The following is a 144,179-nucleotide window of genomic DNA, read 5'->3' as shown; positions in this document are numbered from 1 at the left end:
CACCCACCCTATTTAACATATACGTCTCCCCTCTGGCTAAACTTATTCGCTCCTTCGGTTTCAAGGCCATTTGTTACGCAGATGATACACAAATTATCATCTCTTTAGCCACAAATCCAGAGACTGTGGCGGAGCGTTTTAAGCTCTGCATGAGTCAGATTATTTGCTGGATGCAGAATAACTGTTTAAAATTGAATACCGGAAAGACGGAAGTAGTTATGTTTGGAGGGGACACGTCTTTTTGGAATTTAAATTGGTGGCCCGCGACAGCAGGACCATGCCCCCAGCCGGTAAAGAAGGTAAAACACCTTGGAGTCCTGATTGACGACCATCTTTCCTTAACTGACCAGGTAAATAGTATCACCTCTTCCTGTTTCTATACTCTTAAAATTCTTAGGAAAATTCTTCCTTTTATTCCTATGCCCTTGCGGAAAATGGTTGTTACGGCATTGATGTTGTCAAAAACTGATTATTGCAATTCACTCTATATTGGAGCAAAAAAAAGTGTGATCCAAAAACTCCAGACCCTGCAGAATGTGGCAGCCCGGCTACTACTGGATCTACCTAAATTTAGTTCCATTAGCCAAATTACTCGAGAACAACTACATTGGTTAGCCATATCCGCTAGGGTTCAATTTAAATCAATGTGTGTGCTACATAAGAGTCTGCATGGGTTGGGACCTTCGCAGATAGGTCAATACTGCAAGCGGTACACCCCACTGAGAAGTCTGCGCTCTGCGTCAGCCCACCTGCTTGTGGTTCCAAAAGTAAGGACGCTGAAGTAGGGTGGCAGAAGTTTCCGACATCTGGCCCCTAAATTTTGGAATGCTATGCCTCTGCATCTTAGAATGCAAAGTGATTTACTACAGTTTAGAAAGGGACTAAAAACTTGGTTATTCACATGTATCCCCGCAATACCTTAAGTTTCTCTCTGTTTTAATTTAATGGCAGTAAGCGCTAAGACGCCACGGCAAATATGCGCTCTACAAAAACCAATTTTCATTTCATTTCATTTCATAATCCTTTCGAATCACAAAATCAGAAAACAAAAGGTCACTGATTACTACATTAACCCCTTGCCTGCTCATGACGGAACCACTCCGTCATGAGCCACGGGCGCCGTGTGCTCATGACGGAGTGGTTCCGTCATGCTGTGGCCGTTGCGGCCGCTCTGCCCACGCGGCACTGATTCCCCGCCTGTGCGGGCGAACAATGCAAGTGGGCGGAGTCGTGACGGACCCACTCCGTCATGAGCACAGCGCGCCCGTGGCTCATGACGGAGTGGTTCCGTCACAAGCATCGCGGCGCCGCGCTCACCCCGAACCCCCTCAGCGCCGCGGCAAAATTCGTGCCGCGTCGAAGGGGTTAACAGTCTTCAAATGAAACAGTTAATAAGTAGTTTGTGACAAATAATCAGTTAACGTCAAACTTATTACACAAAAATTAAATTTCACAATCCGCAGTATCCATCTATTGTTACAAGTCCCAATGCATTTCGGGAAACCCTTTGTTAGGGAAACACTGAAAATAATATAAACATTACACAAAATCTGAATCAATATGCTTGAATTTGAAATAAATTTGACGTTAACTGATTATTTGTCACAAACTATTTATTAACTGTTTCATTTCAAGACTGTCAATGTAGTAATCAGTGACCTTTTGTTTTCTGATTTTGTGATTCGAAAGGATTATGATTTTGTTTACTCAAACGGACAAAAAGTGAAAAAAATTGTAAATAATTTCATTTAAATACGTAGCACCAATGTGTTGGTCTTGTGAATAGTGTACTTTGTCGTGTGTAACAGTTTCTGTTCGCATACTATTGATTTATTCTACCTGACAGAAGCTGGTCAGGGTCACAAGGTGGCGCCAGTGATTACACTCTGCTGCAATATGCTAGCTATCATCCACGTAGCCAAAAGGATAGCATCCCCTTTAGTCAATTCCTGCGCTTACGCAGGAATTGTACTACCATGCAGAATTTCGAACTACACACGGAACAACTAAAGATCAAACTCCTTGATAGAGGTTATCCCCATAGATTGGTGAAGGATTCTTATAAAAGGGCTAAATATTATGACAGAATGGCCCTACTGCAAACCAAGGAGGCTAAATCAGATAACAAACTTGTTTGTGTCACTACCCACTCTAATATTAATCACAAAAGTACGACAGATAATCAACACTCAATGGCATATCCTCAATTCGGATTCTCACAAAAGCATCCTCCCTAAACCTATCTTTGCGTTTCATCTCAATAACAATTTAAGGAATGCTTTGGTCAAATCCAGAGAACCCCAAAGTAATAAGTTCATACAGAAATCGATTTTTGGTACCAACCCCGTTATGGGAACACAAAAATGTGGACATTGCCACGCTTGCGAGTTCGCTATTGTAGGACATGAACTTATTTGGGGTAAGGGGATCTTTACCTTTAAAAACATGACTAACTGTCGTACTAGCAATGTGGTTTATCTCATTCTGTGCCCCTGCCACAAATGCTATGTTGGTGAAACAGGCAGGGAGTTCAGAGTCAGATTCAGTGAACACAAATCAGCTATACCTAACCAGTGACTTGGAGCCCCGATGGTCACCCATTGGATGGAATGTGGGCATTCGGTCAAAGATCTTCGCTGGACTATACTTGAACATATATTCCCCCCTAAAGACAGCAACACTGACACTTTCAGACGCAAAAGAGAGGTGTTTTGGATTTACACTCTCCAGACATTTGATAAAGGACTCAATGAGTCCCTCCCGTGGGAGAATGCTATCATTTTAATTATGTATTCTTCTGGTCTTTTATTTTTAGTCATTGTCACCCTTGTTTTCCTATTCCCCTTTTTCCCTATCCAGTGGGGTATTTTCAGCTATCCTTTTAGTTTGGACTTATCATTTATTTTTTCCATTACTATTTGTTACTCATTTTTAGTTTAAGATTGTTCACCACTCTGCATTTTCAATTTTCTTAATTTTGTAACTGCTCTTGTAATTAGTGTCATTTTTGTCATTTTTGCTTGTGCTGCCTATTAGTGGGCAATGACTCCACTCGCCCTTGTTAGTTATCCTTTTCCTAATTTTTCTGCTTCTTCTACTTAAGATTTGTGCTCCATTAGTTTAAAGTCTTGCCTTATTTCTTATATATATATATATTTTTTTTTTTTTCTTTCTCTCATCCTGTCTGTTGGGTTTTACATATCTCTTCACCTTTCTATCAGGGCGGACATTTTTCTCGGACTAGTCCGCTTTTTATTTCAGTAAGCGCGCCCGCTGGCAGACATTCTTTATTGTCCGCCCTCCATTTCCATGAATTAGGCTCTATTCCATCTCACGTGTTACCACTCTACGCTCTACCGGAAGGGGCTATAAGTAGCCCAAGTCCAGCTCCGTAAGGGATTCGAGCGGTGTTTACTACGGGGGTCTTCTTACTCGAGTCACACTGTAGCGAGATATAAGTCCTTTTGCTTTTTTATTTTTGAGACCTGTAGGTAGCCACTAGATGGACTTCTTTTTTTGATTATGGCCTTATGTTCGCAGATTTATTCAAGTTCTGGGAGCTCTGCACTAAGGCGGTTGCAACTTTCCTTATTCGTATCAGCTGTCAGTACGTGCCTGGCTTGTAAGTTCATTACCACCTTTTTGTTAGTGGTTCTAGTCTATACGGTTAGGTATCTGGGTTCCTTGAGACTATTTCTTTATTACTTAGTATTTATTATTTTTTTGTTTTAAGGACCTATTCAGGACTTCGTTTTAGAAGATTCCCTAAATAGATTGGCTTCTCCATATTCCTTGTTCGTACCTAACAAGGCCTAACTAGTAGAATATGTTGTAATTAGTAAAACAGTACATTCTGTAAGTAACTGGTTTTGTAATTCTAAGATATTCATTCATTTTCTCATTTTTTTTCAGCTAATTTTATCTGTTTTTCTTTTAGTTTCTGTTTATTGTTGGTGCATTGGTGGTAATAAATCCTTGCTGACTATCTACCTCCGATTTTAGGTAATGCATGCCTGTTCTTACTCTAGTCTTCAGGTTATGTATATTAAGGGTCATATTGGTACTACCTATGGCTCTATGTAGCTTTACCTAGATACCGTTTGTCTTTTTAGGTATAATACATTGCCTTTGTGTATTTATCCATTTTCCTTTTTACTTTTCCCTTATTAGTGTCTCTATATGCTGACTAACTAAAATCTAATTAATGGCTGGTTTATACTGTGTCATTCAGTTTGTCCTTTTAATGATTAAGGTACCTTTCTGGGGTCATTACCCCTAAGGCAGCCTTTATTCTCTCTTAAGTTTTTTAAGTTTTCTTTTACCTTGTCTCCACAACTATTCACTTTTGCCTTTCAGTCATTGTTCTTTATGTTACTAGTAATACTAGATTTCATTTTATATTCATTGTATTTTCTGTTTCTGTTTTTTCTTTGTACTGTGTCCCTTAGACTTTGCCCCTTAGTTTGGGCCTTCAGCAGTATATTAAGTACCCTTTGGAGCGGGTTGAAGCTATGCTCACCTAATGGATCTAAAAGTTTCACTTAGACCTTCTTTCAAGTATGTGTTGTTGCTCTGTTAAACATTTAGGGGCCGATTCCGATCCTGGAAAATGTTCCCCCGTACGAATTGAATCCGGTTTTTTTCCGTACGAATCGTACAAGTAGCGTACAAACTGCCAAGTACGATTCGCATGGGAAAAACTCCATACGAATCACATCCGGAACATTTCCCCACACGTCCTCGGGTCGGAAAATGTGTCCGACACATCCCCGGACGATTTACCGTACGATTCGGAAAAATGAAGTCCGACCGCGCAAGTACGATCACTCCCGTCCTTTCGATTTCACAACTGTATGGAAAAAACACCGTACGGACCGAACTACCATAGCAACCATGGAAACATGTGCCCGCATACGCACCGAAACACCCCACCACAGACCCCGCATGTACGCGCAAAACGCCCCCCGGCCGAGGATGTACGCGCCGAACGCCCACCAGTGTATGTATGGAGCGGACCCCCACCCGTGTATGCATGGAGCGTACCAACTCCCCACCCGTGTATGGACGGACCATACCCACACCCCACCCGTGTATGTACGGACCGTACCCCCACCCGTGTATGAATGGAGCGTACCCCCACCCCACCAGTGTATGTACGGACCGTACCCCCACCTGTGTATGTACGGACCGTACCCCCCACCCCACCAGTGTGTGTACGGACCGTACCCCCACCCCACCAGTGTATGTACGGACCGTACCCCCACCCGTGTATGTACGGACTGTACCCCCACCCCGCCAGTGTATGTACAGACCGTACCTCCACCCATGTATGTACGGACCGTACCCCCACCCGTGTATGCATGGAGCGTACCAACTCCCCACCCGTGTATGAATGGAGCGTACCCCCACCCGTGTATGAATGGATTGTACCCCCACCCCACCAGTGTATGTACGGACTGTACCCCCACCTGTGTATGTACGGACCGTACCCCCACCCCACCAGTGTATGTATGGACCGTACCCCCACCCCACCAGTGTATGTATGGACCATACCCCCACCCCAACAGTGTATGTACAGACCGTACCCCCACCCGTGTATGTACGGACCGTACCCCCACCCCACCAGTGTATGTACGGACCGTACCCCCACCCGTGTATGTACGGACCGTACCCCCACCCAACCAGTGTATGTACGGACCGTACCCCCACCCCACCAGTGTATGTACGGACCGTACCCCCACCCGTGTATGTATGGACCGTACCCCCACCCCACCAGTGTATGTACGGACCATACCCACACCCCACCAGTGTATGTACAGACCCTACACCCAGCCCCTCCTGTATGTACGGTGTGAAACACGCCCACCGATGGACGGTGCGGACCAACACCCTGCCCGTGTTCGTACGCACCCTACCCCAGGTCCACACACCAGAACCCTCACCCAACATCGCGCATGTACGAGTCGTACTAAGCCATAGCAAAGGACAGCACTGTACAACAACATGGCCCATGTACGCACCGTACAGGCGCAAAAAACACTCGTACTGAACCAGGACAAACCAAAAAAACACAAGGAGAGTCAATTCGATGCACACAACACCACTAAACATATCCAACAAGGCCAAATACATCCTATACACTGACCTGCAACGGACAAACAGCTAAACAGAGGCCCAAACCACTACCACTCCTTATAACACACCCACCCACCCAAAGTTCAAACACAGCCACACCCACAAATGGACCAATAAAAAGGCCCAGCACACACAAACCATGATCCTTTGCAACAGATCCCCTACTGCCAGACCACAGAGACAACGCACTGCACCATACTACATACATCAATACACCTTACACTTGCACTCCTTCACACAACCACCATCACAAACACACCCTCATCACATTCACACACACACACCTGCACAACCACACTCACACACCCACAACCATCCACACCCACACCCCACACCATGCCCACTAACAAGAATCCAAAGTTCACAAAGGAGGAGCTGGAGGTCCTTGTCGACGAAATCGTCAGAGTCGAGCCACAGCTCTTTGGAACATTGGTCAGACGGACCAGCATAGCCAAAAATTCTGCCATGTGGGAGAGGATAGTCAATTCAGTGAATGCTGTTGGGTCCACCAGAAGGACCAGGCATGAGTGCCAAGCCAGGTGGTACGATCTGCGCAGGACGGTCCGCCGCAAAATGACGGACGACCACAACCAGGCCAACATCACTGGAGGAGGTCCGGCCCGCAGACCGGTACACTACCATCCCTGGGAGGAGAAGGTGATGGCCACGCTGCCGCCGGTGGGAGTAAACGGACTAGAAGGAGTCCGAGAGCCTGGTGAGTACACAATCAACTCACCTCACATGGGGGGAACGCCATATACAACCCAAATACCAATCATGCACGCAACCCCCACAAAGCCTGCACCGTACACAACCACACTCCAAAAACACACACATGCCACTAGCGCCTCCATGCCCCATGCCCCAAGCAAGGCCATGCCAAGTCACAGGCCACACAAAACACCAACACAAGACAGGATGTCCCCGATGCCGGGAGGGTGGGCCTCAAAACTAACATAGACCAACTCTGAAGCACACAACAATGCCCTCAGCCCATATGGCTTAGGGCACAGCCATACAAACAGTGTGTCCCCACACAGTACTCTTTTGCCTGCTAATGGTGGCCGCGTTGCAGGACGACATGGGTATGAAGGCACAATTTGCACATAACAGCAGCTAATGAAGACGCATCACACTGAAAGAGTGTCAGCACACACCGCCACAGCAGCAGCGCAGACTCAGACACTCCGCCCAATGGGTGCCCGCAGAGAAGAAACAAACCCACATGAACAAGCCAATGGCCTTTGAAAGACCTGCAAACTGTGTGTGCCCAGGAAGCTGGGCTGAGGTGACAGAGGGTGACACACAGAGGGAGGGAGAGGGGCAGAGAGAGAGACAGAGACAGAGGTGGACACAGGGAGACAGACAGAGGGAGGGAGGAGGCTGACAGAGGGAGGGAGAAAGGGAGACGGACAGAGGGAGGAGGCTGACAGAGGGAGGGAGAAAGGGAGACGGACAGAGGGAGGAGGCTGACAGGGGGAGGGAGAAAGGGAGACAGAGGGAAACGGACAGAGGGAGGAGGCTGACAGAGGGAGGGAGAAAGGGAGACAGAGGGAGACCAAATCACCCTTGGGTGGTGTGGCCATGTCCGCTCGTCAGCAGGTGGACTGTGTGCATGTAGACAAGGTTTGGCACTGCGTGAACCACCCCTTCAACCTTTGATAAACACTGGGCCATGTGTCAATCTGTGCACGAGTACATCCGTGCTGCAGGCACAAACAGAACCTTACACCCAGTATACCCACCCACTGTGTTTGTCAGAACCCTGTCACAAATTGTTAAGTTACCTACCTGCATTCTCAAATTGCATGGAAAAAACACCATTTGGCCACGTACAGTGCAACACGTAAGGCGGCTCTGCATGGCTTGCTACGCCTGCTCACTACACTGCAGACTGCGTTCACAAAAGATGCATCAACTAAGATTGTGTCACACATAGGTAAAGTGTCGAAAGCTGTGGCCAAGAGACATACCCATGCACAAGTGCACTGTGAGAGGAATGCTAGCCAAATCCAACCACCCAGAGGAACTGTGCCGAATCAAAAATGAATGAACATGGATGTCGCATGTAACACAATTAACACTGTCTCTCTCACACACAGGTCAACGTCGTCGATCTCCCCCCAACACTGGAGGGGAAGACTCACAGGACCAGGCTCTGCGTGAAGAGGACCCCACCGGCAGCGACGACTCTCACCACTCCGTGGATGACCCAGACCAACCTGGCCCCTCTGGTGTCCAACCACCTGCAGCACCTGTGTCAGGTACAACTGTGCCAACCACCACCCCCATTCCTGCCACATCCCAGGAGACACCCAGGAGCCCTGCCCGCACACAACAACACAGCCAGTCTGTCCAGGAGGGACAAGGTGCTCCGGGCACCCAGGAGGAGGCAGGCGACACCGCAAATGCCATCCCTCAGGGGTCCCGGAGACCCGATGTGCCCACAACGGCAGGCCAGGCGCAAGTGGGCAGGGGTGGTGGGAGTGGAGGACGGCGTAGGCGCGAACCTGACCAGTTGGCTCAGGAACCGGTAATGTCACACGTCCACAACATCCTGGACACATACCGGCGAGACTCCAGAGGCATCGACCAGGTAGTGGAGACCCTCAATGAGATGAAGACCCTGCAGGTCGAGCATCATGCCAGTCATCTACAACACCATGGACGGATGGAGGCAAGACTGGCTGAGCTCCTGGCGGTGCACAGGGACGTGAGGCAATCACTCCGTCAGATCGCCCAAAGCCTGGCAAACCCTCCCTGTGCCACCAGGCGTAGACCAGCACCAGAAACAGGGAGGGAGGAGGAGGAGGATTCATCTGACGGAGCGTCCCTAGCATCGTCAAGGCCTGCTTCTGAGGGTCCCCGCAGGAAGGTGGGTCGTCCACGCAAAAGACCGTGAGAGTCAGCGGAACATCACCATCTCCCAGGTCACCTGGCCTGGCACCTGGCCCTCTGGCCCAACAGCAGCACAGCAGCAAATGACATTCTCTGCCACATGGCCTTGCTGGTCACTGTCTGACCAATGTTGACAAAGACTGTGCCACAGACTCTGATGACTTTCAATGGCAGGATACCAACTCCCCCTGTGAACTTTGGATTCTACACTCCCGCCAAGCACCTCTTGTCACCCCCCCAAACACGTACCCCAGCACTAATAAAATTCATCACAATCACAAGATGATGCCGTCATTTTGCATTATTCCACTACATGTGTGTGTTGTAAAGTCAAACCATGCCTGATTTCAGAAGTAACTCCAAACATCCATACCCTGGGGTCTGAGTCTGGCACAGGACACACATGGGTCACAATGTACCATCCAAGACAGACATGGAGCACCATACTCACCCGTGATGGGCCCAACCAGCTGAGGGGGTGCCCGCACAACTGTGCCTACAGACCTATTTAGAAGAGCAACAGTCATGCGCAGAGGTCAGGGATCATGTGGAGTGTCCTGGGGTGGGAGTCCCAGGTATGTGTAGACACGTGGCAGAACCATGTCCTGCATGCTTGAGTCAGGTGGATGTGGAGAATGGTGGGCCAGCCAAGGTTGGATGCATGGAGATGGCACAATTGGGTGTTGGATCACAGTGCCACAAGGTTGTGTTGTGGTTGTGGACTGCATCCTGAGTGTGTGCGTGGATTGAGAAGGTCATCCTGCAGCTGGCAGTGATCCACTCCCCCATCTCTGTTGGACGTTGATGTGGCCTGGTCGCCGGATGTAGTAGCAGAGCTGTGCAGATGCACCCTGGATGTGGACAAGTATCATGGGATTTCTAACGCACATGTCCGTAGAGTGCAGGGTAGGATTAGACACGGATGTCGTAGTTGACCTGGGGGATGGTCTCCCTCTTGCCTTGAGGTTGATGGAACTGGGGATCTTGTGCATAATGCAGAGTGTGCTGCCGCATGACGCACAGATGCTGCTGATCAGCATAGCACATGTCAGCAAGCAATCCAAGATGAACACCAGATCGTTTGCGTGGACACTGGGTGCCCTTGCTGCAGGGCCTGCACAGCAGCATGCGCCATGTCAAGAAAACAATGCCATAAGTAGCACACAAACACAAGGATCTCAGGAAGGAACTATGCTAAAGGTGTATGTCAAGGAAGGAATGTCTGGTTCGACATGGCACACACACACACAATGGATTCACATGCAGCACAGTGGCCGTCGTTGAGACTGACATGCCACAATACCTACACAGCCATGGACATCATGCACAATACAGAATCTAATCCCTGACAAACAGCTTGCATCTTGCTACTCTACACATAGACTCATATGCACCATCTCTGGGAACAATGCCAGACATGCCGCATGCACAGTGGCAACAGACCACCATTGACAGAGATGAGGCACCTTGGAGGCAGAGGGACACCTTTATTACTCATGTGGGCCGGAATGCCAATGCAACTCTGTCAACACATACACAGGTCATGTGGATGAACACGTGGGACCAACACTGGCACCCCCCTTACCACCACAGATGCTGGAAATCCATGGCACTGGCACACAAGTGACGGGTTACAGCTAAACACCCCCTGCTGCTCACGGAGAGGCAGCTATACACCATTGAGCCCCTAATGGGGAATTCACACACCATGTCAACCCTGTGCAACCCGTATGTTTCCGAGGGCAGTGTTACACACATTGATGGCTCCATCACAATCCACAATCCCATTACAGATGACTGTCACCAAGTCTGACCATCAATTCAGGTGAATTCAGCTCCATGTCATGTGGCCCATGGTTATTCTACATGTATGTAAAGTATCCAAACATGAACAGGAGCAGTGCACACACATACAAAACAAATACCACTCCCAAAACGCCGTGCTGCATGCCTTACCCGAAGGAGATTTTCTAACTTATCCGTGCATGTAACGCTGATTCAGCACATGTTGCTGTGTTCATGAGGAATAGCAGGAGCACAACAATGCCACTAGCAGACAGCATGCGCAAGTACCTGTGGATGGGAGACACACCAGAAGTCAGCCAAAAGAAGCACATCCGCATGCATGTGCATGTACTCGACACGTATAAGGTTGTCAACATGCTAGGTGACAATGATGACTCTAGAAAAACATTCTTCTATTGCACCATCACTCGAGTGACACATCCATTCCAAACACACCTCTGACTCACTTGGCAGACATGCAGATGGACACACACATTGCAACACATGCCACACACGGCCCAATGCGTGCACACTCAGACACTGGAACTCACCACTAAGCAAAGAAGTTGCGTATGAGCCGACTCCGGATGTCCTCTACCGCCCCCTCCTCCTCCACATCACTTGCCTCGTGACCAAGCCCTTCATCCTCCACGGGTGGATGATCCTGCTCATCTGGATCCAGGATGAGTGGCACAGCTTTCTCCACTGCCATGTTGTGCAGCATGCAGCACACGAGGAATATCTTGCAGACCTTCACCGGTGCATATGGGAGTGCGCCACCGGTATTGTGGAGGCAACGGAATCGGCTCTTCAGGAGGCCAAACGTCCTCTCTATCACTCGCCTGGTCCGCCCACGGGCGTTGTTGTAGAGCTGATCGGCAGCCGTGCTGGGGTTGTAGAGAGGCGTCATCAGCCATGGCATGTTGGGATAGCCAGCGTCCCCTACATGGAAACATCATGGACAACAGTGGGTCAGGAGAAGCAGTAAGACAGGAAGATGACGTTAAATACAGGACTGCCAGAGTATACCCACCAACAATACATGCTCGTTCGTTGCGCAGCTGCAGCATCATTTCAGGCACCCTGCTACGCCTCATGATGTAGACATCGTGTGCTGATCCTGGAAAACGAGCACAGACATGTGAAATCACCATTTTGGCAAGACACACCACAAGGGCATTAATGGAGTGGTAATGCTTGCGGTTCCTATACGCTACCTCCTGTGCCTGTGGTGGTACCAAAGCCACATGTGTTCCATCTATGGACCCAATGACATGGGGCATCCCTCCCAGGGCATAGAACTCACGCTTGACACCTGTCAACTGCTCAGGAGTTGGGAATTTTATGAACTCATCCAGGTGATCCAACATGGCCTCTAAAAAATCATGCAGAACACGGCTGAACATGGTTTGGGACATGCCACTGACATGGGCAATGGTATGTTGAAAGGTACCCGTGGCAAAGAAATGTAGGGCTGCCATCACCTTCATCTTGGGTGCAGTAGGATACCTGTGTAGCGGTTGGAGGTGTGGTGCCAGCCGTGTCGACAAGTCCTCAATCAAACGTTGGGGGAAGCGGTAGCGGCGTATACAGTCATGTTCCCTCAGGTCAGCCAAGTCCGGAATTGCTCGAGGGAGAGGCGGAGCCCTGCAGTGAATTAGAAGGGACAACGAAGAGTGAGTACAGTACACCACCAATGTCAATGTACTGAGCACATGCTCAACAGGCAATACACATATGCTACATACAGAGTCAGGTCTGTGCAATATGCTCTGGACACGTATGCCAGGCATGTGACACTCCTACCAAGAGCCAGCTACAAACGTTGATTCTCAACCTCAATATGCCATGCCATGAAACTAGCTGTGGGCCAGTGTAAGTGAGCAGGCAGACGCATTACAGGAGTTACAGACATCCAAATATGTGCAGAAGAAGGATGTTTATTGTACAGACAGGTTGCGGAACACTAGAGGCACAGGTCACATGTCAGAGAAAAAGGACAGACCACACACCTTGCCATGAAGGATTACATGTCAAGACTGATCACACATACATTGAGAGTATGCAGATATGTCCTTGTTTTTAAACTCCGTGTCGATGCATACATACACACCTTACGTCGGATTACACATGTGTGCTGGTGTGCGTAACAGTGTGCCATGCCCATCTACACACAGACACATGTTGGTTGCAGCAACTGCAGATGCATTTGACCAAACACCTACAGCACACCTATGGGAACACATGACACACACATCACATCGTTAGAGCGTGCAACGTGGGCATTCACTTGTCAGGGGTAACATTCCGTGTACCTGGCATCAGGGGACATTTGCGGGTGTCGGTGACTGTGCCATGCCAGTGACGCATGGCTCACCAAGTCTGTACTACATGCCCACATGTCAAAGGAGTGAAGGGGATGTGTGGCACATAGGGCACCATCACACATGACATGTGTACACAGCTCATCATACTTGAATTAGCTTCACACCTCAGGAGTATGGTGCCACATCACAGCCTGACCCACCTGTGCCCGACACATGTAGTACAGCACAGACAATGCCTTGATGTCCAGCCTTGGCCAAGTATGACAGCTCAATTCCTTCCTGTGTGCCGCCTGTCACCACTGTCAGGTGTGAAACGTACCGTACATACGCTCTGAGGGCGTGTGTAGGGTCCCTATCACTATGGGAGTGCTGGCGAATGCGTACGCCACAGTGATACGGACCGTACACGCGTGTGTAGGGTCGGTCCGTATCTCTATGGCGTACGCATACGCCAGCACTCCCATAGTGATAGGGACCCTACACACGCGTGTACGGTCCGTATCACTGTGGCGTACGCATTCGCCAGCACTCCCATAGTGATAGGGACCCTACACACACGTGTACGGTCCGTATCACTGTGGCGTACGCATTCGCCAGCACTCCCATAGTGATAGGGACCCTACACACACGTGTACGGTCCCTATCACTATGGGAGTGCTCGCATACGTGTACGCCATAGTAGTTCGGACCATACACACGCGTGTGTACGGTCCCTATCACTATGGGAGTGCTCGCGTACGTGTACGCCATAGTAGTTCGGACCGTACAGACGCGTGTGTATGGTCCCTATCACTATGGGAGTGCTCGCGTACGTGTACGCCATAGTAGTCCGGACCATACACACGCGTGTGTACGGTCCCTATCACTATGGGAGTGCTCGCGTATGTGTACGCCATAGTAGTTCGGACCGTACACACGCGTTTGTACGGTCCCTATCACTATGGGAGTGCTCGCATACGTGTACGCCATAGTAGTTCGGACCGTACACACGCGTGTGTATGGTGCATTTCACTATGGCGTACGCAAACGCGAGCACTCCCATAGTGATGGGGACCGTACACACGCTTCTACGGTCCGTTGCAATGCATTTGGGGTGCCCTAGGGCTGTGGAACACACCGTACCTGTGTTTTAACATAGGATTGACATAGTGGACACATGAGGGACAAGTATAGGGGCCTAAATGCATGCTGGTTGTCATGGAGACCGAGTTTCATGTTTGAATTTTGCATCATGTGGCCAGCAGAAGTCGGTTGGAGACAATATACTTTGTTGCAATGTGGTTGTTGACTTTACATCCTGCTCAATTTTTAAACCATGCAAAGCCTGTCACTGGGGTAGTTTTAAAGTGATTGGAGGACACGTAGGATGCAAATGTGACTGACCAATCACTCTGTACTCCTGTAAATGAAACAGGCCAGCAAGGAAGATATAAGGCAGCCAGGTCGCTTGAGAGAGCACTTTCCTGCACATCCTTTCATTCCACAACACTGCTGCTGCTCGTGATTCCTCTGGCACCATGTCCAGGTCTGTGGAGAGGGCACAGCCATTCACAATGGAGGAGAATATGGCGTTGGTGGATGTCATCCTCCCACAGTACCCTTGCCTGTATGGGAGACCAGGGGAGCAGGTGAGTGCAGAGTCCACTAGCTTAGACTGTGCCCCTTTTTTGTGGCTGTGACTTCTGGCATTGTGTCCAGGTGTGACAGACATGCAGGGTTCTTCATAGTGGGTCCCAGGGGGGGGGAAGGGCTCATGTCTCCCATGCAGAGCATGCTGTAGTTCCTGTGTGCACTACGCACTTGCATAGTGCTTACTGTGACGATCACTGCATGGTGCATGCCGCTTTCGGACTGCCTAATCCTCCTGGAAATGTTGTTTCTACAGTCCTGATGTGAGTCTGTGCTCCCCCCAGGGTGACAGGTGCCAGTACCAACAGATGTGTGTCTGTTCAGTGTACCTGTGGTGAGAGTGTCCAAATGATGTGGTCGTCCCCTGGACATTGGTGTGTGTGTGTGAGTCCCCTGTCATGTGGGTGTGTGCATATGTGGAGTGTTGCACCCCAGCTGCATGTGGGATGGATATACCCTGCCCATCTGATGTGAGCAGGGAGCTGTGCTGGATGTCTGCCGTGCTGAGACAGCCCCACATCTGTGACACCCCCAGTCTAGTGGCACATGTGCAGAGTGAGGTTTGTAGCGGCAGTTGCCAATGCCAGGTGATTGTTCAGTGCCTGTGTGTGTCTGTGTACTCTGCTGAGGTAGCGTAAGTGGGCTGGGGCATCTGACTGCTTAGGGGTACTGTTCAGATTCCTGGTGTAGCTTGGGATGCACAGTGTGAGCCTGCATCATTGATTGTGTTGCACCCCTCATGCCACCTGTGTACTTTCAATGGCACCTACTGCATTTGCCCATTCCCAGGAGGATGATGTCACTATGACAAAGGTGCAATGAGTTGGCTGCATACTATGGCCTGTTCAAATATGCATAATTTGTAATATGTGTGTCTCTGTATCATTGATAAGGTGGATTGATGTATTGTCACTTTTGCATCTTCACAGGTAGGCGTCTGTGCCAAGGCGGAGATCTGGAAGCAAGCCGTCAGTGCCGTGAGGAGGACGGAGGGTCGGAAGCGGCGCCTAGCCCAGGTGAGGGACGCTGGCAGGATATCCGGTGCTGGACGCGGAGGATCGCACGGGTCCTGCTGGGGGACTCACCTGAGAGCCACAAAAACCGTGGGCGCCGGCGTCTGACCCACATCCATAAGCGTGTGCTGGCGGTGGTCTTCCCCGACTTGGACAGGCACTTAGCGGAGAAGCAGCAGCAGGAAGGGGGTAGGTACATGTGTGTTTGTTGTGTGTGACCAGCTTTTGGAAGTGTGCAGTTGCATGGATACACTGCCAGGGTTTAAATGTGCAGTGCATATCCTGTTCCCCAAAGTAAAGCGGTGCTGTTCTTCCCCCCTTCCCCTCCTTGCCATGTGTTCCCTGGTCTGTGTGTAGTCACTCTTGCACAAGGTTTTCTAGGCTGCCAGGTAATCCAAGTGCCCAATGCTTGCAGCATCATGTGTGGGGGTGGTGTGTAACAGGTTTTTGGATGTTGCCTGTGCCCTGTCCAGTTCTGTCATTGTGGGGTCCATGTTAGTTGGCACTGATGCTGAGTCCCGACATGGGAGTGTGTGTTTCATGTGTACTGCCTTACTGCCTGCATGTCGAATGTTGTGCCCTCTGACATGATGTGCTTGAGTGTGAGATATGCATAGTGCAGGGATGGTGGCTTGTGTTCCAGTCATATCCATCCAGGGCCATGGAGTAGTGTGGCCACTACAGTCCCCTGGGGCACCTTTTCCTAGGTATCATGTGTGTCATCAGACAATGTGGACATTCTCTGTGTCTTCAGCATAGTTTGGGCCCTGTGGCATTGTACCCTGGCCTCATTTGTATTCACGTATACTGTGCTACATGTGTCCACTGTACAGGGTGACCTAATTTAGCTGGTGCATACTCACAGGGGCCAGTGCCTGTGTGTCTTGGTACAACTATCTGATGATGGTTGTTTGTCAGTGATATATGTGGACAGGCGCACCAGGGGTAGTTTGTGTACAATCAGGATTTATTGCAGCCCATGTGTTTTTATCCCAGACTAAGAGGTGTAAGTACTTCCTCTGTCTCAATCACATTGTCTCAGGTAGGGGGGGGGGGTTGGTGCGGGCAAGGCCTACATGTCCAAACCTGAAGTCTCCTTGCTCGGTCTGGCCAGTGTGTGATGTTTGTGTGGACAAACACTCAAGGTGCAGTGACCCAGTCATGTTGGCCATGGTTTTCAGTATTACCTTTGCAGCATGTCCCAAGAGTTGATAGACATGGTTCCTGCTCATCCCTTTTTTGGCTACGCTGTGTGTCGCAGATGCTGTGCTAGATTGTCCCCAGAGCCTGGCTCCTCTGTACAATTTGATATCAAGTTATTTGCTATTGTGTCATGCTCTCCATATTTTAACAGTGGCATGGTGGGTCAACAAACTGTGTGTTGCATCGACTACATATGTACCTTCTATTGTAGATGTTACTCTTGTTGCTTTTCAGGCTATGCACTGTGACCTATGTAGAGTTGACTCATGTGACATATGTATACAGGTGTCTGATTTCTCCTGTCTCTTTACCTTGCACACAGCATCGTCGGGGGACTACGAGGGAGACACTGGCACGGACCGTGAGGAGGGAGCGAGCACCAGTACCAGCAGTGCTGAGTTGGCTGGCACATCGAGTGGCACGGAGGCCGACGGGAGTGCAGCGGAGGACCTGTTGTAATAAAGTAGTCTCCACGCACGCCACAGCTGTAAAGTATGCTTTATTAGCACAGAGCTTCATAAGAAACGTTCAAGCAAGTAAACCTGGGTCAAACCGTCTTCTCTAGAATCTGAAACACGGGCAGTGTTCCAGATTCTAGATTCCACAAGACACCACACATTTCCCTCCTTACAAAACAAAATACAATAAAAAAAAAACATTTTTAAAACAAAACATTTTGATATATATACATATTACACACCTAACAAATGAACAATGTTTATACTGTATCAGAATGACCAACCACAATTAGTGCCATAACATGAAACTGATCATTTCCTACTTACAAAATAATCCCTATATCTAACAGGCATTTGCCTTGTCCTGAGCGCACGATCTTTTATCAAACCCCTGACTTCCGGTGAAACACCACTTCTCCAATTGGAAATATTATCAGACAATTTGGGTAATACAATATCATCTGATCGAGATGCCTCTTTATCCGGCCACAAGAATTTTGGTACCTTAATCACTTTGGATAAACTCCACACATTTCCATCAGACAACTCAACCACCTGACGACCCACTCGAAGTACTCTTAATGGCTGAGAATAACGCGACTCACCAGCTCTAACCAACCTCCCTTTCTTCACACGAACCCAATCGTTAATTTTAACTGGCACACTAACACCTTCACTCAAACCACTTTTATCCATTCCAACCCTGTCATCCTTGTATGAACCTATATCTCTCATCCAACCTTGACTCAAATTAGATATGCACTTCCTCCCCCTCATCTTCTCAAACGGTGACACATCACCCGCACTCCTAGGAGTATGCCTATAACTCCACAAGACTTCACTGATAGCTTGACTACAATTTTTCCCATTAGAAATTGCCAATTGTAAACCTTCCTTAAAAACTTTGATCCACCTTTCAACAATCCCATTACTTTGGGGATAATAAACAGAAGCACGTTTGTGACTAATACCATGTCTCTCCAGAAAATTCTTCATTTCCAAAGAAATCAACTGAACCCCATTATCTGTCACCAAAATTTCCGGAAAACTCTCTCTCTCAAATACTTCATTCAAAAATTTAATCACCACACTAGAAGTTACCTGGGGCACAATTTTAATTTCTGGCCACTGTGATAACTGATCAATTAAAACAATAGCAAACACTGGATTGTGACCTAAACTAATTGGACCAGCAATATCCAAAGACACACACTGCCAAACCCTAGTTGGCCTAGACACTGGTTGATGAACATAAGACAAACTTTTTTGTGACTTATCACTTACACTGCATTCTACACAATCCCTAACCTTACGCTCAATGGCTTTGTCCATGGCTGGCCACCAAAATTCACATCTGATTCTTCGTTTCATGCTTGTCATTCCCGGATGACCCTCATGGGCCATGTCTAACACTGTTTGTTGTAACTCAACTGGAACCACAAACTGTAAACCCCTCATTAAAATATCCTCTTTAAGAGACAACTCATGTGAAACTTGCCAAAATGGACGTGCCCCTTCCGACACTTCGGCTTTCTTAGGCCACCTGGATTTGACGTATCTAAACACTTCCCCAAGAACAACATCTTTCTCACACGCAACTTTCCACTCCTTCTCTTGAATACAACCATTAGACACCTCACAAATGGAAACCACCTTCTCCAGATCATCATCCTCTCCTACAACATTGTCATCCCCAACTGGCAACCTTGACAAACAATCTGCCAAAATATTCCTCACGCCTGGAATATATTCAACATGAAAATGAAAATCTTGTAATTTATACTGCCATCTGGCAATCCTAGAAGTGGCTTTACCACAACCTTTCGTTGTGAAAAGATCTACCAACGGACGATGATCAGATCTGACTTTAAATGTGGTCCCATACACATACTTCCGGAAATACTCAATTCCCCACCAACAAGCAAGTGTTTCTTTCTCTAAAGTGGAATACTTGCATTCTGCACCCTTCAATGGTCTCGATGCAAACCCAATGTTGACTAAACGCCCGTTCTGATCTTGCATCAACACTGCGCCTAACCCAACATTGCTAGCATCAGAAACAATTATTGAGTCAAACTCAGTATTGAAAGTGGCCAACGCAGGTGCAGATGAAATATCCCTTTTTAACATATTAAATTCATTTTTACAATTGTCATCCCAAACAAAAAAAACATTTTTTTTTAATAAATTTCTCATGTGCTCCGTCTTATCAGCAAACAAAGGTATAAATTTAGCATAGTACTCAGCTAACCCTAAAAAAGACCTCAACTGATCTTTGTTCTGTGGATCAGGAGCTTGTTCAATGGCTCTAATTAAATTTTGTTTGGGCGACACCCCACGTTTGTCAATTGAATGCCCCAAATACTCAACAGACTCTACACCAAATTTGCACTTTTCTTTGGTTAAGGTTAACCCATTATCTTGGAGAATGCACAAAGCCTTATGTAATATCTCTGTGTGTTCAGTGGAATTGGCAGCAAAAATTAAAATGTCATCTTGGAAATACAACACATTATCCATGTCCTTAAACAATTTGTGCATCAATCTTTGAAATACAGAGGATGCCGAAATTAGCCCGAAAGGCATTCTCTTGTATCTAAACGCACCTTCAGATGTAATGAAAGACGTTAAATGTTTACTTTCCTCATGTAATGCAATCTGATGGTAAGCATTAGACAAATCCAAGGTAGAAAATATTGTTGCACCCTTCAATTTGGTAAACATCTCACCGATATTTGGTAACGGATGTCTATCCACCCAAACACTGTCATTTAGATCCCTCAAGTCCACACATAATCTAACTTTGCCATTAGGTTTGTGCACGACAACCACTGGACTTAACCACAAAGAAGATTCAATCTCTTCTATAATATCCAAATCACAGAGTCTTTTAAGCTCCAGCTTAACAGCCTCTCTTAAATGTAATGGCACATTCCTAACTTTATGTACCTTAGGTACAGCATCATGCTTTAACAATATTTTATGCACAAAATTTTTTAATAGCCCCAACTTTGTTGTAGAAAACACACTAGGAAATCTTTTCTCCCACTCAGACGCCAGATCCATGTCAATTTGCCCAATTAAATCCGAATAACCCTGAACCTGATCCGGATGATTAGGGTCTAACCTAATCATCAGATCTCTTTGTTGAGGCCACCCCAACAGACACGAGCCTTCCTTGGCCACATAGATTTTTGATGTAATGGTCTTACCTTTGAACGTAAGAGTGGACATAAAATAACCGATAACATCAATGGGTTTCTTACCATAGCCAACCAATTTGATATCTGGAGGTGATAGACACACATCAGGAAATTCTTTAATCCATTCATCTCCTATGAGTGTATGTCTAGCACCCGAATCAGCCATAACCCTCACATCTTTTCCTCCAATAGACACCGTACAAAATGGAGCATCTTTCAAATTGCTATTAATTTCATATACCACTAACACAAATTCATCATCATTATTGGCATCCTCAACTTCTTTTATATGCTCATCCTTCTGCGTCCTATGTTCAAAACTCTTACTTCGTAACCTATTTTTGTTTCTGCACATCCTAGTATAATGCCCTTTTAATTTACAGTATCTACACACTTGACCTATAGCAGGACACCTTTTGTCGTTAGCCAAATGACCTGGTATACCACATTTAAAACATATATATTCTTTCTTCTCTTGTGTAACTTGAGGTTTAACTTTATCTTTGCTAGCTGTCAAATCGGCAGTGTTCATGGCTTTGACCGCATTAACTTGTGATGCTTTTTGTTCAGCAAGTTCTTTCAAACCCAACTCCATATCTTCAAAACGATGAGCGATATCCAAAGCCTTATCCAAAGTCAACTCTTCTGCAGCCAGTAATTTTTCTTGAAGTTTCACATTGGCAACTTTATGCACCATTTGATCTCGCAGCATTTGATCATGAAATGACAAATAGTTACATTTGGATGCTAAAATTCTTAAGTCATTTACAAATGTGTCTATAGATTCATTTACCAGCTGACCTCTGCTAAGAAATTTATGGCGTGAAACTACTTCGTTAATTTTCTTTATGTAACGTTTATCCAACTTCGAAATGGCTTCTTCATAAACATCAGCATCTTCTTCTGATGATGAAATGCTATTTGAACAAGGTGGAAGATGACTCAACACATATCTTCCCTCAGCACCTAAACAATGCTTTAATATAGCCAGTTTCCTTTTATCAGTATAGGCTTCACCGCCTATGGCTTCAAGATACGCCTCAAAACCTTCTTTCCAACGTTTCCATTCTAGCGCTGGTTCACCAGGTGATGTCAAAAATGGAGTGGGAGTACTAAAACCCTCCATTTATGACTTATTAAGTGAATGTTTTAGTTCAAAACCTCCCTGGTGCTTTATCACTAACAACGTATAAATAGTGTAAATGTTTTGCACCTTAAATAAATTAAAAACCACTTGCTGTGTACATCAATTATGTACAAATTATGTTCCGTATAAATCTTCACACAATCTTGTTGCTTAAAACAGATGCTGTGCACATCAGCGATATGCACGAACAAATTCACTCGTAAAAAGCCTTTAAAATGGCCGACACGTAACGTGAAAGTGTCCCAAAGTATGGCCGCCAGTCTATGACGTCATCGCGCAAGAACGCGCGCTTGCGCAAAGCTTCACTCCAGCCTTGAACTCGACCAAAATAGTTGAAAATAACTATGTGCCTCACCGAAGCTCTTGTGGATACCGGATTTTCGACAACAGCCTTCCGCTATGCTCGATTCGCATCAGACGCGGTGCCGGCTCCCTCACTTCAAAGATTGACGGTCACTTGATCTGCCGCTCACAGGACTCCAGGTTTACTTTCCAATTTTTATACCAAATGTTCTCCGATCGTCGCCAATGTAATAAAGTAGTCTCCACGCACGCCACAGCTGTAAAGTATGCTTTATTAGCACAGAGCTTCATAAGAAACGTTCAAGCAAGTAAACCTGGGTCAAACCGTCTTCTCTAGAATCTGAAACACGGGCAGTGTTCCAGATTCTAGATTCCACAAGACACCACACCTGTCCAGTCAAACCACCACTGACTATGACGCTGACGGGTCTGAGGCTGAGCTCTCCGAGGGGGCGGAGGCTGCTCCCACAGCTGACAGCAGCACTCCATCACTACCCGCCCCCTCCATTCCGATCACCGGCCTCCCACTTGCTCGTGTCCCTTCCCGCCGTGCTAGGTCACCACGTGTCTCCTTCATGCCAGGCACCGCACCCCCTGCCCCTGTCTCCACTGCTGCCACCAATGCCGAATCTGTGGACATCCTGCGGCAGTTGCAGGTTGGTCAGACTGCGATGCTTAATGTCCTCCATGGCCACAGCCGAGTGTTCAACCAGATGGAGGCATACATGGAGGGCATTTCAGCTGCGCAGTCTGACCAACGCAACTTGCTGAGGTCCATAGACTCGACACTGACTGCAGCAGTGGGTCTCCTGCAGCGCTACGTCCCCCTCCTACCCCTGCACCATCCACACCTCCCACTCCCATGCCTGTCCCAAGCACACCCAGACGTCCCCATGCATGCACCCCACCAGACACAGGCACCACACCACCAGGGAAGGCAAAGCGCACACCTCCTGGCACGCACACACTGGGTGAAGTAGGCACACCCACTGGGTCGGGGGGAAACGGAAGACACGCAGCCAGAGTGGGAGTCCACATTCCTCACGACCACCACCCTCCAAATCCACTCCCCGCAGCTCTCCTGGCCAAGAGTCGGACACAGGGTCAGTCCTGCCCAGTGTGTCCATCAGCCCCAGTGTGGCACCACCGCGCAAGCGGTGGAGGCAGGACACCGGCAGGGGAGTTGAGTCCCACCCCCTGTCCACACCCTCCACCAGTAGCGCTGCGACACATCCCTCCGACCCCCCCCCCTCCTTGGGGCCTGTGGTTCCTTCGGGTGCAGGGGAGACGCTGGGCGACCTGGCAGTAGTGTGCAGCGCCGTGCTCGAATCCACCTTTTGCGCTACCCCACCCCCTGTGTTGGAGTCGTCCGTCCCTGCACCCACAACACCTACCCTTGCCCCTCCTGTCCCTGTGGTGCCTGGTCCTTCCCCCCCACATGATGCCCCCCCCCTGTGGATGACAAGGTAGTCTGAACTGTGCAGGCAAGCTAGGGGACACGCATCCCAATGTGTCCCCCACCTGGATTAGAACTGTGGACTGCCCTATGGGCCTTGTGCATATGGAACTTTTCATGCAATACATTTTTGTTCATTGCTGAATAAAGCTATTTTATTTTCCTTAGCACACTACTGCTTTTCTGGCATTGCTGTTGGTGGTGCTGCTGCATGATTTGGGGTGGGGATAATGTGTTAGGTGTCTGGTATATGTTGTAGTGTGCTGGTCGTGGGGTGGACCCTGTTATCTGTGTGCCATCATACGGTATTTGCTATCAAACTTTGCTCATGTAAGCTGTTACTGCATGGTGACATTGTCCCAAGGTGTGTACCTTCCTCTGTGGACCCTGACATCTTCCCTGCAGGGTGTTGTGAAGACATGTATGCAGTGCAGTGTCTACATTTGCTGGGTGTGTGACGGACCTCTTCAACTTTGGCCATGCATGCTGGGCAAGGTCTCCACCTGCATCATTAGTGGCATCCTTGGGGGTCACTGTACTTGTGACTGGAGTATATTGACATGACTTCATGTGTACATGTTACCTTTTCCGCACTATGCATGTGTGTACTCCCAGCCCCGCACACATGTGTTTCGTGTTCTGCAGGGTCTTTGAGCACCTGACTGACAATTGTGGGCATTGTATCTGTGGGTACTCCACCCCTTTCTTTCAATGGGCACAGCTGGGAGGACTCTGCACCCACCCCTCCTATGTCTGGGCACTGCTGGGGGGACTCTGCACCCACCCCTCCTGTGTCTGGGCACTGCTGGGGGGACTCTGCACCCACCCCTCCTGTGTCTGGGCACTGCTGGGGGGACTCTGCACCCACCCCTCCTGTGTCTGGGCACTACTGGGGGGACTCTGCACCCACCCCTCCTGTGTCTGGGCACTGCTGGGAGTGATAGTCACCCACCCCTCCTATGTCTGGGCACTGCTGGGAGGACTCTGCACCCACCCCTCCTATGTCTGGGCACTGCTGGGAGTGATAGGCACCCACCCCTCCTATGTCTGGGCACTGCTGGGAGGACTCTGCACCCACCCCTCCTGTGTCTGGGCACTGCTGGGGGGACTCTGCACCCACCCCTCCTATGTCTGGGCACTGCTGGGAGGATTCTGCACCCACCACTCCTGTGTCTGGGCACTGCTGGGGGGACTCTGCACCCACCCCTCCTTTGTCTGGGCACTGCTGGGGGGACTCTGCACCCACCCCTCCTATGTCTGGGCACTGCTGGGAGTGATAGGCACCCACCCCTCCTATGTCTGGGCACTGCTGGGAGGACTCTGCACCCACCCCTCCTGTGTCTGGGCACTGCTGGGGTGACTCTGCACCCACCCCTCCTATGTCTGGGCACTGCTGGGAGGACTCTTCACCCACCCCTCCTGTGTCTGGGCACTGCTGGGGGGACTCTGCACCCACCCCTCCTGTGTCTGGGCACTGCTGGGAGTGATAGGCACCCACCCCTCCTATGTCTGGGCACTGCTGGGAGGACTCTGCACCCACCCCTCCTATGTCTGGGCACTGCTGGGAGTGACAGGCACCCACCCCTCCTATGTCTGGGCACTGCTGGGAGGACTCTGCACCCACCCCTCCTGTGTCTGGGCACTGCTGGGGGGACTCTGCACCCACCCCTCCTATGTCTGGGCACTGCTGGGAGGACTCAGCACCCACCCCTCCTGTGTCTGGGCACTGCTGGGGGGACTCTGCACCCACCCCTCCTGTGTCTGGGCACTGCTGGGGGGACTCTGCACCCACCCCTCCTATGTCTGGGCACTGCTGGGGGGACTCTGCACCCACCCCTCCTGTGTCTGGGCACTGCTGGGGGGACTCTGCAACAACCCCTCATGTGTCTGGGCACTGCTGGGGGGACTCTGCACCCACCCCTCCTATGTCTGGGCATTGCTGGGTGTATTAGGCAACCACCCCTCCTATGTCTGGGCACTGCTGGGAGTGATAGGCACCCACCCCTCCTATGTCTGGGCACTGCTGGGAGGACTCTGCGCCCACCCCTCCTGTGTCTGGGCACTGCTGGGGGGACTCTGCACCCACCCCTCCTGTGTCTGGGCACTGCTGGGAGTGATAGGCACCCACCCCTCCTATGTCTGGGCACTGCTGGGAGTGATAGGCACCCACCCCTCCTATGTCTGGGCACTGCTGGGAGGACTCTGCACCCAACCCTCCTATGTCTGGGCACTGCTGGGAGTGATAGGCACCCACCCCTCCTATGTCTGGGCACTGCTGGGAGGACTCTGCACCCACCCCTCCTGTGTCTGGGCACTGCTGGGTGGACTCTGCACCCACCCCTCCTATGTCTGGGCACTGCTGGGAGGACTCTGCACCCACCCCTCCTGTGTCTGGGCACTGCTGGGGGGACTCTGCACCCACCCCTTCTGTGTCTGGACACTGCTGGGGGGACTCTGCACCCACCCCTCCTATGTCTGGGCACTGCTGGGGGGACTCTGCACCCACCCCTCCTGTGTCTGGGCACTGCTGGGGGGACTCTGCACCCACCCCTCCTGTGTCTGGGCACCGCTGGGGGGACTCTGCAGCCACCCCTCCTATGTCTTGGCATTGCTGGGTGTATTAAGCAACCACCCCTCCTATGTCTGGGCACTGCTGGGAGTGATAGGCACCCACCCCTCCTATGTCTGGGCACTGCTGGGAGGACTCTGCACCCACCCCTCCTGTGTCTGGGCACTGCTGGGGGGACTCTGCACCCACCCCTCCTGTGTCTGGGCACTGCTGGGAGTGATAGGCACCCACCCCTCCTATGTCTGGGCACTGCTGGGGGGACTCTGCACCCACCCCTCCTATGTCTGGGCACTGCTGGGGGACTCTGCACCCACCCCTCCTGTGTCTGGGCACTGCTGGGGGGACTCTGCACCCACCCCTCCTGTGTCTGGGCACTGCTGGGGGACTCTGCACCCACCCCTCCTGTGTCTGGGCACTGCTGGGAGTGATAGGCACCCACCCCTCCTATGTCTGGGCACTGCTGGGAGGACTCTGCACCCACCCCTCCTATGTCTGGGCACTGCTGGGAGTGATAGGCACCCACCCCTCCTATGTCTGGACACTGCTGGGAGGACTCTGCACCCACCCCTCCTGTGTCTGGGCACTGCTGGGGGGACTCTGCACCCACCCCTCCTATGTCTGGGCACTGCTGGGAGGACTCAGCACCCACCCCTCCTGTGTCTGGGCACTGCTGGGGGGACTCTGCACCCACCCCTCCTGTGTCTGGGCACTGCTGGGGGGACTCTGCACCCACCCCTCCTATGTCTGGGCACTGCTGGGGGGACTCTGCACCCACCCCTCCTGTGTCTGGGCACTGCTGGGGGGACTCTGCAACAACCCCTCATGTGTCTGGGCACTGCTGGGGGGACTCTGCACCCACCCCTCCTATGTCTGGGCATTGCTGGGTGTATTAGGCAACCACCCCTCCTATGTCTGGGCACTGCTGGGAGTGATAGGAACCCACCCCTCCTATGTCTGGGCACTGCTGGGAGGACTCTGCGCCCACCCCTCCTGTGTCTGGGCACTGCTGGGGGGACTCTGCACCCACCCCTCCTGTGTCTGGGCACTGCTGGGAGTGATAGGCACCCACCCCTCCTATGTCTGGGCACTGCTGGGGGGACTCTGCACCCACCCCTCCTGTGTCTGGGCACTGCTGGGAGTGATAGGCACCCACCCCTCCTATGTCTGGGCACTGCTGGGAGGACTCTGCACCCAACCCTCCTATGTCTGGGCACTGCTGGGAGTGATAGGCACCCACCCCTCCTATGTCTGGGCACTGCTGGGAGGACTCTGCACCCACCCCTCCTGTGTCTGGGCACTGCTGGGTGGACTCTGCACCCACCCCTCCTATGTCTGGGCACTGCTGGGAGGACTCTGCACCCACCCCTCCTGTGTCTGGGCACTGCTGGGGGGACTCTGCACCCACCCCTTCTGTGTCTGGGCACTGCTGGGGGGACTCTGCACCCACCCCTCCTATGTCTGGGCACTGCTGGGGGGACTCTGCACCCACCCCTCCTGTGTCTGGGCACTGCTGGGGGGACTCTGCACCCACCCCTCCTATGTCTAGGCATTGCTGGGTGTATTAGGCAACCACCCCTCCTATGTCTGGGCACTGCTGGGAGGACTCTGCACCCACCCCTCCTGTGTCTGGGCACTGCTGGGGGGACTCTGCACCCACCCCTCCTGTGGCTGGGCACTGCTGGGAGTGATAGGCACCCACCCCTCCTATGTCTGGGCACTGCTGGGGGGACTCTGCACCCACCCCTCCTATGTCTGGGCACTGCTGGGGGACTCTGCACCCACCCCTCCTGTGTCTGGGCACTGCTGGGGGGACTCTGCACCCACCCCTCCTGTGTCTGGGCACTGCTGGGGGACTCTGCACCCACCCCTCCTGTGTCTGGGCACTGCTGGGAGTGATAGGCACCCACCCCTCCTATGTCTGGGCACTGCTGGGAGGACTCTGCACCCACCCCTCCTATGTCTGGGCACTGCTGGGAGTGATAGGCACCCACCCCTCCTATGTCTGGGCACTGCTGGGAGGACTCTGCACCCACCCCTCCTGTGTCTGGGCACTGCTGGGGGGACTCTGCACCCACCCCTCCTATGTCTGGGCACTGCTGGGAGGACTCTGCACCCACCCCTCCTGTGTCTGGGCACTGCTGGGGGGACTCTGCACCCACCCCTCCTCTGTCTGGGCACTGCTGGGGGGACTCTGCACCCACCCCTCCTATGTCTGGGCACTGCTGGGGGGACTCTGCACCCACCCCTCCTGTGTCTGGGCACTGCTGGGGGGACTCTGCACCCACCCCTCCTGTGTCTGGGCACTGCTGGGGGGACTCTGCACCCACCCCTCCTATGTCTGGGCATTGCTGGGTGTATTAGGCAACCACCCCTCCTATGTCTGGGCACTGCTGGGAGTGATAGGCACCCACCCCTCCTATGTCTGGGCACTGCTGGGAGGACTCTGCACCCACCCCTCCTGTGTCTGGGCACTGCTGGGGGGACTCTGCACCCACCCCTCCTGTGTCTGGGCACTGCTGGGAGTGATAGGCACCCACCCCTCCTATGTCTGGGCACTGCTGGGGGGACTCTGCACCCACCCCTCCTGTGTCTGGGCACTGCTGGGAGTGATAGGCACCCACCCCTCCTATGTCTGGGCACTGCTGGGAGGACTCTGCACCCAACCCTCCTATGTCTGGGCACTGCTGGGAGTGATAGGCACCCACCCCTCCTATGTCTGGCCATGTACGCTCCATGCATACACGGGTGGGGGTACGCTCCATACATACACGGGTGGGGGTACGTTCCGGACATACACTGGTGGGGTGGCAGTATGCTCCATTCATACACGTGTGGGGGTACGCTTCGTACATACCCGTACCCACGCTCTGCGGGCCTGGGTACGGGCCGTACCCATGCCTTTGGAACATGGGTACGGTGCGGACCCCCAATGTTGGCATGCCGTAGGGGTCTGCGCCGTACCCAGCACTTCAGAGCGTGGGTACGGGCCGTACCACGCACACACCTACGTCACCCCAACAATGGCGGTACAACCTGTACCCACGTTCGAAAGGCCTGGGTACGGGCCGTACCAGCATTCTTGGGGTGATGTAGGGGTACGCGTGGTCCGACCCGTGCCCACGCTCTGAAGGCCTGGGTACGGCGTGGACCCCTACGGCACCCCAACATTGGGGGTCCGCACCGTACCCACGCTCTTAATGCATGGGTACGGTGTGGACCCCTACGACACCCCAACATTGGGGGTCCGCACCGTACCCACGCTCTTGAGGCCTGGGTACGGTGCAGACCCCCAATGGGGTGCCGTAGGGGTGCGCACCGTACCCATGCTTTAAGAGCGTGGGTACGGTGCGGACCCCCAATGTTGGGGTGTTGTTGGGTACAGTGCGGACCCCCAATGTTGGGGTGTCGTAGGGGTCCGCACCGTACCCATGCTTTAAGAGCGTGGGTACGGTGTGGACCCCCAATGTTGGGGTGCCGTAGGGGTCCGTGCCGTACCCAGGCCTTCAGAGCGTGGGCACGGGTCGGACCACGTGTACCCCTACATCACCCCAACAATGCTGGTACGGCCCGTACCCAGGCCTTTCGAACGTGGGTACGGGTCGTACCGCCATTGTTGGGGTGAAGTAGGTGTGTGCGTGGTACAGCCCGTACCCACGCTCTTAAGGCGTGTGTATGGTACGTACCGGATTTGTTGTGTTGGCGGTTCGCGTCATCACCCACTTCCGTTGTGGCGGACGCTGGCGCTGCTGGATACGCCCCCACCCCCTCGAGGTGACCAGGCCCTGGAGGTCAGGTATGTGCAGGGCATGTATGACTTGTGACATGGGTGAGGGTTTGGTTTCCTGTCCTTGCCCCCCCCTTTGCCCCTGGGTGTGGTTCTGACCTTCTGCGGCATCTGCGTCGGTACCTGTAGAGCAGATGGACTGCTATGAGGGCCGGGATGACACGTAGGTTCGGGTCCATGGCTGTCCGTCGTGTACAGGTGCTCCTTGTGCGCTTCGTCCTGATTTCCCGGCAGTTTTTGGCAGCCGAAAAATATAATCCGTGCGGGGTGACGTCGGTGCGGATAGTACTTCCTGGTTCGTGAACCGCAGGCTGAATGCGTCACGACGTCACGTCGGCGCTGTCTCGGATCACATTGGTATGTATTTTTTCGTCGGTCGGTGTTTTTTACGATTCGTACGGAAATGGTGTTTCCGTGGGAATCGTACTTGCATGTTTGTAATGTTTTTTAACCGGGTACGAGTCGGACGGAGAAAATGCTCCGTCCGACGGTTCGTACCCGGTTTCTCCAGGATCGGAATCGACCCCTCAGTGTACTAATTGGTGGGGCTTGGCCTATAGACTTTGTTGCCCCACTCTTTTCATCAGCTTGTGCCTCTCTAATCCGCTAAATTCTTGCAATTTGATTGTTTTTATATAGCTTGTATCATGTCAGGCTTCAGCAGTATATTAAGTACCCTTTGGAGCGGGTTGAAGCTATGCTCACCTAATGGATCTAAAAGTTTCACTTGGACCTTCTTTCAAGTATGTGTTGCTCTGTTCAACATTTAGTGTACTAATTGGTGGGGCTTGGCCTTTAGGCTTTGTTGCCCTACTCTTTTCATCAGCTTGTGCCTCTCTAATCCGCTAAATTCTTGCAATTTGATCGTTTTTATATAGATTGTATCATGTCACTTTATATATATTGTCTTTTGCACCACCATTGGTGATGGGTTACTTTTTTCTTATTCTTTGCTACGCTGTCTTTTCAATCTTTGGAATGGTTTTTGCTCCTCTGGTTTTTTGATTTTACATACTGCGCATGATTTACTCATTACGTGTTTTTGCCCCCCAGACCAACAGTTTTAGCTTGAGTGATGCCCGACATCAAAACTAAATTATGGTCATAAGTAAACCACTTGGTTGTTCATACAGACTGTAATATTAATTGCGCCCTGAAGATGGAGCTCACTGGACTTCATGGGACTCCGAAACGCGCCACGGCGCTTTTTTCTTTTGTTCATTGTTTTGGTTTCTTATGTATGTCTCATCGTATTGTATAATGCATTGTTCTGTCTAGTATTTTGTGTTAGGTATTCTTGTGCTCTGCGGAGTCAAGTACCCTTTGCCTAATGCCAAAAGCTATATTTTATTGCAGCAGGCATTGTTCATCTGTACTAAGGTTCTTCAAGACAAGGTTCTCGAAGTGTATCACAACACTGCAGTAGCAGGTCATCATGGGGTTAGGTCAACCATATAACTGGTCCTATGTTCCTTCTCGTGGCCTATAGTCCTAATGGTGTGCAATCCAAGGCAGTCCAAGATAAGCTTTTTTGCTTTCTCCAGTGTTTGCCTGTCCCACCTCATCAAAGGCACACAATTTCCATCAACTTTATTGTGGGCTTACCCCCTTCAGCAGGAAATTGAATGTTCATGGTCACAGTGGACCTCCTTTCTAAGCTCATTGTTGTTTGTTCCTGAGCTTTCCATCAGCTAGTATGATGGCAATGAAGTTTATGATTGTTTTTGATTGTTATAATCCGACTGCATGGGATCTCTGATACTATGATCTCAGACATGGGCTTTCAGTACATTTCTAAGTTCTGTTGCTCAATTTGTTCTACCTTGGAGATCCATCAAGCTCGGTCCTCAGGTTACCATCCACAATCTAATGGACAGACTAAGAGTGTCAACCAGGGTCTTGAATAGCATCTGAGCTGTTTCTGCAATGCCACTCTAAACAACTGGGCAGAATTCTTACCCTTGATAATTTTCTCTGCAGTTCACTCTGCTACCAAAGTTTCTCCATGCTATTGTATACAGAGTTTCCAGCATTGTTCCTTTCCATCTTCTCCATTCTCCACTCCTCTTGTGACTGTTACTGCAGATTTCCTAGAGAGCTGACTCTGAAAGAAAAATGATTTTCTGGAATTGTCTAAAACTGTAATGAAGGCTAGAACTGATGGATTAAGAAGACCAGTCTCAAACTTTAAGGTGGGAGAGAAGGATTTGCAGTCTTCCACGTTCGTACCCACGCAAAAATTGCTAGTGTGGTTTCATGCTCGATTTTTTGGTCCCTCTGTAATAACCAAACAAATTAATCTCATTGCCTGTAGGCTTTGTCTTCCTAACTCTTAGACGTTTCACCCCTCTTTTCATTCCTTCCAGATGAAGTCTTTTTATGCCTGATCCTTTTCGTCTGAGTTCTCCTCCTCATCCTGTTATGAACCAGAGTACAAATTTAGCGAGATCAGTGATTCCTGGATTTTCAGGGGCAGCTAACAGTTCTTCGTTCACTTGAAGGGCATCCTACTGGTGACTGTTCTTGGGTTCCTGCCTCTTCAGTCAATACCCCTAGCTTGGTTTGTCAGTTTTTTCTGTTCTTTCCTGAAGTGTCTTTGTCCTCAGGAGGGAAGTATACTGTTGTAACTGCAGTGCCTCGGCCACCGGTGTGTCTGACAACTGCAGTACCTTGCTTGGTTCCGTGATTCCCCACTTCTACTCTCCTGGGGATGCCTTCCCTCTTGCTCCTAGGCTTCTAGCTGCTACTCCTCCAGCTCCAAAATGGCAATCTCCTGCCTGTGGGTTTGCAACTACTCTGGTTCATGTTTTTGTCCTTTTTTCCCCTTTACCATCATGACTGTCTCTTACTTGAGTCCGTTCTGGTTTTCCCTGTCCTTTGTACTCCCTGTAGTTTGATGTTTTATGGAATTTCTTTTTCCTGTTATTTTGCTATATAAAGGCTTCAGTCTGTTTGGAGGGCGCATCACAGGTTTCCTTTGCTTGTTTACGTCACATGCTGATCCTGACTCTTTGCTCCTGAAGAATTCTACTATCAGATTCCGGTCTCCTGGTTTTCTTCAACCGTCTGAGGTCTTAGTAGAGCAAAGGTTTTTTTTACACCTTTCGCTTTTCCCTCCTTAGAAGGTGGTAGCTTCTCAGAGGCACTCCCTACCACCTATTCGAGTGTATGATGACATTGTGTTTTCCAGAAACAGTGCCCATATATTGGAAGACCAGAACTACATTACAGGTAAGCATCCAGACCTGAACAAGGCACTGCTATGATGCAGGCCAATGGCCCTGTACCATCATGACATCCAAATGGCCATGCCAAACCAGCGAAATTCATCCTTGTACACTTTAAGTTGAACCTGTGTTGAGCTGAAAGGATGACCCACCAGAGGTATGGAGGGGCCCATGCAACAGTGCACAGGAGACAAGTTTTCAAATGTCTCCACTAATCTCAATACTCAAATCCAATGTGAAAGAAGCATAGGATATGAACATTAGTAATGAACATTACAAACAAGTACTTCGGGTTGAGGGCATTTCCCAATACATAAGTAGTAGAGAGAAAACTTCTGGGATAAAGGATATAAGAATCAGATGTCAGGAGCCTGAGACACTCACCAAGAGCGAGAAACAGGCAAGTAGACAGACATTACAAAAGCAGGATATTGGAGGTGGTGGAAGGAGTGTGAGGGACAGTGAAATATTAAGGGGCAGGTTTCAGAAAGGAGAATAAAGTGATACTCAGTGGCTCTTGGGTGTGTGGTGCTGTGGTTAGTAATGCTACAGTCCTATGTCTGGACCATTGATTGAGGCAAGTATCGAGGATAAAGTGTTAAGGGCATTATTCTGCTGATTATAAGGGTTGGAAAAAAAGTGATTTTCACCAATGTATGAACTGAGCACTTCCTTGATGAACAGTAACATTACCTGTAAATATTCAATGCAATTCAATTCAATTCTTTCTTTATGCATCCTTCCGAAGGCAGGTCATAAAAGATACACAGAATTAAAAAACATCATATAAAATCAAGCACATCTCAGCAAATACAAGCTCATTTTCTATTTAAAAGAATACAACAGCAAGCAAATACAGTATTTTTTTCTTCGAACTAAAGTGAATGTGCAAAATGATTGGGTTCATAAGTAGCAGCAGATATTATCCAATAGTGAAAAAACCACTGCAGCTATCAGTAGCAGCAAATATTCTCCAATAATATATGAATACTAAAAACAATCCTATAGAGGAGTTAGCAGCAGGGGTGGACATGTTAGGAGCAATACAAATACAATCCTTACAGAAAAATGGTAAAGTGCATCAAAATTAAAACAGCATGCGCCTTCTCTTTGCTAAAATACACTTCAAAAAGCTCCCAACGGCAAAGCAGACCTCACGTCATTGAGTTGCTGCAAAAAGTACTGAACCGCTTTGCATTTGGAAAATTTATGTCTGCGCAAAAGAGGTATTAAAAATGTCCTCGTAAATGGAAGATAAAACTGACAAAAAATACAAAATGTGAAATGGTTTGACTCAAATGTTCATCACAAGGACAGATAGTAATAGATTCCAAAGCATACTGACCCAGGGGAAAGCATATCAACCCACCGAAAGGACCCCAGTCTGAATTTAGTCAACAAATTCCTTTCATGCACATTGTTTACATATAATAGATATGGGGCAATATAGAGAGTTACTGTATACGGCAATAATCCCTGACAGTAGGCTACTTCAGACAGTTCCCTAGACAATTCTTTCTATTCTTTGTGTTTTCGAAACCTTACCAAAACACTCTGTGGATCCCCTTTACCAATTAGATCTGGGTGTTCAAACGAAGCTCCGTAAAACAGGTTTTAATGTATTGGAGCAAGGTGATGCAAAGGCCACGAGTGCAGCTTAAACAGTCTCTAATAATTGCCCGTTAAAATCAGATTCTTCATTTGTCCAGATAGAAGACCAGGTAGCTAGAGGTGCAGCATTTATAGTATCTTGGACATACTCAAGGCCTAGCTCCAAATGGAGGGGTAAATGCGGCGAGGAAGGGGGCACTCCTAAAACTCCACGGCAAAATCTGTTCTCCTCCTACTGCATAGCAAGTACATCCCTGCATCCCCAGATCCCCGTACCATATGTTAAAATCGTAATACATTTATGCTTGTAAATCTCTAAAATTGGGGCTATGGGCTTTTTACCTATGGACATAGCAAGTAAATAAGTAGTACCAACTGCGCGTGTGAATCTTGTTATTTTATTATTTATGCAGGTATGCCACGTACAGCCTTCATCAAAATCCAGGCCTAAATACGGGAAGGAACTAACCCTTTCCAGTTTTTTACCCTCTATATTCATGCTACAGGACTTAGTATTTTTGGGGCCACAAATCATGACAAAAGTGTTCTTATAGTTTGGCTCCAGTCCCAAGTCCTTCATAAAGTTGAAATAACTGGAGATTCGTTTTTTTAGGCTAATTGCAGTCCTTGCCATAAGGACTGCGTCGTCTGCATAAAGAAGTGCTGGCACAGCCTTTTTCTCAACTTGCGGCACGTCAGCTCCAACCGTAACTAAAAAATTTCCAAATCGTAAGTATAAAGGAGGAATATGATTGGGGCGAGAACACATCCTTGGCGCACCCTGCACTTAATGCTAAACTGCTCTGAACATTCACCAGCATTACCATACCTCACTGAGGCAGAAAGATCATAAAGAAGAAGCCTCAGGAAGGAGACTAGACCCGCATCGACACCCATATTTACTAGGATGTCCCACAGCTTAGAGCGTTAGACATAGTCGAACATGCTGGTCAGATCCATAAATGCTAGATGAGTAGAGGTTCCCTTCGCATATTTATATTTAGCCAGGATGAGGTGCAAATTAAGGCACTGTTCGATCGTACCTAAACCCTTCCTAAACCTGTACTGGGTAGGAGCCAAGATATAGTTTGCATTTATCCAGTCCAGAAGGCGGTCTAGCACAACTCTCCCAATTACTTTGGCCGAGGAGTCCAAAAGAGATATTGGTCGATAACATTTGGGATCGTGCACATCACCTTTTTTAAAAACAGGCACTAACACAGATGAACGCCAGGATTTTGGAGCCCCCTCGCTGCAAACTGAATTAAAAACAGCGGTAAGTACTGGGCAGCAGAATACTGGGTCTTCCTTAAACAAATCCAGAGGAATTCCATCTGGGCCCGGTGCCTTCTTACCTTTACTGTTGACAATTGCTTTAAGGACTTCCCCTTCATTAAAAACAAGGCTTGGGCATATTAAATTCAACTGTGATGGGGCATCCTCTGCAACAAAGTCAGCGGAGTAAAGGCCAGCGTAGTGAGTCACCCAAGTCTCAGAAGGTAAATGGACAGTTACTTTGTCGGCTGGTAGTGTGGGAGATAGAACTGACCGTAAAGCCTTCCAAAAGGCCTGAAGATCTTTTGAGAGGCAGGAGCCAACCACTAAGCCCCACTTCTCCTCCTTAAATGCTAGCTTTCTTTATTTTGTGGTAAGCTTATACAGTTTCCTGCTTTCCCTGATCACAATCTGGTCTCTGGGATTATGTGCCTTGTCAAACTAGGAATGAGCCTGATTACAGGACTGGGAAATGGGTTTAGAAAATAGATGTTTAACTTTATCTAACAGGGTTGCCAAACCTTGTAAAATACGAGTTGGCTCACATGGTAAGCAATTGCAACTAAACACCAAGGCAGAACTAATCGGAATTACCTGTGTCATAATACTATTCATATTCGCTGTGTGCCAAACCACCCTATGCCCGGCATCTTTAGTGGATAGTGCCTGGGTGGATAGAGGCTTGGGCTTCTGTCCCCTATAAGGTAACACAATCTTGGCATAGATAGGATTGTGATCACTATATGGCTGGATAAGAACCTCACAATCCTTAATGAGGGAAAACATGCTCCAGTTGACAAATTCATAGTCGATTATGCTTCCTGTACCTCGTCCAGTAAAGGTGGGAATATAGTGGTCTGTCAATTTGGGTGCCTTATTGACCATACCTCTTTCTAACAAGTGGGTAAATAAAACCCGTCCTCTCGCGTCCATCTCATTTTGGTCCGGCTCAGAGGCTAGTGGATCAAAGGTGGTCGGGGAGAGAGGTAATGAGATCCCTAGTTTGGCATTAAAATCCCCCGCCTCTGACAACTTAAAAGGACGATCCGCACGAGCCTCTCTTTCCGCTATCATGTTAATCAGCACAAAAAGCCCTTGGAAATTACTTTTAGATGTAAAATTATTATTTAAAAATGTACCAGATACAACTTAAAAGTTTCTTTCCAGGAAAGACAAAAAGCCTGAGTCTCCCCCTGCGCCTGAAATAACTGAACAATCATGCCAGCAATTTCCACTTTGAACCAGGAAGACAAACCTCCCCTTAGCTCTGCCTGATATAGAAGGAATAGCGGGCAGGCTAAAACACATAAATCCATCAAAAACAATATCCTTACATTCCCACGTTTCTTGCATAAAGACTATATCATAGGTCATAATAAAAGACCGCCATCCCTCCAGTGCGATCTTTGAGGCTATACCCGCTATATTCCAATTTAGGATTTTTAAACAGACATTATCTATAAGACCTTTATCGTTGCCTAAACGTGCGCTTACCCCAGCCGCCTGGGGGGGGAAAGCAATAGGGAACCGGGGGGAAATGATAAACTGAAGTTAAATTAGCAGAATCCACCAGGCTGGTCCCGGTACGAGGTTCTACCCATGGATAGTCAAGCGGTGGAATATTATTTGATAATACAATAGGACTGGGATTACAAGAAACCCTGCCCACCTCCTCTATACCTGACACCAAGAGTGCAGGATTAGGTCAGGGTGGGGTTGGTGTTTGGGTAACAAGAACTTGGCTGGCAAATGATCTGTCCGCCTCCTGGAAGACCAGGTAGGTGGACACCTCCCCAAACCGTCAGTTGATTTCTTCCAAGCCAGCGAGTGGGGCAAATCTATTGGACAGGTGGAGTGATAGTGAAGGGGGGTTCGACAACGTATGGAGCTGATGCTAGAGGAAGGTCTATCACAGGAAGAATAGCCATGTCTGTGGAGCATGCTGCCGGACAATTAACAGGTAGAGATGTTGGCAACATTTCAAGTGGATGGGAAGCACCCTTGCTTTGGTCAATGGAAGAAGAGGTAAAATCACAGGCCGAATACTGGGTGCAAGTGGAAATTGAGGACCGGGAATCTGTTGACTTTGCCATGTGGGATTCCATTTTGTCCAGTCTTTCAAGAATGGGGTGTAACTTGGAGGCCAAAAGATCGCTTAGGCATTTGTTCAGAGCACCCCATGTATTCTCATTAGGCTCCACCAGCCCCCCAGATAAAACACCATCTGCAGCTTTGTTTTGTGAAGGAAGATTGCTAATTTTGACAGAACTTCTTCACTTATGGATTTAGCGATTTTCCTCCTCCGCTTAGATCTAGGACCACTTTCCCCTTCGGAGACACCGGGCTGATCAGTTCCATCAGTACTTGTTGAGCCAGGCACCGGCTCCCCTCCAAGCGCAGCCCCCACGCTTGCTGGACCTGTGCCCTCCCTATAAGGCTGCCTCACAGAAGAGGTCAAAGTCCTTAGTGCCTCAGGTGGACTTATTACCCCAACAGCACTCTGTGTTAGTAAAGGCTCATTGCAACTCTGATCAATGTGAGGATGGTTATCCTCTTCAGTTGTAACAGAAAGGCGGCGTTCAACCAGGCGGATCTCACTTAACACCATTTCCACGGCTCAAGTTAAGTAATTATCTATTGTCGAGCGCGTGCGGGGAGGTGGTAACATGCTAGACACGCTTGGGGTCCCCTTTCTCTTGCTCATTTTTGGGACTTCACTAAAAGGATAATGTAACTTAGGCGTAAATCAGACGCAAACGTGGAGTGGGTTGGATAGGCAGGCGTTCTTTACATCAGAAAGAAAACGCTGTTCTCAAAACATTAGATAAATGAAAGCACAGTACCTCAGGCAGGGAATTCAATATGGATATCCAGGTACTCCACTGCAGGCCTTAGGGGGTGGCCCAGCCCAGCCTTATCCTGGCTTTGACGGGCGCAGACGGGCCTGCCCTTGTCCTGGGCTTTTACTGGGCGTGGCGCGGGCACGCCCACGCGCGTCCCGCGCTGTGGGAGCCCCTGGGAGCCTTTGAGGGTGCCTCCTGGTGCAAGGGTAACGTTGGCGGCTGTGCTGAATACCGCAGGTGACGCTGGGGAGTGTAGTCCTGCACTACCTGGCTCCCGAACCCGGTCCCTGGCCTCCTCTCTGCTTGGGCCCCCAATGGAGGGCAAACGGCCGTCAGCAGGGCTTCCCAGCACTCACAGCTTAATTCTGTTGTTGAGTATAAAGTCCATTCCATCCAGATTGAAGGAGAAGACATGCTATTGATTTCTAAACTTGAGAAAATAAACTATGAAATAATAGTAAATATGTTTCATTTGGGATAACCTACTAAGAAAGAGTAATAAAAAACCTTAAACCCTCTCATACCAGATATCTTGACTTTGGACCCTGTTACAATCTACATCAGAGCTGTGAGGTTAATGCTGGAGCCACTGTGACCACAGGAACATCTGAAGATACCTCATCTGCCACCCGGCAGGTGGCACCAACAGGATGCATGAGGCCATGAGGCTAAGCAGATGCAAGATCTTCGGTACTAGTATCCAAGCCCAAGTTTAGGAATCACTACTCATCTCCGGAATGTCCATGATCCTCTGAGGAGGAGGAAATGTCTTCATGTGGGTTGTGTCCAGTAAAACCCCTAGGTAGGACATTCTCTGCATCGGAGAGATGTCTGGATGCTGATGGAAAAGCACAAGTCATGTAGAGAGTTATTAATCACTGAAAATCTTTCCAGACTAACACCGCAAAATCCACTTTCCTTAGCCAGTCGTCCTAGTGCAGAAATACTTGAACTCCAGACACTGCATTACAGCCACCACAAACGTAAACATAAAAACATGTGGAGTGGTACTTAGTCGTTTAGCAGAACCATAACTGACAGTGCTAGCATCCCACATAAACTTCAGGAAACGTCTGTGGGCAGGAAGAATGGAAATATAAAATAGGTTTCCTGGAGATCCAGGCACACCAATCAATTTCCCACATGAAGAGCCGGTAGGCTTGGCTTAGGGACAGCACCTTGAAAGTACACTGCAATCATTTGTCCAAGAGGAAGAACAGGCCTAGAGGTTATTGAAGTACAGTTAGTGAAGAGTGTGGTGATGATGACACAAAGATCCACCCCTTTCCCAAAAGGAGTGGTACATGTGTTGGAACATCTGAAATGACTGAGAATGTTGCCTTCATCTGGACTAATGAACTCTAGAATAGACTGAAATGTATTGTTTTGCTGATGAAACTGCCTCGCTGGTGAGACCAGCCCCAGTTGTAGCGCTGTTCTTTAACTGTGTTTTTTTGTAGCAGCCTATCTTATAATGTGTGTAATGTAAGTTTTTAATATAATGAGTTACATAGTCACCGTACTTTCTGACACAGGCTGGGTCCTTTTACCACTAAAAACTATTCTCGACAGCACCAACCAGGAATTAATTTTGTGGCTGTCTGGCTATGTACATCAATGTTTCATAATGCAAAATAAGACATGTCCCATTGAATAGTTGACATTGTATGTATCTATTTTTCTTTTCAGATGTGCCTTATTTTATATGCAGTTACCAGGATGGGGAATAGAATATTTCGTTCTTTTATAGCCACGCCTTTGTGCGTGTCCCCACTCCCGTAGACCCCACCCCGATTGCACAGGATACAAGTAACCAGCGGAGGCGCCCTCTGTGCAAAATGGAGTAAAAGTCGGAAACAGGGCTCGGTAGTTGATGCAGAATCGAAACCCGGTGCTTTCGCCTTAACTACATCAGGCGACGCCACGGATACATTAGCGTCAACTGTAACCTAAAAAGACAAAATCCCTGTGACAACCTGACGACAAGGGGAACCTGCAGCAGAGCTAAACTCCCTCTCACTTTTCACCAGAAGAAGCAGCAGGAAGCTGGGTTTTCGCCGTCCCTAGTTTGCGCCCTCGGTACCTACTTTAACTTGAACTTCGGAATTTACAGACTGGATGGCGTAAACATGTTTAACAGGTCTGTACTCAGCTCAGGTAGGAGGACATTTACGTGAGAGCGCGGCTCCTGTGTTTGATGACGCAGAGAGAAAGACTTCGAAATATGTATTTTGGAAGCTTATTCGATGACTCCATATCATGTAGGGCACTCTCTTTCTGTTCTTAACATTCCGTTAAAAATGAATACATTCTGGTTTACCTTAAATTCAATTAGTTGCAAACTTGTACATTGCAGTCGTTTGTAGGCGGAAAAACTAGATTGGGACATGGTGCCCTTGAGATGCGAGTCATATATTCAGGGGCGTAGCTTGGTCCATAAGATTGGGGGGGGGGAGGGGGTGAACCATAAGATTGGGGTGGGGGGAGGGGGTGAACTTCCGATTTTCCAACAGTCACGCTAGTTAAAATACATATGTGGGAAACAGAGCAACTTAAAGAGAAAGGAAGAGAAGTAGAAGGGTGGCGGTAATTACAATTCAATGTTTTGTAAAATGACAATTTTTTTAGACCTTTAAAACAGAGACGAAAGTGTGTGTGTGAGTTTTTGTCTGCATATGCATGTAAAAAAAATCCTAAAAGAAATCACCTCACCATACCCGACCTACAGCATATTCACTACAAAATACACTTTATGGAGGGGTATAACACCCCAAATACACCCCTCCCCCCAAGTTACGCCCCTGCATATAGTAACCTTAGATTATTGTCATGAAAGAAATAATCAGCAGTTGTAATTGTAATTGGAAAACTCTGGTGGCCCTGGTTTAATATGCAGAGAAAACCCCTGTGCTGGATGGGTTAACTACTCGTGCATGGAAGTATGCAGTCTGATGCCCCACTTGACTCTGTTTTGTGTGCACCAATAGAGGGACTGAAAAACACCTAGGAGTTGGCCCTGGTTGCAGAATAATCGTCAGAATAGCCCTGATGGAGGAGACACTTAAAGGGAACGCTCTCCCTGAGGATGGACAGGAAGAGGGCCTACCGTTCAACTCCCTTGACCAGGCTGCCCACAGGGTCAGACGGGGATGAAAAATAGGCCTGGGCACCTAACTAAAAGTGCCACCCATTAGCGAAGCAGATAGCTAAAAAAAACAAGCATTTGCAATGCAACTGTTCTCGCATTTGCGAGATTTTGAGCTATTGCTATTGTAAATGACATTGCCTTTTATTTATGTGTTTAAAAAACATGCAATAATAAAAGGCATTGTCATTTACAATACCAATAGGTTCGAGTTTTGAAAATGCGAGACCTATTGCATTGCAAATGCTTGTGTTTTTTAAGGGGCAGGTCTGATACACTGTCGTATAAGGGGTATGTTGTAACCAACAAAAACATTTAATTAGCATAATAACATATTGTCCGATAATTTCCTCCATGTTAGATGCTTGAACAGAATTTGAAAATACATCCCGCCCAAGAAAACAGCATTTTACAATTCTCATTTCTTTAGGGGTCACTGCAGCTACTTAGCCACACAAACTTTGACACACTCCTAAAGATCCTCACCCAGTCTCTCATTCACATCTCATTTCCAAGTAAAGGGTTAGGAGGTCAGGTTGCTGAGTTAGGGAAACAGGGGTGTGAGAGGATTTTGATATTATTTCTTTTTTTGTGGCGTAGCCAGTCGACTTGATAGTCCGCTTTAGCCCGATTTCAAACTTATGTCTTTAAGTATGAATTAATTTAGCTTTATTCGGTTTTCAATTTAGCGCACAAAAAACCATAAAAGCACACTTTTGCAATAACACATCACAATTATTATACAATATTCATATATAGAATTAATTTAAAAGTTAGGATGATTTTACCATTTCATATTATAATTTTTTACAGCAATTGTACAAGAAAAAAAGTTAGTATAAAAAGTTAGAACAACATATACACATTAAAAAGTAGTTAAAGATTAAAAGCTTAGCAGCCTATTATTTAAAAAGAAAAAAAAAGGGGCAAAGTTCAGAGATGTTTCCTATGCCTGATCGTGCACTTCACGAATAGAGCAATGTTTCTTGCAATGCATTCGTTATCTAAATATTGCAATGCAAGATAGGCCGGGCGACATTGCCTTATACCCCATATTTGCAGTATACGTTTAATCCACCTCTTCCTCAGTTCCAGATAAAATTTACAGAACAGGACAACATGGATTGTTGTTTGGGGTGAGACTCCGTCGCAAGGACTATTTGGTAGGATTTTAGACCAATCATTTATGGTCGGTAAGCATACCAAACGATGGAATACATTGAGTCTGAGGCGCGTAAGAACAGATCTGTCGTACCCTTGTGTTGTGTAAGATAAATATGGTTGAATAGCGGTGGTAGACCGCATCAGTTGATTAATTTGAACCGTGGGCTTTGATGCCTCGCTGGCAAATCTATTTGCCTCCATGTGGGTCATGCATTGTTTTTTAAAAACCTTTCTAGTGATGGAACCCATCATGGAAGTGTTGTGGTAGTATTCTGGCTGGCCCAGGTCAGTCATAAATTCTTTTATATATTTCAGCCACGTGATCTCTAAGGTGTGTACTGACTTAAGACTATCACTTAACACATGCCGGTTGAATGTAGTTTTTGTCGCGGTCCAGATCCGTTGCCGTAATAGGGCAGGTTGCACCTTTATTATGTCTGTGATGTATGGTAGCCCCAACTCATTGTGGCAAATATAGGTTGATGTACAACGTGGGACGGCCAGTAGGTACCTTATAAATGCATTCTCTGCCCTCTGGATTTAATTTACATCGTAATAGCCCCATATCCCGGCCCCATAGGTAGCTGTGCTAACACACTTGGCTTGATAGATTTTAATCAGCTCTTCTTGGGGCTTCTTTCCTAGCTTTTGTGAGAAATTTACTAGGGCTGTCGTTGTTCTCATGAAGATCAGTTTCCTAGCTTTAATGGTCTGACGTTACGAGGCCTTGTGGTCAATTAGGATTCCTAAATAGGGGTACGTTGTAGTAGCTTCCACCTTTTTACTCTCTACAAAAATGTCCCTCTGCTTCCTTCCGCCCCTCCCACAGCTCATTATAAACATTTTAGTAGTGTTTATTTTTAAATCTAAATTTTTCATGAACTCGTTATAGCTATCGAGGGCCCGTTGTAGACCTAGTGGTGTTCGGGCCATGATTACAGCATCGTACGCATAGAGTAGGGCGGGTATAGGGCGTTTTTGCAACTGAGGTAAGTCCCGGCACCCTTCCAGCATGCCTTTCTACAGGCCATTGGTGTATAGAGTGAACGGGAAAGGTGCCACAACACAGCCCTGTCTAAATCCCCTCTCCACTTGAAACAACGCTGTACATTCTCCATTGGGTCCGTACCGTACCCGAGCTCTAGCATTTCTGTAGAGTTCTCTTAGAAAATGAATTAAAGGAGCCTCCACCCCCAGTGCCGCTAAGGTGCTCCATAATTTTTCATGGCATACGCAATCGAATGCGGCTCTGATGTCAACAAAGGCCGGGTAGACTTTTCCCTTTCTTGCCTTTGTATATTTTCCCATAAAGATTGTTAAATTAAGGCCCTGTTCTATTGTGCCCAATCCCTCCCTAAAACCAAATTGAAGGTCTGATAGAACATTATTGTCCTCGGCCCATTGTTGGAGCCAATTAAGAACTATCCGACCTGCCACTTTGCCCACAGAATCCAGCAGAGAGATAGGGCGATAACATGCCGGATTCTCTCTGTCACCTTTTTTAAAGATCGGTACCATAATGGAGGCGACCATGTTTATAGGAGTACGATCGTGCAGCAGGCCGCTAACACTCGTGTTAATAATGGACACCATAGCTCTATGTTGTGATTGAAGATGTCTCAATTCTAGATACGTCCCGCACACCTGCTTCTTCAAAGTTCATCAAGTCTGGTTATTTCAGGGTGCTATCCTGGCAATTGCTATGTCCTACAGCACTGTGGAAATACGTCAGATTACTGATATTTGCATATCAGTCCCAGGATGCAAACCACCACTTGTTAGATGAAAAACATCGTAAGCCAAAAAATTTCATCCATGTTTGAAGATGTCAACAGGTACTCCGTCTGGGCCCGGAGCCTTTCCCCCCTTGCTGACTTTTAGTGCAGATTGTACTTCTTCTAGGGTGAAGGCTAAGTCTATTGGAAAGTCTATTGATGTGGAACTGGGGCTTACAGCACTTACAACTGTACCATCCTCCTCCCTTGCCTGTCCAAAGATATTGGAAAAGTGTTCCACCCATTATCCTTCATCAATAGCGATTTCTATGGTAGGGTTGTCTTCTGTTGTCAGAAATGGGGATTTTACCACGCGCCAGAAGGCAGCACTGTCCTTGCTTATGCTTTCCTTATGTAGGTCGGCCAAGGTTTTATTTTTTAGTTCTCCTTTACGTGTTTTCACGGCCTGGTTATAGGCCTTCCTACGCTGCTTTATTTCAGCTCTATCCCTTTCGTGTAATGCATGTTTTAATTCTGTGCAAGCTTTTGTACATTCACTGTTGAACCACCTCTTATTCTTCCCCTTCCCATTTTTTGTTTTGACTTTCAATGTATTCCTAATTATTTCTGTTATTTGTGCATAGGACCCCAGTACTTCCTCATGTGGTGTGGAGTTATTCAAACATTTCATCATTGATTCAAAGCTTTTCTCGACCACTATCTTAGTGATCTTATGCAGTTCTACCATATCCCATTTTAGGGAGTAACCATTTACCTTGTCAATTACCAGGTTTTGGGCCACGTATGTCCTATTATTATGGTGGCTACTGATATTTGAGGGAAGATATATAGTCACACTTAAAGGAAAATGGTCACTTATTGCATTCTTATGCATTCTATAGCTTAGTAGGCGGGGGCAAAACTATTCGGGATTATTATAAAGTCAATGATCGAGCTCAGTCCTCTTCCATTATAGCCCTGAAGAAGTTGCGTGATGGTTTAGCAACGAAACATGTTGGCATTACGGAATTGATTATGGTTTGATTGAAATCATTTTTAATTGTGGAAGCTCACAGCATTCAATAAAGTGATGTCAAGCCAGTAAGCTTCACCGGTTTTTAATGGTGAGAATTAGACTTCCATATTCTCACTAGGGTCCAAAGGGCACGTATAAAAGCATTAGGCACTGATAGTTTACTCTTAGGTTTTCACTATTTCACTTCACTGGGGTTGAGATTCTTTCAAAAAAAGAATACACACTTTTTTCCACACGGAGTAAGAGCAACCTATAATGATAAGTGGGTATGCTGGCGAGTACCAGCCAGCAAGCCCCTTGGTGTTACTACCGTGAGGTGCTCTCTCTCCTTCCTCACACTTTTTCCAGTTATTTCTTGGTGTGAATCACGCTATGATGGTTTTTATGACACTCTTAATTTGATACACCACGACTCTTTGAGTAGTGATAGGGAACACACTCCAGGGAATTAGAACATTTTGGAAACCCTTTAAGTGTCGTTATCTTAGGCTTAGGTGTACTGCGGGTCAGGCTTCTTGTTGTTTATAATGCATTGAGTGGGGGGCAGCCTGGCCCTTCTTCTCTCCCTGTGGCTCCTATTGTGTTGTAGCACCACACAATCACCTGGTATGGTTTTTCGATATTTACCAACCCACTTGACCCTATGGGCCAGCTTAAACTCCATAAAAGTTGTTCCATGGACACAACCTTTGTGCTTAACCAATGGAGTGCCTTATTCCTTAGGGATTCCCAGGATTCGCTATCTTGTGCCCTTAATCTAGGTACATTTGCAAGTACGACCGTATATGGTGTAACTTCTGTTGGTAAATCTAGATAGGATGGTTCGGTGAAAATTGTCCTGGCAGATAATGGCGCTTTAGGTTGGTTACAAGGAGTCAGATTGGAACTATGAACTTGTGTGGCTGCTCCCTTGTTTCCCCTATTTGGCTTGACATGTGGATGTTGGGCAATCTTATTAACTATGGAAGTGTATGGGGGAAGAGAGTGACCTAACTGGTGAGGTTTAATCGTGTTAGGCTTTATGGGTTCTCTGTTCTTGTTCATCTGATGTTGATCGCTCCGTGGATTGGAGCTCATACTTATTTTGGGCTTGCCATTACCCTCCTGTCTGTGGTCAGTGTAGTATTTGACAGGTTCCTCCCTGGCTAAAAATTTAGTCAAACGTACCTCTAACTGGTCTACTCGTTCCTCTATCTTAGCTAATGAGTCTCTCAGATAAAGGTCTAACTTTTCAACTAGCATAGTTAGGTTCCTTAGGTCTATGTCCTGAGGATTTGTTTTTACCTCTCTTCTATGGTTTTCGGAGTGCCTTTTTTTACTCCAGTTGCCTTTTTGCCAGGTTTGGCGCTATGATCTTCGCAGTTATTATGTTATCCCCCCCCCCCCTCTTTGATTGCCTCTGGTGGCTTGTCTGTGTATTTTGTGTTTTTTTTTGCCGCTTTTGTGGGGGTTGTGAAAATGAGTCATGATTGCTAAGTATTGCTTGGTCTAACACATTTTGAATGCAACCATTCTGGGGCACTATATCGTGTCCCGCCCTACGTTTACATTATTTGGCCCTTCGTTCGTGCCTAACGAGCCTAAGACTAATGACTCTTCTACAGAGGATATCTGCTTCTCCATTGCCCCCGTTGCCCCTGTGAGGTAGCTCAATAGCGTTTGCTTTTGCTTTGTATCACCCGGGGCTTTTTTTACATGCTGGGCCTGAACAATTGCCGCCTTTCTTTTCCCCATTCTGTCTATTTTGTCTTCTTCTCAGACCCCTTGACACCACACAGATATATATATTATGTATATTAGGGAGTCGGTATAGCGTGTACAGGATAGGCAGGTTGAGACCCCTTTTCATGTGTGGTATTTTAACCGTAACAATAACTGGTACAACTGTTAGTTGTACAGGTGTTGATCTTTACACAGTACTGTGTTCAGTTGCAAATAGATCTACCACGCGGCTCAACAAGTTAATGTTAAAGATGTTAGGGGGGTGACCCTCCCCTGCCTCTTTCTGGCGATGATGGGCAAGGACGGGCCTGCCCTTCACCCGGGCACAGCCCGCGCACATCCCGCGCCGCAGGGGGTGAGGCAGCGCTTTATAGCACGATGGAGGGGCCTCCCCTTCACCTGTGACAGCGGTGACGCGGTGGGAAAGGTCCGCATTGCACCCCGGGACTTCGGGTCCCACCAGGGTGAGTGGCAGCCCGTGAGCAGTGGAAATCAGGGGAGAGTCTTACACCCTGCGCTTAGGCTCCCGCCAGGGTGTTGTGAGCAGGGAGAATGGCCAGCCGAGTCCCGCAAGAAGTGTCTTTAAGTGATATATATGAGTGTGTGGAGTTTTTAAAGAGGTGAAGATGATTCAGGCTTGGTCATATTTCTCAGGGAGGGAGACATGCATCTCCACATCCCACAAGGGCAAGGCATAAAATAGGAGCTGCTCTTGCATTTTTCTGTTGAAACTGTATCCACAGCAAACACTCTGGAGTGCCTAGAAGCAGCTGGGAAAGTAAGAGAAACTGATTGCACAAATGCAGCATGTTTCGTGCCGCACAAGTGAACAGTGCTTCCTACCGCTGAGGAATGGACTCTTGATAAAGACACTATATAAGTGGTAGGACATAGCCTGGGCCACTGGAATTATGCAGCATGGGAGGGCCAAAATATGCGTCAGGGTTGAATAAATTATGCAGCAAGAAAAAGCAATTTATGCAGTGTAATGCGGTATATTTTTTTAAAGTATTACTTTTTCCATTTTAGCAAATTATGCGGCAAATGATGGCCTTTGTGGCAAATACAGCAAATCTTTTACTATACAAAAATCGCTGTGGCCGCACAATCGCATAATTCCAGTGGCCCTGGACATAGCAAACCTACAGTCACTTGCAGAGTTACTTCAGTTCTGATTCTGGTGCCCAAAATTCTGTAAAGTCATCAAAACGTTAATCTGGAGGGATCAAATCTGAACGAACCACACCAGAAAAATACAGCTCTTATGAATGGCAGAACTGAAGTATGTTTAATTGTCAAAAAAGAAATAGGATGAAACCTGGAGGTATTAGGTATAAAGTCCAGAATTAGATCTCTTTGTTTTAATACAGGGTGCTACAAAACAAAAAAATAGAAAAAGTGTATCGGCTTAAAGCAAGGAAAGCTAAACACAAGAAACCGTAAATTGTTCATGAACACAGCTAGAATAAGCCTCCCGCCTTTATATAGAAAGAGGTAACTCATCCAGACAGCAGAATCAGGAGGCAGAAGTGCAGTCAGAGAATGTAAGGAAGGTCATCTGAGAAAGTGGGAGAGAAAGGAGAAGCATTCAAATCTATATTGAGAACCCCCATGTTACAAAGAAGACACCTGAGGCTTGAGCCGGGTGTGAAAGAAGGCGCGCTGTCAGCAAGGTATTTGGAAACTTTTAAACGTTGTTTTTAACAATTTTAACACATAAGCTGTGACTGTGAATTTGCACTTTCAAAACCTTTGGTATTTGCTCATTTGCACATCGCTCTCCCTACCTGCACTTTATTCAGTGAAGCGAGAGCAAGCCGCCATCTTACTTGTACTGGGGTCGGCGCTCTAGGCTTCCACGGAAAAACATATTTAAAGCCGATGCCAGCGCGAGCGCGCAGCGGACACGCGCATCGTGCACGCCCCTGGCGCGCCCAAGGCAAGCCCGTCTGCGTCCGTCCGTGCTCGGCCCGCGCCCTGCGCCAGTACCCCTGGCCGGTTCCCCATGGATTCCATGGGGCGCCAGATATACTCTAGGGAGTCCCTGCATATGCTCAATGCTGCAAAGTTTAATTGTAAGCACAAATGCATCTTTCCGGATATTTCACCTGGCCCCAGTAGGGCCACATGTATTAATTGTGGAATAACGATTCAGCTACTCGGATACAAGATAGCCAATAACAGAAAACCCACAATGAGAGCAGGAATAAGTAATGATATTAAATGTCTGATACTCAACGCTAGATCACTAGTCAAACACAGCACGGAACTCGCTCACCTCATTGAAAATGAAGGAACTAAAATAGCCTTCATAACGGAGGCATGGACAGATGAAGCCTCTGGCCCGGATATCTTTAAAGCCACACCCCCTGGTTACATCTGCTATACTCAGAACAGAATTAATAAAAAAGGGGGTGGATTAGCCATAATCTATCACAAGTCCATCAAAGCCACCTTTAATAAATCTTCTAACTCCGACTGTGAGGCACTGGACTATTGCCTTCACCTTTCCTATCGATACACGTTTAGAGGTACCTTACTATATAGGCCGCCTGGTCCCAAAGCAGGGTTCCTAGCACAAGCAAGCACCTGGGTGGAAAACGAACTAGGATCAAGTTCTTACTCGATCCTAGGATACTTTAACTTCCATCTAGAAGCTGTAGAGGACCCAGACACCAACAAACTCATTGATTTATTCAAGATTATTGACTTAACACAACGAGTTACTGGACCCACTCATAAAGCTGGCCATACATTGGATGGCATTTTCACTAATAACACATATGTTACTTTTAGTGATATACTACCACTGACGTGGCCGGATCACAAAGCCATCACTTTCCTAATCTCACCCTCAATGCACAATACAACAAAAACCACGGCCAACCAAACGGAGTATCATTCCTGGAAAAAAATTAATGCTGACGACCTTAATAATCATCTGAAAAAATCTCTCCCCATTATTCCTGAAGATTTGGAGATCGCAGCCATCAACTATTCCAAGTGGCTGGATTCAGCATGCACGGAATTGGTTCCCAGGAAAACACGCCGCAATTTTAGAGTCAGACCATCTGCTCCATGGTACTCGCAAGACCTTAGAGTACTTAAACGTTACTGTAAACGTTTGGAAAGGTTATGGCGTATTAATTATGATTCTCAGGACAAAAAATGCTATAAGATCTGTTTATCCCAGTATAAACAACAGCTTCTTAAAACCAAACAAGACTTTTTCGCCGCTAAAATCATAGAAGCTGGAAATTCATCTAAGGAACTGTTCAAAACGGTCAAAACCCTCGCTGAGCCCACTATCCCCCCAATAGAATCCAGCCAAGAATTGTGCGACAAAATAGCAAACTTTTTCTTCGAAAAAGTCGATAATATCTTCTCGACTTTTACTCACTCAGGCAATGTCTCACTTATATTAGGGTCGGCAAAGTCACACGATTCTTCCAACAACTCTAGGACGCTAAAGATTTTTTCACCTACCTCCTCTGCTGAGGTTTGTAAACTCTTAGATTCGACTAGATCAGGCTCCCCTATGGATCCCTGCCCCCTTTCAGTACTTAAGCTAGCTCCTGAACCAGTCACGGAAACCCTCACATCTATCTTCAATTCTATGTTTGTCAAGGGTTTCTTTCCCAGGACTTGGAAAACAGCATCCATCCTTCCGCTATTAAAAAAACCTCAGCTAGATCCCCTGGACCCAAATAACTTCAGACCTATTTCTAGGCTTCCCCTCCCTGCCAAATTAATTGAAAAACTTATGAACATACAACTCAGCAGATTCTTGGAAGAGGCCCAGCTACTAGACCCCACACAGTATGGATTTAGATCAGGACATAGCACCGAATCGGCGCTAGTCAAATCCGCCGAAGAAATTAGAGCTACTTTGGATCAGGGTGGAAAGGCTGTAATGATCATGTTGGATCTGTCTGCAGCCTTCGACACGGTCCATCATGGTTTATTGATGGACCGGCTACAAGAAATTGGTGTCAAAGATAAAGCATGGAGTCTTATTAAGTCTTTCCTAGCAGACAGAATACAGGCGGTCTCGCTGGGAGACTTTACTGCTAAGGCCTTCTCCCTTCCATGCGGGGTGCCACAGGGATCCTCCATTAGTCCTACACTCTTTAATGTGTACGTTAAACATCTTGCATCATTGGTAGAATCCTTTGGATTCAACCTTACATCCTACGCAGACGATACCCAGATTGTGGTATCAATCCTACCTGCTGCCCTCACCAATGTAGCGGAAGACTTTAAAGAGTGTATGTCAGCAGTAGGCAGATGGATGTCCCAAAACTGCCTCAAGTTGAATTCCAACAAAACAGAGGTGGTTGTGTTTGGAAATGATCCTAGTTTCTGGACACCTACTTGGTGGCCAGACCCATTGGGTCCACTACCCACTCCCTGTAGGAAAGTTAAGAATTTGGGCATTATCATTGATGATAAACTGCTGTTTAAGGACCAAGTTAACTCAGTTATCTCCTCTACCTCTTTTATCCTTAGATCTTGCAGGAAGATACTGCCACTGCTCCCCAAAGAATCACATAGGACGGTCATTTCCACCCTTGCCCTATCCAGACTCGACTATTGTAATAGCCTTTATCTCACTATTCAGGAAGGACTACAGAAAAAATTGCAGCTATTGCAAAATGCAGCGGCTAGATTGATATCAGGCATTCCGAAATATGCCTCGATCTCGGCTGAAATAAAAAAACTACATTGGCTTCCAATAAACCAGCGAATTTTGTTCAAAGCGCTGTGCATGACACACAGAGCCCTACACAATAATGGACCCCTCCACCTAATTAGGCTCTTCCAATGGTACTCCCCTGGAAGAACTCTGCGGTCTTCTAAGGCCAAATTGGTTGCAGTTCCCAAAGTAAACAAAGCCAACTGGGGAGGACACAGCTTCCTGGCAAAAGCTACCAAGGCCTGGAACGCACTGCCGTCACACCTGAGACACATAACTAACCACTTAGAATTCAGAAAGGCGCTTAAGACCAACCTTTTTACATCTTAATACTCTAGCCGTTGCCACGAATCAGAATGGTCTTCTGTTCTACAGCGCCAGGACACCCTCGGGTATTAGCCGCGCTCTATAACACGGAATAATATAACATGACATAACATAACTCAGAGTGAGTGAGGACTGAACGGAGGGTGGGGAAAATGGAGCAGAGCAGTCAGCGCTAGCAGGGTGCTGTGGGAAAGGGGATAAAACAATGAAAGGGGGGCATAAAGAATAAGCCGAGCCACCCCTTTCTATTCCTTCAAGTTACCTAGATTATCTTCGAATGAAAGGAGAAGAGTCATCGAAAGTAAAGAAACCTTCTGCTGCTGTCCGACATGTCTATAGGGATCACGGAGGTTCATCCAGGCAACGCAACAGCTCCAACGCAGTCACATAGGGAAAGCGGACGGAAATGTTAGAAGCTGCTGACAGTGGACATGGGCGCCATTGCTAAAGGGCCACAATTTGCAGTTGCTGGGTAAAAAAACGATGTTTAAAAGTTGCTTTTGGCCAGCCCCAGCACAAATGAAAAGCGTGCGCTGCCATGTTAGATTTGCGGCGAGGGTGACTCATTGAAAAACAATAAGGGGCATATTATCAAGCCAGGTTATAAAATTATCGCCGCTTTAGCGGCAGAAAACTGCCGCTAAAACGTCGATAATGGGCTTGATAATATGCTCTATGGAATTCCAATTGAAGCCTATGTTAGATGTGAAGGACATCTAACATGGGCTTCAATTGGAATTCCATAGACATATTATCAAGCCCATTATCGCCGCTTTAGCGGCAGTTTTCTGCCGCTAAAGCGGCGATAATTTTATCGCCTGTCTTGATAATATGCCCCTAAGTATGTTAAAAGTTAAAGCACGACATCGCAGGGATTTAAAAATAAAAAAAGCATTACCATTTGTTAACCTGGAGATGGCGAGCGACCTATAAAACAACCACTTCAAATGCAATAGATCTCGCATTTTCGAGAGTATAGCTCAACGTAAATTTGAGACATATGGCATTACAAAGAAGCGGCCGCCATTGTCTCGGATGCATGGAAAGTGAAGCGGCATGGCGCGCTGGATGTAAGGAGAGCAAGTCATGCCTGCAGCAACGCAAATCCCATCAAAGAAAATAGTGCTTACAGACTAAATAAGACATTCCGTGTAACAACAGAAGTAAAAGGGACAGTCGCCATGGGAGGCTTCAAATGAAGACACGGACGGACTAACAAGGCGATTAAGGAATCAGAAGCCAGCATTTACAAAAGGCAACGACACAAGCAAATGAAAAATATGGGCGGAGCTTCAAGTCTATTCTCTAATATCGCATGCCTCGCAGAGCAGCGCATGAGCGCTGACTCTAGCTCAACCTAAACAAGCATTGGCATAGCCAATTGGTCTTGTCTTTGGGAACTTATAAGTGTTTAGCCATGCAACAGTTGATGTTGTTGCACCAAGGATATTGTGCTGCATAACTAAATACTTAAAAGGTCCCAAAAGCGAGACCTATTGGCTATGCCGCGAAGGCATGGCTAAGGCGGAGTTAGGCGCCATCCGTGTTGCTGTGATATAGTAACTGTATCTGTATGCTATCATGCCACAGATTGCTTTGTACATAAATCACGCCAGACTCGTGCGGAGCTTGGACGGGCGAGTATGTTTCCACGTACAGCGTACAACATGTGATTGGCGCACTATATTCCAACTTAGTGCAAATCTGGATTTTGCTGCTGTAAAAGGTGCCGGGTTTGTAGAACAAGAGGCCGAAGGAACTGCAGGATTCTGACGGATGGACTACCGAGCTGCCCAGCCTGGGAGCTCAGAGGCCATGCATGAGCATCCATTGCTTGGCCTCCCTGCTGAAGTGCAGAGCTTGTTGTGATGGTGGTTTGGGGGATAGAATGAGAGGCAGATGATGCTCTTGGTTCTGTAATGAATCTGATAACATTTACAGTCACACCCTAAAGGGAAAGGGGGATAAAAAAAAGTGCCCTGTTCACGCCAGTGAGTGAAAGACTGATAGAGCTGGACAAGAGGTAGTCAGTTAGATGTCAGGCAGGAGTTAGTCTGACTAGCAGGACTCTAGAGGGATAGTCATAGTTCAGTCAGTTTGGTGAATTCAGTTCTAAGTAAGGTCTCTGAAAAGCCTCTGGAGTGAGTTATCTATCAGACATGTGACGTCGAAAGATGGGTAGTGCAGGTTTCACATTGACCCTTGGTGGAAGGCAGGCTCTCTTAATTTGCTTGCTCCAACCAAACTTAGGGTAGTATCCATGCCATGAGTGATATAGCGCCAGTGCTGAAGTGGGTGGTGACCTCCTAAAAAACGTTTGGGTACCTGCACTTATTTATATTTTATTATTACGCACTGAGGTCCATGAATTTCATGGGGAATATGAAAGAGGACGAGGTGAGTGGACCGGTGGACTGGGCAGGAGAGGGTCAGGTGCAATGGGCTGGAGAGGGTCAGGTGGAATGGGCAGGAGAGGGTCAGGTGGAGTGGGCAGGAGAGGGTCAGGTGGAGTGGGCAGGAGAGGGCCAGGTGGAGTGGGCAGGAGATTGTGAGGTAGAGTGGGCAGGAGAGGGTCAGGTTGAGTGGGCAGGAGAGTGTGAGGTAGAGTGGCCAGGAAAGTGTCAGGTGGAGTGGCCAGGAGAGGGCCAGGTGGAGTGGCCAGGAGAGGGCCAGGTGCAGTGGGCAGAAGAGGGCCAGGTGCAGTGGGCAGGAGAGGGTGAGGTAGAGTGGGCAGGAGAGGGTGAGGTAGAATGGGCAGGAGAGGGTGAGGTAGTGTGTGTAAGAGAGGGTCAGGGGGAGTGGGCAGGAGAGGGTCAGGTGGAGTGGGCAGGAGAGGGCTAGGTGGAGTGGGCAGAGAGTGTGAGGTAGAGTGGCCAGGAGAGGGTCAGGAGGAGTAGGCAGGATAGGGTCAGGTGGAGTAGGCAGGATAGGGCCAGGTGCAGTGGGCAGAATAGGGCCAGGTGGAGTGGGCAGGAGAGGGTCAGGTAGAGTGAGCAGGAGAGGGTGAGGTAGAGTGGACAGGAGAGGGTCAGGTGGAGTGGGCAAGAGAGGGTGAGGTAGAGTGGACAGGAGAGGGTGAGTTAGAGTGGACAGGAAAGGGTGAGGTAGAGTGGGCAGGAGAGGGTGAGGTGGAGTGGGCGGGAGAGGGTCAGGGGGAGTGGGCGGGAGAGGGTCAGGGGGAGTGGGCAGGAGAGTGTGAGGTAGAATGGGCAGGAGAGGGTGAGGTAGCGTGGGCAGGAGAGCGCCAGGGGGAGTGGGCCGGAGAGTGTGAGGTAGAATGGGCAGGAGAGGGTGAGGTAGCATGGGTAGGAGAGGGTCAGGTGGAGTGGGCAGGAGAGGGTCAGGTGGAGTGGGCAGGTGAGGGCCAGGGCGAGTGGGCAGGAGAGGATCAGGTAGAGAGGGCAGGAGAGGATCAGGTAGAGTGGGCAGGAGAGGGTGAGGTAGAGTGGACAGGAGAGGGTCAGGTGGAGTGGGCAGGAGAGGATCAGGTAGAGTGGGCAGGAGAGGGTGAGGTAGAGTGGACAGGAGAGGGTCAGGTGGAGTGGACAGGAGAGGGTCAGCTGCAGTGGGCAGAAGAGGGTCAGGTGGAGTGGGCAGAAGAGGGTCAGGTGGAGTGGGCAGGAGAGGGTCAGGTGGAGTGAGCCAGAGAGGGTCAGGTGGAGTGGGCAGGAGAGGGCAAGGTGGAGTGGGCAGGAGTGGGTGAGGTAGAGTGGGCAAGATAGGGCCAGGTGTAGTGGTCAGGAGAGGGCAAGGTGGAGTGGGCAGGAGAGGGCCAGTTGGCGTGGGCTCTTCCATACTGCCTACATGTAGAAACCACTCACAGTTTCCCGCCACACGAAATACTCGCTTAAACTGAAGCTTTTTAGGTTAAAAAAAAGTTCACCAAGTTGCAATTTTATGCACTTGTCGATTTCACACGATCCCAGCAGTGGTCTGTCTTCTAATGGACTTATTCCCGTGGTGTATAAAACGCACACTGTCCATGCAGTTTATGCAATAGCAGTGAAGCCACATCTCTACGTTAGGCCAGATGTGGGAATCACACAGAGGGCTGCTAATGAAGTCGGTTCCAGCGGGCTCCACAGTTGGCATCACTTAGTTGAAAGTACAGTGCTTATTTCTGTATTAAAAATGAGTTAACACCCGCAGATTCTTGGGCCACCTATCTAAACTGAGCACAGAACTTTCAAGAAAAGCATCTTTAACCTCTGAAGTCATTTCAGAAGGAGTTTGAGGCCATCTCGAAAGTTTTACATGTATTGTAAGAGAGATTCGAAGGGGAATATATATGTGCCTTTTGTACATAAACATTCCCTTGCATTAGGGCTCCCAATATTTGATGTATTTGCTGCACTCCTTCATTGCTTGGAATTTGAGTTTTTGGTAGCTAGAACTCAGAATATTCTCCTGAATATTCTTGGAGGAGAGCCATTGCCAGCGAGGAGGAAGAGATAAGAAAGGCAGATGGTGCCTATGCCCGTGCACGTGCACATGCACGCAAGCTTCAGGCCAAGAAAAGCTTGTGGGTAGCACTTTGAAAAGCCCCTTATTAAAAGTCGAGCAACAGCGCATGCGCTGCTGTAGGCTCGACCTAAAAATGGTATTATCAGGGAAAGCTACACTGAAAACCGGCCCACCTGCTAATGAACCGGCCCACACACAGATCTGTCAGACCAGCCCATCGGGCACTGACTAATTGGCCTATAGGCCATTTTGTCTCTGTCTGCCCACGCGCTGTGGCAGTCAGGAACACACACCCGCCGGATGAGAATGCTATTTGGAAAACGCTGTCTCCTCAAAAATTTACCAAACCGCAAGATTTCGAGAGCAGAGATGACGTTGTACACCTTTAGAAAAATGAAAGATATTCCTAAATTACTATAAGAAGGGCCACAGAAGTGGCCACCGCCTGATAAAACAAAATCTCAAATGGAGAGCATGAGTGGAACACATGAGATCGGCTGATCTTATAAAAAGCTATTGTTCCTGATGAGAACCCCATGAGTTATTGGTTGGGTTCGAAACGCGTCGACCACACATTTTCTGCTACGAAAATGGGAGTTACCCCTGTTTATGTTCGAGCATAGAATTTTTTTGAGAATTTAAGAATGCTCATGGTTATGCTTGAAGCACAGTGGATTCACTAAGAATAGTGCACTGTTTGTTTTGAATGTAAGGCTTAGAAAGCCACTTTTCTAAAAGTACTAAAGTTTTTTGTCTTATTGTTTCATCCAAATGTGTTTATGTTTTTTGCCTCTGTTTAATAAGTGTGTCATTAATTGTTTTATGTTATATATTGTGTTTAGGTCATATATATTTTGATGCTTTGAAATTGAATTTTGTGTTTTGTAATGTAAAAAATGGTGGGTGTGGATTGTGAATAGTTTGTCATTTGTAAATTGTTGAAACTTTTTTTGAAAATATCAAATTGAAAAAACAATTGCCTTAAAAGAAAAAATAAAGAAGAAAATTAAATGAATCTTTCTGTCACATTGAGTAGTTCCATGTGTCACCTCCATAAATAATGGATTAGAGAAATATCAGTATTGGCTTTCTGGTGGTGTTTTTGAGTATTTGGCTCAGCCTTACTGACTAAGGGCCAAAACCTTCTGCTGTTAGTAGGCAACATGGGAGACTTGCTGGCTTGTTGAATTTCTTAACTTCCTTACTTTGGCCCCGATCAGTTACAGGGTGGTTTTCGTATCCTGGAGTTAGTATCCTGCACATCTGAGCTTCTGTTCTTCTGCAACCACAACCTCCTGCCGTTCCCTGCCAGAAACAGGATGTCATGAATGACTGAAAGGCTGACCTAGTCGTTGCCTTCGTGCCATGGTACTCCATCCGTGACATTAAACTCCCCCTTACTTCAGAAAATGCCATCTCCCTTAGAAGTTTGTTATATTTCTTCAGCCATTCTGGTCGGATTCTTGTGGTTTCATTTCGATTGGCATCTCGTGCGGTTTCCTTTTGTATGCTCTACTTCGTCTTCACTGTCTGAGCTTGTCGCTGCAGTGACGCATTCGTTTCCCTTGTAGTGCTGCTAATAATACGTTTTGAAGTGTGAGATGATCTGAGTTTTCTGCTTGTGTCCTGCTGCAATAGTTATGGTATCTTGCTTCACAGGTAGACTGAGCAGAGTGGCATCATATTCAGCATACCCTTTCCGGAGATGCTATTGCTTCATGAGGACCCACTCACCTTCTCAAACCTCTCGGCTTTGAGCATGTCTTCAGGAGTCCCTGGATAGTTTCAATATTTTTTCTTCCTTTCAAAACTTGAGCTGCACTTCAGAGGCTGTCCTCCTTGTCTTCTTGTGATAAGAACGCGAGGAATGTATTGTATCAGTGTGAAGAAACTTGATGAGTTAAGGTCACAGCCACACAAAAATCGGATATTGCTGGGATATATTACTGTTTCCGGAATGCCCTTTGATGTGCACATTATGGAGAAAATTACATTTATTTCAACCAGGTATATGATTTTTTGATCGTCACGGAGCATGTAAACGCCACTTGAGACAGGGTCAGTATACACCTAATGGGGAGAGATGAGATATACCAATTACAGCGTCGCTGTAATGTTTTACGTTCGAGACACAGTTAGCGTTTATCTGATAAATAGAAATGGGACATGGGAACTGCTACTAGAATTGCAGTGTTGATGTAAGGTTTACTATTATTGCTTCTACAGGTGCAACTGATAAGCAACGGTAGTGCTTCAAAATAAGGGGTAACAGTGGAGCATTTTCCCCCTTTTTTGGTCTGGTGCAGGCTGGTATGAAAGCCCCCTGCCGACACCGGGTAACTATACACAATTGGAACCCATGAAGTGATGCTTACAAATTACATTGTAGTGTGACTGTATCTGGTTATCCAGTTTTTATTGAGAGATTTGTATTGAGAGATTTTCATTGTGACTTTTGTCTCATCAGCCAACCCGCACTATACAAAGTACTGTCCAGAGAGGCAAGCGATTGAACCCTTAGCCCTGATGAGTTTGCCACAACGTTTGTGAATTGGCAATGAAACATGTTGGTCTTCTTGGAAAAGGTAGCAACATCAAGTGCTTTTGATTTGAGTAAGCTCAAGTTTTTCAAATAAAGAGGGCAACGTAATAGTGAGTCTTAACTCGATTTTAAGTTGCACTGAACATTCTGTTCTCTGCACATCATGGGTTCTATATTTGGGGACAAGTTGATTTCTTTTTTTCTGTCTTTCTTGTCTTTCTGTTGGACACTATTTTTTTTTTTTCAGTGAGTGGGCAACCAATAATGAGAGACGTGGGCATACTTGCGAGAACCTGCTGGTAGCCACCCTGGTGTTGTGTACGCGAGGTGCCCTCTCACTCTTTCACTTATTTCTAAGTAAGTTTTTTCACTCACATGTTGTGAGGGTGAAAAAGATGTGGTGAGGTGGCTTGAGTTACAGTGATTTTTCTCTCTTTTCTTTGTCTTTCTCCTTTTTAATTAAAAAATATTAATATTGAGAGTATCGGGACTGCTTAAATTGGACAGGGTGCCTAAAAATTGGGTGTGAAAGGGGAACCCCATATTGGAAGCAGTGCCCAGAAGTGTTATTTGAGTAACTCTCGTTAGCCAGGACTTTGTTGTATTGATGTACACAGTGCTGTTGTCTTCCAATGTTGAAGTCAAGGTTATTTACAAAGATTGTTATTAGTGCCTGTTGACAGTAATGATGTTGAAGTGTTTCCCGTGGATGAAAATGTGGTAGTGCTCACACAACCATACTAATGCCAAGCTCTCATTTTGTAGCCTGGGAGAATGAATCTCCACATCTGACATACTGCACCTGGCTTGGGTACGATTTGTAACCAGTCATACCCTTCAGCGGTGCTGTGCTAGGATGGCTTCTAGGCTCACCAGACTGGCATCTTTTGTGAGTTTGATGCACAGTTTAAGGTCAAAGTAAGCCATGTTGGTTGTATGGATCAGTCTCTCGTTGATCTCTTTGAATGCTTATTCACATGTTGTGTTTCACTCAAACAGACACCCTTGCTTGGCGAGCTCTTGCAGAGATTTGCTGATGGTGGCATAGTTTTGATGTACCTTGTGCCGTAGTTGGCTTTTCCGAGAAAGGATCTAATGTTGCTGGGAAGTTACTGAGAGCATAGATTTTATCTGAGTCTGGTTACATTCCTTTGGCTGAGAAGGTGTGTTCATAGAATTTCAATTGCGTTTTGTGGAATATGCACTTGGTTGCGTTCCAGGTTCAGGTTGGGTTTCCTTAGTGCCATGCACACTTGCTCTAGGCCGTGGTCATGTTTCTCCGGCATGGTCTCAAACAGTAGAATGTTGTTGCTGTAGTTCGGGACATTTATGACTGAGCTGATGACACAGAGTTTGGCTTCCTAGAATATTTCAGCTGACGAAGGTAGCCCAAATCTGAAGCGTTTGTAGTGAAATAGTCCAAGGTAAGCAGTGAACTTTGTGAGGTTCCTCAAGTCTTCATGAAGTTCCAGTTGATGATATCCCTTATTGAGGTCCACTTTAGAGAAGATTTGCACCTCGTTGAGGAGCATGAGCCATCGGTTAGGTGGGACCCACGGTGCAGTTCTCACTGGATGGATGGGTTGGGTATCCACACGTCGAGCAGAGGTATACCTTTCCCTCTGTGTTTCATAACAGGACTACTACTAGAGGGGATACCCTTGGGCTTGGTCCTTGCAGTTGCAAAGTGATATCTGCTGTAAGGAGCTCTTGTAGATGTTCAACAGCCTTCTGAAGATGAACCAGATTTTCCCTGTGGTGTTGGGCCATGGGCTTGGCACGTTCGATCATTTGTAGTTGTACAGTAAAGTCTCTCATCTTTCCTAGCCCGGTGAAGAGTTTTGAATGCTTGCGCTCAGTGGGTGGCAGGTCCTCCACCATATAGAAGATGGCTAAAAGTTTTAGTTGTTGTGCTCTGGGCATACTTGAGGAGGTAATGAGGGGAAATCGGTCAATCAGTTACATGGATCTCAGTTTCAGGGCTGCAGTCTTTTTAGGTGAGATTTTTCGTGAACTTGCAGAGACATGGAGTTGGTTTCTTAGCCATCCAGGTGTAGACCTGGCCATTGGTTCTCGATAGTCTGGGCTTGAGGTTCATTTTTGTTGCATTCTGCGATGCAGATTTAGTTTTGTCATGCACCACAATCTAGTGCAAAACAGGCAAGGTGTTCTCGCATCAGAAGATTTAATCGTGGGTATTCCTTTCTTGTAGTGTTGTTATGAACAATCATTTGCAGATATTTGCCACTTCCTTGAGTGTAGGATGGCCGGGAGCTGCTGGTGGAACATCTGCATAATGACCTTGAACATGTCCTGGTGTGTGAGGTATAATGGGGTGATGATCAACTGCTCCTTTTGGCCCTTATAGCTCTTGCGTGGTGTCTATTTGAGAGTTCCTTTAGTTTTGCCGGCACCCAGTCTCTTTGCACACTTTCCCATAGTTTTGCCGATTAGCGCTGTAGACTGCTAGTGGACAGCCAGTCCACTTGCAGTCTAAGGCACTGATTTGAGTGCCACAGTGGGGTGGATGGACCCCTTACTTTGAAATACAACTATAGAATATATGTTGGCTGTCTGGATATCCTACCAGATAACATTTATGAATGCCTATGGACTGTATCAAGTCTGCATCATCTGTCTGTTTTTTGGGGGTCAATGATTTGCTGATTCGCATCTACATTTACTTGGGATCAAGAATTATGTTCTGTTTCTGAATCTTAACCAATGACATTACTTTTGAATTGCTCGTCACACCAGCAAGTTGCCCCAAAGGACTGTGGGAAATGTAGTGGCGAGGGCGGGTACGCCTATGCCACGAAATGTAAATAGAACAGTATGTGTTGCGTTAGCCATCCCTGGACACGTGTTTCGAGGTAGTTACCTCTCGTCAGCAGGGAGCAGGTCAGTGTAAGGGGGTGCCGTGTGGACTGCCAAAATGTAATTAAAAGCAGGTCAAGTACCTCTCCTGGCGCGCCGGTGCAGATCCAAGGCTCGTCAGCCCGTTAGCTCAAGGAAGCCGTTTAAATTGTGGAAAAGTAGGTCGCACACTGCTCGTCACACCAGCAAGTTGCCCCAAAGGACTGTGGGAAATGTAGTGGCGACGGCGGGTACGCCTATGCCACGAAATGTAAATAGAACAGTATGTGTTGCGTTAGCCATCCCTGGACACGTGTTTCGAGGTAGTTGCCTCTCGTCAGCAGGGAGCAGGTCAGTGTAAGGGGGTGCCGTGTGGACTGCCAAAATGTAATTAAAAGCAGGTCAAGTACCTCTCCTGGCGCGCAGGTGCAGATCCAAGGCTCGTCAGCCCGTTAGCTCAAGGAAGCCGTTTAAATTGTGGAAAAGTAGGTCGCACACTGCTCGTCACACCAGCAAGTTGCCCCAAAGGACTGTGGGAAATGTAGTGGCGACAGCGGGTACGCCTATGCCACGAAATGTAAATAGAACAGTATGTGTTGCGTTAGCCATCCCTGGACACGTGTTTCGAGGTAGTTGCCTCTCGTCAGCAGGGAGCAGGTCAGTGTAAGGGGGTGCCGTGTGGACTGCCAAAATGTAATTAAAAGCAGGTCAAGTACCTCTCCTGGCGCGCAGGTGCAGATCCAAGGCTCGTCAGCCCGTTAGCTCAAGGAAGCCGTTTAAATTGTGGAAAAGTAGGTCGCACACTGCTCGTCACACCAGCAAGTTGCCCCAAAGGACTGTGGGAAATGTAGTGGCGACGGCGGGTACGCCTATGCCACGAAATGTAAATAGAACAGTATGTGTTGTGTTAGCCATCCCTGGACACGTGTTTCGAGGTAGTTGCCTCTCGTCAGCAGGGAGCAGGTCAGTGTAAGGGGGTGCCGTGTGGACTGCCAAAATGTAATTAAAAGCAGGTCAAGTACCTCTCCTGGCGCGCAGGTGCAGATCCAAGGCTCATCAGCCCGTTAGCTCAAGGAAGCCGTTTAAATTGTGGAAAAGTAGGTCACACACTGCTCGTCACACCAGCAAGTTGCCCCAAAGGACTGTGGGAAATGTAGTGGCGACGGCGGGTACGCCTATGCCACGAAATGTAAATAGAACAGTATGTGTTGCGTTAGCCATCCCTGGACACGTGTTTCGAGGTAGTTGCCTCTCGTCAGCAGGGAGCAGGTCAGTGTAAGGGGGTGCCGTGTGGACTGCCAAAATGTAATTAAAAGCAGGTCAAGTACCTCTCCTGGCGCGCAGGTGCGGATCCAAGGCTCGTCAGCCCGTTAGCTCAAGGAAGCCGTATAAATTGTGGAAAAGTAGGTCGCACACTGCTCGTCACACCAGCAAGTTGCCCCAAAGGACTGTGGGAAATGTAGTGGCGACGGCGGGTACGCCTATGCCACGAAATGTAAATAGAACAGTATGTGTTGTGTTAGCCATCCCTGGACACGTGTTTCGAGGTAGTTGCCTCTCGTCAGCAGGGAGCAGGTCAGTGTAAGGGGGTGCCGTGTGGACTGCCAAAATGTAATTAAAAGCAGGTCAAGTACCTCTCCTGGCGCGCAGGTGCAGATCCAAGGCTCATCAGCCCGTTAGCTCAAGGAAGCCGTTTAAATTGTGGAAAAGTAGGTCGCACACTGCTCGTCACACCAGCAAGTTGCCCCAAAGGACTGTGGGAAATGTAGTGGCGACGGCGGGTACGCCTATGCCACGAAATGTAAATAGAACAGTATGTGTTGCGTTAGCCATCCCTGGACACGTGTTTCGAGGTAGTTGCCTCTCGTCAGCAGGGAGCAGGTCAGTGTAAGGGGGTGCCGTGTGGACTGCCAAAATGTAATTAAAAGCAGGTCAAGTACCTCTCCTGGCGCGCAGGTGCGGATCCAAGGCTCGTCAGCCCGTTAGCTCAAGGAAGCCGTATAAATTGTGGAAAAGTAGGTCGCACACTGCTCGTCACACCAGCAAGTTGCCCCAAAGGACTGTGGGAAATGTAGTGGCGACGGCGGGTACGCCTATGCCACGAAATGTAAACAGAACAGTATGTGTTGCGTTAGCCATCCCTGGACACGTGTTTCGAGGTAGTTGCCTCTCGTCAGCAGGGAGCAGGTCAGTGTAAGGGGGTGCCGTGTGGACTGCCAAAATGTAATTAAAAGCAGGTCAAGTACCTCTCCTGGCGCGCAGGTGCAGATCCAAGGCTCGTCAGCCCGTTAGCTCAAGGAAGCCGTTTAAATTGTGGAAAAGTAGGTCGCACACTGCTCGTCACACCAGCAAGTTGCCCCAAAGGACTGTGGGAAATGTAGTGGCGACGGCGGGTACGCCTATGCCACGAAATGTAAATAGAACAGTATGTGTTGCGTTAGCCATCCCTGGACACGTGTTTCGAGGTAGTTGCCTCTCGTCAGCAGGGAGCAGGTCAGTGTAAGGGGGTGCCGTGTGGACTGCCAAAATGTAATTAAAAGCAGGTCAAGTACCTCTCTTGGCGCGCAGGTGCAGATCCAAGGCTCGTCAGCCCGTTAGCTCAAGGAAGCCGTTTAAATTGTGGAAAAGTAGGTCGCACACTGCTCGTCACACCAGCAAGTTGCCCCAAAGGACTGTGGGAAATGTAGTGGCGACGGCGGGTATGCCTATGCCACGAAATGTAAATAGAACAGTATGTGTTGCGTTAGCCATCCCTGGACACGTGTTTCGAGGTAGTTGCCTCTCGTCAGCAGGGAGCAGGTCAGTGTAAGGGGGTGCCGTGTGGACTGCCAAAATGTAATTAAAAGCAGGTCAAGTACCTCTCCTGGCGCGCAGGTGCAGATCCAAGGCTCGTCAGCCCGTTAGCTCAAGGAAGCCGTGTAAATTGTGGAAAAGTAGGTCGCACACTGCTCGTCACACCAGCAAGTTGCCCCAAAGGACTGTGGGAAATGTAGTGGCGACGGCGGGTACGCCTATGCCACGAAATGTAAATAGAACAGTATGTGTTGCGTTAGCCATCCCTGGACACGTGTTTCGAGGTAGTTGCCTCTCGTCAGCAGGGAGCAGGTCAGTGTAAGGGGGTGCCGTGTGGACTGCCAAAATGTAATTAAAAGCAGGTCAAGTACCTCTCCTGGCGCGCAGGTGCAGATCCAAGGCTCGTCAGCCCGTTAGCTCAAGGAAGCCGTTTAAATTGTGGAAAAGTAGGTCGCACACTGCTCGTCACACCAGCAAGTTGCCCCAAAGGACTGTGGGAAATGTAGTGGCGACTTTTGAACATAACTTGCCCTGAAGAAGTCCATTGTTATGGATGAAACGCATTGGCTGTTTCTGCTGTGAATTTGGCAACGGCTTTTAGAAGAATGTGAAAATAAAAAAGAGGAATTGAACATTCTTTGGATTTCCTTCTTGAAATTTCTTTACACTATTATTTGTGGTGCACCTTTATTTTGTTTAAATTTGAATGGTCCTGTTTTTAAGGCTGCATCTTGGCAGCAGGTGCTGACATTGTGTGCACACATTTGATTGAATCACTGTATTGCTAATTGCTTAGGGACACAGGATAGGTGTGGCAACTTGCGGTCTGTTGCCTCTTTTTTTACTTAAGTTATCTAAAGGCCCTCCCTTTTTCTGAAAAACCAGGTTGAATGTGTAGTGTTTGTGGTCTATGTAATTTTTTGGTAAACATTTTGTATCAAGGGATTCCCGTAATTTTTGATAAATTAATGATTGGACCGTGACCAGCTCTGATGATTTTGCATACTTTAGAATTTATCTTTCACCTGTTTCTCCCATTGCTTCAATGAAGTTGTGAAATTCATCAAACCATTCCAACAATCTGGGTCTCATGTTGTTGCCTGAGGTCAAGATAAAGTGGGGTGGAGAAATGACTCTGATCCTTTTCCTGGTTTTGTTTCAGGGACATAGTTTTCACCTCAGTCTTGTGTTTGGTTTCCTTCCCCCTTCGTGAGGTTGTTGTGTGTGCTCCATCCCCCTTCACTGCAGTATTTGTCCTTTCTTTACTGTACCCCGCTCCAAAATGTCTGCTTCTCTGTTTTAAATGAGGTCGCTTGACCTCAGTATGGCAGCCCTGTAGTTCAAAAAGGACTGTCTGACTCTGGTATGATGTTTTCTTTGTTTGGATGAGGTTGCCTGGCCTCAGCATGATGGCATCTCTCTTTTCAGTTTGCCACCTGACTGTTGTGTGGGTAAGGGATAAGGCACAGGCACCAAGTCGGGGTAAAGAAGGTATTATTGTTTTCAATAAAGTTTTCCGCCTTCTATTCAGACTTTCTGGGGAATGTCTTACAGAGTCCGCTTTAGAGTAGGGGCTCCTTTCTCTTCTGGTTTCTCTTCTCACTTGCTCCCTTCTGGACTGACGGTGGCTTCCTGTAGGCCCCGGGTCCATGCGGCAGGAAACATAAAAAAAGGGAGAAGCGCGTAAATTTCCTTGTCCCTTGTTTTGTAGTGCAAGGGGAGGTAGTGAGGGGGCACCCAAACACACGTGTACCACTTGTGAACGGTTTCAAGTAGGTGATGTGCTCAAAGTCGATGTGCCCATAAAAGAAAACAACTAACAAGCTGAAATGAAGGCAAAAAGGAAAAAAAAAAAGAAATACGGCGAGGACGCAGCTTCTAGAGCTACGGGGGCGCTCTGTCCCGCCTCCCCACCCAGCCTGTGAAGCGTTTGCGTACCCCCACAAGCCACGCTCCTCCAGGAGCGTGGCTAGGCGGCTCATGGGGTGTTGGCCTCCTGGCTCCTCCTGAGTTCGTCGGTTCCCGGTCTTCGCGCCTTCTTCCTTTTTCTCGGGTCTCGCGTCTCCAAACAGCACCACCGTCTCGCCTTTCTCCGCGTCTTCCTTTTTGATGTTCGGCCACACCTCCTCCCGGGATTCCCTCAGAGTTAAGGACGTGTAGGAGGTGACGACACGGGGCGGAGTCACGTCTTTCGGGTCTCCGCATTCGAAGATGCTTTTCTCTAGCAAGTCCTCGAGGCAGGATGGGCTTCTGGTCTCGGAAGTCCACGTGTCCTGTTGGGGAGAAATGAAAGCTACAGAGGGAGGGTTTGCGATCCACCAGTCCTCAGTGTCTGTGCGTTTCGTTTGAGGTAAGCCCGTCATGTCACACTGACATTGATATGGTGTTTCACTGTTTTGAATGAGAATCCCTGGGCTTAAAATGGCAGTGCCTGTTAGGTCATTCACTTTAGATGTAGCATGCTGGCTTCTGAGCATTTTTTTATGTGGTGCCAACCTTGTGCTGTTCTCATTTCGATCTCTCACGTGCGTTCTTCTCTTGTGAGTTCAGTTTGAGTGGTCAGTGCTGAGTGCCAATCTGTGTTATGCACCTTTAGGCTGTACCTTTGTGTCATCTACATTTGTGGTGTACAGGCTGCCCTTGAACTGAACCACCTGCTAGTTTGTTGAAATTCTAAATTTCTTTACTTCGACCCTAATCTGTTACAGGGTGGTCTACGTATGCCGGAGTTAGTCCTTCCTCCTGCATCTAGAACCTCTGGCTTTTTACTGCTGGAAACAGGATGTTGTGGATGGCTGAAGTTGACTCTGTTCCGCGATACTCCATCCGTTACATGGCACCTCTTTCATTTGAAGTGGCTTGCTACAGTCCTTCAAGTCATCTTAACCCTCCTAACTAGCAAAAAGCCTAACATAGACTTCAGTAGGATTACACTCCCTTGAAACTTCCTCACCTTTCAAAAGATGTGTTCATCTCTGTGGGTTTCTTGGATTTACCCTTAAAAAGCACCTGATTTCGCAGACTATCATAGGTTAAAGGTGTGAACAAAGTGCAAATGGATTGTTTTCTCATCCTGTTGCTGGTTGCCTGCAAGCTTTCCAAACAAACCTGCTAGGTACTGTGAAAACCCAGTGAATCCAAATATCTCAAATTTCACAATTCCAGGCATAAGTAGGAAACTCTATAGAGGATTTCTGTTTGCATTCTGGTACTTGAAGCCCTACGTTTATAAAGGGATAAAAAGCATTTACTGTACCAGAATGTGGGAATAACACTCTGGCCTGGATAAACTTCTCACACTTGAATTTGGGTATTTTGAGAGGTCTGCCAAGGAGCCTACAAAATGGTGGCTCCCCAGCTTAGGCATTGATTGAGTTCACAGGGGCACCCTCACATTGCGGCAGATGTCAGGCAGCACTCTCACATTGCAGCAGCGGTCCAGATACACTACCCAGAGAAGGACTAGAAAAAATGAATTCTAAACATGTGTGGTATATTCTATTTATGAGTTGTAAACTTTTGACATTTGTCAAACCCACCTGCTGTCTATTAGATACTTAGCTTGGTCTTTCGGGCCCACCTTTCATACACTGGCTCTTGTTGACAAAGATTTTTCAGCCATCTCTGTGGGTTTCATGGACTTGCCCTAAAAAAAAAACTAATTTCACAGACTATCTTAGGTTAAAGGTGTGAACAAAGTGCAAGTGGACTGTTTTCTCATCCTGTTGCTGGTTGGCTCCAAGCTTTCCAAACAAACCTGCTAGTTACTGTGACAACCCAGTGAATCCAGAGATTCTCAAGTTTCACAATTCCACGCATAAGTAGGAACTCTATTGAGGATTTCTGGTTGCATTCTGGTGCTGGGAGTCCTGGTTTTATAAAGCAATAAAAAGCATTGCATGCCCCAGGATGCAAGAAGAACACTCTGGCCTGGATAAACATCTCATGCATGGAATTGGGTATTTTGAGAGATCTGATAAGGGACCAACAACATGGTGGCTCCCTCCCTTAGGGTTGATTGCGTTCACAAGGGCCCTCTCACATTGCGGCAGCTGTGAGACAGCACTCTCACATTGCAGCAGCGGTCCAGATAAATGTTCCAGAGAAGGATCAAAACAAAATGATCTCTAAACGTATGGTGTATTGATTTTATGAGTTGTAGATTTTTGACAGCTGTCAAACACACCTATTGTCTATGAGATGCTTAGGGCCTAATTAAAAAATGTCGGTCGGAAAGCCTCCGACTGCTTGTCAGAGGCTTTCCGACTGACATTGTAGGTTTAAAGTCTGCCCGCCATTTTAAGATGATGTTGCTGAGAGTTTAAACCAGCTGGGGAATCCAACGCAGTTCCGACTGGCTCAAGGAGCATGTCGCCCAGTCATAAAAGCCTCTTAATTCCTTACGGATAGCGTTTTTGCCATCGGGATTATGATGTCGGTTTCTGACAGCCAATCCATGTTGGCCTTTCAGTCCCTCCGCATTTGGCCCTGTGGGGCGAACATCTCTGCCTTATGTGGCAGGCATCCTGAGGTGCCTGCCACACCGCGCAGGGTTGTTTGGAAACATCAATTTTTCTACGGGAACTTAGGCTGCGGGTGTTTTCCACCTGCCGCACAAGCTCCCATAGAAAAATTTATGTTTCGGCGGTTGCATCCAAATGATGTGGTCGGGACGGCCGACCTGAGGTCAGTCAGTTCCCATTCTGCAACGGTTTTGACGCTGTTTTTAGCCATTGGCTTGCGACTTTGTCACTCACACCTTGGCTCGGTGTAGAGAGATAATACTCTCAGCTGATGCTATGGTGACGCCTTTCACCTGCCATGGACCACTTGAACTGAAGTGCTAGAGGGACTGTTTTACAGCTTAAAGGCAATAGTGATCACACTTGAAATAGTTTCTGTCACACACATGTTCCCATCCTGTTGTTGGTTGCCTCGAAGTTTTCAAGAAAAACCCCACTAGTTACTGCGAAAACGCACTGAACCCAGAGATCTCAAGGTTCACAATTCCATGCATTAGTAAAAAACTCAGTTGAGGTTTTCTGTTTGCATTCTGGTCCTTGGAGTCCTACTTTTATAAAAGGGATAAAACGCATTTCATATACCAGAATGTGAGAAGAACACTCTGGCCTGGATAAACTTCTCACACTTGGATTTGGATATTTTGTGAGGTCTGCCAAGGAGCCAACATAATGGTGGCTCCCTAGCTTAGGGGTGATTGAGTTCCCAGGGGCACCCTCACATTGCGGCAGCTGTCAGGCAGCACCCTCACATTGCAGCAGCGGTCCAGATACACTACCCAGAGAAGGACTAGAAAAAAAGAATTTTAAACTTGTGTGGTGTATTCTATTTATGAGTTGTAAACTTTTGACATCTGTCTAAACATGCCTGTTGTCTATTAGATACTTCGTTTGGGCTTTGGGGCCCACTTTTCAGCCACTGGCTCTTGTTGACAAAGATGTTTCAGCCATTGGCTTGAGACTTTGTCACTCATACCTTGGCTTTGTGTAGAGATATCACTCTCACCTGATGCTAGGGTGTAGCTTTCCACCTCCTATTGAGAACTTATGTTGAAGTGCACAAGGGACTGTTTTACAGCTCGATAGTCGATAATCATGACACATGAAATTGTTTCTGTCATGCACATGTTCCTTAGAGAAACCCTTTAGTTAATTTATCAGAGTTTTTTTATTTAATGTTTTAGTCCGGAGTGTTGTGCGAGCCTTACTTTAAAGTGGCAGGCCATTGTGTTGCTCAGTTCAGCAAAACAAGGCCCCAAGATGGCAAACCCCTAAAGTGTGGTGAGACCAATAACACAAGCCATGATCTTGTGAGACTCAGGGCAGCTAGCAATCTTGAGGACAGAATGCTCACTCCATGTCATACAGATTAAATATAAGTGGCTCCCTTGTTTCTCGATCCTTGTTTTTCCTGTTCTCCCTTCCCTCCTGTGCACCTTTCCTCGTTTACACTTCCACCCCCCTTTTTTCTGCTCTGTGTTCCAGCTTTCCAATTTTACCTCCGAGTGGTTTCTCATTAGGTTGTTTTTTTAGCAGGGAATACACTAGGAAAAAAATGTGGTGGTACTATATAGGGCAGAGCGGCCACCTACACAGGTTTACTGATAATCATGAACTTGTGTCCTAAACACCACCACCAAGAGTGATGAAGATAATTTTGTCTACATTAACAGACATCCATGTGACCTTGGTATTTCATACTAGTCAGACTTTAAGTATATAGACGAATAGTTGAATTCCACTTGTGCATATGGACATGGGTTGTTATAGCCCCTTTAGTGAAACGCTTTGGCCATGATTATGACATAGAAACTATTCGTGAAAATGCACTGTTAGCGTGCGATGAATCCACATTAGAACTGACCACTTGCAGGCAAAACCCCCAGGGAATGTGGAAAAACTTGTGGGGCCGAATCCCCCCACTCCGCCCCCCCAAGACTGTAATTTTACGTGGGGACAATTGGGAGGGGTTGGGTTTGAGGAAGAGGGATGAGGGAGAAGAGGAGGTAAGAGAAGAAGGGAGTGTTTGGCAGGGTGTAGCACTGTATGCAACCCCTAGCAGAAACAAATGGGAAATTAGCCTTGACTGCTGCTCCTCCAGCCAAAGTCTTGTGCGATTTTTCTAACCAGAATTTCAGACTGGAAAAATCGAATCTGCTTCTTCCCCACACCTGAAATCAACAGGTGTGGAATAACCTACCAACCCAGAATTAGGCACTGCGAAATTCCATGCAGGTATTTCACTCTGACTGACTCTTAATCAGGGTCTTAGTAGGCTACAATATGAGAACAATTTCATTTGGTTTGATCTTAACCTTTGATCCTCCATCTTCCTTGTTGGACTACAATGCACGATCCCTGCACACACAGACAATAGACAATGGGTGTACTGTGCCTGATGATCCATGGACACAGGCGGAAGATGTAGGCAGAGATGGTAGTGAGCATGCCTGCATAGCCCCGGCCCAGCAGCCACATTGCATGCAGGAATAACAGCTACTGACAACTAGCTGATGTGGTAGGGTACGCGCCCTCCCCTCCCTCTCTCACCACAGCTATTGAAAATAGTTTGGGTATGCCAGACAACAGAAAGTTCATCCTCTCAGCCTTGGAATTCAATGCAGATTCAGGAGTATCAGAGCAATACTCATGGTAAATAAATAGGCTTTCAACTCACCTAACAAGACTGTTGGATCATGGGTAGTGATAGTTTGCCCTATCGGCCCCATGGACAGTCCTCCCTGCAGGCAAGGTTGGCATGCACCATGCATCGGACTGACAGTACCAATTCTGACTGCGTTCCTCTTTTGTCAGCGTGACATTGCATGTCTTGAAAATACTGATCTCCTATAGTAATGTAAAAGCGGAGTTTTTTGGAGAATTCTCATTGCAGGAAATTATGTCAGAATAGGTGTAAAACATTAGTTAGGCGAAGTATTGGTTTGTGTGGTGGAAACTGCAAATTGAATGTGCTGATTACAGGTGGTACTATCATTAACAGCCAAATCAATATTTGATGTTTCACCAGCATAAGACAAAAAGGCAAATTGACCCCATCAGGATTCGCCCCTTGCCAATGCTCTGTGCTTCCTCTTTTCTGTAACAGGTGCATTGATGATGTTCAGTCTTACCTGCTAGAAAGTCATTCTATAAAGAGGCTCACCACACACATCAAGCTGCTTCAACACTGGTCCCTGTCTGGTGACTGATCTCTAGAAACAACAAGAGTAAGTGGTGGTGATGAAGGCACCATTGGACGAAAGGAGGAATTTAGGAGATGAAAGGCAATAAGAGGGTAAGGAAGGACAGAAGGTGTGGTAGTTTAGAAGAGTGGCAATAAAGGAGGTGGGTATGAAAATAAAATGAAGATAAAGGTAGGAAAAGCATAAAAAGATATATCAAGAATTGCATCTCATACAGGTTTTCTTGAGTACTGCTGGGTACTCATTTTCCTCTTTGTGAAACCAAACTGAGGAGTACTCTTACACCAGTCAAACAAAATAGGTATGCAGTTCCTAACAGGGCAAAGGGAGCAAGGTCAGCTAAGTGAGGGAATGTCCTCACTTAATGGTGGGAGGAAAGGGGGATTCCTCCTTTTGGAATTAGGATTAAATGATCGAGTTTCACCTAATTAGACCGAATCGAAATGTTTTTTACCGACCTCGGCCCAAGCTCCAACTGGCTATTCTCTACATGCATGCATAGACCTTTACACAATCACCGTCGCTCCAATTAAATCACCGTCGTTCAATTGTGATCTCACCGCTGTGCCCCCTTGTCCGAACCTCCGTGCTACTCCTGTTCACTCCTTCACGGCAACTTCACAATTACGACCCATTTATTACCACAAATATTATACAACAATCGACTCACTATTTCGCCTTCTTATTAAATCACTCCTTCACTATCTTTTCGCCTTACGGCGATGTCGCTTTAATTACTAATTGGACTCTATCTTCCTCAACATTCAATGCGACCCACGGCCCCGCTGCCCTTGATGCTGATTACCTTGTAAATATTCCCTTTCTTACTTCTCATTGTCTTACCTGATTTTCTTTGTAAAATTTTCTTTCCAATACCAACATGCTTTGATATGGCCACTGTCTTGAACATTTACCTGATTTCTATGTAAATTACCGTCTTGCATGTGTACGTGGGTTTTTCCACTACCTACCTGCCAACATGATTAACGCATGCGCGCGCTTTTCATATGTACCTGCCAATGTCAATTCTCTCAATACTGTTGTTCCTTGTCTGTCCATCATATGAATGTTGTTTGATCTCCTTGAAATTTCCGGTTTTAATCAATGTAATGTCTGACAAACATATTTATAATGCCAACCCTTTTCTCCTTCTCGCCAAACATTCTTTTTTCCCATCTTCACTATCCAACTAATATCCGCTATTAAATCTACTCCTGATTACATGACTATGCACTCCCTTTGGGATTGACGTCTTGCTAAAATAACTCAAATTCAAATTGATTAACACTAATGGGCACATATATTATCTATGCCTTACATACGCTTTCAACCATACTATCCATCCTTACTCCTTCTTACTCACTTCAATCTCATGTTAATCTCACGTGGATATTCCCACCAAAACATAAACCTTTACCATATCCTCTTCGCATGACCTATACTAATCCTCATCCGACTAATATACTTACACTTACTATCACTGTGAATTGTTTCCCTTTCACTCCCCTACCTATACACTTCTGTTAATGTTAACCATTCACATCTTTATGTTTATGTGTCTCTCTCTCCTCGTGTTTCCTCCTCTCTTTGTCCCTCTGAATAACCACACATCATCTATCACTCACACCTGTTATCATTACCAACCGTATGACAAATAATGCTTTCTGTTACCTTGCAAATGTACAGCCCTGAGGAAGCCCCAGGCCTGATGGCCTGGTAGGGGGCGAAACACGTGTTGGCTGTGCCAGCTTTTCTTGTGTATTCACTCTTACGAATAAAATACAAACGAATTACTCACCTAATCGGATCAATTCAGTACGAATTTGGAAATTTGTTTCCTCACTTTACGAGACCAGAACTCTTGCCTAAGACACTCTTCAGAAGTATATGTTATAGATTGAACTGCATTTACTATTGCTGTCGTCTAATCATCTTGATTTTATCTAACTAGGTTAGCCATCATACTTACAGGTACCACATTTGAGTTGCTTCCTGTGGTCTATCACGGTTAATTGACTAGAGAACCACAATAGTGTAGATAGACTGTTTTTTAGGTCCTGATGAATTGCCACCAGATCTTATGACACTAAGGCAAGAAACATGTTGACCACATAGTAGAGCGTGGTATCCTGGCGCATCATATCAGGAGTGCGCCACTTCTATTTTTTACCAGGTTCGAAGCCATATTCATTAAAATTGTTCTGTCTGGACTTCTATCTCCTGTTTTAAATCTCACTCCACACATCTACACCTTTAGGCCCCTCACACCCATGGCACCAAATGGCATTTAATAAAAGATCTCCGCCAAAGGGTCCCTCATAGAGAGCCCGTCAAGTATTGCAGTGCCGACCTCATGAGGAGCAAGTCCTATGATGAAGCATGACACCCAGCTGCCTGGGTGTGTGAGGGCCCTTATTCCAAAAGGAGGAATCCCCCTTTCCTCCCACCATTAAGTGAGGTCATTCTCTCACTTAGCTGACCTTGCTCCCCTTGCCCTTTTATGAACTGCATACCTATTTTGTTTGAATTTATATGGGCATGTATGCTGGACCTCGATAAAGCCCACAGTCCCCCTTTCTTGGTTAAATACTCTTACACCAGCACATTTCAGATTTTTTCCCGTAACTTTGAAAATTGGGTCAGAAGTTGAAAGCGTTTTCTGTCTTTCAGTTCTTGTAGTAGTATACAGAGAAATTGCTAGGCATGTGTGTATTTATGGGGCTAATGTACAGAGTAGTTGCTAAAGTGATGGGATCCTAACCCCTCCAACAATTTCCACACATATATACATTTTCGTCCCAAAGACAACAAAAAGTAAGTTCATAGGATAGAAACCAAAACCCAAAGCAGTGGGATTTTGCAGATGAGCGGCTTTCTCAGGCGTAATGTGCCGGAAGACCTTGAAACTAAGATACTTGGTGGAAGCATCATCTGCTGAGCTAACAGGATCCTGAAACCTCTTATTGAATGTCAGGAGCGAAAATGAGGTTGTGCATGCCCAAAGCTAGAAGATCTAAGCAGTGGCATCAAAATTATTGTGAAATAACGAGCAATTTGACAGATGGTATGTGGTAAAATTCTCAGATTTGCTAATCCTGTTAGTGCCGTACATTTGAAGGCTAGTTCTTGGTTGGATCTCTATTTGTATCTGTTGAGACTACAGGCATTACGAGATTCCAGGTGCAATGAGCCCTCATCATCCATTTCTTCTATACGAGGTTGACTCGACAAGCACTTCCACACTTGTGCTCTAATGCTGATTCTTACTCACTTCCACAGTAGATCTCTGAATACCATAACGTTATGTGTAGGTTTATTCAGACCACTAGTCTTGCAGTATCTGCTACTGTAACGTAAATATCAAACTTTCACCTACTTTAGATCTAATTCATAATGCTTTTTTTCAGTAGTGTTTTTCCCTGATTCCTGGAAATTTGAGAATAACTCAAAACTATGTCAGGAATACTCACAGAAAACTCTGCAAATAGTGCTTTGTACTATTAATGCTAGCTATGCATGGCTATGAAATCTCCAATTACGTGGTACTGTAGTTCCAGTTTATTGAGTTTCCTGAGAAATTTGAGGGGTTGTCTTTTAGTATAGCTGCCTCATTTTCTAGAACTTTCTTCTCTTTCAGGAACCTTCCAGCAGTCACTTTCTCCGACTCACATTAACTGGCCACTTCTCTAGATCCCAAATCTTACTTATGGTAGAAGTAGCATATTAATACGGGAACAACTCTTACTTGTACTGGTTGCCACAATCTCTCTCCAAAGCTTTTTCATCAGAGAAATGCATCTTCACTGTGCTCAGTGTAAGGGTAACCTCTTTAACTGGAAAAGTCTGATCTGGCCTAATTGCAAGCTTTCCTTTCCCCCAACTCCCAGTACCCCAACTTGTTAAAAAATATATCCAATTATACCTCCCATTGCAAGATTTTTCTGGGTGACGGGATATATAGACTTTCCGCACTGCTTTCAAAGATGGCAGCTTTCATGTGCAAGTGGTGGAAACAGCAGAACCAGCTTGGTTTCCCCCTCTGTAAAAAGTGTTGCTGCAAAACTGCAAGGCTAAACGCTGTGTGTGCCTGCCTGTTTGCAAGCAGAATCTCAAAACGGCTTTCTTGTTGCCTCACCAGTTTGTTTCAAACAAATATTCTCAGAGCCTTGGTGTGGTCTTGTGCTTTTTTTCTTTCATTGTTAATATTTATCCTTTCTCTTGTGTTTGTGTTGCTTTTGATAACTGTATCAGTGCCTTATTTTGAAGGACTTTGATATCACTCAGAGAACTAATTTTAAGAAATCAACCAGGTTTCTGAATCATTCGTTGCATATGTTAACAATGGGTTTTTATTTTGCCGTAAAGGGGCGGCAGGACATAGGCAAGAATCTAGAGTGAAAGTCAAGCTTGTTTATAAATTCAGAAGGGTGGATCCTGATGGCTGTTTAAAAAAAGAGAGGATGAAGGGTAATCGGTCAGGATGGAGTTTAGAAGTTGCTTATTTTGTCATCTTGCTCAAAGGTTTCTTTTGTAATCACCTGTAGCGTATTAGATGCCTCATGTACTATTATTTCATTCACAAACAGTGGTTGCAAATTGTGCACCGACTTTATCCTAATGGAAATATATTTTGTGATTCAACCTACGTAGAAATAGATCCATTCTCAAAATACTGAATCGCAGAGGGTTGCAAAACGACCTGCCTAATTAAAATTCATTAGGTAGGTCATAATTTGTGATCCCCTCTCAGCTCTTCCTGAAACTTTTCTCAGCATTCACAAGGGAAAGGGATCCAGAGGACACCCCTTCCGAATCGGTTACAACCCCCACTTGAGAGTCGGTAACTTTTTAATGTTTTGCTACCGAATTAATTCTAGGACAATGATGCATCAGGTTCCAAATCGCCTTGCCAAATAGTGATTCTGCAAATATTTCTTAACCTATTCACCAATTCTGAACTTTTCAAAATCGCTTAATGTGTTTAGTACATTTCAAAAGGGATTTAATGTTTGTAATTTACTGAATCAAAGGGTTTGCAAATGTTAAAACCCTATGTACGTGAGACCCTAGGTTTCAAATAGGCCTTTGTTTCCTTGATTTCTCCAATTCCTGTAGAAGGATTGACCACCTTACATCTCAAACTTGTGTCTGTGCCCAGTTCTCATGCTTTGTTTGTACTGAAATGCATCTTTACATGTATTTTGCCTTGATCTCTTGCTTTTAAAATAAATTGGTATGCCCGAGGCTCAAATATTCTGGGGCCATCTGCACCTGACGTCATGGCACCAATTCATATTCTGCTCATACTGTACAACCAACCCACACATTTTGTGCCTCTGCTTTTCTATAACAATTACTCTTTGACCATTGATTCTTCTGATGTGCATAGTATAAACTACAAACTGGGTTCAAGTTTCCCTCTCCATTGAATTCACCAGGCTAGAGACCCATAACAAAGAGAACTGTGTATGTCCTGGAGCTCAAACCTTGCTGACTTATTTGGCGGCTATTTCTTCCCATCCTTAGAGTATTTTTAATTCTTGAATTTTATGTATGGCACATTATTTGTTGCACTCTTTTAACTTTGGTGATACTTTGTTGAAAATCATTTGGTCCTAAAGAAGACCTGATTTCTGGTGATGTTTGTTTTTATTATTGTATTGTTGAATTGTGTGAGAAATTGGGTTGTTGGATGACTGGGATGTGAACCCTGGTCAAGCAACAGTCACAATCTTTGGTAGAGTGAATCACAAAAAGTCACCTGTGCTTAACCTTGGGTAGCTTGGCACAAAAAGCAGACAGGCTTAACTTAGAGGCAATGTGTAAAATATTTATGCAGCACATAGATAGTAATAAAGTGTAAACACAACAGAAGAAAGCTCTCACACCAATAGAGTAAATTTGAATACATTTTTAACACCAAGACAACAAAAATCCAATCTGTAGAACCGGAGTTATGAATTTTTAAAGGTTTTTAGTAAAAACTAGCACCTTAAAGATCAAAACGCCAATCACAGACAGCTAGTTGCATGAGACCGGGTCAAAGTTGAAAAAATAGGTCGACCACGATGGAGCTCGTTCCGGATTCAAGAAGTGAATTGGGCCTGGTCAGCGCTTACATTCGGACTTAGAAAGAGTTTAAAGGAAAATGCTTTGAGAAGGTAAAGCTCAGTGGGGCAAGGCTACTGGTAGTGCCCGAGGAGGGAGCCTCGTTGTTGGGAAGCATCTGGATGAAGTTGCCGTGAAGATTTCTACGTTCGGACTTAGTCAATTATTTGGAAGTCGAACATTTCCAGCAGGATGAGGCAGGAGGCTGCAGGTGAAGACAGTTCCAGGAGGTCGGATACCTCCTTGGCGAAGGACCACTGAAAAGAATTTGCTGCTGCCTGCAGAAGATGTAGCGGCAGTAGCCGCAAAGGTAGGCTGACTGGCGATGCTCATGGGGCAAATCAATGACCAGGTTGATCCTGGTCTATCCTCAGTTCTCGGAGCAATTTTTAGCCAAACCTTTTTAATCCTCAAGTTTTGGATTTTGGCTATCTGGACACCTTTAGCATCATCACCAAGGGCCCAGGACTCAGGTCTCTCTCAAATGATGTCCTGGTTGGGCTCAAGATGTGGGAACTCTTTATGCCCCTGTGGCTCTGTGGCCAGTAAACTAGCCCTTGAAGTCACTTTGGATGTACTGGATTCAGGTGAAGGTACAGGGCTCATACAGCAGGACTGTCCTCTGAAGGCTCAATGCAGGCTCCAGGCAGCAAAAAAGTCCTTCTAGGTGCGACAGAGCAGTCCTGTGGAGATTACAGCAGACTACAGCAGCAGCCACTCCTCTGAGAGATCTTCCGCAGGTCCAGAAAGTGAACTGAAGAGTGGGTCTTAGGGCCCAATTGCCTCCTATGAAGTTATCTGAAGTTTCTAGAGGTTTCTTTTTGAATTATTTGAATTACCCGATTCCCCTGACTTGGCTCCAAGCTGGCTGGAGAGACAATGTGGAGGTGACAAACCCTTTGTGTGAAGGCAGGGCACAGCCTATTCAACTGCAAGCGGGGCTGTGACCAGCTCCGCTCCTCCCTATTCTGCCAGCTGATGGCACATTTAGGCATACTGAATCCCTCTATTGTGTGACTGTCTGGGAGGAATTCACAAAGTCTGTCAGTTACACCCAGTCATGTGACCCAGGGGAGACTGCAGGCACCAAATGGCTAAGGGTAGGAAAATGCCAACATTCAAATAGTGGAGAAAACAGTTAAAATGCACTCAATATGTAAACTAGTTTGAACAAAAATAATCAATTCATCTAAATTTCATCAGGTGAAGTGTGCACCTGGTAGGGGCTCTGTCCTCCTCCTTGTACAATTGTAAACAGTGAAACCTGGATAAGTATCCAAGGATTCCAAGTGCACTACTATCAATTCACTTAATCATAAGTGTACATAAAATTGCATGTATCAAAATTGATGCATAATAGCAAACGAAACAATAATAAACTTGATCAACCACAGTTGAAACATCTGAATCCAATAACTCAAAAAGATCAGATGTGTAGAATGCAAAATAGTTCGATCTGCTTTAATTCAATGAGTCGCAGATGCAATTCAGTTCATGAAAGGAACACGATGATGCTTTACATCAGCAATACAAGTCGGCGAGATCATCTCTCCCAATGCATTTCGGGCTATGCTACGCCCTTCGTCAGGGAAATCTAGAACATTAATAATCAAATCAATCATTGGCCAATAGTGCTGACTCATACAGTATAAAGAGAAAGAAGAAATAGTAGAGAGCTCAGACGAGGGCAAGGCCAGGAAAAACAACAAGAACAAACTAAACAAAATCACATAAAGGTGCGCACCTTCGAAATCCAAAAGAAAACTACAAAGAAAGAGGTGTGATGAAAATGTTATTCGTGTCAACAGATTATGGAAACCATAGGTCCAAAGCTCACCCGACGTGCAGAACAAAGGTACGAAGTAAAACCAATCCATATACCTACGACAAAATGCCAAAGTCAAGGCACAATGAAAATATTCAAAGCGCAGAAGAAATGTTCAAACAACTACGCGTGAACATATCTAGAAATTACCAAAAGCCGAAACCAGTACCCAACAGTGAAATGATAGTGCATACCGCTGGTGATAGCCGTAAAAGCTTAGCACAAGTTTGAGGATCCTGTATTTGGAGAATATGTAAGATAGTGAATGCGAAGCGTAAAACAAGTGCGTGAACTAAGGCCACTCAATACAAAACAAATCTTACCAATGCTAGAGTTCAAAACCCGTGTAGCCACAATCCCAATGCCTCGAACGCGGAAACAGCGTCTGCCGGAAGTGTGTTGATGTGTTACTCAGCAAATTTTAAATCAAAGAGCTTGTGACAACGTGCCCAATGTAAAGTTACCCAGTGTGAAGTCAAGAGAAAGTAGAGTTGATTCAGAAAAGAGAAAACTATGAAGGTGGAGAGATATACAATCATCAAATATCACCACTAAAAAAACTAGTGTTAAATAATATGAACAAAGAAACATGCCTATACAAAACTATGAACAATGGAACCTGCCTATACAAAACTAATACATGAATGAAAGCTGTGCAACAGCTCACAAACACAATCTCTAAACATAATGTGCAGTGACAATGCAAAACAATAAGTGGACAACCACAATTTCAAATCATTGCGTGCGTCTAAAAAATGCAGAGGACAACCAACAATTGCGAAACAAACTAATATGCAGGAAAATGCAGGAAAGATTACAAATACGAATGAATAATACACTAATTAAATAATTGAATCAATAAAATAGGCTACAGTGAAATCAATACAGTGGAATGTATAAATCCAGTACTATATTACAAGACACACGACAATTTGAACTTATCATTCAACCCTTTAAGATAGAGGGTATCCATAAACCAAATCCAATGGGTCTCATGTTGCAACAGGAGTCTGGAAAGTCTTTCTCTGTAGTAGATTTGATGATTTCTACAATGCTTAATCTAAGTTGTGCTATAGTATGATTGTTTTCAAACCAATACTGCGACAAAGGCAAACTCAATGTTTTGGTCCGTATTCTGCTCTTGTGTTCAGTAATCCAGGTCCGTGAGGACCTCTCCGTCTTATCAACATAATATAAACCACATGGGCACTTTATGACATAAATAACATGCAAGCTATTGCAATTAGCGGTGAAATTAAATGCAATGTTCTTGCCTGGCTAGGGTGAGAGATTTGTTTACCCACTATCACATTATTGCAATGCGAACAATTTAAACATGTTGTCATGCCGTTGTGCATACCTTTTGTGATAGCCATAGGTGATGCCAATATCTCCTTGAGATACCTTGAACGTGTGTACGCAAACAAAGGGGGTTTCGTAAACAATCCATGAAAATCAGATTCGAATTGCAGTAATTCCCATCGATTTTACACTATCCACTTGATCAAGTGTGAATGAGTTGAATAGGTGTAGACAAAAATTTCTCTAGGTGTAGTTTGCCTATTTGCGGACTTTTTTAACAGAGCACTCCTTGCTACCTGCTGTGTGCGTGCCTCGCCTTGATTCACTATATCAGGAGGATAACCCCTGGCCATAAATTGTTGTATATATTCCTGTATTATCTTAGCACTTAGAGCAGGATCTGAAGTGATACACCTAACCCTAGTAAACTGAGAGTACGGGAGGTGGCATTTGAGCAACCAAGGGTGAAAATCTGATACAACAAAGCGTTGTGATCGGTAGTTTTTCTAAATACACTTGTGGTAACATGGGGACCCTTATGTTCTATGCATACATCCAGATAAGAAATGGTCTGAGAATCAATAGAAGATGTGAACTGAATTCTTGGGTTCTTATTATTTAATTCAACAATCATGTTTTCCAGGTCTCTACGTGTACCGTGCCAAATTATTAAAATATCATCGATATAACGACGATATGCAATCAAGTGACTCATCCAGTTGGTGTTGGACAGTATATGTTCAGTCTCGAATCTCATCATATAGATATTAGCATAGCTGGGGGCCCCAGAAAAACCCATAGAGGTTCCATTAGATTGAAGATAAAAACAATCTTTCCATTTAAAATAACTGTGGAATAAACAAAAATGCAAAAGTTCTAGCAAAAAGATTTTGTTTACCCCAGGTACCTCATGTTGCAGTAAGGCCCACTCAATAGCCTCTATGCCTTCCATGTGGGGGATTGAGGTGTACAAAGCCACATCGTCCACCGTGCAGAACCATATGTCACCAACATCTGGAATCTGAACATAATTTAAAATCTGTAGCAAGTGAGTGGTATCTTGAAGATAAAAAGAGCCTGCTTGAACAATTGGCTGTAGGAATGTATCTAAATACTGACCCAGCGGTTCGTGGATAGAGCCGCAACCAGATACAATTGGTCTAAGAGATGGGTTCATCAGATCTTTATGTATTTTGGTAACATATATAACCCCTGTCAACGTGGGTATCTAGTCATCAAGAAGTAAATAGGTGGACTCATCTTTCAAAATGCCTTCAATTTTCTTTTCATATAATTTTCACTTGCTTTGTTTCCCTTAAACCCACCTTACCGCCCCCTCCCCCACCGGACCACCACCCTGCTGGCATCAATGTGACCCTAGGTCCTATCGCAGACCAAACTCTGTGGCCCATGGGAAAATGTTTGGGAGTACCCACAAACTAGATCCACTTATAAAAAATCTACACACAAAAGGTGAGCTACCAATACCCTGGAAGCTGTGGATGGAGGAGTTTCATAAATATCTAGTGGAAAATGATGGGAATTAAATGGCTGTAGATAGAAGAAAGTGAATTTTGCTACATTCCCTTGCTTCAGATGGACAAGAAATTTTCAGTTCACTCACTAAAATAGAAGTTTCAGAGGGGGAAGATTAGTATGATGAATTTGAGTGAGCAATGTTAAGGCGAGAGGAGAGGTTTAAACCACTATCTGGACAACATTAGAGAGATATCATTTCCACACCAAAAGGTAGAGGGAGGGTGAAACATTCCGTGAGTTTCTAATGACTTTTAGGAGCCTTTTCAAACACATGTCTTTTTGGGAATAACACTAATGAGATGGTCCGTGGCCAACTCATGGTAAATACAAGTAACAAAAGAATACAAGAAAGACTGAGAGTTATGGGAGATCCCACACTGGATGAGGTTAGGTTGTCACATCACCAAGGCAATAGAACAGTCCATGAGTTGGGTCAAAGAGGTAAATGAGACTCGTCCAAGTAAGAAAGAAAACGAATTGTGTTGTATGAGTAGTAGACAAAGTAAAACAGAAGTCATAAAGAGCCAGCGTTCTGAAATAAAATCTAATGTTACATATGCGGAGATGCTTCACACTTGGCTTACTCATAAAATTGCCCCACGGCATACAGGGAATTTATTGTATGCAAAAGAAAGGGCCATTTTGCAAGGGTGTGGCGGGACACTAAGAAGCACATCAATTCTAGAGTGTCCAACATAACAGCAGAACCTGCAGTTGATGCAGAAGGAGAAGTCATTGAGAGGATGATGAATAAGAACATGATCCTAATGGTACAAGTGGAAGAGGAAACCAATATGGAAGAAGTACTGCATCTTCCATTTTTCCTTTACAGGTGTGCAGTAAAAACTGGCCCATTCCAGGCCACTATTCACTATAATCTCTAAATCATATTTTGATACAAAACTGGGATCATGCACAAAAAAGGGTTTTATGAGCAGGAAGAAAATGGCGCACAAACTAGATATACGCAATAGTATTACAAGGCGAGATAGATCAATAGTATGGTGCTAACAGGGAGGGGAAGGCCCTAAAACCCCTCAATCAGTATGAGAAAACCCACACTTAAAAGCAAAAGAACAGTCCAGTGCACTCATACAATCATCAAATACACAAAGTATGTGTGTCTTCGGTATGACATGAGAAAACTGCAGCGTGGCAAACTTTATATTTCCTTTAATAGATCATCAGGTAAGATCACAAACAGCCAGCCGACACGTGTTTCGTCAGAGAAATTGTCAAACTCTGACTCTTCAGGGCTGGAAATAACACAAACACATAATTTGAGCACAAAACAATGTACATTATGCTCTCAAATTACTAAAACACACTTCTTATAAGAGATTAAATTGAAGCAAAGGAAAGAAAAGGAAAGAAAGAACACCAGATCCCAGATAGATGTCCAAATACCACAAGAATTATTAATAAATTAAAATAGTTCATATCAAATGGTCACGTGCAGAAATAGAAAAGCTCCCTACTACTACTCATAGTGTGTGTTAACGTGCAAACACACCTGGAAACTCCAAGGTTCTCGCGAAGAAAAATCAAACACCAAAATTTAGAATACAAATGCAACACCCCTAAGTGAAACCCTCAAATAATATATAAGTCATCATGCTCACAACACCTTACCTAAAACACCGGAAGTCGTCCCAAACACAAAAAGAAATACTAGTGGTACTTCCAATTCACAAACGGATAGTCACCTAATCAGCACATTAAACAAAGCCTGAACATACGGCTATGGACAGAGTACTGGAAGACACAAAAGGAAAAGGTATATACACTCAAGAGACTGTTAACCATATTCAACACTCTATCTCACAAAAAACCTAAAATTAATTCACAAACACCAGATAGTCCCGCGACTATCCACGCAACAACCACATATTTAGCTCACCTCGGCAAAATAAGATCTTAATCCAGGTAAATGACGCCAGTACACAACACGAACAGCACGGATCCTTTCAGTAGTTACCAAAACCTAAAACAAGTAAAAAATACCATTCCCAATAGCAATATCAGTCTGAGACACCACGTGTGAATATACACCCTGTGTCCCCATCACTGGGAAACTTACATGTTCCAGAAACCAACGGGTTTACTGCATCAATTGGAGACACGTGTATGTGTCAACCAAAACCTAAAAGAGGGACCGAATATAAAACGCACATGTCAATATCAATTGCAAAATAAATCTCCCACCAACTGATATGTCCACAAACGAATAAAAACAGGTGGAAGTGATCCAAGAGCAACCGGAGAAACTTACATCATTACGACACGGGTACGCGTCCTGGCGTCTCTGTCTTCAACCGGTAGTGCAAAACCGGAACATACAAACCGGAAGTATAAGAGCTGACGCGGAACTCCATACCTCACAACCACTAGACCGCGTCAGAATCCATGCTCAATGTAAGAAGTAGAGAACGTCACAGAAAAATAAAATTACTGTCATCAGGTTAAGTGAAGAAATTTGACTGCAAATAGTGTCAAAAAACTCTCGTGTAATAGGCGAGTATCTATATTATATTTATTTACCAAAACCAAATTTCGCAACGTATCAATCTAACCAATTATAGTAGGTCATGACCCATTGTATTTCAAGTCCTAATCTGGGTAAATACCCGATCAGAAGTCCTGTGTCCATATTATGTACCCAGCCACTCGTATAGTATTAACAGAACCATCATTAATAAAATAAAAGCTTCAGGACACTCACGACTAGCCAAGAGTGCGATGTATTGGCAGAAAGGAATCCCGAATTCAGTTAAGCACAACAATTAAGTCCCATGAACCAAGGAAAACCAAACCACGTGGAGAATAAAGAGTACAGAGCAGAGAACACCCACAGTTGAAACAATATTAAAAGTAACGATAAAAATTTTATAGGTCTGTCAGTGTAAGAGCAAAGCAGAACAGATTGGTAATAGGTCCCTATCCCAAACAGTTAAAAGAAATCTTAATCTGCAGATTACATAGGTGACAAACCTCTCTCTATACATAAAAAAAGGTTACCGTTCTGAATTAATATGAGCATAAAAGAACAAAACATCATAGGTACGAACGGTACGCAAGGGGAACAGAACCCAGGCCACACGTTCAGGGGTAATTCAAAAACCCGTAGAGGTCGCAGGGGGAAAGCAAGAAGATTACAAGAAAAGGCTCAGATCAGGGAACGAGAGGAACAAATAGACACCTCATCTAACAGCTTGCAGGTCATCAATCTTTCCTCCAAAGAACTTACCCCTGAGATGATCTCACTTTTGGGTAAGGGGCTGAGCTTTAATCCACGAGATACTCGCCTATTACACAAGAGTTTTTTGACACTATTTGCAGTCAAATTTCTTCACTTAACCTGATGACAGTAATTTTATTTTTCTGTGACGTTCTCTACTTCTTACATTGAGCATGGATTCTGACGCGGTCTAGTGGTTGTGAGGTATGGAGTTCCGGGTCAGCTCTTATACTTCCGGTTTGTATGTTCCGGTTTTACACTACCGGTTGAAGACAGATGCCAGGACGCGTACCCGTGTCGTAATGATGTAAGTTTCTCCGGTCGCTCTTGGATCACTTCCACCTGTTTTTATTCGTTTGTGGACATATCAGTTGGTGGGAGATTTATTTTGCGATTGATATTGACATGTGCGTTTTATATTCGGTCCCTCTTTTAGGTTTTGGTTGACACATACACGTGTCTCCAATTGATGCAGTAAACCCGTTGGTTTCTGGAACATGTAAGTTTCCCGGTGATAGGGACACAGGGTGTATATTCACACGTGGTGTCTCAGACTGATATTGCTATTGGGAATGGTATTTTTTACTTGTTTTAGGTTTTGGTAACTACTGAAAGGATCCGTGCTGTTCGTGTTGTGTACTGGCGTCATTTACCTGGATTAAGATCTTATTTTGCAGAGGTGAGCTAAATATGTGGTTGTTGTGTGGATAGTCGCGGGACTATCTGGTGTTTGTGAATTAATTTTAGGTTTTTTGTGAGATAGAGTGTTGAATATGGTTAACAGTCTCTTGAGTGTATATACCTTTTTCTTTTTGTGTCTTCCAGTACTCTGTCCATAGCCGTATGTTCAGGCTTTGTTTAATGTGCTGATTAGGTGACTATCCGTTTGTGAATTGGAAGTACCACTAGTATTTCTTTTTGTGTTTGGGACGACTTCCGGTGTTTTAGGTAAGGTGTTGTGAGCATGATGACTTATATATTATTTGAGGGTTTCACTTAGGGGTGTTGCATTTGTATTCTAAATTTTGGTGTTTGATTTTTCTTCGCGAGAACCTTGGAGTTTCCAGGTGTGTTTGCACGTTAACACACACTATGAGTAGTAGTAGGGAGCTTTTCTATTTCTGCACATGACCATTTGATATGAACTATTTTAATTTATTAATAATTCTTGTGGTATTTGGACATCTATCTGGGATCTGGTGTTCTTTCTTTCCTTTGCTTCAATTTAATCTCTTATAAGAAGTGTGTTTTAGTAATTTGAGAGCATAATGTACATTGTTTTGTGCTCAAATTATGTGTTTGTGTTATTTCCAGCCCTGAAGAGTCAGAGTTTGACAATTTCTCTGACGAAACACGTGTCGGCTGGCTGTTTGTGATCTTACCTGATGATCTATTAAAGGAAATATAAAGTTTGCCACGCTGCAGTTTTCTCATGTCATACCGAAGACACACATACTTTGTGTATTTGATGATTGTATGAGTGCACGGGACTGTTCTTCTAAAACTGGGATCATGTATGAAACATTTGTTGCCACCTGATATTCAAACTGTAACATTTGATGGTCGAAAAAGTGATTTATTGGACATTTTTTTGCGGTTTGCTGATACAATCTTCAAGGGAATATCTGCGACAATCAAATATATGTGGCCCGCAAGAAAACCAATGTGTTTGGAGGGAAGTACAGACATGTTTTAAGATAACTTTTAATCCAGCTGTTTATGATCTTTTGTTAGCTGTCAATTCAGTGAACTTACAGATCAAATCCTGCATGCCTTCCCCAAGGTTTTCTGTGATGAAATGAGTAAACGGATATTTGAACACAAAATAAAACTGAAGGGTGGTGCCGAACCTGTCAGGCAAAGGGAGATCGAAGTCCTATTCATTTTCAGTAAGGACTTGCAGAAACTCCTAAATCATCTAAAGCGGATTACATTATGATGAAACAGAATCCACAGCTTGGATTTCAGCAGTGGTGCTGCCAAAAAAGAGTACTGGCGATCTGAGGCTTTGTGTGGACCTGAAGGCCCATAATAGCAATATTCTAGTGGACAGACTTCCTTTACCAAAGAATAACGACTTGCTGTCCTTGCTTGAAGGGACAAATACCTTTTCCACACTTGATTCACAAAGTGCATATCACCAAATATAATTATTTTTGTCGTCTAGACCACTAACAGCGTTCATTTGCACCTTTTGGTGCTTTCCGGTTCACATGATTGCCATTTGGTCTGGGTACAAAATCCTCAATTTTCCAGACGATAATTTTCCACATGTTTATAGACATGGAAAATCAGATCAGGTGCTTCCAGGATGGCATATTGGTATTTACTATGGCTAAAAGTGATCATTTTGAGGTTGTAACAAAGGTGTGCAGAAGATTGTCTACAAGGAGATTGACTCTATCTGCAGAAAAATGCAGATTATTTGCATCCCAGTTGAATTATTTGGGACACAAAATATCGGCCAGAGGTGTAGTGCCAAAGGACAAATGCAAGTGCCTAAGGTCTAGGAGCGGTATTATCTCAAAGAGCAGGAAGTTCTAAATGGATTGTGGCATATGCTTCCAAAACATTGAGTGAAGGCAGACGCAGGTACTCAGTCTGTGAATGAAATCCCCCTAAATGTGTGTGGACAACAAACCATTTGAGACAACTTTGTGTGGGGAAGTAAATTTACACTACACACTGATCATAAGCCTCTAGTTTATATATTGTGCCCTGGTATTGGAAGGAACTCTACTGCCTGCATTGTAAGATCATGCTCCAAAGTGCAGGAGTACAATGTTGACATTGCTTTCATTCCAGGACACAGGAACCAGACTGATGCCTGTTTGTCTCGGTTGCCATGTGGGGGAGAAAGAAGATGTTTTGGAAAATTATGATTGTGATGTGGTTGCATGTGTGAGTGATAGTTTCAGGATGCCTGGAATAAAACTGGATTAGGATTTATTGATGTTGGAAAATCCTAAAGACATTCAAATTAATTTGGTAAATATCTGCAGGACAGATAGCCACACAGTAAGAATCTTAAAGGTACTCTGCACTCGTTTTCCAAGGTTGCATCCAAATTCAGTGTAGAAGGAGATTTTATTTTGTGAAATGATAAATGTGCGCCATTAGCAGGCCTTCGTTAACTTTTACTCAAAGTGTTTCACACTAATCACATGGGCATGTCTACACTTAAGAATCTATTCCATAGTCATTACTGATGGTCAGGAATGAATTCCTAGGCAGAGGGCATAGTTAATCAGTGCCAGATCTGTGCTGTTGTTGATACAAATTGTAAAACTCAAACTCCACAATGTGAAATGTTCAGCGGTCCATGTTTGCAGTGCAAAAAGTTGGATTGGTCATTGCAGGCTCTTTAAAGATCTGCAGTTCTGGTTGATTACCATGCCCGAAGTTTTGTTTTCAAAGAGAGAGTGATAACGTCTTTTATGCTTGAATTTCTGATGTAAATTTTCAGAGAGGGATTTTCATAAGTTCTGGTCATAGATAATGGGGTTACATTTATGTCATCTGAAATGACGATGTCAAACATTTGGGACAGTGATGTACGATCCCCAGTGCAATGGCCAAGTGAAGTGAAGCACTTTAACCGGTACTTTAAGGAGAGTATCAATTTGGCCATGGTTGGAGGGATCCCTTTCATCATAGCAGAGCTTGAAAGGTTATGGACCTATAGAATCACTCCAAATTATGTCTGTAGAGTGTCTCCATTTGAGTTGGCAAATTACTTTACTAGTTTTTCCTTGGTGGCTTAAAATGAAATTTAAAATGTGTGAATGCCTACTCGACAAAATTGACCTTGAGAACTAGAGAACAATAAATATTTACTGATAAACAAGCTACCTTAAAATTGAAGTATGATTCATGACATGATATTGCATGTTCTAAGCTCTATGTTGGTGACTGTGCCAGAAAGCAATTTACCAAATGAGTGGAAAAGGGTAAGAGGAAATTTTCCAAGCCCATGCAAGTGGTCATGACCAACAAAGGAAGTGTCCTCGCCTTAGATGCCATGTGTTGGAGCATTAAGAGATTGTCTAAATGTGAGGTGCATCTAACCCTGATTATCTCGCAACAAAGAGATGGCGTAATTGCTATGACCGTAATGATGGTGATTACATGAATGTGTTTGATGCAAACTTTGACTTGCCTGTTAAACATTCGGAAAATCATACCTAACCCAATAGTAGTGTCGAGCTAACCGTTCCTGTAGGTCAGGGCCTCCAGCCTTTACTGTTACAGAAGCTACTTATGTTCAGTGAAAATCATCCTGTATTATCAGTGTAATAGAGACCACATTAGACTAGATTACATTAGTGGCCACCTTATTCTTGAATATTAGTAGTGATCAACGAAGTTTGTAAGCCAGGGCTCCTAGCAGTTATACAAAAAAGGCTTTGTTAATGTGGAATGCCTGTAAGTGGGTAATACATAACTACCATAGCTACATTTCCCCTGGCACCAAAGTAATTAATTTTGTAATATGTCTCCATAGCGGCAAATGATTATTAAAATATCAGCTTCCATTATATTTTGTAAATTCAATCATTTTTCTCCAAACATCGGCTTACGAGTTCTGAAAATAAACACTTTTATCTCAAATTCTTGCTTTTAAATTTTGGTATACAACTATTAATTAAATCAAGAAAAAGCTTCTAATTAAGTAAGCTGATCTGCAGACAGGGCAGCTACTTGCTGGTATCTGAAGAGCTATCACTAGCTCACAAGCTAGTCGCAGAAGCCTGTTTTACGCAGCAGCTATGAATCTGTTGCTGATAGGGTCAAGAAGTATCCCAGGTCCAGGATGCCATCCAGGAGGTTTTTATTTGATGATTAGTGCTCTGTTGGTCCCTTACCTTTTGGTTAAGGATGGAGATGTGTTTGTTTATAATGATGGAATGTTCTATTATTCTCCACCCATAGTCCCCTATCGTTTCCCTTCCACACCCTCTCCTTACTAATTTTTGGGTATGTTTTTGTTTAGAACACAAGGTTATGAGAGTTCAATTGGTGACAGTTGGGGTTTCAATTAGATGCTGATCTATTGTATGCTAGCAAAACAAAGTCCCTTGTAAGTTTCAACTTGTGGTGCATGTTTTCTTCCTGCTGAAAGGTGCCCATTGTCACCACTTCTTTTTAATCTATGTATTGAACTCTTTGCCCAGGCCACAGGGTAGGATGATAAAATATCTCCCTTTATATGTGGAAGTTCACTATTTAGATTATGTTATTACATGGAGTGCTTTGGAGAGGGTTAGTGAGATTACAAAAATATTTGAAGAGGTTTTGGGATACAAGGTTTATAGTGGAAAAATATGAAATTGAATATGGTGTCAATGCCTATATCCACCAGGAACATCTAACCCCAATGTATCACTGTATCTCAAGGATCAGCGACATTCCAATGAAGATTTTGGAGAGAGTGGCAAGAGGTCAGAAAATGCCTTATAATTGGAAGAACAATAGCGATTTGCTGGAATGTGAACATGGTTAAGATGACAATCCTCACAAAATTAACCTATATCATCAATTGCCTACTCCTAAGCTTCGATAAAAGGGTAAATGACACATTACAAAGCAAAAAAAAAAAAAGTTTCATCTAGCGCTCTAAAGCTGTGAGGTTATCCTGGAAGAAGCTATCAAAAAAAGAAACTTAAAAAAGTGGGGTATTAGGACTTCTGGATCAGCAGGCAGCAGCGGTCCATGGAGGGAGTTCCATGGGGCGGAAAGGCGGGGCGGGGGAGGGGCAGGGTGGGGGTTACTAAACACCGGAACATGGATAATTGGAGGTAAGTAAACAATTAAATAAATAAAACGATTTTTGTAGCGCGCCCTACATCACAAAATGCGGTGCAGCGCGCGCTACGAAATTCGTTTTATTTATTTAATTGTTTACTTACCTCCAATTAACCATTTTCCGGTGTTTAGTACCCCCCACCCTGCCCCTCCCCCGCCCCGCCTTTCCGCCCCATGGAACTCCCTCCACGGACCGCTGCTGTCAGCAGGTATGTTGCTGGGCATGCCACCTTGAGATCTTTAGGCCCCTAATTAAATATCCAGGCAATACAAAACTGGGGATATGATTGCAAGAAATGTTAAAAGGTTTATCACAATCTAACTTCTTATACAAATTTGGTGCACAAATGTTTAAAAAACAAAAAACAAATTCAGGATCTTGAATAAAACTGCATCTCTGTAGTTTTAGATCAAGAAGATATTCAGTACTCTAATTTGGGAAAATTAGCACTGATATGAGCCTCCCCTCGAAGACCGTAGTGAATGATAGATCTTTTGAGATTGTCCCTTGAGAAAGGAGAGTTTGTAAGATGGGGACAACTAGTAGATCAGAAGGTACTTTCATGTGACATACTACAGGGCAAAAAACAGGGGGCCTTAACTAAATTTGATTACTTGCAATTAACATCATGGTGCTCCCTGCAAAAGTGGACTGAATGCTCTATATTGGGCTTTGAGGGGGTTTTACAAAAGGCACCTCCAAGGAATAAAGAATTGACATCCTGTTATGGGGAGCCACTAGAAGAAAAATATAACAAAAGACCAGCGCCATATACAATCTGGGAGGAAGAACTGCCTATGAGAATGTCGACAAGTATCTTTATACTCACTTTATAAAACAGTTACAAAATTAGCACCACACAAGAAACCATTTTTTCACCATTCCTACAATCCACTCGAACCCAAAAAATATTGCAAAAATGAAGAAGTCAGATGTATGAGTTGTAATCGGCCACGTGTTGATGACATTTATGTGTTCGTTTGTTGTCCTATACTTGTTGAATATTGGAACAGCCTAGGTAATATTGGAACAACATAGGTAAGATCATGTCAGATGTCTTATGCCAAGATATCAAGGTAAACCCCACCTGAATTCTCTTTGGTATCATCGAGGAAGATGAGTATACACAACTGAGTAAAATGGATGCAAGGTCCATATGTTTCATGTTGCCAGAGTGGAGATTTGTAAAAACTGTATATTACCATTCTCCTTACACTCTGCAGGTTTGGTTAACTAGCTCTGTTATTATTCAGATATAGATAAGAAATGTGAAAGCGATAGAATGTTGAATATTTGGACAAAACTTAATCAGTGGAGAAAGCTAGCCCGATGACTATACCAGAAAGCAGTCTTAGACTGTATTCTAGCCTGTCACTATTGAGCTTAACCTCTGGTGACCTAAATAAGATATAATGTATGAATATATATTGATAAGGGCCAGGCAAGAGAACATTTATGGGGGCAGCAACATATGGCGCTCCTTTTGAATGGTAAATGCAAACAAAACAACATATAACACAGACCCCATATTTGGGTGAGTCAGCTTCAAGGTATCTGGTTTCCATATCCCAAATGTCTATAACCACTAGGTTTTGTGCAACAGGGCCCTCTGCGGTTACCCACAATTCGAAAAACTAATTATCATGCGTGCAGCTGGTACAGGCCTTTAGTGTAACAGTCTCTCTTGTTTTTCCCCTCCTACTGACACCTAAAACAAGTCACACCTTTTTAGCTTGGAAGAACACCCCTGCCCTCCCTGTGTTATTCTCTACCTGGTTGCTGCATCTTTTATCAGTTTCTAGTGTGACTCAGACGGTACAATGTATAGGCTTATTTTGTTTCTACATTTTCTGGGCATGTTTTATTAACTACCAGTTTTAATTGTATCCTTATAATATTCATTTGTTTAGTGTTTATATTTTGAAATATAAACTGTTGTTCAATAAATTTAATTTTATTTTCTTACAGATGTGTGACCATTTGAAATTGTAAAATCAAGTACAATCAGAGACCAGATTAATTAATTCAAATAAATTGCAAGAAATGGCAGAAAATAATCCTGAGTTGAAGGATGGTTCCAATGTGATATTCCCTGTGGAAACTACGTCTACAGCTGAGGATGCATGTAGAGTTGATCTGATGGAAGTCCAGAAAGAAGTGGCTTTGGCAATCCCAACATTAAGTGAGAAGGAGAAGTACCATGTTTTCGTCAGCTTTAGTAGCCTGGATACTTCTTGGGTCCTTGACCTGGTTGGTGAACTGGAGGCCACCGGTCTAAAAGTGTGTTACCACGGACGGGACTTTGTCCCAGGGAAATTAATCACCGAGAATATGGTGGAGTCTATTGAGAAGAGCCAAAAAACACTGATGGTCTTGAGCCCTGACTTTGTACGGAGTGGCTGGTGCCTGTTTGAAGCCAATCTCTCCCTCCTCAAGGACTGCATGGAACGAAAGCCCATTGTTCCCGTCATGCTGAAACCCTGCGCCGTTCCTCTTCACCTGAACCACCTGACCTATATTGAGGCCAACGACTCCCAATTTTTCAGGAAACTGCTACAGGTACTGTGCACATCGAATCATCAGCTGAGACACTCCACCATGGTCCCTTACCAACCCAGTGCATTGTATAATGGAAAGACCCTGCTAACGTTAAGTGCTATAAAAGAAGATATCCCAAACTGGCAAACAGGGACTTTCAGCACTGCCCCTATCCCTGATCCGTTGAGAATGCTCATAGAAGACCCATTCATTTACCAAGCAGCAATTGAGGCAATCAATACCACTCCTGTCATGAGGTCGTGCATTCAAAACATATTTTGCAGGGTATTTCTCTGTGTGATATTGGTAAATTTTGCTCCCACTTTTATTGGTTTATATATATGTTTTAGTTTCTATTATATTAGTCTAAATGATTATCCGGACCAATCCCTTTCTGCTGTGCACCCATGTATCTCAACGCTGTTTTTCTTGCTAATTGGTGGTATTCTTTTCCCTGTTACATTTGTGAGTATCTCTTGTTGGGGAAAAAGGACTGAGAAGCGTAAGCATCTTGAGATGGCTCAAAGAGCTGGACATGCCAATAATCTTCTCATGGGCACCTTGGTTTTGATAGGCTGTGAATCGCGGGTGAAGCTTCATTTTGTCTACATCTGCCTTGAAGAATGCAAACAGACCTTTAAAGACACCTTCAGTAATGGACTTACATCAGCCGATGAGATGTTCAGACGAGCCATTGTATACTTCTCCTCAAATTATGCCGTCTGTGTGGCCAAAAAACATTTTCCATTTTATGAGGAGGGGGCAATACCGGGACACCTAGACTCTGGCATGTGCTTCTGTCAATATGTGTCACTGAGACTTAAGCAGGGGTTCTGGTATTAGGTGGCAGGCAGGAGGAACAGTGGGAAATGTATGAAGCACCCTGTGCCCTTTCACAAGCTATTCTGTGAGGTAAAAGAATTAAGTGCATCTGGGCCATGGCAAGGCACACTTGTTCAAAAGTGGACACATACGTGGAGTTCTAACCGCTGGAGCTGAATGATTGGATCAGGCCAGTGTTATGGTTATTCTTTATTAGATATGTCAAGCAGTGCATTGAGCCAATTAACTGATGGAGACAGAAGGCAGACTTGCGGGGCTAATTGACTGGAACCTGTGTTCTCTCTAGGGTATGGATTGTGTTAGCCATTTTGACTGGACAGTTCAAGCATTTTAGCCTCATGCAAAACATGAGTAACCACAATCTAATCATATTATTAAATTCACTTGACAACACTATGTGATCATCAGTGATGTTATAATCCTGTATCACTTTTCCCTTACCTCTCAAATTTGTATGAGCTTCGAAATTAGCCCAATGCCAATTGTATGCATATTTTTAAAACTATTTTTGTAATTGTCCTCTACGTTAACCTCTGCATTCACCTTCAACATTGAGCAGTGCTGAATGCAGGTCATAAACACAGGTCATAAACACATGAGATGATGCAGTGGGGAGTAGAGTGCTGGAAAGGGATGTAATTACATATGTGAGAATGATTCAAAACAAACTACTCCACATTTTACAGTTTTGCTATGAAAGGCACACTGTCAAAAGGTACGTGTTTTCTAAGCACATGAAATAGAATTCCTCTTTAATGAAAAACCTAATTTGTAATGCAGAAAGGCATGGTTGTTTTGACTAATGTCCTCAACAACTGCATTTGAGAAGAAAGCTATCAACAGCTCAAAGGAAGTGGAACCAGAATGTTGTTGTCAGAATGTTTTCTATCATAACCGTGACATCCTAAATATCATGTACATAAATATTGTCCTATTATTATAACTAATAAAAATGTATACTCAGCGCAATAGTGTTTTCGGAAACCCTATTTAGTAGCATATATTTGTGTCAGAAGATATTCCTGACGACATGCAGCCTTGCAGTGAGACTTTGAAAGATAGCCAAAATCTTTGCTTTCTCCTGGCAACAAGCAACATATCTGTTGAACTCAGAATAGGTCAGTCATTTTGCCATTTTGCTGCTTATTGCATGTGCATTCCCTAAATCATGTTAGTTAGAATAGAGATTGTAGGAAATTGGCGTTTTGTATCTGGTTACCCTGAATTTTTACCTTTTGATAGGCTCGTTTTTGTTGACTTTGAAATCTATGCACTTTACCTCTACTAATCAGTAGTAAAGTGTCATAGTCCTTATTGTTATAGTTAACTTATGTATAAGTCCCTAGTATATGGTACTAAGTATACACGGGACCTGAAACGACTCACTTGTGGACTGAAGCACCTAGTGTGCCACCCACTACTGTGGCAGTGCAATAGCAGCTTCAGGCTACCATTGTCACCTATTTGTAGTGTTGTTAAAACTTCAATTCGGCCTGTCAAAATAAACCCTTTTGACAGGTCAATACCTCCCTTTTAAATATATTTTAATATGCCATCACTATATAGGCTTTGTAGCCCACAAGACTGGGTGGATGATATTTAAAAAAGTAGTATATGTAGACATTTAAGGTTAACATGTCCTTACAATGGCTAGCACCCAAAAGCTATTTTTACTGTGGCAGACCTAGCTATCCTATGTAGAAAACCAGAGTACAGATTAACCCCTTCCATGTTCATGATGGAGTGGTTCCGTCATGAGTACAAGTGCAAGTGTGCTCATGACGGAACCATTCCGTCATGAGCACACTTGCAAAAATGTTTCCCTTTCCCTTTTTTTTTGCCTTGGGAGGTGGGGAAGAGCTTCCCCAACCTCCCAAAGCATGGTTTGTGTTTTCCTTATAATGACGATTGCGTGCATGGCACGCTGTCGTCATTACAACGAAAACCAAACTGAAACTTAGCCTCAGCTTAACAGTTTCGGTGCTTGTGGGGCTATCTCAGCCCCTGAGCACCGAAACACATGGAAGAGGTAGCGTTGGAAAGGAGAGAATCTCTTCAGGAGGGCGATCCCAAGCAGGGATCCACCCACTAGCACCAGGGAGGGGGGAGCGGCCCCTTGGGCAAGGGCCTTTGCTCCCCCGATATGGTTTTGCCACAGACAGTCTTTCTGCCCCCCCGGGGGGCGTATGAAGGCAGAAGCCCAAAATCTGCCTCCCCGGGGGGCAGAACGCACCCTAGATGCCAGGGATAATTTCTTTATAGGCCAGGGGTGGGGGCTGCCCAAAATGGGCATCCCAATGCCCCACCCTACCCCCCAAAGGAGGCAAAAGACTTTCTGCCCCCCAAGATGGCAGATGGGGCAATAGCCCCTGATCTGTCCCCCGGGGGGTAGAAAGCCCACTAGGCACCAGGGCTATTTTTTTTTTTTACGCAGGGGTGGGGGCTATCCAGAATGTGCATTTCAATGCTCCCACCCCCCTAAAATACAAATGCCACTGCCTTTCTGCCCCCCCAGGAAGCAGATGGGGACAGTAGCCCCCAATAAAGCACCCTAGACGCCAGGGTGTCTAGTTTTCGGAAATGTGTTGGTTTGGTAGAGTTTGCCTAAATGGCTATGAGCTCGGGGCCCATGAACCAGGTGCCCCCCCGCAAAACCAGGTTGTTTTATGATGGGTAACTTTGAAGTCACCACAGTACGATTTGGGTCATATCCTGTTGCAGCCACTATGCCTACCCACACAAGTGAGGTACCATTTTTATCGGGAGACCTAGGGTAACGCTAGGTTGTAGGACATTTGTGTCAGCCCAGTGATCCCACAACTTTCCCACTCAGAACAGTGAGGAAAATGTGATTGTTTTCAACTAAATTTGAGGTTTGCATGTGATTCTGGGAAGGAAAATGTTGAGGGGTCCACACAAGCCATACCTCCCTGGACTCCCCCTTATTTCTAGTTTTCAGAAATGTGTGGCTTTGGTAGGTTTCCCTAGATGGCCGCCAAGCCCGGGGTCAAAAACCCAGGTGACCCCCCTTGCAAAACCAGGTCGTTTTGTGATAGGTAATTGTGATGTCTCCACAATACGGTTTGGGCCCTTCCCTGCCGCAGGCACCTGGCCCACCCACACGAGTGAGGTACCATTTTTATCGGAAGACTTTGGGGAATGCGGGGTGGGTGGATTTTTGTGGATCAACACAGATTCCAGAACTTTCCATCACAGAAATGTGAGGAAAATATGTTTTTTTTACAAAGTTTGTGGTTTGCAAGGAATTCTGGGTAACAGAACCTGGTGAGAGCCAGACAAGTCACCCCATCCTGGATTCCCCTGGGTGTCTAGTTTTAAAAAATGTATAGGTTTACTAGGTTTCCCTAGGTGCCGGCAGAGCTAGGGTTCAAAATCTACAGCTAGGCACTTTGCAAAAAAAGGGTCAGTTTTCACTATAAAAATGTGGTGTATCCAGGTTGCGTTTTGGGCAGTTTCCTGTTGCGGGCACTAGGCCTAATAACACAAGTGAGGTACCATTTTTATCGGAAGACTTTGGTTAATGCGGGGTGGGTGGAATTTTTTGAATCCACGGAAAGTCCAGAACTTTCCATCATAGAAATGTGAGGAAAATGTTTTTTTTTTTACAAAGTTTGAGATATGCAAGGGATTCTGGGTTACAGAACATGGTGAGAGCCGGACAAGTCAACCCATCCTGGATTCCCCTGGGTGTCTAGTTTAAAAAAATGTATGGGTTTTCTGAATTTCACTAAGTGCCTGGGTTCAAACTCTACAGCTAGGCACTTAGCAAAAAAGGGGTCAGTTTTCACAGTAAAAATGAGGTGTGTCCACGTTGCGTTTTGGGCTGTTTCCTGTTGCAGGCAATAGGCCTACCCACACAAGTGAGGTACAATTTTTATTAAATACATTGGGGAATGTGTTGTGGGTGGATTTTTGTGGATCAACACAGATTCCAGAACTTTCCATCACAGAAATGTGAGGAAAATATGTTTTTTTTTTTACAAAGTTTGTGGTTTGCAAGGGATTCTGGGTAACAGAACCTGGTGAGAGCCAGACAAGTCATCCCATCCTGGATTCTCCTGGGCGTCTAGTTTTCAAAAATATATAGGTTTCCCTAGGTGCTGGCAGAGCTAGGGTTCAAAATCTACAGCTAGGCTTTTTGCAAAAAAAGGGTCCGTTTTCACTGTAAAAATGTGGTGTGTCCACGTTGGGTTTTGGGCTGTTTCCTGTCACGGGCACTAGGCCTACCCTCACAAGTGAGGAACCATTTTTATTAGAAGACTTTGTGGAATGCGGTGTGGGTGGATTTTTGTGGATCAACACAGATTCCAGAACTTTCCATCACAGAAAATGTGGTTTTTTTTTACAAAGTTTGTGGTTTGCAAGGGATTCTGGGTAACAGAACCTGGTGAGAGCCAGACAAGTCACCCCATCCTGGATTTGCCTGTTTGTCTAGTTTCCAAAAATGTATAGGTTTTCTAGGTTTCCCCAGGTGCGGGCAGAGCTATGGTTCAAAGTCTACAACTAGGCACTTTGCAAAAAAATGGTCAGTTATCACTGTAAAAATGTGGTGTGTCTACGTTGTGTTTTGGGCCGTTTCCTGCTGCGGGCACTAGGCCTACCCACACAAGTGAGGTACCATTTTTATCTGGAGACTTAGGAGAACAGAGAATTGTAGAGCAACTGCTATTACCTATTGACGTTCTATGCATTTCTGCCTTCCAAGTGTAAGACAATGTGTAAAAACAAAGTCACTTTGAAAAATATTCTATAATTCACATGCTAGTATGGGTACCCACAATTGCGGAGATGTGCAAATAGGTACTGTTTCTAAACTCTATATTTTGTTCCCATTTCAGAAAAACATAGGTGTCTTTCATACCGATTTTTCACTATTTATATTTTCCCAAATGAATTACTTTATACCCAGTACACAATAAGAAACCAGAAGGGTCCACTGCTTTAAAAAATCTGTCATAGTTCGAAGAAGTTACAGGTGAAAACGGCACAAATGGCAGTTTTTTTCAACTTATTTTCAATTTCTCCTATTTTCAACTGTTAGTTTATATACGAAAACCCTAAAAGATCTACACAAATGACCCCTTGCTGAATTCAGAATTTTGTCTACATTTCAGAAATGTATAGCTTTTCAGGATCTATTATTGTTTTCATATACATTTTTACCATTATCGGGAAGGAGGTTAAAAACACAAAAATATCAACAATAGGCTATGTCCCAGTAAAATGCCAAAACTATGTAAAAGGTTTTGGTTTCTGACAAAAGTCTGTCAGTCCCTGAAAGCTGTGAAGATGGTGATTTCAGCACCACAAACCCTTTGTTGATATCATTTGCAGGCAAAAAAACTGATACTTTTATCTGCAGCACTTTTTTCCAATTTTTCCCAAAAATAACAAAAATTTGCTGTATTTTGGCTAATTTCTGGTCCCCCTCCAGGAGAATCAACAAACCCTGGGTACCTTTAAAATCCTCATGATGTTGGAAGAAAAGGACATAAATTTGGCCTGGATACCTTATGTGTTCAAAAAGGTACAGGGGCCTAAGCGTGAACTATCCCAAATAGCCAAAAAAAGGCTTAGCACCTTGGGGGGGGCAGGCCTAGCAGAGTAGGGGTTAAAATACTAATACGGTATCTCAGAAAGGGGACCAGATAGAACAATAACTAAACACCTATTTTTAATAGTTATTACAAATCCAATAGTCTGATTTTTAATAACTATTATGGAAAAGTAAAGTTTAGAAAGTTACATTTTCTCTGTCTGAAGTTCCTGGAGGCTTATTTGCATGATGCTCTGCGACCATTAATTAGCCTTTGATAGATGTGACATGCCTTCCAAGAGAAAACAATAGGCTGACCTGAATGGGCAGAGATGACTTGTCTGAACTCAACACAATATCCAGGGGCTGTGGGTATCTTTTTTTGACACTACAGTGTCAAATATTCGTTGAGTGTCAAACCCTGCTTGACAGCTCTGCTTGGTTTACATATCTTGGGATATACTTGAAAGATGCATGGAACAGGATGCCAAACAATTCTTGTGGATCCACTGTACCGTGACTTCCTCAAACCGGATTTTATTTTTAGATGCGAGAAGACGCAAGGATTACCATAGTACACCCGACATATGCACACTCACAGCCTAAGGGGTTCATTACATCGTCCCGGAGATTGGGACCGGTTGGCTATAAGGCAGCAGTCCCGCAAGTGAGCTTACAATGCTGCCACCACCACGGCCGCATATTGCACGTTTAACATTGCAACAATGTTAGAAATGCACTGTTTGCATTTCCCTGCACTATGTGGCAGGCACCACGTGGTGCAGGAAAATGTAGGGGGCACCATAGGTGCCTCCCAAGTGCAAAACAAAAGTGCCCCTGAAGTCAATCCCCACCAGCCTTTCCATGGTGCGGGGATCCTGCATCCAAATCAGGCGGGCGGTGCCTGCTAGGCATCGCCACCATTCTGTGGATGCGGAGCGGGTCCGACTGTCAATCGTAACAGTTGCCTCTGTCGGACCAGTGGCGGACGGGCTTTCCGTCTTCCAGGCACACCGCCTGCCATCCTGATCTGGCAGGCGGAAAAAGGCCTTACGATGGCAGTGAACCCACAACCAGCAGCCTGCCAGTGGCGGGTTCACCGCCATCGTAATCAGGCCCTAAGTTTAGTGTGGCTAAAGACTTTCACCATCTTGAAAATGTTCATAGTGTTTAGGGTTGTCCCCAGGAACACTTACCCCACTGGTTTGGTCATGCCAAGGAGTCATTCCACCTAGTCCAGTACTGGCACAAACGAGGTACCTCAAGGTGCCCACTTCAGAGACTTCCTGAACCTGCAGAAAATCGGCAGAGAACTGCACCTCCTGTCTGTAACCAAAGAGGAGCCTTGAAGGACTAGGCCTGCACCCTCTTGTACCAAGGACAAAGAAGTGGACTCCAAGGGTCATAAGGATGATCTCCTGTACAAGCTACAGGAATACAATAACCTAGATGAGGCCTTTTCCGGGAAGTACCCAGCTGACCTGTGGCAACTGGAACCTGGTGTTGACCCCTGCCTAACACCCTGCGAGTCTCCAAGTGTTTGCCCTGGTACCCTGAGGGGTCTTTAGAGGTGAACTCCTTTGGTGATTGGAACTTAAAGGACTAAGTCAAAAGGTAAAATCTTTGACCAGGATGAACCTGGTTGGTGTTTCCATTTCAGTCAGCGTCAAATTTACTCTTAGGTCCCTATCTATAGTGACCTTTGACTATCATTGACTCATTGTGCTTTTTGGCTCTATTGCAACTTAAAAATTCTTATTTATGGTTCCCCAATTGGATCTTTGTCATTTTGGTATGACTTTGTTTAGTACATATTTCTCAGTTTTTCTATTCGGATTTTTATTGTTTTGCATTTTCACTTTATTGCTACTTGCCCCAATTTGTCTTTCTGCTATGTGCCATAGCTAACGGGGTTGAGCGCAGATTAATTTCATGATTTTGAAGGTTTGTCTTTACAAGAGTTGTGATTGTTCCTTGAGGTAGGTTGTCGCCCACCCCACTTAATAATTTAATCTCTTTAAGAAAAATTGTGTCCGTTATTTATACCTCTGAATGGAGTGACTAAAGAGACAGTAGATTTTGAAGTGGAAGAAGACACATCTTCCCTTTTCAGAAAAAGAGGAACGTAGGGAATGATGTCACTCATGAAAAGGAAAGTTATTACTGGTTAACTGTTAACATTAGTTTTGTGAATTAAGAGGTCCTGGTTGATGAGGGATATATTACACATTTGGGCCCAGATTTACTATGATTTTGCGGCGGGTTGTGTCACTTTTATTGCACTGACGCAAAATAATTTTTGGCATTCATTTTCTAAGCCACCCAAACCAACTTCTCATGGTTTCGTATCTTTGTGGCGGGTAGGCGTTACATGGGTGCAGCATGGCATTTCCATGCATCCACCCATGTATTTTGGCTCATACCCAGATTTACAAAGACTTGTAAACCTGGGTTTGCGCCAGCATGGTGCGCCTACCAAACAGAGACCTACCAAGGAGAAATATCTTTATTTCTCCTCATTAGTTCCTCTTTCTATGTAGAAATAGGAAAATGTCTTTAAGGATTGTTTTTGTGCAGGAAAGTATCTCTTCCTGCAAAAAAACAATCCTGCCCATGGCGCAGGCACCCTTGCGTTGCGTTGGCACTAGCTAGGACACAGTGCGCCAGTGCAAGGACAGAGCAGAAATCCTCCTTATCTTTGTAAATATGGAACATTTTTGCTCTCTCTGTTTCATGTAACACAGCAAGTTCACTTGCTGCTTTGGATGAAATATTAATTAATATGCCCCTAAATGTTATTGATCAAGCAGCAGTGGTTTAAGTCCCCATAGTTCATTACAGTGTACATTACATGATGTGAAGTATGGGCCATAATTCACAGGTATGATGTGATGTCAATGGACTGTAAGGTATGTGAGGATATGTGCTAGTAAAAGAAGGTCATTTTACTAGCACATATCCTCACATACCTTAGAGTGAGAATGTGCATTCATTTTGTTCTGGTTTTAATCAGGGTAGTGACCACAACTCATTAAAATTGTTCTGAGTGGATCACTAATCCCTGTTTTATTCTCACATCCCTATGCATCACCATCACCTACACTAGATACATATCCACTAGGGCCCTCACACGCATTACATCCAACGGCATTGGGAATAAAGATCTCTGCCAAGAAGGCCCCATCACGGGTGCCTGATCAGGAATTGCTGCGCCGACCCGATAAGGAGCAGACCCGATGATGAAGCAATACACCTGCTTGTTGGGTGTGTGAGGGTCTCTTTTCCGAACTGAAGAAATACTTCTCCTGCCTGCCTTATTATCCACACCCTGTTACCCCCTGAGTGCTTACCATTACCTGCATCATACATTAGGAACTGCGCATACTACTTCTGGTTTTCACTGTCTTTTGGGAATGTATGCTGGACCTTAATATTTGAAAGCCCATAGTTCCCCTTCTTGGATAAAGCCAGTTAAGGAATGCACAGGATATTTTTGTTTTCAAGAAACCACATTATTCCAAGCATTGGAAAAAACCAGGATAATTAGCATAAAAAATATTTTACTCCTACTCGACCAACTGGGCCAACCAACCCCATTCTCTTCCAAACGTGGTGCTGCAAAAGGCTGTTACCCCTCAACAATTGGGGGGCCAAAGGGATACTTAGTGGTCAAAAGAAGGAAACACAATGCAATGGTGTCAATGACATGGGAATAATAGGATGGGAAAAGAGTTCCCAGTGTCCTTCTGAGCCTCACTGGCAGACTCCTATTGTTCATCTACGGTGGGACGGCTTGATCGCGGCCCGTTGAAGGAATCCCACGTCGTCCAGGATAGAACACACCCCCCCCCCCATTTCCAGGAAGACATCCTCAGCTTAGCCTTTTCAGTATCTCGGAAAATGCACCAATCTCCCTTTCCCTAAGCTGTCCTTGGTACCATGCAGTCCATCCCTACTAACCGGACCTTTCCTTTGGTGCACTGTCCCTCCGCCGGGGGCGCAAATTGTACCTAGCTACTCCGGGCACAGAGTAGTCAGTGAACAAGGAATCAAATTCAGAGGGGCCAAAAGACTGGGACTCAAGCTCTTGTGATTCAGGTGGAGGAGGATCCTGGGCGGGTCTTACTTCTGGGGGGACCGCTTCATTCAACACAGCATCATTCTCCTCATCAGTTTGTACCCACGTCAGTCGGGCATCCGAAAAGGGGATGAAGCATGGCACTTTCTCTCTCTCGTTGTCACCTATGCCATCGATCACCCACTTGTCATAGGGGAGAGGCAACGGTACCTTGCGGCAATGGTTTGTATGTATCCGGTTCTTCCGACTGGTCACTTTCACAGCACTCCTGGTTACAAAATGTACCTGCAGAGGCCCCTTCCACCAGGACTTCAGGCTCCCCCGTCTCTGAAAGTGCTGCACGAGTACAAAGTTGCCAGGTTGGATGGTATGCCCGGGACCCTCTGTTTGCACTGGCAAAGTTTTTTGTATCTGTTGATGAATAGAATGCAAATTTCTAGTCAATTCATAAAGATAATCCACTAACAAAAGATACTCGATATCGGAAAAATGCTTCGGTCGCTGGACACCCCAAACATTTACTGGGCTGCCGAACACGACCTTATATGGTAATCCTGTCCTAGTATGAGCCGTAGCCCTGGTTGACAGAAGGGCTAGCGGTAGAGCATCTGGACACTTTAATCCTGTGCTTTCCTGAATTGTTTCCAGTTTCAGTTTGAGAGTACTATTATACTTCTCAACCAAACCTGCTGACTGGGGGTGGTGTGCAGCGTGAAACCTCTGTCTAATGTGTAACCCATCACAAACCAACTGGTTGACTTTTGAATTGAAGTGACTACCATTGTCACTCCAAATCAAACAAGGCAAACCGAAGCGGGGAAATAACTCCTTCAGGAAGGCTTTCCCCGTCGCCAAAGCTGTATTCTCCTTTGTGGGGTAAGCCTCAACCCATTTACTGAATGCACAGACAACCACCAACACCTATTTCAAATTGCTCACCCGCTCCATCTCTATATAGTCCATCTGAAGGACCCTAAAAGGGAAACAAGGGGGAGCAAAATTGCCAGGGGGTGTAGGAGTGCCTTTACAAGGATTGTACATCATGCATATCATACAATATTTAACCAAATGAGCAGCTATTTTTGGAATGTTATCGTTCTGCCACACGGGGTCTAATAGCTTGCATATGCCCTTGGCACTAATGTGAGCTGGCCTGTGCGCCATAGTGACTACAGGAAGGACATAGGCATCCAGTAACATCCATCTTTGCTTTCCTGACTTATCTGTCCAGCACCCATCTTCGTCCAAACGTGCAGTGCTTTCCTGCCATACTGCTAGCTCCTCAATCGTTGCCTCACTCTGTATTTCCTTGACACTATCCAGTGTGTCCTCAAACATTATAACTTCGGGTCCCCATCTAGCAGGACCTGCCACAAACATTCTTTTCATTTTTGTTCGAGCTGTCTCCTTAGCTGTTAGATCTGCAAATGCATTTCCCCTTCCCACTTCATCAGTACTTGCCTTGTGGGCGCTGCACTTCACTATTGCTAACTTCTTGGGAAGTGTCAGAGCTAACAAAAACCTGTGTATCAATGGACCATTCTGTATCTTTAAACTGTGTGAAGTTGGGAATCCTCTCTCGGCCCAGAGCCGCCCAAAATTGTGGGCAACTCCAAAGGCGTACTGACTGTCAGTCCCTCACTCAACTCACAAGCTCGAAGAAGGGCAACTGACTCTGCAGCTTGGGCCGATTGATAGGGAACTCGTAATGTCTCGACAACTGCGTATAAGGTAGTGATTGCATATGCCGCAGTTGTGCCATCCGATAATTTGAAACAAGTGCCATCGACATATAGCTCCCCTTGGGGTTCAGATAGGGGAACATCAGTCAGTTGTGCCCGTCCCTTTGTCTCTTCTTCAGTCCGAAAAATGCAATCATGCATGTCTATTCCCTCAGAAGGGAGGGGTAGTAACGTTGCTGGGTTCAGGGTGGGACATCTTTTGATGGTGATGTGTGGTGCGACTAGGGTCAGCTCAGCCAGTCACACGTGCACTGGTAAGGTGCTGTGTCTTTGTTCTGTTCAAAAGGGTATCCACAGCATGAGGTACCATAACTGTGAGATCGGTATCAATGACGAGTCCTGCCAATTGTCAGATAGATGCAAAAAGAACAATTGATGGACAGAATGCAAAACAATGTCATACATTCACCCCAGTACAGAGATCTGGGCCTAAATCCATCGTTTTTTTATTCTCCATGGCATTCCAGTTTGGACCCAGCCATATGCAAATCAGTCTTGACCCTGCGCCCAATGGGAACAGTCCAGCCCGAACTGCCAGGCCAGGTCCTCCCTGGACTGGAAACAAGCATCCTAGGACTGGTTTCGGGGTTTCACTCCATATCTGCCAGGATATCTTGACTCCAGTAGCATGGAGAGCACGGGACCCATGTCTGGGCATTCCCCTCCCACTCGGGGGGACAAATGCAAAAAGAACAATTGATGGACAGAATGCAGAACAATGTCATACATTCACCCCAGTACAGAGATCTGAGCCTAAATCCATCGTTTTTTTGCTCACCATGCCATTCCAGTTTGGACCCAGCCATATGCAAATCAGTCTCGACCCTGCGCCCAATGGGAACAGTCCAGCCCGAACTAGGTAATATCCAGAAACCCGTCCCAAGATGCTTGTTTCTGGTCCAGGGAGGACCTGGCATGGCAGTATTCAGCATTCCATCCATCATTTGTTTGCGTAGCACTTTTCACCCTAAGAGGGATGGGTATGCCCAGTCGTGGGTCGGTTGCTCACTATGCCACTGGTTTCAAGCTAGCCTGGCTGATGAAGGGTAATACCCAGAAACCGGTCCCAGGATGCTTGTTTCCGGTCCTGGGAAGACCTGGCTTGGCAGTTCGGTCTGGACTGTTCCTATGAGCCACAGAGTCAAGACTGATTTGCATATGGCTGGGTCTAAATTGAGGTGGCATGGTGAGCAAAAGAACAATGGATTTAACCCAGATCTCTTGACTGGGGGTGAATGTATGATTTATTTAGCATTCCGTCCCTTGTTTGTTTGCATAGCACTTTTCACCCTAAGTGGGATGGGTATGCCCAGACGTGGTTACTTTGCTCATTGTGCCACTGGATTCAAGCTAGCCTGGCTTATGAAATGTAATACCCAGAAACCGGCCCCAGGATGCTTGTTTCTTGTCCAGGGAGGACCTGGCTTGGCAGTTCGGTCTAGACTGTTCCCATGAGGCAGAGGGTCAAGACTGATTTCCATATGGCTGGGTCTGATCAGGGGTGGCATGGTGAGCAAAAGAACGATGGATTTAACTCAAATCTCTTGACTGGGCATGAATGTATGATTTATTCAGCATTCCATCCATCATTTGTTTACGTAGCTATTGTTGGATAGATACAGCCACAGCCGCAACTGCTCTTAGACAGCTCGGGAGGGCTCTTGCGACGTTGTCAAGCAGAGCAGAGAAATAAGCAAACGGCCTCTGTTTACCTGCAAAGACTTGTGTCAGGACAGGGAGCGCACAACCAGCCGTCTCGTGTACATACAACACGAACGGCTTCTGGTACTCAGGCGTACGAAGCACAGGTGTACAGCAAAGCTCAACCTTTAATTGCTCAAAAGCTAGTTTACATTCAGGCATCCAGGGCAAGGGTCCATGCACATCTTTAGTGGTTAGCTGCAGCAGCGGTTTTGTTAGTAAAGAAAAGTTAGAATCAAGTGGTGACAATACGAAGTAATGCCTATGAAAGTTTGCACATCCTGCTGAGTCTTAGGAATGGGCATTTTAACAATAGCACTAATGAGTTTAGGTGTTAGTCTCCTTCCCTCCTTTGACAGTAGGTGACCTAAATAGGTGACCTCCTGTCGACAATATTGAAACTTTGAAAGGACACTTTGGTGGCGATCACGATCCGGTAAAAAAATTCCCTGTACGACTCGTATCCGGTCTTTTTACCGTACGAATCGTACAAGTGCCGTACAAACTGCCAATTACGATTCGCATGGGAAAAAGACCATACGAATCGCATTGGGAATTATTCCCCACACGTCCTCGGGTCGGAAAATGTGTCCGACACGTCCTCGGACGATTTACCGTACAAATGTGAAAAGTGAAGTCCGACCGAGGAATCACGATCCATCCCATGCGTCCGATGTTACAACCGTATGGAAAAAACACCGTCCGCACCGAACGCCCATAGCAACCATGGAGACATGTGCCCGCATACGCGCCCAACACTCCCCCCAGCCCCCTAACGTTCGAGACGTACCCCCCGTGTATGTACACCTCCACCCGTGTATGTACACCCGTGTACGTGTCGTACCGCCCGTGTATGTACACCCCTATACGTGTCGTACCCCCGTGTCTGTATACCCGTGTACGTGTCCTACCCCCCGTGTATGTACACCCCTGTACGTGTCGTACCCCCCGTGTCTGTACACCCCTGTACGTGTCGTACCCCCTCGTGTATGTACACCCGTGTACGTGTCGTACCCCCTCGTGTATGTACACCCCTGTACGTGTCGTACCCCCGTGTATGTACACCCCTGTACGTGTCGTACCCCCGTGTCTGTACACCCGTGTACGTGTCGTACCCCCATGTACGTACACCCCTGTATGTGTCGTACCCCCGTGTATGTACACCCCTGTACGTGTCGTACCCCCCGTGTATGTACACCCCTGTACGTGTCGTACCCCCCGTGTATTTACACCCCTGTACGTGCCGTACCCCCGTGTATGTACACCCCTGTACGTGTCGTACCCCCGTGTACGTACACCCCTGTACGTGTCGTACCCCCATGTCTGTACACCCGTGTACGTGTCGTACCCCCGTGTACGTACACCCCTGTACGTGTCGTACCCCCACCCGTGTATGTACACCCGTGTACGTCAGAGTCGCACCCCCACCACAAGCTCCTAAGTACGGAGCACACTCCAGGCCCCAACATCACAACCGCATGTACGAGTCGTACCAAGCCACACACAAGGACAGCACTGTACAACAAAATGGCCCATGTACACCCCGTACACACGCTAAAAACGCACGTACACAACCAGGACAAACCAAAACGACACAAGAATACACCATTCGAATGGCACAAAGCCACTAAACATGTCCAACAACCACTAAAACAACACATTCACTGACCTGCATCTGCCAAAAACAAACAGAGGGCCCAAACACCACCACTCCTTATAACACACCCACCCAAACTTCAAACACAGCCACACCCACCAATGGACCAATAAAAAGGGCCCACACACACAAACCATGAGCCTTTGCAACAGACTCACTGCTGCCAGACCCCTCAGACAACCTACAGCACCAAACTAGAAGCTTTACCACACCTTACACTTGCACACCTTCACACAACCACCTTCACAAACACCCCCTCATCACATTCACACACACACCTACACAACCACACCCACAACCATCCACCCACACCCACACCCCTCACCATGCCCTCTAACAAGAATCCAAAGTTCAGTAACCGAGAGTTGGAGGTCCTTGTCGATGAAATCCTCAGAGTCGAGCCACACCTCTTTGGAACATTGGTCAGACAGACCAGCATATCAGAAAAAACAGCCATGTGGCAGACCATCGTCAATGCTGTGAATGCTGTTGCGGACACCAGAAGGAACAAGCAGGAATGCCAAGCCAGGTGGTACGATCTGTGGAGGAGGGTCCGAGCCAAGATGACGGATGAACACAACCAGGCCAACGTCACTGGAGGAGGGCCGTCCCGCAGACCCGTACACTACCATCCCTGGGAGGAGAGGGTGATGGCCATACTGCCGGTGGAGACAGTGGAGGGATTAGGAGGACTCCGAGACCCGGGTGAGTACACAAACAACGCACCTCACATGGGGGGAACGTCATCCACAACCAAACTCACAAACAGGCACGCAACCACCCCAAGCTATCGCATGACTCAACCACACTCCATGAACACGCACATGCCACTGGTGCCACCATGCCCCATGCACCCAGCTGGACAATGTCAAGTCACAGGCCACAGAAGACACCAACACATGACACGGTAACCCGGATGGCGGGAGGGTGGGCCCCAAAAATCACAGAGTGCAACTCAGAAGCAGAAAAACAATGCCCTCTGCCCATAGGCCTAGGTCACAGCCAGACAAACAGTGGGTCCCCACACAGGAAAGACTTGCCAGCAAATGGCGGATGCCTTGCAATAACACATGGGGTGAAGGCACGTTTTTGCACATGACAGCAGCTAATGAACTGCCAACACTGTGAAAGAGTGGCAGCACACACCACCACAGCAGCAGCGCAGACACAGACACTACACCCAATGGGTGCCTGGAGATCAGAAACAAACTCACAGCCACAATCCAAGGGCCATTCAAAGAACTGCTAACAGTGTGTGCCCAGGAAGCTGGGCTGAGGTGACAGAGGGTGACACACAGAGGGAGGGAGAGGGGGACAGAGAGGGAGGGAGACACAGGGAGACGGACAGAGGGAGGAGGCCGACACACAGAGGGAGGGATAGGGGGACAGAGAGGGAGGGAGACACAGGAAGACGGACAGAGGGAGGAGGCCGACACACAGAGGGAGGGAGAGGGGGACAGAGAGGGAGGGAGACACAGGAAGACGGACGGAGGGAGGAGGCTGACACACAGAGGGAGGGAGAGGGGGATAGAGAGGGAGGGAGAGGGGGACAGAGAGGGAGGGAGACACAGGAAGACGGACAGAGGGAGGAGGCTGACACACAGAGGGAGGGAGAGGGGACAGAGAGGGAGGGAGAGGGGGACAGAGAGGGAGGGAGACACAGGGAGACGGACAGAGGGAGGAGGCTGACACACAGAGGGAGGGAGAGGGGGACAGAGAGGGAGGGAGACACAGGGAGACGGACAGAGGGAGGAGGCCGACACACAGAGGGAGGGAGAGGGGGACAGAGAGGGAGGGAGAGGGGGACAGAGAGGGAGGGAGACACAGGGAGACGGACAGAGGGAGGAGGCCGACGCACAGAGGGAAGGAGAGGGGGACAGAGAGGGAGTGAGAAAGGGACACACAGGGAGCCCAATTCAGCCTTGGGGGGTGTGGGAATGTCTGCTCGTCAGCAGGTGGACTGCGTGCATGTAGACAAGGGTGGCCAGTGCCAGATCCCCCCCTCTCCTCCATGGCAAAACACAGGGCCATGTCACAACCTGTGCACGAGCACAACGACAGCTACCTGCATCATTGAAGTGTGTGGAACAACTTCATGTGCCCACGTACAGTGCAACACGGAAGGCGCCAATGCACGGCTCGCCACACCTACCCACTCCACTGCTGACTGCAGTCACACTTGACGCAGCAAGTAAGACTGTGTCACACATAGTGAAAGTCGCCAAAGCTGTGCCCAAGGGACACACCCATGCACAAGTGCACTGTGAGTGGAATGCAAGACAGATCCAAATTCCCAGAGGAAATGTTCCAACTTTGAAACTAATGAAACATGGATGTTGCATGGAACAAAATTTAACATTGTCTCTCTCACACACAGGTCAACCTCGTGGTTCACCCCCCAACACTGGGGGGGAAGACTCACAGGACCCGGCTCTGCGGGAGGCCGATCCCACCGGCAGCGACGACTCTCACCACTCTGTGGACGACCCCGACCAACCTGGCCCCTCTGGTGTCCAACGACCTGCAGCACCTGCGTCAGGTACAACGGGGCCAACCACCACCCCCACTCCTGCCACATCCCAGGAGACACCCAGGATCCCTGCCCCACCACCACAAAGCAGCCAGGCTGGCCAGGAGGGACACGGTGTCCCGGGCACCCAGGAGGAGGCAGGCGACAACGCCAATGCCACCCCTCAGGGGTCCCGGAGACCCGATGTGCCCACAAGGGCAGGCCAGGTGCAAGTGGGCAGGGGTGGTGGGAGTGGAGGACGGCGGAGGCGCCAGCCTGACCAGTTGGCTGGGGAACCGGTATATTCCCATGTCCGTAACATCCTGGACACATACCGGCAGGACACCACGGGCATGGCCCAGGTTGTGTCCACCCTCAATGATATGAAGGGGACCCTCGATGAGATCAAGACCCAGCAGGCCCAGCAACATGCGGAGCAACATGCCTGTCTACTGCAACACCAACGGAGGATGGAGGACAGACAGGCTGAGCTCGTGACGGTGTTCACGGGAATTCACACTACACTCTGTCGGATGGCCGACAACATGGCCAACCCTCCCTGTGCCAGAAGGCGTAGAACATCACCACCCACAGGGAGGGATCAGGAGGAGGAGGAGGAAAGATCCGATGGAGCATCCCAAACATCGTCACGGCCTGCTTCTGAGGGTCCCCGCAGGAGGGCGGGTCGTCCACGGAAAAGACCGTGAGGGTCGGCGCTACATCACCATCTCCCAGGACACCTGGCCTGGCACCTGGCCCACTGGAGCAACAGCATCACAGCATCAAGAGACATTCTCTGCCACATGGCCTTGCTGGTCACTGTCTGACCAATGTTGACAAAGACTGTGGCATGGACTCTGAGGATTTCCAATGGCAAGGACACCAACTCCCCTACTGAACTTTGGATTCCAAACTCCCGGAAAGCCCCTCACGTCATACCCCCCCCCCACCCCCCCACAAAAATAAAAAGTCACACCATGAAGAGAAGATGCCTGCTAGTTGCATTATTACCTTACATGTGTCTTGTAAAGTCTAAACATGCCTGAGTTCTCTTTTGACCTCAACCATCCACACCCTGGGGCCTGAGTCTGACACAGGACACACGGGTCACAGTGTATTAGGCAAGACAGACATGGAGCACCATACACACCCGTGATGGGCCCAACCAGCTGAGGGGGTGGCCGCACAACCGTGCCGACAGACATATTGAGTACAGCAACAGTCATGCGCAGAGGTCAGGGATCATGTCCAGTGTCCTTGGGGGCACCCAGGTATGTGTAGACAGGTGGCAGAACCATGTCCTGCAAGCTTGAGTCCGGTGGATGCAGATAATGGGGGCCTGGCCAACGTTGGATGCATGGGGATGGCACATGTCACAATACCCACACAGTCATGGACATCATGCACAATACACAGTCTCATCCCACACACACAGCTTGCATCTTGCTACTCGACACATAGACACATAGCCACTATCATGGAAAACCATGCCAGACATGCCGGATGCACCGTGGCAACACACCAGCATTGACTGAGAAGAGGCACCTTCGAGGCATAGGGACACCTTTATTAGTCATGTATTCGGGAATGCAGAGGCAAGTCGGAGTACACATACACAGATCATGTGGAGGAACATGTGGGTCCAACACTGGAACCACCCTTCTGCAGCACAAATGCGTGATAGCCATGGAAGTGGCACACAAGTGTCGGCTAACAGCTAAACACCCACAGCTGCTCACGGAGAGACTGCCATACACCATTGATCCGCTGATGTGGAAGTCCCACACCATGTCAAGCCAATGCAAACCGTATGTGTCCGAGGGCAGTGTTACACACATTGATGCCATCATCACAATCCACTATCCCATCATTGATGACTGTCAACAAGTCTGACCATCTATTCAGGTGTACCCAGCTGCATGTCATGTGTACCATGGTGATGCAACATGGCTGCAGAGGAACCAAACATCGACAGGGGCAGTGTGCATACATCGTGAACAACTGCCACACCCAATACACCCCTGATGCATCCCTTACCCCAAGGAGACTTCCAAACGTGTCCGTGCCTGTAACGCTGAGTCAGCACACGATGACATGTCCATGAGGAATAGCAGTGCCACAACAATGCAAGCAGCAGACGGCATGCGCAAGTACCTGGGGAAGAGAGACACACAAGAAGTCAGCCACAAAAAGCACAGCCACTTGCATGTGCATTTACTCGACACATGTATGGATGACAACATGCTAGGTCACAATTATGACTGGGGAAATGCAACCATCACTGGCACCATCACTCCAGTGACACTCCCACACACACCTCTGACTCACGTTCCATACATGCAGGTGGAGACACACATCACAACACATGCCACACGGGGACCAATGCGTGCACACTCAGACACTGGTACTCACCACTAAGCAAAGAAGTCGCGTATGAGCCGAGCCCGGATGTCCTCTTGCGGCTCCACATCCTCCACATCACTAGCCCCATTGCCAAGACCTTCGTCCTCCACGGGTGGATGGTCCTCGTCATCTTGATCCAGGATGAGTGGCACAGCTTTCTCAACTGCCATGTTGTGCAGCATGCAGCAGACCATGAAGATTTTGCAGACCTTCGCCGGGGCATATGGGAGCGCGCCGCCGGTCTTATGTAGGCACCTGAATCGGCTCTTCAGCAGGCCAAACGTCCTCTCTATCACTCGCCTTGTCCGGCCATGGGCGGTGTTGTAGCGGAGCTGGGCCGGAGTGATGGGGTTGCGGAGAGGTGTGATCAGCCATGGCATGTTGGGATAGCCAGCGTCCCCTACATGGGAAGCACATGGACATCGTTAGAACAGGAGAAGCGGTCGTGCTGGTAGTCTGCGCAAAATACAGGACAGACAGACTGTACCCACCAACAACACATGCTCGTTCGTTGCGCAGCTGCGTCATCATTTCAGGCACCCTGCTACGCCTCATGATGTAGGCATCGTGTGCTGATCCTGGAAAACGATGAAAGCAAAAAACATTGGTTCTGTCGGGAAACAAGCAAACTTATTTGGACATGTACTGAATACACTGGAGAACAGCAAGGAACACACACAAAACCAGAGAAACAGAAATGGATTCGTTTTACTGGATGGAATTGTATTAATTATCATATAGAAACACCGAAGTGTTTACAGGGTGACCCAACCAGAGAACACATACAAAATTATACAGTTGGTGAAACAATGTGTACTTAAACAAAAATCACATGTCACAAATATATACAATAGACAATACATAGAAATAATAGTAAACAGTCAGATCCAACTTGAAGTACATAAACCACTATAGGCTGTAATTTCCTTATTCTGTATGTGGATTTGCACGGAAGCATAGGACAAGTAACGTCGACGTTTCGACCCTATATGGTGGTGCCAATTATTATGCATCAAAAGGTGGTCTTCATCAGGACAGAGGATAGGTTGGGAACCTGGGACAACGATTTAATTTATTGGAAATAGATTCCTCATCTCTCGTACGCAGACAGCCAGCATCTACTATGATAGTGAATTCTGAAGGACGGTAATTTCATTTGGAAAAGAAGAGTGGTGCGGTCACAACAATCGCCACATAATGGTGTCCGTGAACTGGACGTCTTTATCCGTCAAAGGCTCAGCTGCTACTGACCTGGAAAACGAGCACAGACATGTGAAATCACCATGTTGGACAGACACACCACAAGGGCATTGATGGAGTGGTAGTGCTTGCGATTCCGGTACGCTACCTCCTGTGCCTGTGGTGGTACCAAAGCAACATGTGTCCCATCTATGGACCCAATGACATGGGGCATCCCTCCCAGGGCATAGAATTCACGCTTGACCCCAGTCAACATTTCTGGGGTAGGAAAATGTATGAAGTCATCCAGGTGAATCAACATGGCCTCTAAGAAATCATGCAGCACACGGCAGAACATGCTCTGGGACATGCCACTAACATGAGCTATGGTATTTTGAAAGATACCCGTGGCTAGAAAATGTAGGGCTGCCATTACCTTCAGCTTGGGTGTCAGTGCCGTAGGATACCTGTGCAGCGGTTGCAGGTGTGGTGCCAGTCTCGCCGTCAACTCCAGAATCAACCGTTGGGGGAAGCGGTAGCACCGGATACGATCATTCTCCCGCATGTCAGCCAAGTCCGGAATTGCTCGGGGAAGAGGCGGCGCTCTGCAGTAATTTGGAAGTGACAAGGAAGAGTGAGTGCACGACAACAACAAATAATTTGTACTGAGCACATGTTAATCTGTCTATACACATATGCTACATACGAAGTCAGGTATGTGCCACATGCCCTGGACACGTATGGCTGGCAGGTGACACTCCTAACAAGACCCAGCTACACACGGAGATTGTGAACCTCCACATGCCATGGCATGGGATTAGCTGTGTCCCAGTGCAAGTGAACAGCCAGACGCAAGACAGGAGTGACATACATCCACACATCAGCAGAAGTAGGATGTCGATTGCAGAGACTGGTAGCGGAACACTAGAGCCACAGGTCACATGACATCACACTAGGACAGCCCACACACCTTGCCATGAAGGTGTACATGTCATGACTCAACCCACATTCATAGAGAGGATGCAGACATGTCCTTGTTACGCTACTCCGTGTCCCATGCATACATATGCACCTCACATCCGATACCACATGTGGCATGGTGTGCGGAACAGTGTGCAATGCGTACTCGTAGTGGTACGGCCCGTACACACGCCTGTACGCTCACTATCACTATGGGTGTCCCCGCGTATGCGTACTCGTAGTGGTACACACGCCTGTACGCTCACTATCACTACGAGTACGCATACGCGAGGACACCCATAGTGATAGTGAGCGTGCAGGCGTGTGTACGGGCCGTACCACTACGAGTACGCATATGTGAGGACACCCATAGTGATAGTGAGCGTACAGGCGTGTGTACGGGCCGTACCACTATGAGTACGCATACGCGAGGACACCCATAGTGATAGTGAGCGTACAGGCGTGTGTACGGCCTGTACCACTACGAGTACGCATACGCGAGGACACCCATAGTGATAGTGAGCGTACATGCATGTGTACGGGCCGTACCACTACGAGTACGCATACAAGAGGACACCCATAGTGATAGTGAGCGTACAGGCGTGTGTACGGGCCGTACCACTACGAGTACGCATACGTGAGGACACCCATAGTGATAGTGAGCATACAGGCGTGTGTACGGCTCGTACCACTATGAGTACGCATACGCGAGGACACCCATAGTGATAGTGAGCGTACAGGCGTGTGTACGGGCCGTACCACTACGAGTACGCATACGCGAGGACACCCATAGTGATAGTGAGCGTACAGGCGTGTGTACGGCCCGTACCACTACGAGTACGCATACGTGAGGACACCCATAGTGATAGTGAGCGTACAGGCGTGTGTACGGCCCGTACCACTGCGAGTACGCATACGCGAGGGCACCCATGGTGATAGTGAAAGTACGCACACCTGTACGGGCCGTTGCTATGCATTTGGGGTGCCCTAGGGCCCCGGAACGCACCGTACCTGTGTGTGAAGCTCAAAATTACATAGGGGACACATGAGGGACAAGTATTAAGGCCTACATGCATGCTGGCTGTCATGGAGACCAAGTTTTAAGTTTGAATTTGTTCGGGAAGGTGCACAGCAGAAGTCAGTTGGAATGAATCTACTTTGTTGCAATGTGTATGTGGGGTTGACATCATGCTGAAGAAAAAAACACAATAAGAACCCACTGACTGTGCTAGGTTTGAAGGGATTGGAGGAAACATAGGATGCAAATGTGAGTGACCAATCACTCTGTACTCCTGTGCATGAAACAGGACAGCAAGGCAGATATAAGGCAGCCAGGTCCCATGAGGGAGCACTTGCCTGCACATCTCTGTATTCCACGACCCAGCTGCTGCTACTGACTCCCTGGAACCATGTCAAGGTCTGTGGAGAGGTCACAGCCCTTCACCCTGGAGGAGAACATGGCTCTGCTGGATGTGATCCTCCCACAGTACCCCATACTGTATGGGCGACCAGGGTATCAGGTGAGTGCAGAGCTACTAGCACAGACTGTGTCCCTTTTTTTGTGACTGTGACTTCTGCCATTGTGTCCAGGTGTGACACACATGCTATGTACTGTAGGGGGGTCCCAGGGGGGGGAATGCCTGATGTCTCCCAGCAGTGCCCAGAGACAGGAGGGGTGGGTGCAGAGTCCTCCCAGCAGTGCCCAGAGGCAGGAGGGTTGGGTGCAGAGGCCTCCCAGCAGTGCCCAGAGACAGGAGGGGTGTGTGCAGAGTCCTCCCAGCAGTGCACAGACACAGGAGGGGTGTGTGCCTATCACTCCCAGCAGTGCCCAGACACAGGAGGGGTGTGTGCAGAGTCCTCCCAGCAGTGACCAGAGACAGGAGGGGTGTGTGCAGAGTCCTCCCAGCAGTGACCAGAGACAGGAGGGGTGGGTGCAGAGTCCTCCCAGCAGTGCCCAGAGACAGGAGGGGTGGGTGTGATGCACAGTGTGAGGCTTTGTAATTGATTGTGTCTTTGCCCTCATTCCACCTGTGTACTTTCACTGGCACGTACTGCTTTTGCCCTTCCCCAGAGGAGTATGTCCCTATGGCAAAGGTGCAATGCGTTGGCTGCATGACATGCCTTGTTGTAACCAGCTAATTTGTAATCATATGTGTCTCTGTGACATGTTGCAGGTGTATTGATGTAGTGTCACTTGTTCATCCTCACAGGTAGGCGCCACTACCAAGGAGCAGATCTGGCTGACCGCCGTCAGTGCCGTGAGGAGTGCGGATGGGTGCAAGCGGCGCCTGCCCCAGGTGAGGAAACACTGGCAGGATATCCGGTGCTGGACGCGGAGGATCGCACGGGTCCTGCTGGGGGACTCACCTGAGAGCCATAAGAACCGCGGGCGCCGCCGACTGAGCCACATCCACAAGCGTCTGCTGCCGGTGGTCTTTCCAGACTTGGAGAGGCGCTTACAGGAGATGCAGCAGCAGGAAGGGGGTAGGTACATGTGTGTTTGTTGTGTTTCACCAGCATTTGTAAGTGCACTGTTCCATGGATGCACTGCCAGGGTTTAATGGTGCTGTGCAGATCCTGTTACCCACAGTATTGCAGTGCTCTCCTGCCTCCCTTCCCCTCCTTGCAATGTGTTCCCTGGTCTGTGTGAAGTCACTCCGTCACAAGGTTATGTAGCCTGGCATCCTTCTCCACGTGTACAATGCCTGCAGCATCATGTGTGGGGGTGGTGTGTAACAGGTTTTGGGACCTTGCCCGTGCCCTGTCCAGTTCTGATCTTGTGGGTTCCATGTCAGTTGGCACTAATGATGAGTCCAGACATGGGAGTTAGTCTCTCAAGTGTGAGGCCTTACAGCATGCATGTCCTATATGGTGGCCTGTGACATGATGTGCATGAGTGTGCGGTACGTATAGTGCGGGGATGGTAGCGTGTGTTGCAGTCATTCCCATTCAGGAGCATGGAGTTGTGTGGCCACTACTGTCCGCAGGGGCATATTTTCCTAGGTATCATGTGTGTAATCCGAATATGTTGACAATCTCTGTGTCTACAGCATAGGTTGTGCTCTGTGCCATTGTCCCCTGGCCAAATGTATATTGACGTGAAATGTGGTACAAGTGTCCACTGTACAGCCTGACCTTATTTTCCTTGTTCATACTCACGGTGGACATTGCCTGTGTGTCTTGTTACAATCATCTGATGATGCCCATTTGTACATGATTATTTGGACAGGCGCACCTTGGGTATTTTGTGTGCAACCTTGATTTGTTGCATCCCATGTGTATTTCACCCAGACTAAGGGATGTAAGTGCTTCCTGTGTCTCCAAATAATAGTCTCATGTAGGGGTTGGGTGGTGCGGGCATGGCCTTCGTGTCACAACCTGATATCTCCTTGCTAGGACTGGCCAGTGTGTGATGTTTGTCTGGACATGCACTCAAGGTGCAGTGGGCCAGTCATGGTGGGCATGTTTTCAGTATGACCTATGCTGCATGTGCCTCTTGTTCCTGGATATGGTCCCTGCTCATCCCTATTTCCTGCCACGCTGTGTGGTGCAGATGCAGTGCTGGATTGTCCCCAGGGCCTTGCTCCTCAGTCAAAATTCCATTCCATCTCATTTGCTGTTGTGTCATGCTCTCCATAGTTTTTCGGTGGCATGGTGGGTCAAACAACTGTGTCTTGCATGCCCTACATATGTACCTTGTTTTGTAGATGTAACTCTTCTTTTGTTTCAGGCTATGCACTGTGACCTATGTAGATTGGACTCATGTGACATATGTATACAGGTGTATGATTAATTTCTGTCTCTTCACCCTGCCCACAGCATCGTCGGGGGACACGGAGGGAGACATGGGCACAGACGGAGCAGAGGGACCGAGCACCAGTGCCAGCGGTGACATCGGGGCTGGCACATCAAGTGGGAAAGAGGTGGAGGAGAGTGAAGCCGGGGACCTGTCGACTGGCACAACAGAGTATGAAGCTGACGGGTCCGAGGATGATCTCTCCAAGTGGGCGGCGGCTGCACCAGCAGCTGACAGCGGCACTACATCTCGCCCCGCCCCCTCCATTGCCATCAGCCGCCTCCCACTTGCTCGTGTCCCTTCCCAACGTGCCCGGTCACCACATGTCTCCTTCCAGCCAGGCACCGCACCCCCTGACCCTGTCTCCACTGCTGCCGCCAATGCAGAGTCTGTGGACATCCAGCGGCAGTTGCAGGTTGGTCAGGCTGCGATCCTTAATGTCCTCCATGGCCACAGCCAAGTGCTGCACAACATGGAGGCATACTTGGAGGGCATTCATTCATCGCAGGCTGACCAACGCAGCTTGTTGAGGTCGATAGACTCGACACTGACTGCAGCAGTGGGTCTCCTGCAGCGCTACGTCCCACCCCCTACCCCTGCCCCATCCACACTTCCCACTCCCATGCCTGTCCCACGTACACCCAGACGTCAGCATGCACCCACCACAACACACACAGGCACCACACCAGCAGGGAAGGTCCACCGCACACCTCCTGACACACACACACAGGGTGAAGTAGGCACACCCACTGGGTCGGGGGGCAAACGTGTGACATGCAGCCAGAGTGGGAGTCCGCATTCCACCCAATTCACTCCCTCCAAATCCTCTCCCCTCAGCTCTCCTGGCCACATCTCCCCCAAAGACTCCTTCATGGCCGCTCTGTCCCTGAGCCCCACAGTGACGCCACCACGCAAGCGGTCAAGGAAGTCCTCGGTCAGGGTGGTTGATCCCCCCCCCCTGTCTACACCCTCCCTCAGTGGCGCTGCGACCCATCCCTCTGACCCCCCCCTCCTTGGGGCCTGTGGTTCCTTCGGGTGCAGGGGATTCCCTGGAGGACCTTGGTAAGGTGTGCAGCGAGATCCTGGCCTCCGCCTTTGGCCCTGCCCCACCCCCTGTGGTGGAGTCCTCCATCCCTGCACCCACGACGCCTACCCTTCACCCTCCTGTCCCTGCGGTGCCTGTTTCTTCCCCTCCACATGATGCCCTCACCCCTGTGGAAGACGACGGAATGTAAGTGTGCAGGCAAGCTAGGGGACACGCATCCCACTGTGTCCCCCATCCAGCTGTGACTTCTGGACTGCCCAATGGGCTTTGTAAATATTGAACTTTATACGAACATACAATTTTTGATCACGCTGATTAAAGCCATTTTTGTTTCCTTTGAACACTACTGCTTTTCTGATATTGCTGTTGGTGGGGCTGCTACATGATTTTGGGTGGTGATCATGTGTTGGTTGTGTGGGAAATGTAGTAGTGTGCTGGTCATAGGTGGGACCCTGGGATCTGTGTGCCATCACACGGTGTTAGCTAGGTTTCTGTGTTCATGTCAGCAGTTGCTGCATGGTGAAATTGTCCAAAGGTGTATTCCTTCCTCTGTGTACCCTGACATCTTCCCTGCAGGGTGTTCCCAATATTTAGTGCAGAGCTGTGTGTACATTAGCTGGGTGTGTGACGGACTCCTTCTACTTTGCACATGCATGCTGTGCGATGTCTCCACCTGCATCATTCGTGGCATTCTTGATAGTCATTGTACTTGTGTATGTGGACTATTGACATGACTTCATGTGGACATGTTTTCTTTTCTGCGCTATGCATGCGTATACTCCCAGCCTCGCACACATGTGGTTACATGTACTGCAGGGTCTTTGTGCACCTGACTGACATTTGTGGGCATGGTATCTGTGGCTACTCCACCCTTTGCGTTACATGGGAACTGCTGTAAGTGTTAGGCACCCACCCCTCCTGTGTCTGGGCACTGCTGGGAGGACTCTGCACACACCCCACCTGACTCTGGGCACTGCTGGGCGGCCTCTGCACACACCCCTCCTGACTCTGGGCACTGCTGGGAGGACTCTGCACACACCACTCCTGTCTCTGGGCACTGCTGGGAGTGATAGGCACACACCCCTCCTGACTCTGGGCACTGCTGGGGGGACTCTGCACACACCCCTCCTGTCTCTGGGCACTGCTGGGAGTGATAGGCACACACCCCTCCTGACTCTGGGCACTGCTGGGGGGACTCTGCACACACCCCTCCTGTCTCTGGGCACTGCTGGGAGGACTCTGCACCCACCCCTCCTGTCTCTGGGCACTGCTGGGAGGCCTCTGCACACACCCCTCCTGACTCTGGGCACTGCTGGGAGGACTCTGCACACACCCCTCCTGACTCTGTGCACTGCTGGGCGGCCTCTGCACACACCCCTCCTGACTCTGGGCACTGCTGGGAGGACTCTGCACACACCCCTCCTGACTCTGGGCACTGCTGGGCGGCCTCTGCACACACCCCTCCTGACTCTGGGCACTGCTGGGAGTGATAGGCACACACCCCTCCTGACTCTGGGCACTGCTGGGGGGACTCTGCACACACCCCTCCTGTGTCTGGGCACTGCTGGGAGGACTCTGCACCCACCCCTCCTGTCTCTGGGCACTGCTGGGAGGACTCTGCACCCACCCCTCCTGTGTCTGGGCACTGCTGGGAGGCCTCTGCACACACCCCTCCTGTCTCTGGGCACTGCTGGGAGGACTCTGCACCCACCCCTCCTGTCTCTGGGCACTGGTGGGAGGCCTCTGCACACACCCCTCCTGCCTCTGGGCACTGCTGTGAGTGATAGGCACACACCCCTCCTGACTCTGGGCACTGCTGGGAGTGATTGGCACACACCCCTCCTATTTAACAATATGTACGCTTTGTCCATACACGTGTGTGGGTTCGCTCCATGGGGGTATGGGTCGTACTTACACTGTTGGGGTTGGGGGTACGCTCCATACGTACGCGGGTGGGGGTACGTGTCGTACTTACACTGTTGGCATGGGGGGTACGCTCCTTGCATACGCGGGTGGGGGTACGTGTCGCACTTACACTGTTGGGGTGGGACGTACGCTCCATACGTACGCGGGTAAGGGTACGGGTCGTACTTACACTGTTGAGGTGGGGGTACGCTCCATACGTACGCGGGTGGGGGTACGTGTCGTACTTACACTGTTGGCATGGGGGGTACGCTCCTTGCATACGCGGGTGGTGGTAAGTGTCGTACTTACACTGTTGGGGTGGGGGGTACGCTCCTTGCATACGCGGGTGGGGGTACGTGCCGTACGTACAATGTTGGCATGGGGGGTACGCTCCTTGCATACGCGGGTGGGGGTACGGGTCATACTTACACTGTTGGGGTGGGGGGTACGCTCCATACGTACGCGGGTGGGGGTACGTGTCGTACTTACAATGTTGGCATGGGGGGTACGCTCCTTGCATACGCGGGTGGGGGTACGTGTCGTACTTACACTGTTGGGGTGGGACGTACGCTCCATGCGTACGCGGGTAAGGGTACGGGTCGTACTTACACTGTTGGGGTGGGGGTACGCTCCATACGTACGCGGGTGGGGGTACGTGTCGTACTTACACTGTTGGCATGGGGGGTACGCTCCTTGCATACGTGGGTGGGGGTACGTGTCGTACTTACACTGTTGGGGTGGGGGTTACGCTCCTTGCATACGCGGGTGGGGGTACGTGTCGTACGTACAATGTTGGCATGGGGGGTACGCTCCTTGCATACGCAGGTGGGGGTACGGGTCATACTTACACTGTTGGGGTGGGGGGTACGCTCCATACGTACGCGGGTGGGGGTACGTGTCGTACTTACACTGTTGGCATGGGGGGTTCGCTCCTTGCATACGCGGGTGGGGGTACGTGTCGTACTTACACTGTTGGGGTGGGACGTACGCTCAATGCGTACGCGGGTAAGGGTACGGGTCGTACTTACACTGTTGGGGTGGGGGTATGCTCCATACGTACGCGGGTGGGGGTACGTGTCGTACTTACACTGTTGGCATGGGGGGTATGCTCCTTGCATACGCGGGTGGTGGTACGTGTCGTACTTACACTGTTGGGGTGGGGGGTACGCTCCTTGCATACGCGGGTGGGGGTACGTGCCGTACGTACAATGTTGGCATGGGGGTACGCTCCTTGCATACGCGGGTGGGGGTACGGGTCATACTTACACTGTTGGGGTGGGGGGTACGCTCCATACGTATGCGGGTGGGGGTACGGGTCGTACTTACACTGTTGGCATGGGGGGTACGCTCCTTGCATACGCGGGTGGGGGTACGTGTCGTACTTACACTGTTGGGGTGGGACGTACGCTCCATGCGTACGCGGGTAAGGGTACGGGTCGTACTTACACTGTTGGGGTGGGGGTACGCTCCATACGTACGTGGGTGGGGGTACGTGTCGTACTTACACTGTTGGCATGGGGGGTATGCTCCTTGCATACGCGGGTGGGGGTACGTGTCGTACTTACACTGTTGGAGTGGGGGGTACGCTCCTTGCATACGCGGGTGGGGGTACGTGTCGTACGTACAATGTTGGCATGGGGGGTACGCTCCTTGCATACGCGGGTGGGGGTACGGGTCATACTTACACTGTTGGGGTGGGGGGTACGCTCCATACGTACGCGGGTGGGGGTACGTGTCGTACTTACACTGTTGGCATGGGGGGTACGCTCCTTGCATACGCGGGTGGGGGTACGTGTCGTACTTACACTGTTGGGGTGGGACGTACGCTCCATGCGTACGCGGGTAAGGGTACGGGTCGTACTTACACTGTTGGGGTGGGGGTACGCTCCATACGTACGCGGGTTGGGGTACGTGTCGTACTTACACTGTTGGCATGGGGGTACGCTCCTTGCATACGTGGGTGGGGGTACGTGTCGTACTTACACTGTTGGGGTGGGGGTACGCTCCTTGCATACGCGGGTGGGGGTACGTGTCGTACGTACAATGTTGGCATGGGGGGTACGCTCCTTGCATACGCGGGTGGGGGTACGTGTCGTACTTACACTGTTGGGGTGGGACGTACGCTCCATGCGTACGCGGGTAAGGGTACGGGTTGTACTTACACTGTTGGGGTGGGGGTACGCTCCATACGTACGCGGGTGGGGGTACGTGTCGTACTTACACTGTTGGCATGGGGGGTACGCTCCTTGCATACGCGGGTGGGGGTACGTGTCGTACTTACACTGTTGGGGTGGGGGGTACGCTCCTTGCATACGCGGGTGGGGGTACGTGTCGTATGTACAATGTTGGCATGGGGGTACGCTCCTTGCATACGCGGGTGGGGGTACGGGTCATACTTACACTGTTGGGGTGGGGGGTACGCTCCATACGTACGTGGGTGGGGGTACGTGTCATACTTACACTGTTGGCATTGGGGGTACGCTCCTTGCATACGCGGGTGGGGGTACGTGTCGTACTTACACTGTTGGGGTGGGGGGTACGCTCCTTGCATACGCGGGTGGGGGTACGTGTCGTACATATCCGTCCCCACGCTATGTGATGCTTGTGCGGGCGGTACCCAGGCCTTTGCCACGTGGGTATGAGCCGTCCCGCCATTGTTGGGGTGACGTAGGTGTGGGCGTGGTATGACTCGTACCCACACTCTTAAGGCGTGGGTATGGGACGTACCTGTCTGGTTGTGTTGCCGGTTTGCGTCGTCAAGAACTTCCGTTGTGGCGGTCGCTGGCTTAGCTGGACACGCCCCCACCCCCTCGTAGTGACCAGGGCCTGAGGGTCAGGTATGTCCAGGGCATGTGTGCTGTGTGATTTTGGTGGGGGTTTTGTGGCCTGCCCTGGTCCTGCGACCCCCCCCCCTTTCCCCCCTCCCTTTGTTGTTCTGACCTTCTGCGGCGTCTGCGTCGGAACCTGTAGAGGAGGTCGACTGCTATGAGGGCCGGGATGACACGTAGGTTCGGGTCCATGTCTGTCCGTCGCGTACGGGTACTCCTTGTTCACGTCGTCCTGTCTGTCCGTTGCGTACCGGTACTCCTTGTTCGCGTCGTCCTGATTTCCCGGCAGTTTTTGGCAGCCGGAAAATATTCACCGTGCGGGATGACGTCGGTGCGAATCGTAATTTCTGGTTCATGAATGGCAGGCTGCGTGCATCCCGAAGTCACGTCGGTGCTTTCCCGGATCGCATTCGTACGTTTATTTTCGTCGGTCGGGGTTTTGTACGATTTGTACGGAAATGGTGTTTCCGTGCGAATCGTAATTCCATGTTTGTATATTTTGACGACCGGGTACGCGTCGGACGGAGAATATGCTCCGTCTGACGGTTCGTACCCGGTTTTTACAGGATCGTGATCGGCACCTTTATGTCCATGCTGCACCAAATGTAGCAATAATTTAACCATTGCATCTTTGCATCCAGTGTCGGAAGCGATCAAGAGATTGTCCTCATAGTGCAGTAACACATGACCTGGGGGGAGTGTCAGGGAATCTAATTGGCCTTTTAGAGCTTGACTACATATGCTAGGACTTTCAGTATAGCCCTGAGGAGCGTGACAGAATCGAAAGTTTCTGCCGGCCAGGGCAAATCCAAAGAGGTGCCTGCTATCCGGATGAATGGGACTGCTAAAGAAAGCATTTTTTAAATCAATCACAGAAAATAATTTGGCAGTAGAAGGAATCATCGTCAGAAGGGCAGTGATGTCAGGGACCACCGGGAACTGAGGGACCACTATTTTGTTAACCTCACGCAGATCGATCACAAAACGATAGACATCAGGATGATTGTCAGAGGAACCCGAAGGTGCCCTCTTAAGAATAGAAAGAATAGGGCTATTGCACATGTTCGTAGTCGTCGCTTCAACAGCTCCAGACTTGATAAAGTCCTGTATAATCTGTAAGAGAGCTCGCTCCCCTGCTTGCGGTATTTTGTACTGGGGAATTCGAGGTAGGTCAGCATTGTCCTTGACCTTAGTAGAGACTAGAGGTATCCGTAACAGCCCGATGTCAGTATCGCTGGTAGCCCAAAAAGTGGTTGGCACATCTTTAGACTCAGAGGGAAGGCGTTCATCTTTGGACAAACACTGCTTGGAACTCACTACAGTGGGCCCTATTGTCATATGGAGACCATCCGGGGAGCAAGAAATGGTCGCGTGCAACCTCTTTGACAAATCCAGACCCATTACATTTTCTCCACAATCGGACATTAATAGAAAAGGCGAGTCTACAGAAAAGGGACCAATAGTCAAGGCAAGGGACTTGGAAATGGGGCTCACAACTAATATACCTGAAAAACCTACAGAAACATTATTTTGGCCAGACAGGGCTGCCCTGGGGACCAGAGAACAAGAAACTGAGCCATTTATTATTCCTGTATCCACCAAAAATTGCTTAGCTGAATCCTGTAAGTCATCAGTAACATAAGGTCCACGTTGATCCTCAGGTGTCTGAACTGGTCCATTGCCCTGTCCCTGGCTGTACTAACCATGAGTCAACCTCGTCACTTCATGCAAATCATAGTCATCATGATAGTACTGTCGACCCTGAGGGTCATCAAAATAGTTTCGATCAGAGCGACCCTGCTGTTCCTCGTTTTCCTGGCCTCCGTCATGACCACCTGCTCCACGACCCCGTCCAGGAGAACCTCGTCCACTAGGGGCCGCAACCTTTCTCAACAACGTCGGGCACTCACTGCGCCAGTGTCCCTGCTCTTTACAGTATGCACACTGGTTCAGCCCCAAAGGCGCTACATTTTTGCTAGTGCGGGACAGCTTTTAGGGCCGGACCAATGCTGCCACCTCTCCTGGTACCTCGAGATACCTGCTGCATCAACACCTTCATTTTCAACTTCTTATTTTCTTCTCCACCTTCTCTTTCTCTTCATTCTCTCTATGCTCATAATACTGTGCCATACTTAATATCACTGACGGGGATAAGGTAGTCCAAGTGCTCTCCGAAGCCTGTACCCGAGTCGCGATCTCTGGAAGCAGGTTCGTAACAAATTTGTTAATGAACAGCCGGACACCTCCCTACAGCAACTGGTCCTGTTCACTGAAGTCCAAAAACACACCTTCAAACCTAGTAAAAAAATCAGATACACTCTCATCTTTCTTCTGACGACATGCTGTTAACTTTTCCCAATATACTCTTCTATGTGGAATTAGAGAGTGCATGTAGCTGATAATACGACCTGGCAACGCTAGTATCTCAGCCTTAGGCTTCTCACCAGGCTTCCTCTCTTTATCTCATGCCCTGATCTCATCCCAAGTGCCACCCTACTCCACAACATGGTCCTACGTATGCACCTGCTGCCAAATATCAACGGGCACCAATAAACAAAAATCATCTCAATATCTGCTAACGTCATCACCGTCGACGACGCAACCTCTGTTGATTCTTTATAGTATGCAGTTGAATTTTTTCTCGGGCCGGGTAACTGAGTCTTAAGAGACAAAACCTCACTCCTTTTCCAAGCAGCATAAACCCATTGTTCTTGAAAACGAGTCTCAACTCGCTGCCTGACAACAGCATCATGCTGATCACGGAACTCCGGAATTTCAGGGTGAAAAATAGGATGCACTTCCCTCATCGGAAACTGGGACACTGTTGTCGGGCTCTTCTGCCTACCTCGATAACCAATCAGGGTTGCAACATTACTGAAACTATCATTAGGGGCCATGTCAGTAGCATAAACACAGTCTTGGATGTCATATACTATCTGAGGTGCGACACCATTAAAACACTGCTTCCACAACCCTATTAATGTAGCTGACATATGTTTGAGGGCATGCTGTTGTACAAACGGCTCATACTCCTTCAACACACTCCACAGATCCTCCACGCTGTAATTCTGGTTCTGAGCCCACTGTGCAGCCTGATCAGCTATCATCTTTTTCTCTACATCTCCCACATCAGATCGAATCAGCAACCGCCCCACTAGCTCCTGTGCAGTTGCCCAGTCCCCCTCCTTCAGTCCATGCACCGGCGTCCCATCACCCAGCAATGTAGGGGAAGATATGTTCAAGGGAGACACAATAGAGGAAGGAGCAGGCACTAAATTATTAATGGCTGTGTCAAGGATGAGAGGGATGGAGAAAGAGTGTAAGCGGAAACAATAGCAGTAGCAGGGATACTTGCAGTTGTCGCAGTCGCGACATGTGAGGCTAGAGAAAGAGCAGGAGGTTCTGTAGCCGAGGCAGCCAGATCAAGAGCAGAGGAACCAGAGGTGGAAGCAGGAGGGGCAGAAGACTGGGGCATCAGGACAACAGGGTATATCCTCTGTGGGGTATAGGGAGGTGGAGGTCGGGCGTCTAACAGCTCTTCTACGAATGCATCACCTTCCTCTTAGGCAACAATTGCCACATTGCAACCTAAACTTTCTGTCAGCACACTCTATGCCATTTTTCACCTTCTCTCTATCATACGCTACTGCTTTCTGAGTCACTGTCTGCATCTTTGCTCTTCGGGCCTCTTTTTCTGCTTTCATTCGCCTTTGCCTATGTTCCTTTTGCCATACCTGAAGATAATCAAACATCCACTGCGTAGTTCGTTTGCAAATAATTTATCCTGCAGGAAATTCAATTTTTGTTCATCAAAGGTACCTGTTAGCTGCCACTGGACTCGGCATTGTCCCTCGTATATTTGTGCCATAGTGTACTAAACATAATAGAGCCAAGGCCATGCTTAACATACATATCAAAGTTCGGGGTGCCTTCCGGAGGTGCAGGTTGCCTTTCCTCTAATCGAGCCTCAGCGGAACAACAACTGCATCCCAAACAACACAACTTGCTCAAGCAGGGCATCCTAATAGGGGACAAGTTCGCTATTCACGCCAGATGAATAGCTCGCAAATATCTTCCAAAAAGGTCGGCCCTCAGACTGTATCAGACTGTATCAAATGAAAAAAAACAAAAGTCAGTCCCCAGACTGCACCAAAGAGACAAGTCAAAATCGATACCACAAAACCGAAAGCCAGCCAAATCCCAGGCATTTTTCAAAGACAAGCCAAATCCTTCATGTTGCCTGGCAGAGTGTCCACAGATGCTCTGTATTCAAATTGGTCCGCAGACCTACTAATTTCAAATCAAATGGTCCTCTGACCATACCAAAGATTATTCAAAATGGCGCCATATTCCCAAAAAACCAAGACAAATTCACCTGGTGCACAAAGGTCGCACACATTTATTCTCCACTGCCTACTCTTCGGACCAAACGGTCAGATCGAAGGGTTTCACCTTACAGGACCCCAGCCAGGATGACCACTGGGCGAGGGAGAGCAGTTGCGAGTACTAGACTCTATTGTGCAGGGATCCCCGATCCGCCCATCCGACCCCACATGGCCCCGTCCTCCTCACCCGTCTGCTGGCAAGGATGGGTCAGCCCGATGGAGTCCCTGTTCGGGCACCAACTGAAGGAAGTGACCCGAATAGGGTCACCCGGGTCACTCATGACCACCTCTCGGCCTTCCAAACAAATAAAGGGTCGGTTAGACAGTAGAGAATATAAAAACAAGTTATATGTTAGTATTGTGCTGCAAAGGAGACCAGTCCGACCAGCCTCATGAGATAGCTGCAGAGGGACTGACTCCCCCAAACATGACATAAAATATTATACAATTCAAAATCCCATAGAACGCGCCCAGGCTGGAAAATTCCAGTCTAGGCACCAGCAAACAAAGGCGGCACAGAAGGATGAGCTACAGTCCTGGGCCCGGGTACATGTTATCTCTGCTCCAAGGTTATATTTTGCCCATGCCCGCCATTCTAGAAGGTGCGAACGAGCCTATCTAACAGCAAAGGTATGCCATAATAGAGAGTACATTCAGTAGTGCAGCTGAACTTGGCCTAGGAGAAACACGAGGAAAGATGCATGGAGGCATTTTTCTGCTAAGGCAAGCAGTATGAGACCCGGGGCTTAGCTTTGATGATAGAACAGAATAGTGGCTACTAATAAAATGGTGCTATGACTGCTAACTTAACACAGAATGAAACGCGAGCATTGGGACAATAAAATTTTCAATTCTAACACATGAGTAAGGGTATGAAGTCAATGTGGCAGGATGTATCGGATATGAGCATGGAATTTCGTTGTCTCACGATTTGGGTTTGAAGTAGGGATGTGCATAGTGTTTGATTCCATCAAGAATGTTCTTCAAAGTACCTTATTTTGACCTTCTATGTGCAAAGTTCCCCAGTTTTCTATGGCTTTCACACATGTTTTTGTGCTTAATGAGATTAGGTTCGCTGTTAACAAACGTCGCAAAGCTGGAAAATGAATGCATACATTTTCTCAGTAAATTTCCCTTTTGCTGAGCGTTTTTTATTGAACAGTAGAGCACCATTTTCTGGGAAGTAGCTCTTATGCAGAACCATTTTGCTATTGTTAAGTAAGGATGTATGTAAAATAAATTAGAGCAAAAGTCAGTATTGTTTACATGATTGTGGCAAAGCAAAACAGTTGTTACAATCTTTGGGAAGTTACAGTGTTTCCATGCACTTTCTCAAAGGTTTAAAATATTCTTACCCCCCTCTTGGTTTGAAGTTGCTTATTACATTTGGTTGATACAGTAATTATATGCACTTTTTTAATGCAGTGCAAGTTTTTAATGATTAAATGGCTAAAGAATTGCTATTTTCACTGTCAAAAATGTGTATTGTATGGTTTCTGCAGCCTCTGTTGTTTGATCAGTAAGTATCTTCCTTACATTTGGTTGCAAGCAGCTGCTGCAGCACATTTTGTCAGTCAGTACATATAAGCAGCAGCAGTTGGTAAGGATGCAGTAAATGACTCTTCTGCTGGTTGTGGATTTCAACATTCATGATTTGTGGACTTCACATCTTTACTATTTTTTTTAGTTTTCGTAAAAGACATCCTACTTATGTGAAACCTAATAGGTATGACTCGTGCAGCCCTCCTCAGCTACCCCAAAGAAATACTAAGCAAAGCCAAATTTTGGTGGAACGTAAATATTATGGAAATTGCTATTCAATAGATTGGCACCTTAATTTCAAAACAAACACCAAATGTACAGGGGAGTTGTTGAAATGTAATCGATGCTAAAAGCGGAGTCTCGCATAGTGCCTACATAATTTTCATCAACATTGGCTTATTTTATTTTGATAATGACAATGCATTATCTTACCTATCTCATCCGGGTCAGTTGTAAATTGAAGCGTGACTGGACAATTTATCCCCCGAATTAAATTAGACGCTGCTTGTTCTTTCGCTTGCCAAGCCAAAAATCTTCCCGTAAAATTACTTTCTTCGTAAACTTTCTGGTGCTGCGTACGAAAAAATGCCTCTCCTTGCTCGTATAAAAATGAACTAAATTCTCGTTTGGCTTCATTTAATTGATCTTTGATAATTCTAGAGGAATTTTGCTGTCTTTGAACACTGAGAACCTGAATACGATGTTCTAATGATTTTTTTATGGCCCTAACCTCTATAGATGTAGCAGCGTCTCTTCCAATACAGATACCACGAATAAAAGCCTTTAAAGCATCCCAAATAATGTTAAGAGAGGCAGTGCCAGAATTACGCGTTAAGAATTCTCTGATCTCAAGTTTTACTTCGGAAACCCATTTTTCGTCATTAAGATGAACTTTATTGAAAACCCATCTTTTAGGGGAACTTCTAATATCCCATATATCTATATAGCTATCAGCATATAATTGATCATTCTAAATTGAACGTCTTTTTGAGGAAGGCCGTAATTCCTTCTCTTTCCCAAATTGAACAATTAAATATGAAGGGTGCACTGCATTCTCGTTGGAAGAGGTAGAGCTCGTAGTGAAAGAACTTCGTTTTTGTAAAGCCTCTGGCCCAGATGGGAAACCTGCCGAATTTTTTAAAGTATTTTTTCCTGCCTTTTCAAGTTTTTTTCTCGATGTTCTCAATTCAATGTTGGCAGGAGCTCCTATTCCAGACTCATTTCGTGAGGGTACCGTGGTTAGCTTTTTGAAAAAGGGGAAAGATGCTAGAGATCCTAATGCATACCGTCCAATTACTCTCCTAAATTCTGATTATAAGATTGTTACTAAATTATTGGCTATTCGATTTAATCAGATTTCCACGGATTTGATTCACGCAGATCAAAACGGCTTCATTGCCGGTAGACAGCTGTTGACCAATACTCATTTTCTTTCGGAAGCTTTGGATTATTTTGAGACACAGAGGATTCCCGCACTTATTCTTTTATTGGATGCCGAAAAAGCCTTTGATTTGGTGGTTTGGGAGACACTTTTTATTATTTTGTCACACTTCCATATTCCACCAAATATCATTAACTTAATTCGAAACTTATACACGGGTGCAAATGCAAACATTATTATTAATTCACAAATGGCCGGGACAGTCTCTGTTAATCGGGGAACTCGGCAGGGCTGCCCCCTCTCACCCATTCTTTTTGCTTTTTTCATTGAACCTCTCGCAATAGCAATTCGTAAGTGTACGGAGATTTTACCTCCGCTTCCTTCTATGTCCAAGATAAAACTTTACGCAGACGACATTATGTTACTTATCAAATCCGATTTACAGTCTCAAGTTTCCGCATTTCAACTTTTCGAGGAATTCGAGACTTTTTGGGGTTATCGGATCATTAAAAAGAAGACAGAAATATTGGTCTGTGGTAATCACAGTCCGGAATTACATCCGGATTTACGCGGTAGCATTATTAATAATCCTAAGAGATATCTTGGGGACTTTTTTTCATCTTCAGTTCAAGATCTCTACCGTTTGAATTTTGATCCCCTCATTCAGAAGGTTTGTTCAATGTTATCGCGCTGGAATAAATTACCGTTTTCAATCTTGGGCAGAGTCGCCCTGATAAAAATGTCTATTTTACCGTTGTTTCATTTTTTGTTTTCAACAATCTCTTGTTTTCTGTCAGGCACTTTCTTTACTAAAATTGAATCTTTATTTTCTTGTTTTTTGTGGGCACATAAAACACCTCGTATTGCGATGAGTACTCTTTTTGAGGATTCAGACAATGGAGGCCTTGCACTTCCGAATATTAGAGATTATTATTGCGCTTATTTTGCTCAATATCTCTCTCGATTTAAAATTCCAACTCTGAATCCAAATCTATACATCAGCTTTTTTTTTTAATTAATTTTTTCGGAAAGTCAAATACCCTTTCCTCTTTTGGTACCTAAATCCCCCAAATTGGTTAGGTATAAAATAATTGCATGGTTTTTTAGGAAGCGCACCGCTATGCTTAAAAGATATTCTCTCTCTCTTTTTAATTCCTCCTCTTCTCTTGTTTCCTTACTTTCATTTAGTGGGATGAGTCCAGGCTCTGATTTAATGGCCTATTGGGCTAAAGCTGGTTACAGCAAAGTGGGTGATTTTATACAACAATCAAGCTGGATAACCCCGTCCGAGATGTGAGCACTACTCTTAGATAATTTTTTGTTAATCGGGTCTTATAAAAAAATGTATCAATTCCTGCTACAGTATACTCCCATCTCATTTTCTTAGATCTCCTCGTTAAATAATGATCTTTTCTTTAATAATACTCTGATAAGGAAACCCGGCGAGTGGAAACGTATCTTAGCCCAATCTAGACAAGGGGATCTGGGTTCTAAAGCTGTCAAAAAATGGTGGGAACAAGAAAATCATGTTTTATGTTTGACTGCCTGGCGGACCATCAATAAGTTCAATTTCTCTACTTTAAGGGGAGCTAATTGGCGCAGAATGTTATTTTTTGGTAAGTGGCTTCTATATCGTACCCCGGCGGTAATTTCTAGAATGTACATTAATTTTATGCCTAATTGTTTTAGATGCCTGAACTTTGCCCCAGCTAATTGGACTCATGTTATAATTAACTGTAGTATGGTGAAAGTCTTTTGGGAGGATATCTTTGCCTTCTTACGTTTACATTTTCATATCCAGTTATTTCCAAATGCTAAATTGATGCTTTATGGTTTTGATCCTTATCTTAATTACTCTGTACCATTTGCAAAACTGGTGTATATCTGTATGGCACTAGCTAGATCGCTGCTTCTTCAGAACTGGCGTACAAATCAGACTCCATCTATGCATGAATGGTTAATCAAAATGCATAGAGTTAAGATAAGTGAGCAAAGGTACGCCCTGAGAATTGGGGGGGGGGGAAGAAAATTTGAAAAGATTTGGGGAAACTTTTTCTGAATATTTAATTTCCTTTTTACTCTTGATTTCGGAAAACCTGTAAACTACTCATATGTTGATATCTCTTACTGAAAGCAGGGTCCTCTGTACGAGAATTGCTGTTCACATGTTTTGTTTTTTGTTATGAACTTTTGATCTATAACTATGTATGACACCAATCAATTCCAATAACAAAAAAAAAAAAAACATTGGCTTATTTTATGGCCAGTATATAGTATTTTACTTAGATTACATTTGTTCAAATATTTGAATTGGTGTTTCATGCTTTCAAACAACCCAAAATGCTTAGAATGATGTTGGTCAAAGAATACACTCTTATCTTGACAATGCTTCAATTTGAAGGACAAAACCTTGTATCATTACTTCTGAATTGTCAGAAATAAGTGTGTGTGTAAAACATGTCTAGCTGGCAGTGACATGCAGTACACTATCTTGTCATCTAGTCTTGAGTTTGAAATCTTACACGTTGTTTGCTTCATTTGAAGTTTCATTTTAAAGAATCACTCAGGATGACCTACCTGAAACCCACAATGCAGCAACAAGCGTGTGCTCCTCAGAGTATTTTTTCCCATCAAATGATTCACAGCTATTTCGGCGTTCCTTCTTCAAAGTTGTGTCTTTACCAAAGTAAGATGCACCCAACAACCACAGCTACTGCAGCACGTCGGACTCTAATAAAGCTTCAAAAGACCTTGAATTGAGCCAATGATGCCCCTTGAATACTGATGGCTTCTTAGCATGGAAGTCAATTAGGGGGTCACAACTGCAACTCCTACGCCATCCGTTGCAACCCCTGCCACCTTGCTTGCAACCCCTGGGTTCCCTCACTGTTGTGTCTGGAAACAGTAATTACACTAGGAGGGGGGCGCTAGAGGGCGCGCAAGCAGAATGGCCGCACTTCTGTGAGGCTCCTGCTGCCTGGAGCAGAAATCCTCCGTTTATCCTTTCAGCTGACCGCCTTCCCGTCGAAAAAGTACGCGATACTGCTGCGGGTACTTGCCTGAGGCTCCGGTGCAAGTTTGGGAGCTGTGGGACCTTCCGTGACGGAGTTGGAGGCAGCGAGGTTTGCGGCGTGCCTTCGGCGGCCTGAGGGGAAGCGCGCGGCCGGCCCTCGGAGCTGCGCGAGACCGGGGCTCACCACGAGGCAGGTAGGCCCTGCAGAGAGAGTTGCCGAAGCGGGACCCCCTGGGCCTCGAGGACTGTATTCTGCCGGCGGGAGGAGTGCGCTAGGTGAGCACGAGCGGCGAACGTACGGAGGCCGTTGCAGGTACGGTTCGCCTGGGGTCCGGGGAGCTGTGCGGTGCTGGTGAGAGCGGACCCCCCCCCCCCCTCGACTTTGCTCTGGGAACACGTTGGTGCCGGCCTGCGGGGTGGGGTGCATGGCGTATGCTGGATGGACGCCCCCCCACTTCTGGAGAGTTGATTGCCGTGCCTGCTGGACTGCGGGGCGAGGTGCCCGACGTGTTCTGAGTAGCAGGGCCCCCCCACTTCTAGAGAATTAATTGCTGTGCCTGACTGCGGGACCGGTGCACGCTGTGGTGCAGGCTTGGTGGCTGATCGGGGGCCATGCTGCGGCGGACTATCACATCTCTTGTGGCAATCCTGGCTGGGGCACGGGGGCCTAGACCGGGCAGTCTTGGCCCCGCTGGCTGGTGACAGAAGAGCCGGTGTCATCCTTGGGCTCGCCTTCTCCCTACCCGGCCATGCCTGCAGCCGTTGGACCCCTTTGAGACCGCTCCCCGGCCCCGGTTCTTGCCGCTGTTTCTGGGCTCTGGTGATTAGAGGACCTGGAGCAGGAGTCGCACCGGCCCTGCGTGATTGGGGGTGACCTGTGGACTGTGCCCCCTTCCTCCTTGGCGGCGCCTTTCTAGCAGCGGGCCCAGGATGGGCAAACAGGACAGTAAGCAGCCGAAGCTCACTTTTGAAGCTGCAGCGGCAAAAAAGGGGTTGCGCAGCACGCAGGATGCGGAGGGCTCGTGCGGCCTGCCGGCGGCAGCCACGGGCCTGGGCACTCCAACGCCCGAACTTCAGCAGTTGATGCAGGAGATGAGGCAAGGGTTTGCCACTGTAGTTGATAAAGTGGATCGCATTTCCTCTCGCATGGATGCCTTTGCTCAGAAGATGGATGTGCATGAGGAGCGCCTCACGGAGGCTGAAAGGCGGATCTCCGATGCTGACGATCTCGCTGTCTCGCATACCTCCCAACTCTCGAGAATGGACAATGTCCTTCGAGTCATCGCTGCCAAGAATGAGGAGTTGGAAGCTCGCAGCCGGCGCAATAACATCCGCGTAGTGGGGGTGCCGGAGTCTACCAACACTGGCCGCATGGAGGATTATGTTGAAAAGATTCTCTTGACCTCCATTGGGCCGGAGGCGTTTTCCAAGCAATTTATTGTCGAGAGGGCTCACCGTTCCCTTGGGCCACGACCCAAGCCCGGGGCCCCACCGCGACCCATCATCGCTCGGCTGTTAAATTACAGAGATCGTGACGCTGCGCTGAGGGCTGCGCGTCAGAACCAACAACTCTCTTGTGACGGTGTCAGCTTTACTGTTTACCCGGATTTCACACCTGTCGTTCAGGAGCAGCGGCGTAAATTCATTGAGGTAAAGAAAAAACTTTGTGCTCTTCAAATCGACTACGCGCTGCTATACCCAGCAAAGCTGCGTATTACACACCAAGCTAAGCAACATTTTTTCACGGGTGTGCACGGGCTGAACGACGACTAGAGGAGCGTACTGAACATGATGATGACCAGTAACTTTTTGCCTGTTGCTTTCTTGCGCTAGCTGCTGCTCCTGGGGGCAGCGTGTCTGGTGCCTGACCGGATGTCCACCGCACGTGCCCGCTTGCACGACTGCAATGATGCTGCTCAAGACTGTCCTTGCCGGGAGTTTGGCGGCGGCTGGTACTATACTCCAGGCACCACCCTCCCTAGTTCCCCTAACGGAGTTGGGGCGCTGGGTGTAGAGGGTGGCTGTATGTGGCCCCTAGATGACCCCTGTAGGGTGTACCCCAATGAACAAATTGACTAAGTTGCTCCTGTTGAGCTGTTGGGTGGAAATTTTGGGAGGGGGGCGGGTTGAGGTTTCTGGCACGTTGGGGCTGCTTCAGTGGGTTGGGGGAGGGATTGGAGGTCTTCTGCTTGCTTTGATACCTTGCATTTTAGAGCATTACACTGATGACTTTTTTTCCTTACTGTCTTGGATTGGTAACTCCGCATCACCTGTCAGGCCTGTATTGGCGAAAAATGAACATTGCACAGTGGGGATGGATGCGGGGACGAGCGGGGAGATCTTCCGGGGTGTTTCTGTTGTATTATTGTTGTGTGCAGCTGATGTCATATGGATGCTGTTTGCAGAGTTGATGGGGAGTGATTCCATGGGACTGCGAGGCGGCCCGTGCGAGCGACGTATAAAACATGCTAGTGCTGTCTGTGGGATAGACGCTGGGCAGGCGGCATGCGCGCCTCTACGATGGCTCATGATTGCAGGCGCTTTGCTTGTGGCCCACATTTCATTTACTTCCCGGCCTGCCTATGGGTGACTCTGACTTGAATATACTCACGTGGAACGTTAGGGGTCTGGGGGACCCGAGGAAACGTAGGCAGATCCTCGCCTATTTAGATCGACACGCCATACACATCGCGTTCTTACAGGAGACCCACTTTAGGGCACAGGCTGCGCAGCCCTTTGCCCGCAGATGGGCTAAATACACTGCTTTCTCATCCTATTCTTCATACTCCCGTGGGGTTGCAATACTGGTGAAAAAGGGGACCCCCTTTGTTATGGCAGGCACTAAGAACGACACCCAAGGCAGGTACTGTTTGGTATGGGGTAGGCTGGGGCATCTGGCAGTTACTCTTGCCTGCTGTTACGGCCCTAACGTGGTTGATCCGCAGTTCTTTGCAGACCTAGGCGCAGACATAATAGGCGCCGGCCCACAGCACCTCATCTGGGGGGGAGACTTCAACACCACACTTAATCCTCAGATAGACAGGTCCCACCCGGATCCGCATCACTACACTAGTTCCCGGGAGGCACTCTTGGAGATACTTGAGGAGCATTGTCTGATTGATGTCTGGAGGCACCTCCATCCGGCTGGGCGGGAGGGCACTCACATCACGGCGCAGGCGAAGACCTGGGCACGGCTGGACTATGTCTTCGTTGCCCCATGCTTTCATGCGGCGCTTGCCCGGGCAAGTCACCTCCCCCGTACCTTTTCGGATCATTCCCCGGTACGAGTCACCCTGAGAGCGTCGGATCTTGGCCCCCCGGTGTCGGCCTGGCGCCTGCAGCCTATGATGCTGTTGGATGCCGCGTTTCAGGAGGAGCTACGTGAGGAGTGCCTAGATTTCTTCCGTCGGAACAAGGACTCAGTAAAAGATGTTGCAACCATCTGGGATGCCTTTAAGGTGACCCTACGTGGTGTGTGCATTGCAAAAGGGTCGGGGGTCCTGCGGAGCATACTTGCGCGTCTACGCCTCCTGGAAACTGATCTTAAGGCGCTTGAAACGTCGCTGGCTGATAAGCCTGACGATGCCACATTAGCGCGTATTCGTGACAAAGTCACCGAGTATACTGACGAAGCTGCTAGGGAGGTGAAATTCAGGGGCAAGTATTGGACCTCCCGTCGGTATGGTGAGGGCGAGAGGCCGGGTAAGGCCCTAGCTGCAACGATGAGGCTGATGCGACCTTCCAATTGCGTTGTGGAACTCATTGGGGAGGATGGTGCTCTGTACAGAGATACCGCGCAAATTCTCAATGCTTTTGTCACGCACTATCAGGGACTGTATACTTTAGCCAGGGAGGGCGAGCTTTGCTTGCATGAATACCTAGAGGATGTGTCTCTCGGCTGGCTAAGTGATGCGCAGAGAGAATTCCTGGGCACCCCTTTCCAATTAGATGAGGTGCGGGAGGCCATAATGCACATGCGGTCTGGCAAGACCGCCGGGTTGGACGGGATACCTATTGAATTTTATAAGACCTACATTGATTTCATGGCGCCGGTCTTGCGGGAGGTGTACGAGGACGCTCTTGAGGTGGGCTGTCTTCCTCCTTCGATGCGCATGGCCCTTATCACGTCCCTCCTTAAACCTGGTAAAGCGGCGACTAACTGTGACTCTTACCGGCCTCTCTCATTGCTTAACTGTGATGTTAAAATCCTTGCCAAGCTTATTGCCACTCGCATCAATTTGCTACTTCCCAACTTGATACTACCTGACCAAGCTGGGTTTGTGCCCGGTCGGGCAACGTCACATAATCTGCGCACGTTCTTTTCCATCTTGAACTCTGTGCATGACGATCAGCCGATGGCCGCAATCTTCCTCGATGCCACGAAGGCGTTTGACTCCCTGGAATGGGATTATGTGTTTCAGGTGCTGGCGCGTATGGGGTTCCCTAGCATATTTATTTCCTGGATTAAGCTCCTATATACCGGCCCTAGAGCGAAAGTACTGGTGAGTGGCCGGCTCTCTGATGCCTTCTCCATTACCAGGGGCACCAGGCAGGGGTGCCCTCTGTCACCTCTGCTGTTTGCCATAGCCATGGAGCCCCTGGCAGCAAAATTGCAGCAGCACCATAGAGACAGAGCGTTGAGATGCTTCCAGAGACAGATACTAATTTCTATGTACGCTGACGATATCACTCTTTATGTGCGCGATCCTAGAGAGAATCTCAATCCGATTCTTCGGGAATTCATCCGCTTTGGCAGGATTTCCAGGGTCCAGATAAACTGGAGCAAGTCTTGCTTTCTTCCCCTGACGCCCTCCACCGGGCGCTTTGGGTTAGATTACCCCCTCGCCTGGTGCGACGGTGACTTTAAATACCTGGGCATACACATTGAAAAAGACAGGGAGGAGCTCCTGAGGGCCAATTATGGCACGGCAATGTCTCGCATTTCCGACTGCATTACGCGCTGGATTACTCCGCCCCTCTCCATGGCGGGCAGATCATCCCTGATTAAAATGGTGATCTTGCCGCAGCTGCTGTATCTCTTTCTGAATATTCCCTTTTACCCGGGTGCCTTTTTTTTCCGACAGTTACGCGCGGAGCTCACCCGACTCGTTTGGGGCGGTAAATCGCCCCGTCTTCGGTGGGAGACCCTCGTTAAGCCATACAATCAGGGCGGTTTTGGCATCCCCGACTTTGAACAATTTGAAGGACAAAACCTTGTATCATTACTTCTGAATTGTCAGAAATAAGTGTGTGTGTAAAACATGTCTAGCTGGCAGTGACATGCAGTACACTATCTTGTCATCTAGTCTTGAGTTTGAAATCTTACACGTTGTTTGCTTCATTTGAAGTTTCATTTTAAAGAATCACTCAGGATGACCTACCTGAAACCCACAATGCAGCAACAAGCGTGTGCTCCTCAGAGTATTTTTTCCCATCAAATGATTCACAGCTATTTCGGCGTTCCTTCTTCAAAGTTGTGTCTTTACCAAAGTAAGATGCACCCAACAACCACAGCTACTGCAGCACGTCGGACTCTAATAAAGCTTCAAAAGACCTTGAATTGAGCCAATGATGCCCCTTGAATACTGATGGCTTCTTAGCATGGAAGTCAATTAGGGGGTCACAACTGCAACTCCTACGCCATCCGTTGCAACCCCTGCCACCTTGCTTGCAACCCCTGGGTTCCCTCACTGTTGTGTCTGGAAACAGTAATTACACTAGGAGGGGGGCGCTAGAGGGCGCGCAAGCAGAATGGCCGCACTTCTGTGAGGCTCCTGCTGCCTGGAGCAGAAATCCTCCGTTTATCCTTTCAGCTGACCGCCTTCCCGTCGAAAAAGTACGCGATACTGCTGCGGGTACTTGCCTGAGGCTCCGGTGCAAGTTTGGGAGCTGTGGGACCTTCCGTGACGGAGTTGGAGGCAGCGAGGTTTGCGGCGTGCCTTCGGCGGCCTGAGGGGAAGCGCGCGGCCGGCCCTCGGAGCTGCGCGAGACCGGGGCTCACCACGAGGCAGGTAGGCCCTGCAGAGAGAGTTGCCGAAGCGGGACCCCCTGGGCCTCGAGGACTGTATTCTGCCGGCGGGAGGAGTGCGCTAGGTGAGCACGAGCGGCGAACGTACGGAGGCCGTTGCAGGTACGGTTCGCCTGGGGTCCGGGGAGCTGTGCGGTGCTGGTGAGAGCGGACCCCCCCCCCCCCTCGACTTTGCTCTGGGAACACGTTGGTGCCGGCCTGCGGGGTGGGGTGCATGGCGTA

At 47.2% G+C, this 144,179-nt stretch overlaps 1 protein-coding gene across 2 annotated transcripts; it reads left to right on the top strand.

Moving 5' to 3' along the window:
- Positions 1 to 40,697: 40,697 nt before the first annotated feature.
- On the top strand, positions 40,698 to 97,217 carry LOC146867786 (uncharacterized). 2 transcript variants are annotated; one of them, XM_085607989.1, is made up of 2 exons: positions 40,698 to 41,006; positions 94,836 to 97,217. In XM_085607989.1, exon 2 carries the CDS (start codon positions 94,911 to 94,913, stop codon positions 96,246 to 96,248), a length of 1,338 nt encoding a protein of 445 aa, XP_085464115.1. In that variant the 5' UTR covers positions 40,698 to 41,006; positions 94,836 to 94,910; the 3' UTR covers positions 96,249 to 97,217. The 2 variants fall into 2 exon arrangements, with proteins under 2 accessions (XP_085464115.1, XP_085464126.1); XM_085608000.1 differs by having other exon boundaries at positions 40,709 to 41,023.
- The last annotated feature ends 46,962 nt before the right edge of the window (positions 97,218 to 144,179 follow it).

Source organism: Triturus cristatus, chromosome 1_2 (genome assembly GCF_964204655.1).
Source record: "Triturus cristatus chromosome 1_2, aTriCri1.1, whole genome shotgun sequence".
Taxonomy (NCBI): Eukaryota; Metazoa; Chordata; class Amphibia; order Caudata; family Salamandridae; genus Triturus; species Triturus cristatus.
The sequence above is the reverse complement of the archived record's forward strand: the minus strand, read 5'-3'. Positions and strand labels throughout refer to the sequence as shown.

Excerpts from the sequence above, each read along its gene's own strand:
- LOC146867786 (XM_085607989.1), top strand. The coding sequence starts at position 94,911 with ATGGCAGAAAATAATCCTGAGTTGAAGGATGGTTCCAATGTGATATTC.